The following is a 144179-nucleotide window of genomic DNA, read 5'->3' on the forward strand; positions in this document are numbered from 1 at the left end:
ATCTAATTATATTTACATTTTAAAGGCAGGGGGAAATATCTTTGCAGAGCTGAACATTGTTTTACCAGTAACTTTAACTACCTGAAATCTAAAAGACATCACATTAGTTTATTTTGTTTTGTTTGCTTTGCTTATTTCTGGAACTGTGGTTTCTCTTTAGAATAGCTCCGGGGTGGAAACGTGAACACTCCTGAGTTATTAAAACAACCACCACAGTCTTCACATTCAAACGTGGCAAATATAAAAGGTGACTCCTATTTCACCAAGCTATGAAAATAATACTTGGGGAAAGAAAATAAGAGAAAAGAAGTCTCTACACACTTGTAAGAAATGCCTAAAAGTGATCCAACCCTCTGCTCTTCAAAGTTTGGGCATCTAAAGAGAAACAACATGGGGCCACACCTTCATCTGGCTAAATACATGGTTTTAAGACACTAAGCTACTCATTTACAGGTTTCAGCTAAATTTTCAACCACAGTTTAAGCACAAAACTTTGTGGCTCATGAGTTAAGATGCCACCAAGAAAACATTGTTCCATGGGGTGTTGCTCTTAAGATCCTTGGAAACGTCAGAATGTAGTGGTCCCCCTTCCCCACAAAGTGACCCTTTGGGTTTGAAAGGCATTAGTTTGCTAATGGTTGGTTTCAGGCTGCAGTGTTCCACAAACGGTTTTGTTCTTTTTCTATGGTTTGTGAATGATATGCCTCCAGGAATGGTGGCTGATAGTTTTTTCATTTTCCTCCCTAATTTTCTCACTAAAATGTTTAAATTAGTAAAAAGGCAACATATTTATAGATATAATAGAACAGTAGAGGAAAGACTTTTAAAAATATATGCACCACATGTCATATTTAAATACACACATATATATTTTAAGGATACTTTAAATTCATACACATGTGATTCAGAAAACATATTGTTATATTTCCCTATGGCATGATGAAAAAGCACTGACATATGAACAATAAGTTATTTGAGATGTTTCAAGGTAAAAGGAATATATTATGGAAAAAATAAAGTACTGTTTAATGTTACGTTTTGGTAATTTAAGATCCATGGAGGAAAATATATTGAAGGCTTACAATAGCAGACACTCTATGTGCACTATCTTATTTCTCATAAGGACTTCAAAATAGGTATCCTGATACCCATACTAAAACATGGAAACTGAGGCTCAGAGAAACCAAAATGAATTTTAAATCTAACAAAAGCTGTATAAATAGTTACGTTAACAATTTCTAAATTCACTATTTGCTCTTACAACAATATTTAAAGATGACAATGTAGTAAAAATTAGTTGCACAATATTTTGAATGACAAGACATGCTCTGTAGTCAATTTTGGTTTACAAAATCCTTAATAGAAATTTCCAAACCAGGAGTAAATGGAAGGTCCTGGAATCAGGAGAATAAAGAAACAGGTGTACACCAAAGGGCTATAGAACTTTGAAAAATAACTGTAACAAATAAAATGTGAAAAAAAATGTTTCATAGAGTCATTCAGTATATTGAGTTGTAAACAAAAATAATTAAATACAAAAGTAAATTTAATTTAAATTAAGAATAGTAGTTTTACTACATTTAATACAAGATTCCAATTAACAGATGCTATCAGTAAAAATTGGCCACCTAAATAAGTGAAAATGTAAGTTATTAGGGACCAATAATTTTTGGTTACAACTAAAAGGCTTCATATATTTCCCATGATTTCAGAGTCAAAACAAAAAGTGAGATCTCCATTCCCACACAAATATGGGGCAGATATAGTGTCCAAGATCAAACTATAGTGCCAGCAGCATTTTTCGGACCTTAATGCATGTACAAAGGAAATTTTCATGTTTCAACATTCATTTAATAGCAACAAAAAATATTTAACTGAAATATAATAAAAGCAATTGATAAGCTTCCATTTAACCTTCAATTGAAAGTGATTAATTTCAAGAGAGATCCAAGATGATGGAGTAGATAAACACTGTTCTGGTGTCCTTCTGTGAACACATTAAACTTACAACTAAATTATAGAACAATCAACCTGGAGAACAATCTGAAGTTTAGCTGAACAGAAGTCCTATAATTACAAATATGAAAAATAAGCCATAACTACAAATATAAAAAAGAAGCCACATCGAGACTTGTGGGAGGGGTGAAGATGCGGAACAAACCCCAAACCTCCCTGTGCTGGTTGAGAATCAGGAGGGATGTCTTTGGTTCCCCCCAGAGGAATAAGGGAACTTTTGGCCCCTTTGGTTTCCCCCAGAGGAATGAGGGACCCCAGCTCCCCAGCACGGAGTACTGGTGCCAAGAAGAAGAGCCCCCATGACATCTGGCTGTGAAAAACAGTGGTGATTCTGACAATTTAGGTGGGACAGAAGGCTGTTTGAAACCCAGACATCCTCTTAAATGGCCCATGAACAGACTCACTCGCTTGCAGGCATTCACCTTGGGCTCCAGCAGAGAGACGTTCACTTGGGGGTCTTGAAGACATACGGGGCGGGGGCAGACTGAGGTGTGTGGCATCAGGAGGAGGACTGGAGGACAGTCTGCATTTTCCCAGTGAGGGGTCATTTTCCCCGTGCAGCCTGCAGGCGTCTTTCCTGTGTTGAGCCCTCCCACTACGCTTACAGCCAAATCTGAAACTGATTGGCTTAATGAGCTCTGCTGCTCTGCCATGCAGACTCAGCTAGCACCTGGCCCTACCAAACTCATGCACCACAGGAGGCAACTTCTCATGCAAGCAGCCAGTCCCACCTGTATTTCACTCTTTCTTGGAAAACTATCAGAATCCACAAACCCCAGGCAGGTGGCAACTGGCCTCAGTGTGTTCTGAGACTTTTGCTGAGTCACTCTAGTCTCAGCACTGGCACCAAACTAGAATCTAGATTAACCTGGTGACCACACCTCATCCTGCCCTGGTGACTTTCTGAGACCCTGCCTCACCCAACTTGTGTACTGCACAAGGCTCTATGAGCAGCTGAACCTTAAAGGAGCTGGCAGGTGGCAGCAGGCATACAGGTGTCCTGGCTTTTTGTGGAGTTACCCCAGACCTGAGACTGGTGGCAGCCATCTTCAGTTAACAGTGTGGCCTCTCCCATGTGCTTCCAGGTTTATCAGAGGCAGCAAAGAATCACAAATTGCTTTGTAGCTCCTACAAGGTAGTTCCCAGCTAGTCACAGGCAGTAGGTGACCTGAGTCTGCACCAGAGCCCCTCCCAAGAGGCCCCAGAACCACCATACTTGGGGGTTGGATTCAGACCACAGCAGAGCACTGCTCAATTAGCCCCACAAGTGGCACACAAAAAGGGTGGCCTCAACAGTCACCAGAGCCCAATGGGGAAAATCCTAATCAGTGGGGTAAGCCTCCTGCACAGCAGCCCATAAGCTGTGAATGTGGCCAAATCTCACAGCCAGCAAGCACGAGAGTCAATCCCACCCACTGATGTACCAATAGCAATCAAGGTTTAACCATAACAGGTATCACATACAACCCATACAAGGGACACTCTTGGAGCACCTGGCTCAGATGACCAGGGAGACTGTGCCACTCAGTCCAACAGGATACCTACTACATAAGGCCACCCAGCCAAAACTTGGAGACAGAACAGATCTACCTAATACATAGAAACAAACACAGAGAGACAGCCAAAATGAGGAAACAAAGAAATGCATCCCAAATGAAAGAACAGGAGAAAAATCCAGGGAAAGAACTAAATGAAATGAAGGTAAGCAACAAACCAGATACAAAATTTAAAACAATGGTTATAAGAATGCTCAAGGAACTTAGTGAGAACTTTAACAAAGAAATATCAAGCATAAAAAAGGACATAGAAGCCATAAAAAAAAACCCAAACAGTCAGAAGTAAAAAATACAATAACTGAAATAAAGAATGCACTAGAAGGAATCACCAGCAGACTAGATGAAGTAAAGTATTGAGTTAGTGATTTGGAAGACAAAGTAACATAAAACACCCAATCAGAACAGCAAAATGGAAAAAGAATTTTTAAAAATGAGGCTAGTTTAAGAGACTTCCAGAACAACATCAAGCGTAACAACATTTACATCATAGAAGTACCAGAAGGAAAAGAGAGAAAGTAAGAATTGAGAACATATTTGAAAAAATAATGACAGAAAACATCCCTAACCTGATGAAGGAAATAGACATACAAGTCCAGGAAGTGCAGAGTCCCAAACAGGATGAACCCAAACAGGCTCACACCTAGATGCATTATAATTAAAATGGCAAAGGTTAAAGACAAAGAGAGAATTTTTAAAGCAGCAACAGAAAGGCAAACTAGTAAACTTATGAGGGAGCTCCCATAAAACTGTCAGCTGATTTCTCAATAGAAACTTTGCCTGCCAGAAGGAATTAACAGCAAATATTCAATGTAATTAAAAGCAAGGACCTATAACCAAGACTACTCTACCCAGCAAGGCTATCACATAGAATCAAAGGACAGATAAAGAGGTTCCCAGACAACAAAAAGCTAAAGGAATTAATCACCACCAAACCAGTATTATAAGGAATGTTAGAGGGACATTTTTAAAATGGAAAAAAATCAAAATTATGAACAATAAAATGACAATAACTATATATCTATTATCAAAAATTACTTTCAATGTAAATGGATTAAGTGATCTAATCAAAAGACATAGGAGGGATGAATAGATAAGAAAACAAAACCCTTACATATGCTGCCTACAAGAGACTCACTTCAGATTGAAAGACACACAGACAGAAAGACATGGAAAAAGATATTTCATGAAAATGGAAATGAAAAAACAAAAAAAAGCTGGGGTAGCAATATTTATACCATACAAAATAGACTTTAAAACAAAGGTCATAAGAAAAGACAATGAGGGACCCAGTAATCCCACTTCAGGGTACTGATCTAAAGAAATCCAAAATGCTACTTTGAGGGGATGTGTACATCCCTATATTCATTGCAGCATTGTTTACAATGGCCAAGATGTAGAGGCAACCTGGGTGTCTGTTGATGGAAGAATGGATAAAGAGGAGGTAGTACATATATATACAATGCAATATTGCTTGTTCTTGAAAGGGAATGGTTCTTGCCATCTTCAGTGGCATGGGGACCTGGATGGTATTTTGCTGTGTGAAGTTTGTCAGACAGAGAAAGACAGATTGCAATGTGATTTCACTTTATATGTGAAATCTAAAGAACAAAATAAACAAAAAGAAATAAACTCATAGATACAGAGAATATTTTGTGGTTGCCAGATGGGAGAGAGGTTGGGGGTGTGGGTGAAAAAGGGGGAGGGATTAAAACATACATATTGATTGTTACAAAGTAGTTATGAGGATGTAGGCTATAGCATAAGGAATATAGTCAATAATATCGTAATAACTATGTGTGGTGTCAGATGGGTACTAGATTTGTTGGGGAGATAGAAAGGAGGGGTTTGGGGGCAGAGTGAAAAAGAGGAAGAAACTAAAAAGTACAAATTTATAGTTACAAAACAGTCATGGGAATGTAAAGTAAAGCATAGGGAATATAGTTAATGATATGACATTATTTATAGTGCCAGGTGGGTGTTCACGTCTTAAATTGTATAAATGTCTAACCACTATGCTGCACATCTGAAATTAATATAAAATAATATTGTCTACTGCAACTGATAAATTTAAAAAGTCGGGGGGGAGGGGAGAAAGGGGAGAAAAAAAAGAGGTCCAAATTTCCAGGTATAAATCAAGGAAGTCTTGGGGATGTAATGTACAACATGGGGAATATAGTTAATAATATTCTGATAGCATAGGATGGTGTCAGATGGTTGCTGGACTTATCATAGTGATCTCTTCTTAGGTATATGAATGTTGAATAACTATGATGTATCCCTGAAACTAATATAATATTGTATGTTAGCTATATTTTTAATAATTCTTTTAAAAAATAAAGTGATTAATCTATAATATAATGATAGGCTTAAAGGCAAATATAAAGAGCTGAGTCTAATAGATTTCTAAATGCCTTCCATGTGATAAATATACTCAGTTAAAATCACATGCTTATGGGCTGATACCAGTACTTGGTAGGACCTGTATGTGTGAAATACATTTTCAAAGATAAAATACGTGAAATCTCATTTCATTAACAGATGCGCTTTTGCAATTTCAATGGTAGAGCCTTTAACATTGAGCACTTTACAACATCTAAGGGAAGAATGTATAATTTTTATTTCAGAAAAAAACCACAAGATTGATTTGACATTGACTTGGAGATTAAGAGATAATTTCTTATCCAATCTGAAATCTATCTTCTTTAAAGTATTTGGTCCATTAATAAATAATATAATGATTGATGTGTTAGGTTTTTAAGTATCTTTTTACTAGTTTTTCATTTGTCCCATTTGTTCTGTCTTCCTTTCTTTCTCTTTTCTTGCCCTCTTTTGGATCAATCAAGTATTGTTTTTATGATTCTATTTTTTCTCGTCTATAAGTTTATTAGTTATATGTATGTTGATATTTGCTAAGTGGTCACTCAAGTAAATGTGACTCCTTGACTTATTAAAATTTGGTACTTTTACCCCTTCCCAGACTATAACAGGACCTTGGGATGCTTTACATGCATTTAGTCCTCGTCCGTATTTTGTGTTATTATCATGCATTTTATTTTATACATATTTTGAACTTTATAAGACATTGTCATTATTGTTATTATTTTTGATAGTCATATAAATTTAAATTTATTCACATGTTTACCCTATCCATTGCTCTTTATTACTTCCTGTATTTCCTTGTTTCCTTCCTGGTTGATTGTTTTTCTTCTGTCAGGACCAAGGCATCCATTCCCTCAGCTATCAGTAGTGTTGCTGACAGTTCATAGTGGAGTCCCTGTGTAGGAATACCTCTCAGCTGAAGAAAATTACCCATCCAAACTTACATCGACTGCTAGAGGCAGCTCACATTTAAATACTGGTCAATAAACAGCAGAAATACAAAGGCTTAGTCCCTTTGCCCTAACTTGGGGGGAACATGACGAGCCATGGCTGAGACCTCTATTATAACTGAGTCACCTCCATTCACCCAATTCTGCTTCTTCCCTTCACTTACAAGTGTTACCCCAGTAAACACTCCCCTATACATGTCTTGCATGTAAATTTCCATGGGAGGTGGGCAATCCAGGTGATCCTGAAAGCACTTCTTTAATTTATTGCCATTAATTGTCCCATAGCCCACACCTGCTCTTTGCAGGTCTTGATTTTTAATGCAGAACTTTTTTAGGATTTCCTTAAAAAAAATGTTATTAGATCTTTTTCCTTCCCTTCCCTTCCCTTCCCTTCCCTTCCCTTCCCTTCCCTTCCCTTCCCTTCCCTTTTCCTTTTCCTTTTCCTTTCTTCTTATTCAGATTGATCCTACCTAGTTTAAGTCTTCTAGGAGCTCCTTAGAATTTTTGATTGACTAATGATACTCTTCTCTCCCACACACTTTTATTTATTGACTTTTCAGTAAGTTTAAATCCACAGCATCACACAGATTCTGTGTTTGATGGCCTTGGAATTTGGCACAAACCATGCCATTGTTTCCATGGCAAATTATTCTGGTTTTATTCACTTTGCCGCCAAGAGTCATTGTGTTGTTCTTAGTACCCATAAGCACATCTCTTGCCTAGATAGAGTTCAGTTCCATCTCGAGCATAAATCTATGTTGTTTTGTACACCTGAAACTAATAAGATAATAAAATAATAAAATACAATAAAATATACACAGAAGAGCTGTGTTGTCCCTTTGGTTCTGAAGACTTTCCTTACAGCCAGAAAAAAAATGGTCTTGGACCACAGCCTTCCAGACATATTAGTGATTTGAGAATTTCTGTTCTAAGCAGGCCTCCATAGGCTCCAAGATGGTAGAAAGAGAAAACTGATGGGACCCTTTCTATTGCACTCTTATTATTCATTCTCTTTTTCAAAAATAAAACAAAACTGTTTATATTTCAGCAGAACTTTAAGAAGAAATAAAGAAGACAACTATGTTCAGTCCATCATCAGAAATAAATGTAGTCCAGCCATTATCTGGTGCTATAACCTCCTTTTGCTATAAATTTTTCCTTCAGGCTTTGAGGTTTTGTAGCAACACCATGAAGCTTTACAGAGTTTTAGACAAGGGCTTCATTATATATTTTAAGGTATTGATTTTCTCATTTCATTTGACTAATGTTTTGAATTATATTATTTAGAAAATTAAAAATGAGAACTCATCCCACTTATATACTTGTGTTATCTTCTCCTTTACAGTGTCAAAATAAATAGAATTCAATAATTTCCACCAAAAATAGGTATGAACAAGTTTGAAGAGAAACTATTCTGTATATATTTATATTTTCCATACATCTTATTTTTAATACAGGATTTTAGGCCTTGTATACAGAATAACTATTGCATAATTAATCAAAAAAAGTAGAAGACTTTAAGACAAGAGGCCTTTCATCATAGAACAAACTCTCATAATATTTAACGTTGCTAAGGATTTAGTGATAGGCATGGTCATAAGATTTACGTAGGTTCACATAATCAAATTTGAGAACTTAAAAATGTTCACAACTTTTGATATAATAATTCCATTTCTGGAAATCATTACTGAGGAAATGGTCAGAAATTCTGTCACAGACATGAATGTAAATGACTTTCCAGTCATTATATATAACAATAAAATTATGATAAACCTAAATATCCAATTATAGAAACAAATAATTATTATACATAAATGTAAAAGAATATCATGCAGCCACAAAACATTGGGCTTTAAAATCATTTTTTTAAATAATGTAGAGAAGCACTAGAGGTATATGATTATATAGTCAAGGAGAAATAGGATTCAGAAAGGTACACAGTGTATTTCAACTACATCTAGCACTAAAAAAACTGGAAGTCTGTCTGTCCTCACAAAATATTTGGCTTTGGTCATTGCCAATGTTGTTGTTCATTCCCACTAAGATCTATAATCAATGCTGGTTTACCCAACAGCTATGCTAAGCATATGGTTATAACACAAGCAGAGTGAAGGCACCAAAATAATTTTTTGAAAGGAGGTGATATTTAGGGAGAGATCCAAGATAGCAGAGTAGATAAAATGCTGTGCCTGCATTTTTCTGTAAACACGTTAAAATTACAACTAAATTATAGAACAATCAACCTGGAGAACCATCTGAAGATTAGCTGAACAGAAGTCCTATAACTAAAAATATAAAGAAGCCACATTGAGACCGGTAGGAGGGGCGGAGAGGCGGAACTGGCTCCACACCTGCCTGTGGTGATTGAGAATCAGGAGGGATATCTCAACTGCCTTGGTTCCTCCCAGAGGGGTGAGGGACCCTAACCCCTCCACACCAGGCTCCCCAGAGAGAAGTATTGGTGCCGAGAAGAGGAGCCCACACAACATCTGGCTGGCTATGAAAAACTGGGGATTCTCTGATCATCCAGGTTGGCCAGAAGGCTGCTGAAAACCCAGACATCCTCTTAAATGGCCAGCGCACAGACTCACTTGCTCGCAGGCACTCACCCTGGGCTCCATCGGAGGGATGGTGATTCAGGAGGCCTTGGAGACATATAGGAGGGCAGACTGAGGTGTCTGGCTTAAGGAGCAGGACAGAAGGACAGTTGACATTTTCCCAGTGGGGAGTCCACCTTCTCTGCAGCCAGCAGGCCAGCACCATCTTTCCTGTGTTGAGCATGCTCCTTCCAGGCAAATTTGAATCTGATTCGTCTGGTAAGTTCCATTGCTCTACGCTGTTGACTCATTGGGACCCCCACCCCACCCAATTAGTGCTCCACAGGAAGCACTTTCTCTATGAATAGCCATCCGTGTCCACATTTGCATACTTTCTTGGAAAATTATCAGAGTTTGCAGGTCTGACTGGCCTCAGTGTGATCTGAGACATTTTCTGAGTCACTCCAGGCTCAGCACTGACACCAAATTAGAATTTACATTAACCTGGATACCACAACTCTTCCTGCTCTGGTGACTCCCTGAGACCATGCCTCACCCACCTCACATATCACATGAGGCGTTATCAGTTGCTTAACCTTAAGGGAGTTGGCAGGTGGCAGCAGGCCTCGGAGTGTCCTGGCTTTCTGCGGAGCTACCCCAGACCAGGTACGGGTGGCAGCTGTTAGTTCACAGTGTGGCCTCTCCTGCGTGCCTCCAGCCCCAGGTCCAGCACAAGCAGTGAACAACTGCAGACTGCTTTGTAGTTCCTACCAGGTAGGCCCTCAGATAGTCACAGGGAGTGGGTGACCTGAGCCTGCACCAGAGCCCCTCCCAAGAGGCCCCAGAATGAACATACTTGGAGGTTGGCTTCAAACCACAGCAAAGCACTGCTCAATTAGTTCCACAAGTGGCACACACAAAGGGTGGTCTCAACAGGCACCAGAGCCCACTGGGTCAAATCCCACTCAGTGGGGTAAGCACCGCAAACAGCAACCCATAAGCTGTGGACATGGCCAAACCATAGCCAGTCATCTTGAGGGTCAATCTACCAACTGTTGTGCCAATAGCAATCAAGACTCAACTATAAAAGGGGACATACACAGCCCACACCAGGGACACTCCTGGAGCACCCAAAGCAGGTGACCAGGGAGACTGTGTCACTGAGCACCTCTGGGCACCTACAACATAAAGCCACCCAGCCAAGACTTGGAGACTGAGTAGAATTACCTAAGACATAGAAACAAACACAGAGAGGCAGCCAGAATGAGGAAATAAAGAAATGTGTCCTAAATGAAAGAAAAGGAGAAAAATCCAGAAAAAGAACTAAATGAAATGGAGGAAGCAACCTACTAGAGACAGAGTTCAAAACACTGGTTATAAGATTGCTCAAGGATTTTATTTTTTAAGCCACTAACATTAAGAAGGGGAGCTCTATCCATTAGAGTATGTTTAATTTATTGCATCAATTTGCCATATGTAAGATCAACCAGAAAATTACCTACATAAAACAATACAAATTATTTTAATTTAAATCTCCCCACTATCTATAGGATATGAGTTCGTACTCAAATTACAGCCTCAATTTATTTTGTCTAATTATGATATATAAATTATTGTATCTTGATTACATTTTACACAAATTATATTTGCTATAACCTTAACTAGTACATCCCATTTAATTGTTTTACCTATCAAAGTGGGAATTACTTTATAGATGAGAAGACTGAGGCTCAGAGTGGACAATTAATTTATCTTAAGTCACCGAGCCAGAATTTAGCCCAAGTATGTCTGGCTCTAAGTATATCTTTCCACAGTACACCTCTAACTGGTGTCTACTTATTGATGTGACAGCTCCCATCACAGTCAGGTTGAAGTGCTCAGGGATGAGTTGAGAGCACTACGGTGTGAAGCCCTTGGTGTGTTCTGGTATTTCCCCAGATTATAGACACTATTGAATGCATTGCACTGATCATCGTCCATGTCTTTTATACTCTGATTCTACTCAAGGTAACTGCTTAATTAAAATCTAAGTATTAACGTTATAATTTCATTACAGCTGAAATTTAAAATCAAACATGTCATATGTCCATATACAGATGTGTACATCAGTATTCACTGTAGCTTTTTTCATGATGGGAAAAAAAATTGGAAAAAAACCAAATGTCCATCAACAGAAGTATGAGTAACCAAATTGTGGTGTAGATTTATGTAATGGAATACTACTCATCAATAAAAAAGTGAACTACTGGTACATGCATCAAAATAGATGGGTATAAAAAGTATTATGGGGGCCAGCCCGGTGGCTCAGGTGATTGAAGTGCCATGTTCCTAACACCGAGGTCGCTGGTTTGATTCCCACATGGGCCCGTGAGATATGCCCTCTACAACTAAGATTGTGAACAACAACTCTCCTTGGAGCTTGACTGTGGTGAGCAACCAGAGGTTGGCGTAGACTGCCGTGGGCTGCTGTGTGCTGCCGTGTGCTGCCATGAGTGGCCGACAGCCAGCATGAACAGCAAGCAGCTGGTGAAAGCGGCTGTGAGCTGCTGTGAGCGGCCAGCTGATGACTGTTGACCGACTGCCTCAGCTGCGGAGAGCATAAGGCTCATACTACCAGCATGGGCCAAGGAGCTGTGTCCTGCACAACTAGGCTGAGAAACAACAGCTTGAACTAGAGTGGGGGAGGAGGAGATGGAAGAAGGGGGGAAAAATAAAAAGCTCAGCAAAATAAGTCAGACACAAAAGATTTACTTTACAATTCCATTTCTATAAAGTTCACCAGAAGGCAAAATAATCTATGGGACAAAAATAGGAAGTGAAGAAAAAAGACACTTCAAAGAAATACAGAGTAGAGTGCTAACCAGAAATTGTAACTCAATGTTCTGCCTTGATGAAAGAACACCATGATGCATTCTGCTCCAGGACACAGCATCTCTCATTTTTCTTGAGCATGTTATTAAAAACTGTGTTGCTCAGAAACTTAGATGTACAAACTACATCAATTTCAATTTTCTTCATTATTGTGCTAGGAGTGATTAATAATCTCATGAGTCTATACATTACTTTATCAACTTGGGGTTGATTTCTTCACCATCTGAGTGGATTTGTAGGATGAAGTTTGTACAAAGCAATGGAAAGTCTTTACATCATGATTCAGGGCATTTATTAAAACATACCATTTGTGATATGGTTTCAGAAAAAGTAAATTACAGTTTTTGATATATAGAAATTACTTCATGAGTTTTTTTTGTATTTTTTTTAATTTATTGGGGTGACAATTGTTAGTAAATTTACATAGATTTCAGGTGTACTATTCTATATTACATCATCTATAAATCCCATTGTGTGTTCACCACCCAGAATCAGTTCTCCTTCCATCACCATATATTTGATCCCCCTTACCCTCATCTCCCATCCCCCAGGTCCTCCTTACCCTCTGGTGATTGATATTTAGAGTATTCCATTTTCTTCAGTACTTCATGAGTTTTTAAAATGTCTTTTGCACTTATTGTAAAGTGAATGACAATTGACAAATTAGCCAATATTAAATCCAGTTATACATTATATAAATAGTTATATCAAGTATAAGTAAAAGGGCACACAGAGTAATGAAGAGGCAGTAATGGAATATATTCTTAGCAAGAATGTGTTTAAGAAAACTAATCTTTTTTCAATTTTTGGGACAAATGGCTAGATTGTGTAAATCAAATTCTTTTTTGAAATATGAATTTTATTTTGGGAAACAAATGAGGCAAAATAATCTTCTCCCACTAGTGTCATGGAAGCGTTTTGTCATGTTCTGAATTTTTGTGTTTCTTATGATTAGGCACAGTAAGATGTTTAGTTTTTCCATTAGATCTTCTTCTGTCACTGTCTTTGCTCCCACTGCCCACCCCTGCTACCTCAGCTGTTCCTGATACTATGCATATAACTTTTCTATGGGCCCCTGAGCTGGGCAGTGGTCCCCTTGTAATCCAATGCCTCTTTTAATACACCCTGCTGCCTTTTCTGTAGTCCTTTAGATTTGATTGTTCTAAAGTAACCTGTGGTTTTGTGATGTTCCCCTCTAGTCCTGCATATAATACACTACCTGATTTAAAGCATCCAAATCCATAGGGAATTTTGTCTCTCATGGTGTCTAACACTCCTTCCACCGCAAAGACCAGTTCTGGTCTCTCATGGGTGGTGGCTTCTCACTGTTTCAAGCAGCAGCATCAACAGAAGTAAAGGCTCTGCCCATTTACCTTAGTAAAGTATGGACTTGAATATGGAGCAGGAGCTTTTGAGCTATTACAGGAAAACATAATTACAAGGAGGACTTGGCTCTGGTTTTGAATCAGCCTGAAATTGTAGGCAAATCCCTTGACCCCCCACCCTACCCGTAAAGCCACAAGACCAACAGAGGACATCATCTATTGATGCCAGCTCATCAGATTTAAAGAAAAACAAGGAGTTCCATGTGTTTTAAAAGATTTTTCTAACATTGTAGAATTAAATCACAAAAGTTGAATTTTAATGGCTCTCCAATCTACCACTTCACAATTGTACTAATTGTTTTCCTTATATAACTAGGGGAATACTAAATCTGGCCTATTTTGGCTGTTACTTAATTTTATATTTCTATCAAGGAATGACTGTTTCTAGGTTTTTAGATAATTCTATCTAAAAATGCAAAAAAAAAAACCCAAACACTATTTTTTACGAGAGAGATTATTCTTCAAAAAGAGAGATTTTGACTGGCATCAGAAGAAAATAGGTATTTCAACATTTTTTGATGGTGATACTGATGATAGTGACAAAAGATCATGCTTTCCAGAGTTGTCAAATTTCTTGCTTAACCTGATGTAATCCTGACTTGGCCAAACATTTAACTCATCATCACTTTATTCCACCTGATTTTATTATAATTTAAAATTATTTTTAGATTTTAAAAATTAAAGAGAGACATGTCATTTCATCTTTTTCATCTGAGCATGGCTGTGGCTGGAGAATACAAAGATATACATAACCATCTTGAATTTGAAAATCCTTCTAAGAAATGCATTTCTTAGTTATTTAAAAATTTGAATCTAAATAACTATTATTTTATTCTCTGGGTGGTGAGTAGGATAAGGAAGAGGAAGGAACTTAATCCCTAGCTCAAAGTCTGTTATGGAGAGAAGACCCCATCTTCAATAACAAGGGTCACATGCAAGAAAGTCAGTCATTCAGTTAGTTACCCAACATTTAATAAGTTCTTACAGAGTCATTTGGGAATAGAAAAAAAAAAAAGCTAGAATTAACTAGAAAGTATTAAAAGAAAAAGAAAAAAACCCTAAAACTAGAAATTTTTAGGACAGGAGATCTAGATGAAAGCTTAGGTAGGGGAAAAAAATCAGCTGCAAAAAAATAAGACTTATACAGAAAGATTACTCCTCTGAAAGAGAGAAATTTGTTTGGAATGTGCTAGGCCACAGGTATCCCTAAGAATCCACAATGGATACATTTAAGTAGAAAATACCAAAGTGAATCCCAACAAACATCCACTAAGTGACCAACTGACCTCAGATGTCAAATGTGTTGTAACCTTTACCGTTGGTGCAATGGAGTGAGCCATATCATACAAAATTACAACAAACCACAGTAAAGACTGGCAGTGATTTGTTTTTTGTGGCATCAGAAGCTGTTATTATCGCAGGTCATTGCAGAAGATCGGAGGCAATGGAAAACCTAAGGAACACCCAAAATATAACTCCAGCTAGTAACTAAGAGACTATATTTGTCAGTTGTGGAATCCCTGAAATGATGATTTCTGAGAACATATTTCTCAGTTCTTCACTAAAGAATGTGCTGATTTGATAAAAAATATTAGGCATTTTAACATCTCAAAGCGAACATTCATGAAACATTCAGGTTACTCATAAACTAAGTGAATAATTAGGTAATAAAATAAAACAGGAGTTTCTCTGTTACTGTACTCTGGTAAGTTAAAATTTGTTTCTAGGTGAAAACACAGAGAGGGTTAAAGAAAATTATTAAATAAAGAACAAGATTAAAATTATCCCTAAGTCTGTCCTTATTTAGAAAAGAGTTTTGTTTGTTTGTTCTTTCCTTACCTATGGCTGGTACAAGACAGAAGTGAAAGCCTTCTAGAAATCATTACAGATTCCCTTTCCCATTCTTAGGTATTACAATGGTTTGTGGCCCTTCAAAGCTCAACTCTGTCCAATAAAATCTTATTCCTTGGTATTAAATTTATCTACTTAGGGAGACACTAAATTAAATTTTCTTCCTTAGTAGGCTATAATGGGCAAAAAAAGGGTTAAGAAACACTGTAATAGATGGTCTTTTATTCAAGAACATTTATTGACTAAATGCCTGACGTAAGGCATTGTGGTTATTGAAATAAGTGGCTTTCTTGTATGTGACCCTTGTTATTGAAGATGGGTCTTCCTTCTATACCAGAATTTGAAATCAGTGGTAACCTTTATGAGACAGGTTTCTATAGAGTTGTGGGGACAAAGGCCATATTGCAATGGGTTGAGATATGAGTAGAAGATGAAGAAATTGGGTCATTAAATATTGACAATTCTCAAGAAACTTGGCAATGAATACGAAGAGAGAAATATATGAGTAGCTGGGTAGGAATGTGTATAAAAGAGGGTTTTTTTGTTTGTTTCATTTTATGAAAGAGATTTGAAAATTAAATGCCAATGAAAGAGAGCCAATAGAGAGGAGTAGATGATAGAGAAAATACCTGCAAAGGTTATAGAGAGATCCAGCATATTTAACCTTCATTCACTCCTTCCAAATCTTTATTCAAGAAGAACTAATTCAAGATCTTTCCCTTTGAGACAGGAACCACATCACGGAGAATAATCTATAAGTACTCTGCCCTTAGATCTACTATCTAATAGCATTGTATGTTCACCTCTGCCTTCTCTTTTAGAAAGGGCCAAAAAAAAAAATCAATTGATACATCTCACTAATGTTCACCTGATGTCAGATTCTATGAGAACTTCCAATGTTGTGTAAATAACTATAGATGTGGTTTCCCTGAGTCCATATACAGCAATTTAAATAGATACAGTCCTTGCCCTGCAGAAACTCACAATAAAAAACAGATGACATTGACACACATCCACCACCACCACTACCACACGCGGATACACTATTATAGTAAGGGAACATGATGGTTCTTAAATAAGAATTTATATTAGGTACAAGTTTGGTATTTGTTATTTCTGGCTATGGAATACATGAAAGTTTTGCTGGGAAATTGGGTAGGGTTAGGAAAAGCATTACTTGACTTTCACATAAAAGGGAGAGGCCTGGGAAGAAAGAGAGGAGATAGACCTTGACTAGATTATAAATTCTGATGAAAAAAGAAAAATCTTTCTCTTGGATTCTCTACCACCCAGGCTTACAACAGCTTAATAAGCAACAGCAATTGGCTGATTATATAAAGTCCTAGATTCAGAGATTTACTAATGGAAAAACTAGGTAAACATTAAACAAGTAAGCCTGGATGAAAGGCAGAATGCATGCTGGAACTCAGATTGTTAAAGGGGTACAAAACCTGAGACTGGAGATCAAAGAGTAACCAGGCTGATGGTGAGGCAACTCAGAAGAATACTGTAGTGGTAAGGGTTGATCCCCAAACTAGATCCTACCTTTGGTTTCAGAGAGTCAAATGCATGTGGAAGATATGGAAGGAACAGTAAAGAGGATTAGTAATAAATAGAACGCTAGCATAACCAAAATTTTAGCATTTTTCTATGGAGGGGAGAAAATGTTGTCATTTGTTTCAGAAAATTCTAGGTTATTGAGCTTTCAAGTAAGAGCTGCAAAGGGACTTCACATGAAAATATGTTTTCTAAGTATTTATCTACATTAAGACTTGGCTATTCATAAGTCTTATATAGAGCATCTTGAAATGTATTCTAGCAGGCAAGAAGCGATAAAAGATATCGGGAAAAAAAGTTGGGGTCAGACATTTTAGGTTGAGACAATTTTACGAAAGTCAAAAGCTATCAAGAGACAGCACCAGAACTTCACCTCAATCTTTGATTCTAAATCCTGTGGTCACAGAATTGTTTAGAAGGAAATAGGCAACATGCCAACATTATAATATTACTACTCTAACACGGCAAGAAGTAATGAGGACTTGACAAGAAAGTAGGGATAAAGTTGGATTCCAAAGAAACTGTGGAGGTGGTGTTCACAGAATTTGACAACTGAGTACATGTGTGTATCAGTTAAGAAAGAGGAATACATCACGAGTGTGAGTTCTTCTCTGGAGTGACTCATCACAGTGCAACTTGGTTGTGGTACGTCAATAAGATGAATGTGTGTTCATATACCATCTATGAGAACAAGTTGAAAACAATACGTTTCAGTGAAGATTATTATGATAATGAGATTGCAACAAAAAGTGTGGTTGGGACATCCCTGATTACAGAAAAAGCAGAATTAGTAAGGACCTGTGTTCTTTGTTTTTTCCCCTCTAGAACTACTCCTTAAAAAGAATGCTCCCATGATCATGCATGAATAAATCTAGTCAATTTAGAGGTAGAGCTTGATTGGATTAGCTGGAGGGCTGTTGGAAAGGATATACCCGGTTTAAATAATTTGTTGAAAATAAGGGATTATAGAATATTAAAAACTGAAAAAGCGTTATAGATCACCTAATCCAATCATTTTTATTTTCCATTAAAAAAGAACAGTTCATATGTTTTATATGTTTCAAACATATAAAAATATAAAGAGAATAGTATCATGAATCCCCACTGACATACGACCAATTCAGTGATTATCAATGTATGCCCAGCCTTGTTTTGTCTTTATGCCCAACCCCAGATAACCGTTTTATTCATACATATTTTAGGATGAATCTCTAAGAGATAAGAATTCTTTTCAAAAACATAATATCACCACACTTACAAAATTAATAATAATTTCTTCATACCATAAAATATCTGGTCAGCATTCAATGTTCTTCCAATTGTTCCATAATTTCTCTAGATGTGCCTCTGAGGTCCTTTTAATCTATTGTTCCCCCTTTAAAATTTCTTTTCCTGCTAATGAAATAGAAGCCAGGTACTGACTGTGTCTTATAAAGTTTTCCACATTCTGGATTTTGCTGAATGCATACCAGTGGAGTCCTTTTTTTTTTTTTAATTAATTAATTTTATTGGGGTGACAATTGTTAGTAAATTTACATAGATTTCAGGTGTACAATTCTGTATTACATCATCTATAAATCCCGTTGTGTGTTCACCACCCAGAGTCAGTTCTCCTTCCATCACCATATATTTGATCCCCCTTACCCTCATCACCCACCCCCCACCCCCTTACCCTCTGGTAAACACTAAACTATTGTCTGTGTCTATGAGTTTTTGTTTCTCATTTGTTTGTCTTGTTCTTTTGTTGTTTTTGGTTTATATACCACATATCAGTGAAATCATAGGGTTCTCTGCTTTTTCTGTCTGACTTATTTCACTTAGCATTATACTCTCAAGATCCATCCATGTTGTCACAAATGCTCCTATATCATCTTTCCTTAACGCCGAATAGTATTCCATTGTGTATATGTAAGTGGAGTCCTTTTATACATTGTTCTAGTCCCTGTATTTCCTCTAACCTAGTCGATATAGACTTCAGCAGATTCAGGTTTGATTGTTTGACAAGAATGCCTCACAAGTGATGAAGGCACACAATGGCTGGGGGAGGTTTGGTGTGAAAACTCTCTTATTTTTTAAAGATGAACTGAATCGAAGCCCCAGGATAGTTGAGTGGTTCACATGGTGTAGAATCAGAAACAAAAAATTCCAGTAAGTTCTCTACTTCTTTCATTATATCATATACTGTCAACAACATGCTCAGTGATTATAATATACCAATTACTCTGCGAGATACTGCATGAGATATGGTCCCAGCATGTACTCATTGACCCAAGCCATAAATCCAGAAGCAATCCTAGGATTCTCTCCTTCCCGTATTTCTACTAAGTGCTTTTCATTTTATCTATTTAACATCTCTTTTATTTGTTCTATCCTTTCAGTCTCCACTGTTACTGCTTTACTTCAGGCCTTTCTCATTGCTTTCCTGGACCACTAAAATAGCTTTTGGAAGCTCCTCTCCTCCAATCTTGCCTTCTTCAATCCAGCTCTGCCTTATCAACAAAAGAGTTTTTTCAAACTGAAAATCTAAGTATGTTATTTTTCTGCTTTGACCCGTCGGTATTTTCTCATTTCATGATGGAGTCCATACTCCTTAGTGCAATCTACAGCCCCATCCATCTTCTGGTCTTTGCCTATCTAATCACTCTCATTTGTCACTACTTCCATTCACTCTATTCCAATCTATTAAATTATTGAAGTTTTATGAATATGCCAGCAAGGAGATAATAATGATTAAAAGTAGACTCTAGAATTAGACAGACTTGACTTTGATACCTAGATTTTCTCATTTACTAGCCATGCAATCCAGGTCATACTTACCATCACTGTACCTCACCTGTAGAATGGGAATAATCTCACAGAATTGTTTTCTGTGTGTGTGAAGGATGAGTGAATTAGCCCAAATGAAGAACTAGCATGAGAGAACTCAGCAAATACTCGATGGTGTCATCATGTTGTTCACACATTTCCATGTCTTTAAATTCCACTCCCAAGAGTGCTTTCCTCTTCCTTCTTGATAACCTCTTCCCTTTGATAACCTAGCAAATTCCTAGTCCCACGTCAGGGCCCAGCTCCACTGCTCTTTTGTCATTTTGAATTAAACCTCCGTATTTCTGCAATACCTCTAAACCTTGTAGATAATTTGATTTCTGTGTCCAAAGCTATATGTCTGTCTCCCTACAAACGTGAAATTTTTACTGGCAGGAACCAGAGCTTTCTTATATTTGGCTCTCCATATCCTGGAACATTGGACCATTGTCCTGGTTCAGGACAATGAGTGGAAAGCTCAATAATTAAAAGTTTGGTTAACTGACCTAAACTGATGGAGTTGAATTGAGTCAAAAGGGCCTCTCCAAATTCCCATTTTATGAGTCTACATATTTTCCAGGCAACTTTCCTGGAGTAAAAGAGGGTTTGTTTAAAACATCTAATAAGGTGACAGGCACACTCATTTAATAATGATATTTATTAATTTTTGGTTTCTCAGGTAGACTTCACAACTGGGGTAAGAATAAATTTCCTGTACAAGAAGAACACACAAGTTATAAAGCTAAATTTCCCTTTGGAAAATAAAAAATTAGCACTCTAGTTTATTAATAAATTCCTTGTGGGCTTGGTTTTTCTGAATCATTTCGTCAACAACAGATCACCCTTGCCAGCTCTAATCCTATTTTCTATACACATAAAGAAAAAGTTAAATATGAAGATAAACAGAAAAGAGGTATACAGAAGCTCTAGAAAATAAAATGAGGTGACATCACCTGCATTGCAGGAAGGGATCATAGATAATCTAAAGAGGTTTATTTTACAAAACAAAAAATGAAAACTTCCTCTCAGCATGATCCTCCAAAGTTCTAACTTTTATACTCAGTGATGTGTTTTAGCAAATATCTTATAAATCCTGACATTTAATTATATTAATTTTAATGTATGAGGCACTGAAGCATATTTCAAGAAAAATATAAAATAATTGATATTAAAATATTAAGTGTGCATCAGCTCCTTTCCTTTATTATTTAGTTTATTTTTTATTAAACTAATAATCTAGAACTGTATCTAATGACAGTTAAGTTTTCCTTCCTTTCAACATAGTGAACACTTGTATAATTATGACATTTTTAAATGGTTAAATCTTTTGCTATTTATTTTAATTTGAATCCAGTATATTATATATATTCAGAACTCAAACCATTCATCTTCATCTAAACCTTCAATTAAATTCCACAATGCAAACCTCTTGGCACTAGGACCATGTTTCATGTTTATTCAAATGAGCCTGTGTCTTGAAAAAGTGTTGATGTTTGGGAATTTTTTGGTGAGAATCCACATTCTGACATCATCTTTACCATGACAGTGATTGGCTGTTGGAAGGCAAAGAAGAGTTTATAGCCAGCAAGGGCAAGTGAATGAGTGAGTGAGAGAGCAGAGAAAATATTCAATCTGTGTCACTCACTCCTGTGAGCTTGCCTCCTCATTCCAGGACTGCAAAAGGGTAAGATTTAATACGACAACTTCATTATCTTAAAATCAAACACTCCACAGCTTACATCTTCGGATTTCACTTTAAATTTGTTATTTAAAAGTTGATATTATTGCACTGTATAGTAGAATGGCTATGTAATTAAACACTTGTTTATCATTAACCTAGTACTCAGATTTTTAGATTCTTCCCAAAAAACTAAGCTTATTAACCTATGCAAGTAAGTTCTTAATATTATACACATAAACTAGAAAATTATGCTTCCTACTTTCTATCTCTCCACTTCATAGATAACTCTTTGTTTTCTCATTCTGATGCATTCTGATAACCTGACTGAAATACTATTTTGCATTTGCAAATCTGCCTTGATGTATGCAGATTTCTCCATAAATTATGCCTAATCTGTACGTCAATTACATACAGTATCTTTTCAATACGATATACATTCAGTTTCAAAGTGTTAATATTCTATAGCTCTAAAATCAGTATGGAAAAGTATATAGTGCCAGAGAAATAAATAATGTTGGTGGTTTATCATATTTTTCCAATGAAAATTTATAATTAGCTTCCTAAAAGTATCCTTTAAGAATGTTTAAATTGTTGTCTGGGTTATTAAAGGTCAATATAGAGGTCTTTGCTTTGGCTGAATTACAAAATAAATAAAATGAGATTTTATTTATGTAGCCAATTACTGCCTACATGAATTGCTTGGTTCTTTTTATATTATCCCTGCTATGTTTTCATCTAGTTGTTTTTATGGCTTGTTATGAGAAATTTATGTAATCAACACTCTTTTTACAGTTCCATGTTTTTAAGTTTTTAAGCTCTATAATATTCCAACCCTTTTCCAATGAAGTTGCAGGGCAACAGTCAAGATAAAGAGGCTTTGCCATAACGGATGGCAAAGTTCAAAGAATTACTCAGAGCACCCTAAGAGCACAGAAAACTTCTGAAACAAATGGGCTCCACTCAGGGGCAAAGCCTCTTTATCTTGCTGTGGCCATCAAGCACTTTACTAAAGTAGAGAGGGCTGTGAGGAAGTGTGTAGGCATCAAACTCAAAAGACCCAGTCTGCCACAAATAGAGTGTGACTTAGTACCCAAGACAGCTTCTCCAGGCCTCAAGCCTTACGTTGTCTAATGTTTATTTTAGTGCAGATACTCAATAAGGATGATATAAATCTTGTTTAATGATGACAAAACGCAAAATCAACCTTCAGGGTACAGTATATGACATGGGTTTTATACATTTTATATATTACTTTTCTAAATGTGTTAATGGGAGAATTGCCATCACCAGTACGTATTGCTTCTAAAACGTTGCCAAGGCTGCCACTCTGTGTGAGAAAGCACTCTCGCTTAAATGTGTGTGTCAGTGCAAATGGGTGTTAGTAGGCTGCAGGAAATTTAATCCAACCTCTGTTAAATTGGATTTAAATCCAATAAAATTGGATAGGATCTCACTATCTCTCTCCTTTTTTCTATGAGGAATCTATGTGGAACTGAAATCTTTGCATAGCTGCAAACCCAACACCTTTAGAGAACTATCCCCACTCTGAGAGTTGCATTTTTAACTCTTCCTTGACCTTGGAGATCCCCTGATCCATCCCATGGCAGTTTCCCCCACTAGTGATGGAAAGTTTAAATGGAACTGGAGAAAAACCTAACTTTAGGAAATTTTCCCCTGATATCCCAAGGTGAAACTGATGAATTCTCCTCATAGAACCATCCTTAGTTAAACATGGCTGTTTGGTGCAACATACAATGAAAATAGTATTTCACATATTATGGATCACTTCACACACATAAAAGACAATACCAAGTATTCTAAGATACTCATAAGAAAATGGCTCGTAGTCTCCATTTTATAAATGACCTTTTAGTTCAAAAGCTATTTAGAAGCTGGAAATGTCTGTAGAATTATTGACATAAAAGCAATCATTTAAATGTATTTATCTTTGCTTAATTTGTTAAGCAAAACAAATAGGTCACACAACTACACTAACAATTCAATTCACTTGGCTGATATTCCTATGGCAATGATATTAGGAGAATTCCTAGCCCCAATGTGAAGTATGCTAAGCATTCAAGCCCTTTGCAGTTGATGGAATGGTCTTCCAGTGACAAATCACAGAAGATAGGTTAAGACCAAATATGGAATTCAGGATTATTTAAACAGGTGTGTAAAGTCAGTCTTCTGTCACTTAAATAGAAGGAACAACTTTAAAACAAAAGCAGAAATTTGGTCTCAATTAATTAAAACTATAGTTGGACAGAAAAATAAAAACAAATTAAATACTTCATCTAATCTGAGCCAAACAGTTACATTCTTAGTGTTAATATTTATTAACTTTACCACTTCATTAATTCCAGAAGCAATCACCACAATGAAGACTGCTTTAATTTTGCTCAGCATTTTGGGAATGGCCTGTGCTTTCTCGGTAAGTTTTTTATTGAAAACCTATAGTTGTCTTTTTATGTGAAAGAGAGAAATATGTTATAATTAAATGTTCTTTTAAACAGATGAAACATTTTCACCGAAGAGCCAAATTAGAGGATTCTGAAGAAAATGGGGTAATTAATTTTAGCACACTTCCTTGACCTGACTACACTTTACATTTATTGCACATTAAACACGAATATACCATTTATTTTGTTTATGCAGGTCTTCAAGTACAGACCGCGATACTACCTTTACAAGCATGCCTACTTTTATCCTCCTCTAAAACGATTTCCAGTTCAGGTAAGCATAAAAATTAATTTTCCTTCTCACCCATTACAACTTAAAGGGAATCAAATTTAACTGCAAAACACCTAAATTCAACTCTTACTGAAATTCAGCCAGAAAGACTACTTATTACAAAAAGTTTGTTTTTAATATAATAAAATAAAATCTATTCCTAAGTTCTTTTTTAAGCAGAAATATATACATAGAGTAAAATCATTTGGACCCAGTCTAAAATGATATAATAAAAGCAAATACCTTGGCACATTGAATTCAGGTAGCTCACAGACAAAAGTGGACAATTTTATCAGTTGTTGACAATTAAGGCCTCTCACTAATTGTCATGTTATAGTTGATTCAATACTGTCATACAGCCGTTTTACATCCAATAAGTGAGAGTCTTTTAATTGGTTGGAAAAAATTTGGCTTTATAAAATGTAGAGACCCTTAAAAAAACACATTCTTGATAATCAACGGTGACTACTGAAGATTTTCTGAACCTTTGACCTGTGTACGTCACTAGAGCAATAAATTTGCCATACATTGGAGCATAATTATAAGGGAAGTGTGGCTCAAGAACTACAGAAGAAAGAGAAAAATTTGTGAAGTAAACTAAAATGCTGGCAAGAAAAACAAAACATTTTTAAAATCTGAAAACAGAAAGGAAACTAACTCAGTACTAAAAATGAGAGTATCTGTTTTTATTGGGTTACCCGTGAAGAGGGCCTTTGAAAACTGGAGGGTGTGGTGTTGATTTTAAATATACATCTAAACAGCATTGTGCTATTTTTATTCCTATAGAGTTTGGGTTTAGGGCACCAATCATGCACCATTTGATCCAGGACTCCTGAGACACTAAAAGCAGTCAGGATGCTGAAAGCGATGTCTCAGCACAGTGGCTTGGCATAGCACCCTACCATATGTTGGGCTAAACCATCTCTAACTCATACAATGATAGGAAATGATAATTTTAAAGTATTTCTAGCACCATAATAATTATGGGGAATGTGTGTGGCCACAGAAATATGAGCACAAGTGATACAGTAGTTGTGGGTTTTCAGAATTGTCTTCCATTCTTTGGTTCACCTCAGGCCCATAAATAAACATTGCTCATTTGAAAGTTTGCTTTGTTTTCTTTCTTAAATAAAATGGAAATGATAATAAATGTAAGTTTCTGACTACCTCTTCAACTTTTCACTATTGATAGACTCAAAGCTCATAGATCTTTAAGTAGATCTTTAATATATAAAATTTCCACAAGTTATATGCAAATAGGTCCATCTTAATTAATGTAGAATTTGTAAGTTAGTTGTTTTAATAAAGAATCCAAGAAAGTATGTCTCTCAATATAACAGTCTGACCTAGTGTTTATCTAGTCTCCTATTTTGCAAAGTTTTATTTCTAGGACTTTTTCCCTTACATGTCTATGTATATGGTTTGCACATTATTATCCTCTTAAGTCTTCTAAGTATTTAGTGCCCAGATTGTCACCCCAAAATGGATTAAGCTGCATTGGCTTTGAAATCTGTGTTTATAAGAGTATATAATCATTTCTAAAATATCAACTCACATGAAATATGTTATATTGTTTGCAAAGCTATCAACAGTCTGCCATAGCCCATAGCATATCCATCTGTGTGACTATAGAAATGGAAGTATAAATAATCTTAACACCTTAAGCATTTTTAATTGAGGAAATTGCTTTGTTATGATTCAAATGATACTTGACTAGCGTGTAAACTCTTAGAGGGTAGGAACTTTATGTTATATTTCTTTTATTGAACTCATCTCTGCTATCACAGTGCTTGATACAGGGAAACCTTCCACATTTCCAACCTCATCTCTTGCTATGGCCCTCATTCTCAGTACAATGCCTGGAAAGTACAATGCTCAGGGATTGAATAACTGGAGTAATATAAGTTAGAAGGAGTAATGGTATATATATATATATTTTTTTTTTCTTCTTTTTCTTATTTTCCTTTCTTTCATTACCAATTTGTCACTAAGTCTTATTGATTTTCCAGAAGTCTTTCATACATATATATGAAGGCATAAATGAAAGAAAGGAAAATAAGAAAATGCCAAGGCATTTCATGCAGTTTTAAAACTGTTCTCAATGTAGATATTAATTGAAGAGTGATGTGGTTGGGGTAGGAAGAGGGCTAGACATGAGAAACCTTGAAAAATGATTAAACACTTCCACTGAGACAAAATATGCTGCGTAAATACGCTGTCCTCTATATATAATTTAATAAAAATAGTTCAAATATAATATTATTCTTTATTCACCCTCTGGGTTGGGGAAGGCACAGCCATTAGGTCATGCCAGCGGAAGAGCAGGTCTAATTATTCTCTTTTCCACTCGAGGTTATTCTTGGCTCCAGGGGACAAGCATTCCCTTTCCTTGGGTGGCTGGTGTGGCCACCTGAAGAATGAGCCCAGCAGGATGGCTCTGAACAGGACTGGGACATAATTGTTTCCTCAGATCTGATCTCTAACCCTGAGGTTCTTCTACAGCTGTATTTCCTAAGACCCAAGGAACTTAACTGGGTCATGAGAATCAAAGTTAAAATTTACATGATAGAAAAGGAAAGAATATTAAGTGGGGTACCTATTTGTATACCTGTTGCCATTAGGAGTGCTTGCAGAAAAAGACGGGAAATTCAGTTTGGATTATCACCCGGAGAAAGATGAAGAATCTCCTCTACTATCTTAAAGGCTCTAAAAGCATATGTTTAGATTTATATTTTCTTTTAAAAAGTAGCAAAGCTCATTAGCTTACATTTTTATGACAGACTCTTTGGTTTAATTTATTGTCATTCAATATTGAGTTCTTGAGAGGGATGGTACTGAAAAAATCTCCTAAATGAGTAAATGAATTGATTTTCCATATATATTTATTAACATTTTAGGGATTAGCTTTTATTAAGTTGAAATATATTAAAATTATGTGCAAATTTAATTTCAAGTAAAATTCTAATTTAAATTCACCAGGAAATCTCACTAGTTAAGAGAATCACCCAGTAACAACTTATATTTTATAATAAGCCTAATCATCATTTTATTCATATTTTACAAAGAAAATAAAACAATGTGATCTATGCCTTAGCCCACGATTTACCTTGAACTGGTTGGAGAAGTCACAACAATTCTGGGCTTCAGAGTCCTTCTCTGTAAAATAAAGAAATTGGTCCTTTTGTTCTCTCAGAGTAAAGGAATTTTTTGAGTCATTGCTCTAGTTTTTACATACAACTGTTTCAACATATTGTCAGTATTTTTGAGGTTGAAAATGGAACATCTCATATACAGAGGGTGCCAAAAAATGTATACATATTTTAAGAAAGGAAAAAAAACTGTATTAAAATTGTAATAATAAATATTGATAACAAAAGATGAATGCAAATCACGTATATACATTTTTGGGGCACCCCAGGTATATCTTGATCAGTGTAAAATGCCTTTTTCTCTCTAACCTCATTTTCTATACTCCCAATCTCCTCATATCTTTACCACGTTAGCATGAGAACAGTTCTAAGTAAATAAATGTAAACCTAATTACATATTCATATGTGTATGAATTCATGTGCATATATTTTTCAGAACAGTGACTCATCTGAAGAAAATGGAGATGGTGATAGCTCAGAGGAGGAGGAAGAGGAAGAGGTAAGGAATTTCTGTAGGTTTTTCACAACAAACCAGGCAGCACAAAAACAAATAGGAAACTAGTGTACTGTAGTCAGGACTCAGCAAATAGCCATTGCCAGCTTACCAACTGCCCACAGTCTTCTATTTTGGGTAAGTAGAGTGCTATTTAAATTAGAATCAACTAAAATAAGCTGTTTAAAACACTATTGCTGTTTGGGATTAAAGTTACGTGTAAGTGGTACACAAAACTAAAAGTGTCTCCATTTTAAGTGGGAGAAGTATAAATTCTGATATAAAGGTAAGTATTATTTATATTTAGGTGGATAGACTATGATGCTAAAAGACAAGTACATAATAGTTCTAAACTCACTGCTTGTTTTAAGGACTGGACTTAAACTTAGTTTATTAAGTGGTAGTAGATGAAGACTAATCTTATGTCCTCTACTGTGTTATTGTGATTCATCTGACTTTATTGACCCACAAAGTAAGGTTGTTCTTTTTAATAAGAGTGTCATATGTCTTTATGTCTAATAATAAAATTCATGTTTTTACAAAAATTCACATACTCAAGATGTAAAAATATCCAATCTGATATACTACAACAAATTAGTGTAGTTCATGGCTAAAATTCATCTATATATCTTGGCAATTGTGCTAACATGTTTATAACTGACAGTGTTGCCCTAGTAAACATACTAATTAGGTACATTTTCCTGGATTGCCAATTATAGCAATCCACTGGTTTAGGAACCTTCTAAATTTAGGTGTTCATAGGTGCTATTTATGAATGGACAATGACAGTCAAGAGTGGATCATGGATAAATGTCTACTATCTTGAAAATAAAACGGTACGGGAACCTTAAAAGTGACAAATAATTATTTTAATTGTTTCAACCATATGATTAACATTTCCAGTACCACAATTTACTGGAATTTTACTAATAGCTTAAAGGAAGGCCCTAACAAGAATGTCAAGCCAGTAGCAGGAAAAATGCCAACTACTAAATCCCAGTAGTTGGGATTTAATCCCCTACTAAAATTTTGCCTGTCATTTCATATAGTAATCCTACACAAGAACTACGCTAGAGTAATCCATTTAATTCCAGCTGTTTGCTGTACAGTGATTGTAAAATTGCCTTGCCCTGCTAGATTTCCCAATTAGATTAGGTCCCTTTTGACAATGGTTCTTCATTTATTGCGATGGTGGTTGGGGATTGAGAAAGATTAGGACTCCTTTAGGACTCTGACAAAATCACACACATTCAAAACTTTGCCAACAATCTCTGAACATTTATGGTTCTCCCAGAACTTTCCTACAAGCTCCCCGTGACGCAGGGGACTTAGAGTCCATAAGTTCCATCCCTCTTTGGGGAGAAACAGTACTGTACTCTCTTCTGTATTTCCTCACACTGCTAGCATAGTTTTTTTATACATATATGGTGCCCAGTAAATATTTGGTGGTTTGATTTTAAACCTTCAGAGGAATAAATGCTCTAAAAATCATTCATTAAAAATGATAATGGAAAAGTGGATGACTAAAACTGAGAGTCTTCCATTCTGAAGAGATTCTATAACCTCCTGTTACTTCCCTAAAATTTCATTGGCAGTTTAGGTTGAATACAGGGTCCCCAGGAATTGTATTCACATGAGAAGGTGCTTAGGCATATTTTCTATTTGGTAATTATACATTTTTTACACTCCTAAACTATTCAGCTTCAATAAATATAAAATCTTTATTGAAATACAATATTATATACATACATACATATATATGTGTATATATATATATATATATATATATAAAACCACAATTATCATAAATACAGGTCACTGAAATTTCAGAAATTGAATACACAAGTGTAACCATCACCCATATCAAAAAGCAACACAGGCTTTGATCTCCATTCTACTCATTAAATATGCCCCACGAAGGGCGACTATTGTGTATTTTGACTCCTAACAAATAGATAGCTTTTGCCTATTTTTGTGTGTTATACCTGTATGGAATAATACAGCATATGCTCTTTTGTATGTGGCCTATTCCACTCTCAACTTCAGAGATTGATCCATATTGTTCTGTAATTATAAATTGTTCATCCTCATTATCAGTATTTCATGTGAAAGGGCCATAATGTATTATTCTTTTGATGATGGACATTTGAATAGTTTCCAAGTTTGGGTTATAACAAAGAGTACTGCTTATAAACATTCTAGTGCTCTTTTTGGTGACTATTTGCATTCATTTCTAGAGACCAATTTACCTACAAATGAAATTTCTAAGTCAAAAGGCTATGCATATGTTCAACCTGAGTAGATGCAACCAGTTTTCCAAAGCAGATATACCAATGTAAACTCTCATTGTCAGTATATGAGGGTTCCAGTTGCTCCACATTCTCATCAATACCTTTTTTTTCAGTCACTTTAGACATTCTAGTGGGTTAGTAATACTTTTTAAAGCACAAATTTTGCTAATTTTTCTATTAACTAAAATATTTGTCAACAGACTGACCTATTTTCCTTTTAACTCACTACAACAGGATGTCCTTAAATGAGGAGTGTAGGAAAAGAAGGGTGCTGTAGGAGAAAACATAGACATCAATAAGTTGGGAGTTTGGGCCTATAGACCCTGCCATTCATGAACTGCTATCTGTTTGACCTCATACAAGTCATTTATTCTACTGGACCTCAGATTTTTCACCTGAAATTAGGGTACACGACCCAACTTGTATATTCTCTTACTCTAAGGATTTTTCCTCTTCTATCTCTGAAAGATTTATTGTGTTGGAGTAAAGCATAAACATGAAAAAATAAATGAACAGTATGGTGTTTATGGGAATTTGGCACAATTAGCTTAGAGACTGTTTTGGGGTAGACCCTAGTAGTTCCTAGAGTTCATTGAAACAGAGGAATTTACAAATTTTATGAAACAAACATAATCTTTTTATTCACTTGTTTTAATAATGAGGCAGGCTAAATCTGAGTTTTGTTTGTTTTCACATCTTAAAATATATGGTTCCAAGTTGAAGTTATCTTAACATCAAGTATCTTTAAAAATGCATTAAAATGAATTCAATTTTCCAGGACTCAGTTAAAGTAAATGAATTCCATATGCATGAATTCCTGACTTTTAATATTAGCTATGAATTACATTGTGAGATTAACTCAGTTAACAATTGCCTAACAATATGGAGTAAAGGAAAAAAACTAAAATACTAAAGATTATAATAAGCATTCATTTGAGGAGTGGTAGTTTTTAAAAAACATATCATGCAATAACACATTACTAAGGATTTCTTGGAGTGTTTAGTTTCTTCACTGCACAGAAAAATTGATTTTGTGTCAAATGCCTGACATCTTTTAAGTATTGCATATGGCACAGGACTGGCTTACATATTAGCAGATGGATTTTGAATTACGTATGTCATTCTTTCTTTTAATAAACTTGAAAGCAAATAAGATATATTCACTTCTTTTTGGTAGTAAATAAGGTATGCTACAAAGTTGTTTGAAAGGAGTTGGTTTTTATAAAAAAAATTCTCTTTTGAAAAAAATATCCTAGGTGCAGTGTGGATACTTCATATAAATCCTAATCATCATCAACAACTTCATGGTACACTACAAAAGACTCAGCTTTTTGAATTAGAAAAATATAGCTTCATCACTTACTCTGAGAGCTTAAGCAAGTTATTTAGCTTTTCTGAGCTCATTTTCCTTTTCTAAAGAGTAAGAGCAATAATCCTACCTACTGGGCTGCTATAAAGAATTTAAAAAAAGATATAAAGTTCTCAGCTTATTTGTCAGCAAATAGAATTAATTTACTCCCATGTTGTAGTAGTTATTAAGACTTTACTTTTAATTACTTAAATTAAATTATTTTAATTACTTACGGAGACTTTAATTGATGTACTTTAAGAGCCAAAGCCCTGTGTGAGGTGATTCTAGATAGTAAGATATACAGAAATTATTACACAAATATTTTTGCATTGACTAAATAGAATGTAGGAATATCTAAAACACACTATAGAATGGGATAACTTTGAGTTGAGTTGTTAGAAGTGAGAAGTGCAAATGGCATAAGAGGAAGCAGAATTGTCAACACTGGGTGATGAGCTGGCTGAGGGATAAACTATTTTTTCCCAACAATGCTTCATGATTCCAACAAATTTTGAGCTATCTTTTGGCTAAAATAAATTTTCTTGCTCTGGACATTTCTGCCAGGAAACGTCAAATGAAGAAGCAAACAATGAAGAGTCTAATGAAAATGAAGATGAAGAATCTGAGGCTGAGAACTCCACACTATCTGCTACGACACCTGGCTATGGAGAGGAGACCACGCCTGAAACAGGGACTGCAGGTCTAGCTGCAATCCAACTTCCCAAGGTAATAATTCTTCCAAAATGTTAAATCTGATTTTCACGTCCTTACTGAAGTCCAAGGTTATCCTGACACTATACACAGAATATTTTATATTATCTTCTTTAACTCAAAGCAAGAGCAGACATAATTTTCCTGTTTACAAATAAGGAAAGACCTTTTCCCAGGCAAGTTCTCTTCCCACGTTATTACACTGACTTTCTACATTATAACGGAAGACTAAGGACAAGCATCTTAGCAATGGATAAAAAGTCCTGAGAGATGCCATTGCATTTCAGAGAAGAGGATTCTAAGACAGAGAAAGTGAGTAGTAAAGCTAGAGAAAGCATCTCCCACAGAGAAGTCTTATTCATCAGGTACATTTTTTCCCTATCAAAACCCAATGACAAAGGTACTAATTCTGAATATTTTTGGTTAGTTAAATTGGCTTCAATTCAGAATTACATCCAGAACAAGGCTATCGGTACAGCCTGTGCTGGATGAAGTTATGACCTTGTTTTACATTTTTCATGCCTAGATTTGGATTCTTTCAAAATTTTCCTTTCAGACTGGAGAAACAGGAAAGAAGGCTACAGAAAAGGAGGAAAGTGATGAAGAAGAAGAAGAGGAAGAGGAAGAAAATGAAAATGAAGAAAACGAAGCAGAAGTGGATGAAAATGGGCAGGGCATAAATGGCACCAGCACCAACAGTACAGATGTAGAAAATGGCAATGGCAGCAGTGGTGGAGACAACGGAGAAGAAGAAGGGGAAGAAGAAAGTGTCCCTGATGCCAATGCAGAAGGAACCACAGTGGCTGGGGAACAGGACAATGGCAGGTTTGAACCTACAACTCTACCACAGGAGATCTATGGAACCACATCCCCACCATTGGGTGAAACCACCACCACTGAATATGAGGGGGAGTATGAACAAACAGGCACCAATGAATACGACAATGGCTATGAAGTCTATGAAAATGAGAATAGGGAACCTCGAGGGGACAATTATCGAGCCTATGAGGATGAATACAACTACTATAAAGGGCGTAGCTATGATAGCTATGATGGTCAAAATTACTACTAACCCCAGTGAAGGCCCAGCTTGGGATGAATTCATCTATTCTGGTGCTTCATGTGGCTACAATTTTCAAAGTTCAACTCAGGAAGGTGCAATAGAACACATGTGCATATTATAACGTGGAATGGTGCTACTGTTCCAAAGTGATCTTCTGTAATTGCTTCTGCAAGTAATGGGCTTCATGTTACTTTTCCCGGGTATGTTATTGAGAGGTCATTGTAAATTAAGGCCATTTATCAAATGGTGAACCAATCCATGAGATCGAGTTTGAGTGAATGTTTTGAGGCTGTAGCTCTCTAAATCGTATTTTCAAAGTGTTTGCTTTATTACTAGCAGCTAAAACATACTCTTTGTTCAAGGAGTGCTTCTAAGAAGAGATTCATTGACATTAAGACACTGTATACAATAATTGTGTAGTTCTTTAATCATACTACCTATCCAACACTGTATAGTTTAATTATCAACCTCATGTATTTTTATGTGACCTGTTTGTATATTCTACTTATGGGTTTAATCACAAATAAAAACGCAATCCTTCAAATGTGTTATTTGAAGAAAAATGAGAGATTCAGAATGGAAAAATGTGAGACAAATTGGGGGAAAATTCAGCTAAAGCATTAAAAACTTATTTCCACTATGGTTTAAAACTCAGAAGAACTACTAACCTTTTCTTGTGGATAAGTCAACATAACTAAGATTTTGACATGCTGGTGGACAGGGTCAGCCATGTACATCAGGGGAATAAATGGCTTTTATTAGAGCTGCCAGATTTAACAAATAAAAATATAGAATGCCTAGCTAAATTTGAATTTCAGCTAAACAATGAATAATTTTTTAACATAAGTATGCTCCATGCAATATTTGGCCTTTGTGAAACCCTTGGGACATACTTTACTAAATAAATAATTCATTGTTTAGCTGAAATTCAAATTTGATTGAATGTTCTATGCCATATCTGGCAACACTACTCCTACTTACTTTGGTTTTGGGTGGAGTATGGAGTGGGATATGGTAGAAAACTCTTACACATGTACACACACACACACACACACACACACACACACACACAAAGAGGGCTGGTATGCAAACCCTTAACTGCAATTTACGCCTAATATAATCTAAAAGCCAATTTCTAATGGGAGTAGTGAAGGAAAGTAGATAGTGGGAAGAAGCAAGAAGACAAAAATTTATCCATCTTTTTATTTATTTGTATTCATTTATAAGGTGTGTTGAGCATGTACTATGGACCCATACAATGTTTAGACACTGGGCATATGAAATTGAAGAAACCTGTTCTCTAAGTGATTTTAGTCTGATAGCTAACAGTTGTTAAGGTATTACATGCATAACTCACTGTCTCCTCAGTTTTTAGTTTGAAAAATACCAAGCCTTTAAAGAAGTTGGAAGACTAGTACATAAGCACCCTTATACTTTTCACCTAGATTTACCAAGGGTTAACATTTTGTCATATTTATGTTATATTATTCTATTTCTGTGTACCTCTCTTCATATTTGTGTATATACTTCTTTGCCAAATCTTAGAGTGATTGCAGACACTATGACATCATGATGCTTCATCCCTAAATACTTCAGCATTTAGTATAAGAACAAGGAACTCTCCTACATAGCCACAATACTGTTATCATTCTCAAGAAATTTAACATAGAAATGGTAATATTTTCTAATATACAGTCCATATTCAAATTTCCCATTTGTTCCAATAATATCCTTTATTGCTAACTCATTTAATCTTCACAAAACTCTATCAGGTATAAAGAGGTTATCTGTGAAGTTTATTTATTAATATTCTACAGTCATTCATTTTCACATAGCAAAATTGGTTAATCTTTTCCTTTATGTTTTCTTCATTTGCTTTTGACTCATATAATGTGGGTGGCCAGTACCTGCGATCCTACCTCTGGGATCGAGCTAGCTCACTTCGATACTTGAGCACAGAATGGTAACTGTTCCCCACCATTGCTCTAAACATCTAGGAATCTCCTTTAGACTAGTGGGGTTTGTTAGGAGAACTATGGCAAGGCATTTCTTGGAGTAGGCAATGGCAGCAGAGGAAAGATTCATGGCCTAGCCGAGACACCAGCATGAGGGGGTAGTCAGATGGTGAAGCCTGTAGACAACCAACTACCCAGGGCCTAGATGGAATCAAAATGAAATTCTCACAAAGGGTGGACTGGTGAGGGTTGTGATTTAACCCATCTCCTGGGCACACCAATAATGCCCCTTTACAGTAGTTCTCTCAGTCATATCACGCAAAAGCTCTTCATGGAAGCCATCTCTTACAATATTTTTCCTACTTAGGATCACATGTTAGAATTCCAGCCTCCTTCTGCCATCCTAGCTAGCTAGCCTTGCAGACTTCTTGCTTCTCCAAATTCCCTTTGACTTTCCTCACTAAAGCTCTATACACTGTATTCCCTCATAGTATCCATTGATGGCCCATCTGGAAGAAACTTGATGAAAATCAGAATTATTAGGAAAGAAAAGAGAACATTTTTATTCTTCCCAGAGGAAGATGTAATCTTACCCTAAGAATGAATCAAATGGCTCTTTTGAATGGAGAAAAGATAAAAAACCAAATAAGCTATGCTCATATTTGGGGGAAAGTTATGTTGGATATTTACATTCTCTTACCCATAGAAATTATTTTTTGCCCTTGTTCACGTGCAGAAAGCAGTTTGTAGCTGTGAAAGAGCTCCTTAATGCCTGTTAATATGTTCTTCCTTCTCTAATAGAAGCCTGGCTTATTAGCTGGGCCTGTGGCTATAGAATAAATTTGCATTTCTTTCACTTCCTCTAAAGCTATACGTGGACATTGATTTAAGTTCTGGCTATGTGTACACTTGTTGCGTACAATTTCTTGGTTGTTTCCTTACAGAGAAGTATTGTGTTCTTCCCCTTTCTCCAATTTCTCTCTCCTACTAGCTGGAATTCAACCATGGTTGTGTTCTATCTGTGACAGTGGGCATAAAGCAACAGTCTATGGATGTCAAGGTGACAAGGTAGAAAAAGTCTGGCTCCATGGAGTACCACACCAGCCCTGGACACCAAAGCTCTAGGAATAAATTTCTTTAAGCCACTATGATTGTAGGTCTCTGTTGTTTACATGCAAATGAATCCTAACTCAATAGTTCTCAAACTGTAGTCATCAGATGTTCTCATTAGATGAACATCTAACTGAGAACTTGTTAAAAATGCAAATTGACCTACTGACTCAGACCCCCAAATTGATCCCCAGAAACTCTGCGGGTGGACAGGTGATCCTCATGTACCTTACAGTTTGGAACCACTGCATTCATTAATATTATAGCTAACACTTATTATACTCCTACTGGGTGTCAGTTCTGTTATAGACATTTTACATACATCACCTCATTTAATTCTAACAATTACTGGATGTTGACTCCATTTTAAAGGTAAGAAAATTGAGTTACAGAAACATTTAGCAACTCCCTGAGATGATATGGCTAGTAAATGAAGGAAAGGAGACAGCTCCAGGGTCCACACCATATCTACCAATCAGAGCTTCTTTCTTTATACAGAAAGGTCACCCTGTGGAGACAAGTGAATTCAACTAGGACTCAGATTAGGAAATTTTGGATAAGAGCACATACAAGGTAGGGCAATTAACTTTGCGAACTCATCCTAGAAAAAGGGCTACACACCTCATTGCTGAATATCACTATGGTCACCTTTGAAGTACTCCCCTTGGGAAGCTATGCACTGATGCCAGTGCCTAGTCCACCCTTCAAAGCAATTTTGGAACTATTTCTGGACTGGCCATCAGAGCTGTCATCATCTTACCCTTGATGTCCTGACTGTCATCAAAATTTCTTCTTTTCAATATTTCCTTTATCTTCAAGTAACGACAGAAGTCATTGGGGGCCAGATCAGGTGAGGAGGGAGGGTGTTCCAATACAATTATTTGTTTACTGGCTAAAAACTCCCTCACAGACAGTGCCGTGTGAGCTGGTGCATTGTCATGATGCAAGAGCCATGAATTGTTGGCAAAAAGTTCAGGTCGTCTAACTTTTTCATGCAGTTTTTTCAGCACTTCCAAATAGTAAACTTGGTTAACTGTTTGTCCAGTTGATACAAATTCATAATGAATAATCCCTCTGATATCAAAAAAGGCTAGCAACATTGTCAGACCTCATGTAACAAGACTAATGATGCTTTACTCTTTTGTCCTTAAGTGTTAATAAGATGTAATTTTATAGGTTTCATGTCATGCTCAGATGATCAAAGAAGAATATTTTTGAGCATGGTAACTGCTAGTAAACAGGGAAAACACCCTTTTATGCTGTTGTTAAAATAGGACAACACCTTGTCCCTTGTCAAGCTGTCAAGCATTCCCTACATGACAGTGTGACTTGTAACAGAGCCACAAGGATCTCAACTGCAGATGTTAGGTTGCACACCACAGTTCCTTTATGGAGTCAGTTTATTACTTACACAGAGAGCAAAAGTAGGATCAGCATGGTGTCAGCTCCCTGCAACCTTGGTCCTGCAGATGACACTGAGTTGTAAGGGCCAGATGACGGACAGCAGAGGTGGTAGGTAATTTTGCTACTGAGGAGCAAGCTCTTACCTATAGCCAAATGGATAGTCTTACACAGAAGTCTATCCGGTTGGACCCTAGAAGGGGGGCTAGGTTGAAAGGTTCATGCTCAACTGACACTAGGGAGATGGATAAGAAATAGCCCTATGACAATCTCCCAAAAGATACAGAGGTGGGTGAGAGACTACCTGTGGCTTCTCCTCCCTAGGCTGCTTATCCCTTCTTGCCCCAGTTGGAATCACAGGGCATTTTGCCAAGACTTGGGTCAGACTGCGGTTAATCCTTGCCTCTGTATCTATATGCAGATAGGCAAGGTTGCCAGGAAGTACAGCAGGGCTCTTCTCCTACACATCTGTTCCAGATGCCAAGGTTTGGAAGGCTTGAATGTCCTGGGCCATTCTAAAGAGGTCGGCCACACAGGGGAGTTGGGATGAGCTTAAAAAGGTCCTAGGGCATGAAGAGGATTACTTCTGTGAGATAATCCATGGCAGACCTGTGGGCCCTCACCAGGCAATGGTGTGCTGAAAGGCTTCCCAGCATAGGCCACACCACGGGGGTGGATGTCTGTGTGGCCACAGGGCAGCTGCTTCTCAGAGATGACTCTGCCCTTCTCCCCATCATCACCTTAGGTCCCATCCCCTCATTTCAAGTCCCTCTTATCTCATTCAACATGATGCCTCCATCAATATCCTCCCCAGCTGGCAGTCCAGGACACCCATATTTAATCTATGGGAGCACTGACTATCCCCCTTTTTTCAATTTATTTTTTGTGACATAAACTCTATACCCTGCTTCTTTCACGACTGGCCTTGATGATTTCCTACCACCATTTCTTTTTCCTGACACCATACTATATTACTGACTATATAGTACCATAAAATCATTCACTATGTTCTCTATGCTATACTTTACATCCCCATGACTATTTTGTAACTACCAAGTTGTACTTCTTAATCTCTTCCCCTTTTTCACCCATCCCCTAACCCCCTGCCATCTGGCAACCCTCAAAATGTTCTCTGTATCTATGAATTTGTTTCACTTGTATATTTTATTTTTTTAGGTTTTACATATAAGTGAAATCATGTGGTATTTTCTTTTCTGTCTGACTTATTTCACTCAGCATAATATCCTCTAGGTCCATCCATGTTGTGGAAGATGGCAAGATTTCATTCTTTTTTTGTGGCTGAGTAATGTTCCATTATATATATGTACCATTATTCTTTATCTTTTCGTCTGTTGATAGACATTTAGATTGCTTCCATATCTTGGCTATTGTAAATAATGCTGCAGTGAACATATGGATGCATTTTTTTTTTTGAATTAGCATTTGAGTTTCTTTGGATAAATACCCAGAAGTGGAATTACTGGGTCTTTCTTTGTCTCTTGCTACAACCTTTGTTTTAAAGTCTATTTTGTCTGGTATAAGTGTTGCTACCTCAGCTTTTCTTTCATTTCCATTTTCATGAAATATCTTTTTCTGTCCTTTCAGTCTGTGTGTCTGTCGATTTGAAGTGAATCTCTTGTAGGCAGCATATGTAATGATCTTGTTTTCTTATCCATCTAGCCATCCCATGTCTTTTAAAACATTTAATCCATTCACATTTAGAGTAATTGTTGGTAAATATGTAGTTATTGCCATTTTATTCTTCATATTTTTTATCTTTTGTAAATATTTTCCACCCTTACATTTTTAAAATACTCAGTAAGTTAGAAACTGATTAACTTGATTTGTTGATCTAAGGATAAAAGTTCACATGTAAATTACATTCTGTTGTATTCTGTTCTTTTTCAGGAGGTTTCTTTCTTGTATTTCATGACAACCAGCATCCAAGAAGATAAGACCTCCATCAATGTGTACAGGACTTATCTCTTTTTAAAATGCAATCAATCTTTACTATTTTAGTCAGGAATCATCAAACTTTCTCTGTAAAGCAGAAGTCAGCAAATTGTTTCTGTAAAGGACCAGATAGTACATTTTTTTGGCCTTGTAGGCCTATGATTTCTGTCACAACTACTCAAATCTGGCATTGTAGCCATAGACAGTAACCATAAACAGTATGTAAAGAAATGGGCTGGCTGTGTTGTAATAAAACTTTATTTGCAGAAATAGGTGATGGGCCAGATTTGGCCCACAGGCCATAGTTTGCTGAATCCTAATTTAGATGATTGTATAAAGTCATAACTATAAAGAACTGACTAAAAATTTAGCTGTTGAATTACTTAGGATATAAACAAACTATCAGTGAACTCATTATCTTTTCTTTCCTTCCAACTTGAAACTTGGTATTTGTTTCAAACTCTTAAAAAAAATTCATTAAAATTTCTGGTGCTCGATATAGTAATCTGTGAGTTGTCACCTTTGTGCAGATACTTAATAAAATGCTTCCTATAGTTCTTAGATTTAAACACATCAAGTATTATATTTGATAAATAATATTTAAAGATAATTTTTCACTATACTAATTATCATTTCAAATTTTGTGACAAACATTATCAGGTAAGTCTCATCCCTTAGCCAACCGAGGGAAAAACTGATCTTGATTCTAGGTCTAGGATAGTTATACAAAATCAACTGCACAACACAAACCATTACTTATACTGTGTAGAATGGGTTATCATCAAATCCAGGACCATGATGGTAAATTCCAGGCGTCTACTTGGCTGGGCAAAGGGGTGCCCAAATGAAACATTATTTCAGGAAATGTCTGTGAGGGCATTTCTGGATAAGACTATCATCCAAATAGTAAAGTAGTTTGCCCTTCTCAGTGTGGGTAAGCATCATCCAATTCTTTGAGGCCTTGAATAGACAACGGGTGAAAGAAAGAGGGATTCACCTCTTTGGTGCCTTCCTGCCTGTTAAACTAGGACAACTGTCTTTTTCTGCTCTTGGGCTGAGATTTATACCATCTGCTCCTTGTTTTCTTTGGCCTTTGGATACAGACTGGATTTACACAACTGGCTTTCTTGGGTCTCCAGCTTACAGATGGCATGTGGTGGGATTTATCATTCTCCATAGACATGTGAGCCAATCCCTCATATAGATCTCTTCAGATAGAGATAGAGATAGAGATAGAGATAGAGATAGAGAGATAGAGATAGAGAGATATAGATATAGATATAGATAGATATAGATATAGATATATAAATATATAGATATAGATATCTCTTGTTTCTCTGGAAAACCCTGATTAATATAGTATACCAAACATTTTGAAAGTAATTTTCAGTAAATGCTTAATACCTGATTCAGGCACATTGTATTCTCCAAATATAGCTCTAACACTAGGTCCCATTAAAAAAGCTCTTTCTCAAAGCTACATTGTCACTTCTCCGTAAAGGCATGGAATCTATTTCTAGACTCCTTTGAATCTGATTGCTTTGACTAGTATAATGGCATTGACTTCATAACAGTTCCAGGCTTAGCCCACAAAACTGGACTACCAATTTCTCCGTTCTTCTTTTGAGACCCCGGAGGGTCTCAGGAGGGGAGAGGCCTCCTGATAAAGAACAGAATATAACAGACATAATTTGCATGGGAACTTTTATTCTTAGACCAGCAAATCCAGTTAATGAGTTTTTAATGTCCTGAGCCACCAAGTAGGAAGTCCAGCCTATTCTGGAGAGGTCATGTGGAGAAGCACCAAGGTGCCATCTTGGATATGTAGCCCAGTCAAGTCTTCAGATAACTCCTACACCTGCCCCTCTCTGAATGTCCCAAATGAGAGATTCCAAGTAAAGAACTTGCAGTTGAACCATGTCAACCAACAGAACCTTGAGAGATAATAAAAAAAAGTAGTGTTTTAAACCACTAATTTTGAGATAGTTTGTTACATAGTAATGGGTAACTGGAACAGGAACTGACAAGCATGGAGAAAATCTGAGTTCATGAGAATTAAGAAAGGCATAAGAGCTAAAATAAAAAAAAACAATGCAGATAAACATGAAGTTAAAAACTTAGAAGACTAGATATGCTCCAATTTAGTAAGAAAATGTTAGTATGTGTCCAATACAGCGAATAACTAGCTAGTAAATGTCATCATATTTTGTCTCCTAAGAAGATTCTTGGTTTTGAAAAACAAAGCAGCAACCTCTGAAAAAGACTATTTTGAGAATAAGAGATATTTCCCCCTTGAGGTCACAGAACAAAGTTTTGTAGCCACTTCCAGCAATGTCATCATGTCCTGAAAAAAAGGGTTGGTATCATTATAATTACATTTTAACTACATCCTCTGAGTTACATTTTAGGGTGTACTAAGACATCTTTTTAATATAAAAATAAAATAAAATTATGTTGACATGTCTTCTTTTTGCTAGTAATAGCTGAATGAGTAAACAAATAGCCTAGAGAAAAGAACACCGCTAGCTTCACGCTGTTCCGTGACCCTCTGTGGTTCTGTATCTGGCTGGAATTTTTATGTACTTCTGTTGAAATTCCCAAATACTGAGAGAAAAAAATAATAAAAACTAAAAATAAAAATAATTTTAGGGTAGATGAGAAAGTTGGTTGTAAGTGATGTTTTAGAAAAAAAATGACCTTTTTTAAACTTAGGATGAATATGGTTTGATACTTGTAAGTGAACATATTTAAAACAGAAACATTTTCTTCTGCTAAACAGAGGGCAAGACTCCAAGCACACCTATTCTGGACTCTATTCTGGAGATCGATGAGGAATAAATACTTCTATAAAATGCCTAAAGCTTTGACAGTTTTAAGGGTCTATATGGTAAAGAGGAGATTGCTAAACAAGATCCTCCTTTTCACTTATGACACTGTGAAGATTTCCACCCCTGGTTCAGAAGGGGAAATACTGTATATTTATTGTGTATGTAAATTAGAAAATAGTTATTTTACATAAGAATACATGGAAATATATATAGTATATATTTATATCTAACTGCATAAAATAATACAGAGAAATGTGTTACCTAATAATGTTAAGAATAAGTAGGTGACAGAATAAAAAGATTGTCTACAACACTAAGTTTTTAAAAATGTATATCAAAGCAATTAGGCCTAGAACACAAGTATAGAGAAGATGGGTGGGAGATTCCAGAAATAGTTGGGAAAACAAACAAACAAAAAAACACACAAAACCTTATTCCTGGATGAGAGTCCAATAGCTGGAACTGGTAGTGTAGTTAACTAATATTTTAAATGATTGTTCTTACTCAAGTGAAGGGTAAGAAATGAAAAAGCCACCACAAAATGAAACACATGCTATGGACTACTTTCATCTAAAAATCTCTTTGAGGAACAACCCTACATGTCAGCCTGGCACAGGAAAGCCAGGCTAGGTGGCTCATTGGTGGAGTTGTCTGTTCTTCAACCATGAACCAAGAACCAAAAGAAAATTCAAGTGTCCATTTCTTGCCCTTTTCTATTGCTTCCTAGTTTTGTTTTACTGTGTTTTCCAGTTTAATTGAAATAGTGTGAGGATAGATAAACTTTTATGGAACTCTGATCTTCATCTTTTATTGGTTCCTAAGAAATTTATAGCAAAAACTGTTTATTACACACAAACTTTAGGAAACTTATGTTCAGTTTGTGAAGCTCAAGCTCAATCTAGAGAGCAAGTTTCAAGAGGGTAGAAGTAACATCTCTATTTCATAGAACTTTTTTTTAAAAATTTATTGGGGTGACAATTGTTAGTGAAATTACATAGATGTCAGGTGTACAATTCTGTATTACATCAGCTATAAATTCCATTGTGTGTTCACCACCCAGAGTCAGTTCTCCTTCCACCACCATATATTTGATCCCCCTTACCCTCATCGCCCTCCCCCCAACCCCCCTTACCCCCTGACAGCCACTAAACTATTGTCTGTGTCTATGAGTTTTTGTTTCTCATTTGTTTGTCTTGTTCTTTTGTTGTTTTTGGTTTATATACCACATATCAGTGAAATCATAGAACTTTAGCAAATGATTTTTTCTCATTTTCTCAGGTTTTTTCCCCCAGAGTGTCTTCTCTGTAAGCCTTCCAGCCAGAACAGACTTCTTTTTTTTTTTTTTTTTTTTTTTTGCTTTTTATGCTTTAGTCAATTGTAGGTTCTAAATTTAAGGCTCAAGTTGATTTTCTTTGTCTTTGAGCTTTGCATTCATTGTAGTTTTGGGAGCATATATATTTAGCTACTACCAGTTTACTCCTTGGTATGACTAGTAGCCAAGTCAATTTTTTTCTCTTAAAATTACATGAATTTTGTCTCATAGAACACAGCTTCATCTAGAGAGAATTAGATGCTTTCCCATCACTTAGATGAAGGGGAAATCTCTTTCACACACTATAATTCTTTGGGAAGAAGGAAAAACAAAGGAAAGGCACATTTGAGAAATATCTGAAACTATAAAATAATATCAATGAAAAAGCCACCCAATACTTTCCAAGGCCAACCAATATTTTCTAATATTTTCAATATTTTCTACCATACGCATAAATTAGGCACATATCAGGTGCCTACACTTTTACCTGAATCACTCAAAAGTATAAAGTTAATATCATGGAACAGTGTTCAACCTTAAAACTGCATAACATGCTAATTGTTATAGAAATTCCTGAATTATTCATTGCCTTCATGGAATATTAAAATAAGCATTTTTGTGGTATTCATATGTCTCTTCTTTATATAGCTTTATTTTTTTGTTCAGTCTTATAATTAACTGAGCACTCTTTCTTGTTGTCTCTTTTACTTCCATTTCCTTGTGAGTCTGTTTCTGTCTCAATCAAATCCTTTGCACTTTGCTAAAATTTTGGTCAATATTTATGATGTCTAGAGAAATGACTTTTAAACTTCAACTTTATTATTTCTTTCACTTACTTCAATGCTTTTGCCCCCTTATTAAATAAGTCGTAGAAGAAGATATGGTAGGAAAATAAATAGAGCACAGAAAGAGATACAGAAGGTTGTCATATGAACACCAGATTATTATTTAATGATGGGAAGAATGGGTGGGATCGATAGCTATCATTTGTCACTTAATTTAAAAGAAGGTACTGGACTAAGTGTCTTGTAGACATTTGTTAATTTAATGTTTATGCTGACTTTATGAGACCGTATAGTGCCATGGTTTCCAAACTTCACTTTGGAGTCAGATTGCCTAATTACAAATTCTGGCTTTTTATACTTGCTAGATCTGTCACCCTAACCAAGTCACTTAACTGCTCGATGTGTCAGTGTTAGTACGAGGGTGATAATAAAAGTACCTACAGAATAGAGTTCTTATAAAACATTAAGTGAATTAATGCACCACACTTCGAACAATGCTTGGATCACAGTAATCACTCAATTAAAGTTTAGCTTATTACTATGCTCCTTATTTTCAGATGAGAAATTGAGGCTCACAGAAGCCCATTTAGTTGCTTAAACAACTGATACCACAAGTCAATATTTGAACTCTGGTCTGTTTGACTCCAAAGCTACCAGAGTTGAATGTTTCCATTGTCAATGACAATGTTCAAATACTCTAAAATCCACGGTTGAATGGCTGTGATCAACAGAGGCCCAGGCCAACAGCTCATATTCTAGTCCTGGCAAGTCTTTAAAAACCAGTTCCAGACACTCAGAAGAGGAGCTTCAGAATTTGGATGAAGCAAAAATAGGGATTAGCCTGAACTAGAAAAGACATGATTCTCTAAGCTAAAGCTGTGCAAAGCCCATTTTATTTGTTGTATTTTGTTCTTTTTCTGTTTTGGAAGTTAGGAGAAATTGGGACTTTACATTTAACTCGCATTAGATATCACTTATAATCTGCTAAAGTTGTGTTTAACTATAGATAGTTATCACTTGATATGGGTTAAATAAGTCTTACATTATCTTTTATTGATGTTTCACATATAGTTCTAATATAAATAACCCCTCCAGGTATTATATATTTTTAGACTGACCCCCTTTACTGTCTTCTACTATTTCCCCCCCTCTCCTTTACCCTCTGGTAACCACTGAATTATTGTCTGTGTCTTTGAGTTTTTAATTTTTTTTTGCTTTTTTTATTAGTTTCAGGTGCACAAGACAAAGTAATACTTAGACGTATATCATTTATATCCCTCACACTGTGTGAACCCCTCTCCCCCCATCCACTATCCCTCTGACATCACACACAGCCATTACATTTCCACTGTCTCTATTCCTAATGCTGTACTCCGCTTCTCATAAGTATATACATACATATATATATATATACATATACACGTATATATATATATAAAATTATAGTTGGCATTCATTATTGTTCAGCTTCAGGTATACAGTGCAGTGATCAGGCATCTACATCATCCCTGAGGTGGTGTGTCCATGAGTTTTTGTTTCTTTATTTATTTGTCTTGTTCCTTTGTTTCTCTCAGGGTAAAGGGGGTCAAATGTATGGTGATGGAAGGAGAACCGACTCTGGGTGGTAAACATACAATGTGATATATAGATGACATATTACAGAATTGTATACCTGAAACCTATGTAATGTTACTAACCATTGTCACCCCAATAACTTTTAATTAAAAAAAATCTTTTTAGACTGAATGGAACCTCCTGAAATATTATGATCAAATACTGGCAGCCAGATTGGGCAAAATAAAAGGGCAGGCAATTGCCTTAGAAAGGCTTATTCTAATATGGCGTGCTATGTCCACCCATTCAGAAAGTCAATGTCCTAAATCGACCACTTTATAACATTCATATCCAAACTCGAAGCCTCAATATTTATCCCAAAACACTCCTTCTTCAGTAATAAAAGGCAGCTTTATTCTTCCAGTTGCTCAAAGCTAAAACAAAAACTTGGCGTTGACCTTCATTCTGGATTTTCTATCACAACCTACATCTCATACAACAGCAAATTTTATTGGCTTAACTTTCAATATATATTCAAAACATCACCACTTCTCCCTATCCCTTCTGCCACTGCTCTGGTTCAAGTCCCAGTCATCTCTTCCTCAGATTACCTAAAGAGCTTCCTAGCCAGCCTCGGCCATTTCCTACTTCAGTTGCTCCATCGGTCACTCCTCTGCCCAAATCTCCAAGGACTTCTTTCTCACTCAGGGTAAAGCCAAAACTTGTGAGGATACACAGGCTTTATATTACCTACCATCTGATACCTTTTTGACCTCATTTCCTATTATTCCCCTCATCAGTCCCTTCAGTCAAACTGACCTCTTTGTTTCTGGAACAAGCCAGCAAGTGCTTGTCTCTGGGGCTCTCCTTTTCCCTCTGCCTAGACTGTTCTCCCCTTGGGTAGTCATATATCTACAAGTCCTTACTCAAGAGTCACTCTCTCAATGACCCCTTCCCAGGACTCCCTACCTAAATTTTTCACCTCATGTCTCCCTCCACTCCCTGCAGTATTTTTTTCTTCTGAGACTAAGTCTGTGTCACTAACACAATATATTTTACTTACCGTGTTTCCCCCCAAATAAGACCTAGCCAGACAATCAGTTCTAATGTATCTTTTGGAGTAAAAATTAATATAAGACCCGGTCTTATTTTATATATTTTTATTTTATATAAGACCGGGTCTTATCTAATATAATGTACTATAAGACCGGATCTTCTATTAATTTTTGCTCCAAAAGACGCATTAGAGCTGATTGTCTGGCTAGGTCTTATTTTCGGGAAAATAGGATATTTATCCTGTTTATTGTCTGTCTCCCCATCAGATTATAAACTCCACAAAAGCAGGAATTTTTTTCTACCTGTTTTGTTCACTGCTGGTTCCCCAATGCCTGTCACATAACAGGCACTCAATACATTTTTGTTATATTTTGCTGAGTTGAAACAGACAAAGTTTAAATTATAAACTTTCTACATAAAATGGTAGCTAAAATGTTTTTCACTTATAAACTTGTTAGTTATTCAGTTAGTCCCAATTAATAGTTCTAAAATCAATTTTAATTATCTGACAACATGATATACCAAACTGAGGTATTTATATTTTCTGTTTATCCCACTTTCTGGAACATTTGATAGCAGCTTTCCACCACAAAAACATTTTTAGATTAAAATTACTTTGCCCCCTATGGTTATCTGTGGGCACTGGTAACAAATTGTTTGTGCTAGTGCTAGGTGAGCCAATGCTGATTGGCCATTGGGAACTCTAAAAACTTTAAATTTCAGCAAAATGCCCAGACACTGCTAATCCTGCAGAAGAAGCCAGGTATTCTGAAGATAACAGATACCAGGTAATTTGACTTTCTTGATGTTCTTGATAGCAAACAATTTATAATACAATTGTTTTCATTTTCAGTATGCATACCATCCAAGTAGGGAGATTGCTTTTGAAAATAAACGCAAATTGTAAGTGTTCACTACTGAACACAACTGTGTAATATTTAGTGCTTTGTTTTATAAAACAGCAAGTGTGTTACCAAGCTCTAGAAATTATCAACTAAAATTGATGGTTTGGGGCAATTTCTTCTTTGAGTTGACTGTCAGCATTATCAAGATCCACAAAAACTCAAAGACTCTAATTTTACTTTATACCTTCACTTATAAATCAGAATAAGGATAATGTGATCAGATTCATACTTCCCACCCTCATCTGTGTAATATCATCTGTGCTAATATTTCTCAGCATTAAGTCCTTTAATAAATGATTTTTATTGTCCTAATCTCTAAAATGCTTGGATGGCTAAGTTACAGTCAGAATTAAGATTCTTAAAATTGTATTAATTTAGCAGAGAATAGCTTAGATTTTTAGAATATATTTAATAGTTATATTTATTTCTACAAATAAAATGTTTTACCTTGAAATGTTTAAAGATTGCAACAGTATTTAGATTATTTTTCCTGTTAAAGGTGATTTTCCCCAAGTAATCTCAAAGATTGGTCTAAATTTTTTATTCTCATATTGGATGCTATGTATCTGTGTGGTAGTTAGTAAACTATTTAATGTTCATTAAAACCAATAGATTAGTAAACCAAGGTTATTTTGACATTTTTTTCAATCTAATGGCCACTTAAGTGAGCTCATTAGCCCCTGTTACTATATTTACCAAAGGATATACATATAACTTTATACATAGCTAAATGTTAATGTTCTAAACATAATTTTGTTGAGCCCAATATCAAATACAATTTGCTTTTAAATAACTATATATATTTTTCTGTAATAAGATAGAGGAGTAGAAACATTCCAGGTGGCATAGAGTCTTCATGAAAAACACTGGCTCTCTAGCTACATTGCCTGCTTTACTAACCCCAGTTCTGCCTCTTAAGACATGGGAATTCTGGGACAAATTATTTGACTTTCTGTGTCTATTTCCTAATCTATAAAACAGAAATAATAATACCACCTAACTCATAAAGGTTGTTATGAGGCTCAGTTAATTGAATATGTGTAAAAATGTTAGAACAGTGCTTGGCTCATTTTAGTATTCAATTAGTTTTAGTTATTACTATATTACATAAATTGTTTTACCCTCCATTCTATGGATGGCTACGAACTCAGACACATTGTTAATGAATATAAGGACATGTATTAGGGCACCAGCCTGGTAGCAGCCAAGATTATATTCCTCACAGTGGAGTCTGTTACCCTGGTAACTTGTTTAAAAAATATGTCATGATCTGCTATACTAAGTTAACGTTATTATGAATAATATAAATAATTAAATTAAACCTCTTTGTGTAAAGACAAAAGGGAAAAGTTTGGGCCGACAACAGAGCAAATAAATATTGCTACAAAACACATTTCTACCAACTGACTTCATTCTTTTAATAATATTGAACAATTTTCATTTTCACATTGAAATAATTAGACATATGGAAGCACTTACATTGAAGTATTCACACTTGGGTATAAATAAATTATGTATAGGCTTTTATTTATTTGTTTTTTTAAACAAAAGGACTGCTAGGGAAAAAGAAGTTTGTATATACTTTTGTGTTTTATTTATTTTTATGGCTGCAGTTCATAACTGGCAATGCTTTAGGGTGAAATATTATTGTCTTTTTACAGAGATTCTCAAAGATGCACATTGTCTGTTTGGAACTGCTCCTTTTCAGTCTGACCTGGGCAGCACCGGTAAGCATTTAAAAATTCAGTTATGCGTCATATAATCTCTTGCTCTCTTGCTTCTTTTAAGCAATGTCTTTTCAAATTAGTTAACACTTCTGTAGTTCAGTATAATAAAAGACCAAGCAGAAAGAAAGCAGCCAGCACCTGACACCAATGCCTCCACAAACGAGGCCTTCAACAAACATGAGCTGAATTACAAGATATCAACATGTTGGCTTTTAAGAAACACCAAAAAGAGTACTTTTGAGAAAACCAAGAGCCAGCCACAGTGTTTCAAATCAGCTAAGGCTAATGAGTAAATACTCAGAGACCCAAGTTATAATATATCAAAAGAACTTTTCAATATTCTACAAAAAAAACTGGGGAAAAAATTAACTTGACTAGATTAAGGCTAACCAACTAAATTTTGTAAATACATGGCAATACAAAGGGACCAAACTTTCATGTAATTTTTTCAATACCCCAACACTGAGAGCTAGATAATGATTTTTCTCTTCATCAGTGAGAGTAAAGGTGGGAGGAAGTGCCCAACCCACCCAAGCTTAACCCAAATCAAGCTCCAGTTTCCTTTTGTATCTTTTCTTCTCTCTGATTCACCCAGATGAGTACTTAGGATGTGACTAATTGTCTTGTGAAAATGCTGAGTGTTACCGATATTGTCTGCAATGCAGACACAGTGCCAATTAGATAATGTCTGGAAAGCATTCTAATTTCTCACAGTAACTTCTTAGGTTGGAGAACCACGGAAACAAGTGGTCATTCTGTTGCCAGAAGTACTTAAATATAGGTCCTGAATGAGTGGGTGGCCAGTTGGGTAACCCACTGACAACCATATCATACAGTAAGGACAGCAGAAGTTGAGGAAAGCATATCTCTTCTCAGTTCACAGCCTCTAACAGTCCCATGGGGGCTGTTCTGCTTAAAACAGACATCTGCCAGGTCCAATCCACACGACTTAGTGCAGTCAGGGCCACAGACGCCTGCGTTTAGGCATCAAGAAGGTCTTGCTGACGCAGCTCAATCCCACCAGTATAGGATGAGTCTGTTCTCAGCAACACACTCCAAGAAACAGCTGGCACTCTCTGACCATTTTCCAGTAAATGCTCTATGTCAACATCAATCCAGTGACCACTAGCCAAAAGCAGGTGCCAGCATTTCTCCCCAGATGGAAACAATGCCATCTCCATTACAGGGCCACATTCAAGCATGGGAGGATTGCCAAGTGGGTGTTGGGGGAGAAGGGAGAAAGGCATATTTCAAATGAAAGAGGCTCAGCAAGGGCAGAGAGATAAAATTTGGAATTACAAATGGTGTTTTCTCCCAGATAAATAGATTCCATTTGAGCAATTATCTAATTATTTAATAATAGATTGGTGGTATCGGAAATTAGTGCTATATGTACAAAACATATAGTATATATGTTTTGAAATTATAAGCCAAATTCAAACTGTAGAGGAAGGACAAGTTTTTCTCAACCCTCTTTGGGTCCCTGGTTGGTCTGAAAATTAAACTGACAAAGACAGATGAACAGGAGAAAAGCATACAAGTGTTACTGAATTTTTACATGTACATGGGAGCCTTCACAAGAGAATGAAGACTCAGAAGTGACCAGAGCAAGAAGCTTTTACACCTTTTACACAATGAAACAATACATTTGTAAAGAACTGACAAGACAAAAGGTTTAGGTTAGAGTAATCCTTATTATCCTCAACCAGGAAGATTAGGATTGGTTTAACAAGGTTTGTTTGCAGGTTACTCTAGTGTGATCTCTGGACTGATAAGAGGAGTCTATCTCCAGTAAAAGGAGAACTTATTTCCTGCCTCTAGGCAGAAAAGGGGGAACTTTTTCTGTTTATTATTTTTAATTGCCTTCAGTTCAAAATAATTTTTATGTCAAAGAGGCATATTTTGGGGTGACGTACTGGTTTCCTTCAAAAACAAAATTTATAAATGGAAGAAAATAAAAGATGATTATCAGGCTATGTGATTTAATTAATATTCATCAACATGCAATTAGACTCTAAGAACATTGTTATAAGTTACTTTGCTGTAAGTTCATGATTTATTATTGTGAACTATATTGTGAACTACTCTATATTAACAAGTATGTTTTTAATATGCGTGTGTGTTCTGTAAAAGATGCCAAATACCCCAAACTGTCATTTCTTTTTTTATTAATACCTACCCACTCATTTTTGTTTTCTCTTTTCTATAGCCCCATTTGCAGATCTGTTTTCACTATTTTGACACTTTTGAGAAATGATACAATGATCTAAATTCATATGCAAAAGATCAAATAAAAACCATCATAAAAAGACAATAAAAGATAAAATGATAAGATATGCCTGAAGGTACTTAATGTAAATTTCCTCTTATTATTTTTTTTCCATATATTAGGCTATTTAAAAATGTATTATTTTTAACCCTGGGACTTTGATACAGAGAATTTAGGTCAAAATATCTCCTTTACTTCTACTACTGCTTCCAGCTGTGTAAGTGTTCTGTTTCTCCTGCTGCCTATCTCACATGGGAATTAGATGAGATTATTTATATAAAAGCAGTTTACAAACTGTAAAGTGCTATATAAATATAAAATGTTATTGATAAACTATTTTTTTTCATACAAATTTGTACTTTCATTTTTATGGCAAGAGTTGTACTTTTATTTCTATAATAGAGAGATTTCTGGGAATAGAAGTATTGGATAGAAGAGAATATCTATTTTTTCCAAAGATATTGCCGTATTTTCTTCCCCAAATGGTATACGTCTTTACATTCTTACCACCAATATGTATCATATTATCCCTTCCTCTATATTCCCATCCAATGATAGTTCATTTTTTATTTAATATGTATTTCTGTCTTTTTAAAGTTGAATTATAATTGACACCCAATATTATAGCAGTTTCAGGTGTGTAACATAGTGATTCAATATTTTCATTTGTTACAAAATGATCACCAGGACAAGTCTAGTTACCACCTGCCACCATACAAAGTTATTATAATATTATTGACTAGATTCTCTAGGCTGTACATTACATCTCCGTGACTTATTTTATAACTGGAAGTTTGTACTTCTTAATCCCCTTCACTTATTTTGCCCAACCCCTACCCACACCCCTCTGGCAACCACGAGTTTGTCCTGTTTCTATGATTGACAAACTATTATTGTTTCTAGAATGGCATGGAATCTGAAGGAGATCTGCCTTGGAGCCCAGCCAATAGGGTACTTTTACTAAAGTTTTGAGTTTATTTTTAAGATGATTCTATCAGTCTGGATCTAGTCAGGAAAACAAAATCCATGACAGGAAGTTGAGTAAGAAGGGTTCTATTTAGAGAATAGTTGTAAAGTATAGGACAAACAGAAAGGGCAAATCAAGGGTCATGAGGCAACATAAAGATTGAAGCCACTACTATGCTTTGGGCTGGAGAAACAATGAAGGAGGTGTTGTTCCCAGTGCCGTGGGGGTAGCAGGAATTAGGACCACAAAGGAGATGCATCCCATCCTAGAGATGCAGTGCCACACCGAGAGAGCAGGGAAGGACATACCTTGGCTTCTTTCTCCTTCTACCCTCCAGTCTCAGGTCCCGTCTCCCTTCAGCCAAACCCACACCGGAGTCAGATGGGAAACGAGCTCAGGAAATGTCATTTGCAGGACTCATCCCAGGCAGAGCAGATGCACGGTATCTAAAAGCAAGCAGGACAATTTCTCATATCTTATTGGAAGGAAATACAGAACTCTAAGGTTTATTCAGGCAGAACATGCTCTAGGTGGATAGGGTCTTTTTCATCTCTCCCTTAAGGGTTTCTCTTTCTTATGATGCCTGCTTCCACTTTAGCACACACATTCAAACATGAACCAGTCCTACCCATTGGTTCTTCTTGTCACATCTGAGATAACCTAGGAGTTTCAAAAGTAAATAAGGAAATAAAAATACTGGAAATAAAGAGTCTTTACATCTGTTTCTTCCATGGCAAGCTTGCCACAGGATTCTCTTCTTCTGCATGCTCTCCTGGGACACCTAAAGTTTAGCCCAAAAGCCTGGAACAAGCTGCCTGGGTGTCATGCAGGGTGTCAGGTGGGGTCACTGGTCCTGCTCCCCACATAAGAACGCAGGACATGGTGAGGCCAAAAAGGAACACTCACGGAACCATAGATAGGGGAGTCATACCACGATATTCTCTCTGGTGGCTGGGTTGGAGACACAGGAAGCAGGAGCCACACTGTTCGCAACCCTCACTGCACCGCTTGCAAGCCACCATCTTCTTGCTAGCCCCCATATTTCTGCTAGCGTAGCCACAGCAGTTACATTAGTGGCCAATGGCTCACTGGTTACAGCTGACAGCCAACTAGCCACAGCTGATGGCCATCCAATCACAGTTGATGGTCATTTACTACCCGAGTGAGCATCTTTCCACGTGAGGCCGAGAGTCTGGAAACTTCACTCCTGGCTCTGTCCCCACACTGGGTCTATTTCTTGTTGGTTTCTGGCCTTTCTCCACTTTAATAGCTACCTCTTGCCCTCAGGAACCCTCAAGATATCTTGACCCTTTCATGTCAGATCAAGAGAAAGCATTTGTCCCAATTTGCAGGCTATGCCATTTTCCATATTACGCCATAATTCCTGAAAGAATATCTGCCCAGGTGACCGGCAATAAGAAGTCCCATCCTTAAGTGTGGTCCTTCCCCTCACGTGCAGGACTGTGATTTTACTCTTGCTGCATGAGCAGCAGTATATCTTAACTCATATAGCAGTTACTGAACTTATATAATCAATGCACATACAGTCCACATTGCTGAACTCTGATTTTGGTTCACTGATATTAAACGAATCCCAGGGTGCTTTTTTCAATGGATACTAATGACATCCAAGCTTTTTCACCTGGCATTCTCCTAAATGTGGTTGTGTGATGGAGATGACATTGTCTCCCTCTGGGGGAGGAACCTTAGCACCTTCTTGTAACGAAAACAAATGTTAATGTGGTGAGTGCGTCCATCTTCTTTTGGTCAGAATGATTTTTCACATTGAATAGTATAACCCAGTGAGAGAAAAGCAAACAAAACATTTAATGTTCGAAGAAATGAACGAAAGAATGAATGTTTGGTGCAGTTTTATTTCTTGTTTCCTTGCAGACATTTAAACCACAGACTGAGAAAACTAAGCAAGACTGTGTGGAAGAACAGAGGGTAAACAGAATTATTCTTCTCAAATAAATCCATTTTAACTCTGTAAAGGAAAAAGCCAGTAAAAGGAAAATTTTAACTGTCAAAATATTCCTGTGTGCTTAGAATGGAAAGGCAAAATTACACAACATAATTTGGCCACTTTAATTCACACAATGTGTGACAGAAAAGAGAAAAGCATTCTAACCAGAGATTTCTCTTCAATGTGATTTCTTCCTTCACAAGGATAAGTGAGTAAAAATTCTGGGCTACTGTTATTAGGAAACATTTTTCCACATATGTACATAAAAACAAAGCAATACCTGAGAGAGAAAACAGAGGGAAGAGCATTAACAAGTCTTAATGGGGAATTCTGTTCACATGGAGTTAGTTTCCCATATGATCCAGAAAGTTAAATAAGTTCCCTCAGCTTTTCATGTCACCAAATTGCAGCTTTCTTCTGCTTGCCACGGTTTCTTTTGGCAGCCTCAAAAAATTCTGTTCTAAGAACTAACAATCTTCTGTTCTCTGTCTCAGCTGAAAATTACAAAGGCAAAACCTGAAAATTTAAGAGCCTGAATGTTCATGCTGTGAATTTTGCCAATTTGACATCAGACATGTATATTGGAAAAATCGACCTTTCTTCTAATCCCCTCACCCTTTCCCACCTGAATATATTTCCAAGTGTTCCATTTCCACTGAAATTTGGTAATTAAATTGACACACCCTGGGCAAGAGAGAGTCAGTTGATAGTCATCTTTAGGGAAAACAGAGTTAGGGACACACAGAAAAGAAAGGAACAAGTGGCTATCTTCAGGGGCCGGCTGGCACTCGCCCTCCAGTGGTTATAGGAAGTACTACATTTGTCAGATGCAGAATTAGCCTTCACTCAAGTTTTACAGTACCGTGTAGTATCAAAAAGAGAGCCAGAAATCTTCTCAGAAAAGGATAAACCCATCTTAATATAATGTTGTGTTTTTGTAGATAACATACAAGGGCCACCATGAGAAACATGGGTATTATATTTTTAAGTATATTTACACATCACCTGGGAGGAAAAATCAAACTAATATAAAGGTAAGCTGAGTCTCTGAGTAATGATTCTTATGATAAGCCTAACTCTGGACTAACGCTATATGAAACTATAGCGGAGCCTATCTGTGACTTGTGGCTTTGTCCCTTTCCCATAGTCCTAGGCTCCTCAAGTGTCTCTGTGGCTATGGAACTCTGTGTTCCAGAGTCTTCCTGATACAGAAGGGCCACCCGTGCCCTGGCCCTCGTCCTGCCCTGCCTCAGGACCTACTGTGGCAGGTGTGGTCCTGGTGGACCCCATGAATTTTTTTGTGTTAATGCTTCTGATTAAGGTTTGGTCTTTTATAAGGAGGTTTTCTGGACATATTCTACCATATGCTCTAATGCTGACGATTAAAAGGCTATTAGGAGAAAGCATTTTGGCTTAAAAAGTGACACATTTCAGTGTTCCTTAAATTCATTTTACAGATGACTCCATCTGTTTCAGAAAGCTCCAAAGAGAAAGAATAAGGGCCTTGTCACTGGACTGGAACAATAATCCTTTTCACTCAGTCCTTTCTTGCAGCTTCATTGGCCAAAAAGCTGGAAACAGCTTAAAATGCCATCAGCAAAAAGGACTATTTACTTTTTCCAAATCTGGCTTCATTTCTCATGAAAGTAGTAGTTTCCCTTCAGAATGTTGTTTCGTTCAGCTTGATATTCTTTAGATGCATCTCTAGGACTAACTGCCTGTTAAAGTTTTATTGTAACAAATATGAATTGAACTCTTTCTATTGTGCAAGATACTGTGTGAGATAAAACTATTAAGAAAACTTAATTCTTTCTCTCCAGGATCTTAGAAACAAACAAACAAACAAACAGTCCTTACAAAAGTCGTTATAACCCAAGACATGTGCAAAGTGCTACGTGAGTGGTCCCCAAAAAGTCATGCTTTAGGGCTTGGAGTAGAAAAAGATTAATTCCCAGTCTGGTATTCAGGAAAAGCTACATAATGGAAATAATTGAGCTGGGTCTTGGAGGATGAGTAGGATTTGAGCAAAAAAGTAGGTGGGAGAGGCCATTCTCCATGAAAAGAATATTATAAGCGAAGACGTAAAGATAGAAAAGCAGAGCAGAGGAAAGCAGAGCAACCAACTGATACACAGATCATCACATAGTCAACAATGCAATCGGAAATCACTTAACATAAGCAAATGCAGAAATAATTGACCATAACGCACCACGATTTAAAAGGTGTTACGTTTTCATTTATAAAAGAACCCTACTCAGTCTTTGCACACAATTTATTATACATTTATTATACAATTTAGGATACATGCTACTGTTTTAAAAGCAGTCAAAGCACCAAATGTAAACCAAAACTTCCTACTTCAGAGTAGAGAGGAAAAAAATTAAGAAGGGATTATTATAATCTACTGATTTTCTAATGCATTTGCTTAATTCAGAAAGATATATTATCAATGAGTAAGTAAACTTGATTGCAAAAGAAAATATAAATGTCCATGTAAAATTTTTCCAAAATTTAATGTCTTAAAATAAGTCAAATGCTTAAAATCCTTTATAATTTAGAAATAATTCACTATAAATTTTTTCTATTATATTTTTCCTTAGATCAAAATCTCACATATTTTCAGAATATACCTGCCAAATAAAAGACTAGTGAATAATGATGTCATACCCCCCACAAATAGATCATTTCAAATTATATCTTAAAAATGCTCCTTTAAAAAGTCAGAACTTTTGTATACTATTATTAGCCAGCTTCATAAGAATAGAGGGCACTTCCACAAACCATTTTTATTTTGAGACTCAAGTGTGAGCTGACTCAACAATTTCCCCACTGCTTCCAAGATTAATAAGATACGTGTATAAAAGGAGAACAGCCCTATAGTTGAGGAAGAGAGAGAGAGAGAGAGAGAGAGAGAGAGAGAGAGAGAGAGAGAGATTATGAGAATGTTCACTTGCACAGACTCACTAGTCAAAAGATGAGGAACACACTCTACCCTCCTTAAATTTGGATCCTCCTTTAAAATCAGGCCCTAATCTACATTTCCAAATTTATTTCTTATTCCCTTCTTTAGGATTTCTCTATTCCAAAGTTAGAGTTTTATTCCAATTAGCATCCAAATATTTCCTGTTTCTAAACATTTGAATACACTGCTTATTCTTAAAATATTCTCAGTACTTCTCTTCCATGTATCTGAATCTTACTCATCCTTCAAGCTCATTCTTTTTTCTCCATGAAAAATGCTTTGGCCATTCCAGAATTATCTCTACCAACAAACCTCTATTGAGTTAGTAGAATCTTTTTATTAAGCATCAGATATCTATCTATCTATCTATCTATCTATCTATCTATCTATCTATCTATCTATCTATCTATGGGCCAAAAAACGTATACACATTTTAAGAGAGGAAAAAACTATTAAAATTGTAATACTCAATATATACCAATAACAAAAGATGAATGCAGTCACGTTTGACTTCTGTAATTACAAGAGGTGCTCAAAGTGGTTACTGTCAGCATCCAGACACTTCTGATTTATGATGAACTACTGCTTGAGCAACGTTGAATAGTGTCCACTTGTATACATTTTTTTGGCACCGTATATATATAATATATATTTATATGTATACACACATATATGTATATGTATACATATATGTATATATATATTGCCTAAGAATTATTAGATTTTTAAAATTTAACATAAAATAATCACTTTATGTTGAAAATTATACTTTAGCAGGAAGAAAAAAGCAAAGACAATATTGCCCTTCACCATTCTGGCAAGAGAAGAAATCAAGAGTCAGCACCTAAAGAAAACATTGTCGAGGAAAGACAGAAAGACTTGTTCCTTGTTGGAGCCAATAAAAATAACCAAAGTAGCAAATTCCAAAATCATTTTGAAAATAGACAGACAGTGAATGAAGACAACAGTATTAGTAACAAAGAAAATGCCCACAATAACCTAGAGATGTACACTTATCCTGAATCCACTGGAAATAATGGGGCTGAGGATGGAGGTGATGCTATCAGCAAAATACACGAACAAGAAGAATATGGCGCAGTTCTCATCAGAAATAATATGCAACATACAACGGAGCCAGGAGCTGTGATCGAACTCTTGGGGGAAGGAGAAACAGAGATCAAACACAGGAATGTTCTAAGCAAAATTCCAGCAAGTGCAAACTATGCTAAAGCCCCATCAAAAGGTAAGAAGCATCATCAAAGAGATCCACAAGCCCAGAACATTCCAGTAAAGAGCAAAAGCATCCACCATATCCAAGACAACACTGACTATCTAAAACAGCTCCAAAAAATTAAAAAAATCCCCAGTGATTTTGAAGGCAGTGGGTACCCAGATATTCAAGAAAGGGGGGATAATGATATCTCTCCTTTCAGTGGAGATGGCCAACCTTTTAAGGACATTTCTGGTAAAGGAGAAACTATTGATCCCGATTTAGAAGGTACAGATATTCAAACAGAGTTTCCCGGACCAAATGAAGCTGAGACTATTAATCCTGAGGCAGGAGGGCCAGGTTATAATGATATCCCAGAGAAAGAAGAAAATGGCAGAAGTACCACTGGAACCAGGGGTGAGACAGCACAAGAGGCAAATACTGCTGATGTAAGCCTAGTGGAGGGCAGCAATGACATCATAGGTAGCACTGATTTTAAGAAACTCCCTGGAAAAGAAGGAAACAGAGTGGATGCTGGCAGCCAAAATGCTCACCAAGGGAAAGTGGAGTTTCATTACCCTCATGTACCCTCAAAAGAGAAAAGAAAGGAAGGCAGCAGTGATGTTGCTGAAAGTACTAATCACAATGAAATTCCAAAAAATGGCAAAGGGAGTAGTAGCAAAGGCACAGAGCATTCTAACAGGAATCAAGTGACCCCAAGTGGAAAACAAAGATTTCCTAGCAAGGGCAAAAGTCAGGGCCAGCTTATTCCTTCTCATGGTCTTGATAATGAAATTAAAAATGAAATAGGTTCCCACAGTGGCCCCAATAACGAGGAGACTCTAACAACACACAGCAGAAAAAATCATCATGTACCCCACAGACAAAATAATTCTACGTGGAATAAGGGTATGCCACAAAGGAAAGGCTCCTGGGGTTACAGAAAAACACATTCCAACAGGAGGTTTAGGCCTCCTAAAAAGCCGGATAGTAGTGAATCATCTGACAGCAGCAGTTCGAGCGAGAGTGATGGTGACTAGTCCATGAGAAATTCCCAGCAGGATAAAGATCGGAATTCATAGTCATCTGTGATTTGATGGTAAAGGAGAGCCACCTAATAGCAAAGCAGGTGAAGGACAGAGCAGCGAGCTAAGTAAGCCAAGAAACCTGGCCTCCTGGGGAGAACTGTTGCTCTTTTAATGGTCATAGTATGAAATTCTATTCAAAGCTATGACTTTTTCTAAGGAAAAAAATTCATCAAGGACTTATGGAATAGGTAACATTTGAATAGGTGTCATATAAAAATAGTTTATGAATGTCACAAAAGCCTTCCTTCGTTGTTGCTCTATAGACATAAAAATAAACACAATTTCTCGTCTAGTAATCTGTAATAAATGATCTATAAGAAAGTCTGTTATCTGTGGTGCTTCATTTCAGAGGCAATAATATTAGTTCTGCCTCTGGCAAAGGCAGTGCTACGAAATTAATCTGCTGATTAAAGCTTGGAAGCATTCCCTCATCCCATTCTGCTTAGGTTAGCTAGCATTTCTTTTTGCCTCTGACCTCCCTCTGGACTAATAAAGATATCCTGCTTCATAGCCATCTATATTCTTTTCCTCCATTGCACACTTATAACTTCTCATAAGGCAAATTTTATTTCCTGAAACAAATCTCCATGTGATCACTGTTCTCAATTCTACCTCCTTCAAAAGACAAAGAGAACCTGAAAGAAATGCTAAGTGAACCTGAAAGCAAGGATTATTTTTTTTCCTAATTTAATTTCCATCTTTTAGGTATAATAGAAATCAGTATCAATGAAAAGACTTCAAATATCACCTAATAAATTAGTCATCATCAGAATTCCAGAATAAACAATTCCTAGTACTTTGTTATTTTTATAAAAGACAATTTGGCAAGCATATGCATGTGTGTGTGTGCAAGCACACACACACATGCACACACACACACACACACACACACAAAACTGGAAGCTATTAATGAAGTGAAGAAAATTATATCAGAATTTAAATTGCAGTTAAATCCATTGAAATCAACCTGCTACTTATATCCCATATCATATCACACTTGTACATGTGGGTCTGATCACATGGAAAACACGTGGCATTTTAAAGAAAAAAAGAGCTACAAGAGAAAAATGAATGTTTTCTTTAGGTAATTACAGGTGGGACTTTCCCAAGACCATCTGTTGTCCTCTGCTATCTAGTGGAGAAATGACGTTTCTATTTTCTGGTCATATTTTGTTTCCTCTCTCCCAGCTTTAGTGTTCATGCATATTTATTCAAATTTTCTTCATCCATTTAAGGGACACTAGCAATGTTTCAACATCCGCAATGCATTACTATGGGATTCAGACATGAAAGAGTGAGTCCAGAGTGGAAGAAGCTGAGCTAGGGAGGTGCAGCCTTGCCATCAGGCAGTGGGTCTGCGCTTTCATCAAAACCAGGTTTCAGCCATCAAGCAACTAGCTTCACTTTAAAAAATACATAAATAAATAAACAAACAAAGATTTTCAAACTAGGGCCGAAAATTTCAGCCTCAAAAATCTGCGTTATACGTTACGTGGTGATTGAAATGGACATAGTCTGCCACCTTGTGCCCCAAAAGAGCCTCCAGGCTCTGGTATTTATTCCCATGTCTGCTGCTACTCTCTCCAATCCCTCCCTTCTAGATTTCTCTGCTTGTAAATATCTACCCTTGATTTTGCATTCCTAGTAAATCTGTTCTCGACAACGCCAGCCAGTCAGGGCAAGACATCTGATTTTGTTTGGCATACCATTCAGCTCAATTGATACACACTTACTGAATGAACATGTTTTACAAAATTCCATGGGGATCAAAAGAAGAAGAGAGGAGATGCTCCAGACCCTTATTAAGATGATAAGTTAGTTAAGTTGAAAGGTATACAAAAGATATAACATAGACTGTGGTAAGTTCAATAACAGAAATATAAAGTGACTATAGGAATTGAGGATAGAGATGAACTCTAGCTAAGGGAAAGAACAAAGATATAGTAAAACTCATTTTCCTTAAGGCATTACTTACACATTCAGAGGGGCTACAGGTAGTAAGTTCCAACAGGCAAATGAGGGCTTGACAGTTGATGACCATAAATTATACTACCTACGTGGGTATTTTAGAGCTTAAGAAAGATAACTTCAAACATAGAATGGGGAAGTGGTGATGGGTGAGATGGGGTAGTGGGAGTTGGAAGGCTGAAGACAAGCAATAAAGACACCCAAAAGGCTATTGCTATAACCTAAAAGAAGTTTAACATTGCCCCTCACTTAGTCTTTAGAACCTGCTTTGAATTATGTACGTAGGCGCTCAAGGTCGCATTAACTTCAAAGACACTATGGTGCTTTCCCAAAAGATCATGTTTCAAAAACAACTTCTAATAAGGTAAACTCTGTTAGTCAAGATACTGATAGCTAGAATTAGGTGTTAAAATATAGCATTCGATGGCCCAAAGGAAAAGGAGAAGAAATAGATGGGTCTGTATGAAAGTCATAGTAAGGAAAACTGGGAGCAGAAGAGGAAGGGTGGGTAATAAAGGTTTAGAAAAAACTTAGGAGGAAATCCAGAAAAAATGAAGAACAAAACTCCAATACAATTTCAAGGCCAGAAACCCAGACGAGAAAAAAAAAGAATGATGAGTGGATTCACACAATATCTGCAAGAAAATCCACACGAACATATATGGTTTAGACTTTATATAATAAAGAGCTGCAATTGGACTCTGTTTTATTAAATGAACGATACACTATACATTCATGAGGATAGAGTACACCAGCATATATTTTCCCTATTTCGAAATATGGTTATTGCTATATTTGAACTTTAAGTAGACTGTTACTATTGTTAGGTTAATAGATTAGTAGTAGATTTAAACAATTTTAATTTAACAATTTTTATTTAAAACAATAAGCTAGAGCTAGAGAAGCCTCTGAAAGATCTCACAGAAACAAAGAAAGCATAAAAAATTTGAAGAAAATGGCTAATGAGAATAAGAATATCCCAACAGATAGAGGGACATTTAAAATATAGCTTAACAACAAAAACAATTTTATGATTATAAATTAGAACATTCTTTGAAGTAGATTTTTCAGGAAACATATAAATCCTAAAAATTTTTAAATCTGAATATATCATTAACCATGAAACAAACTGAAAAATGTTATCAAAAATTATATCTCAAAAAATCATGTCTCAAAAAATCCTCAGGTTTTACTAGTGTGTTCTTTCATAATTTCAACAAATAGATGATTGGCATGATACACACACTGTGCAGTTTTGAAATAATAGAAAAGATGGAAAGCTGCCCACTTCATTTTATGAAGCTAATATGGCCTTAATATCAAACCCTCCAAAAAATAGAACAAAATAAGAAAATCATAATACAAACATCACTTATGAACATAGATTAGAAAAATCCAAGTAGTTTAATTGCAAAAATACTTTTATGGAGTTATTCCGTATGACAAAAAAGAGCATATCTTAGAAATACAAACACAGCTTAATGTTATGAAATCTAGTCCTATAACACATCACATCAGTAACTCCACTCGCATCAAAAAAAGATAATGTCATTCATTCAACAAATATTAGAGTTGAGTTGAGTTCTGTTCAGATCATTTGACTGTCTACGATGTGCCAGATCCTGTCATTGGTGCTGAGGGTGCTTTCGTGGAGCTTACATGCGAATGGGAGAAAGACAGGCAGGATACAAACAAACAAACAAAAACAAAAATAAAATAAAGAGAGAGTATGTTAGGTGGTGATAAATGCTATGGAGAAAATAAAGCAGGGAAGGATGATGGGAATTGCCATTTTAAATAGGATGATCAGAGAAGACTGCACTGAGGTGACATTCAAGCAGAATTCTGAGGAAGATGAGGGAGCTTGCTAGGTGGACATGAAGGAGGGAAGCATTTTGGGCAGAATGAACAGCATGTGTAAAGGCACTGAGGCAGCGTCCTACCTGGTGTACTGAGGACAGCAGGAAAGCCAACATGCTTTGAGTGTATGTGCAATGGGGAGTGGTAAGAAGATCTGATCAAGTATAAGCACTTGATCAGGCAAAGAAGACAGAGCCTTGTAGGCGTGAGGGGGAAATCCAACAGAAGACTGTGAGCAAAAAGTGGATGGCCCAACTTATCTTAAAAAATAACTCAGGCTACTGTGGCAGAGAACAGAATGTAGGCTGGTAAGGGTGGAAGTCCGGTAAGGTCCAGAGGCTGCTGTGATAATCTAGATGAAAGGGATGACAAGAAGTGGTAGGCTTCTGTGTGTGTGATGAAGCATGAGCTGACAAGATGTACTGATGATTTGGGTGTGAGGGTTTAAAAGAAAGAAAAGAGGCACACATGACTTTAAATTTTTGGACTGAGAAAGTGGAAGGATGCAAAATGTCATTCTCAAATACTTAACACCCATTTCTGATTTTCAAATTATTAGCAAACAAGGAATACCAGGGAGTGGTATACTCCAAAAATGATAAAAAAGTATATATCTTAAAAACAGCTAATATTGTGAATAATGGTGCAATACCAGTGGCATTCAGATTTAATTTTAAAAAACAAACAAAAATTTATAATCAATAAAAACTGGGAAAACTAAATATCCTTCAATAGTAGATCGAACAAATTATGGTACAATTATACAATGAAGTTTTAAAATAATTTAAAAATATTTAGTAATGTGGTGAAATGACTCATTAAGTTCACAGAATAGGATACCAGACAGAATATAAAGTCTGATACCTGGTTTTTAAAAATGTATAAAATACATATTTATAAAAAGGACTGGAAGAGAAAATGTGATGCATCTGTGAATGATTTTTTTCCTTCACGTTTTTCTATGTTCTTTGTAAATTTATATACTGACTTTTTCGTTTCTTTTATGATCAGAAAGACTATAAACATTATTCTGAAAGAGAAATACATTCAAACTGAGTCAAGGCTTACTCTCACATGCTTTCAGTAAGTGATAAACAAGCAAGAGTCAGCTAAAATAATGAAGCCTCTTCATTTACTCAGACCTGCATAATCATTGTAAGACCATATATTGTAGAGCCAGAGTAGAGACTAGTTTCCATTGGCTGCTGAGAGGCTTGGGGTGGGGGGAGGGGAAGGTCCCCAGGGGGCTTTCACACCTGGGTTCTCCATCTTCATTGACCCCTCCAATCTCCAGCTTCTTGTCATAAAATATTCTGGCCCCACTAAGGGTCCTTCCCTGGAAAGGGCTCATTCCTTTCAGCAAACCAGGTCTCTGTGAAGACAGAACTCCAACCCTGAACAGATCACAAAGGCCGGCTTTATAAGAGAGCATCACAAACTCATGGATTATTGCTCACAAATTCTGCTAACTGCAAAGTCTATCTACAGGGACAGTTTTCCAGAACCCAGATCTTTGGGAAACATAAGGCAGCAAATACATTTCTGATCTGTCCATTGCGACCTTTGCTCCTTTTACACTTTCAACTCTTGCTCCTTTGGTTCCTCTTTGTTTCCTTGTCACACTTTCTGTTCTGTCTTTCACAGAGACATACGCTGCAGTTATATCCTGTTAGAATGACTGATTCATACGTGATCTGAGGGCTTGCCACAGCTCTATATCCACCATATCATTTTCCACAGGGTGGTGAGCTGAGGAAGCATCTATACACTGGCAACAAGTTCTTTTTCACAAGAGCCTGTCTAAAGGTCCATGTTTGAAGGGTGTCTTGTAAGTTCACTTTAAATGATTATTTCCATCATTTGTTGATAGAGGTAATCCACAAGGATATATTCTCTCTCCATCATAAACTGAAAGCATTCTTCCATGCCAGGTGAACACTGAGGAAGATCTGGCCATAGGTCTAGAGGACACCTAGGAGACTGATTGCAGGGTAACTGGGAAGATGTCCGTGCTAGAGATTCCAAACTTTGGCTCACATTGAAATCACTTGAGTGACCTGTTAAAAATGAAGATCCCTGGGCCCCACTTACGGACTTACATGATAAACACACACGATAACTTACCTACATGATAACATTACTTACATGACAAACATTCCTTATTCTATCTACTCACTAATACAGTGTTTCTGAGATCAACTCCAGACCACCTGCACCAGAATCACCTCTTTGCTAAAAGTACCACTTGCTGTCGTCACGTAATCCCTCTAGGATATCAGCACTTGTAGAACTCTCATTCTTGTTAAATGCTTGCACAGAATTTCACTGCTTAAATTTATTGTCATTTTTTAGCCAAACCCTATTGATGAACATTTAAGTAGGTTTTAGTAGATATTATTGAAACCACTATTAAAATAACCATCTTTTGTGTGTCTTTGGGCATAGCAGTAGGGTAAATTCTAGCAGTGACAAGCCTATTTTATGTACCAGTGATACAAAGATGCAACACTAAGTTGCATATGCCTGAAACCAGGTTCTTAGAACAAGTAGGTAAATACTGCACTTTACAAAAATTTGCCTCTGTGACGCTTCATTTCACACGAAATATGCCTCCAGAGCAGTTAATACCAAACACTGGTTGGTGGTAGACTAGGTCCAATAGGGTCACCTTAAGATCTTTAAAATAAGGCAGAACCCCTGGAGCCCCATCTCCAAAGATTCTGATTCCAGCCTCAGATGGGTCTCAGGAATCTGTAGTTTAGGAAAATTCCAGGTGATATGATTGCACAGCCAGTTTTGAGAGTCATTGTCCTGACCCATATTCAAGAGTCTCTACCTGTCAAAATGGCCACCATCAACAAATCAAAAAACAACAAGTGTTGGCAAGGATGTGGAGAAAATGTAATTCTTGTGCACTATTGGTGGAATTGCAAATTGGTGCGGCCACTATGGAAAATAGTCTGGAGGTTCCTCAAAAAATTAAAAATGGAGCTACCTTATGACCCAGCAATTCCACTTCTGGGCATTTGTCCGAAAAAATCCAAAATACTAATTAGAAAAGATATATGCACCCTTCTGTTCACTGCAGCACTATTTACAATAGCCAAGATATGGAAGCAACCTAAGTGCCCATCAATAGACAATTGGATAAAGATGCTGTGCATATATGCAATGGAATATTACTCAGCTATAAAGAAGAATGAAATCTTACCCTTTGCGACAACATGGATGAATGCAGAGGGTACTAAGCTGAATGAAATACGTCACACAGAAAAAGACAAATACCATATGATTTCACTTATGTGTAGAAGCTAAAGAACAAAATAAACAAAACAGAAACAGACATAGATCCAGAGAATGAACAGATGGTTACCAGATCAGGGGGAGTGGTTTGGGGGGTTGGGTGAAAAAGGTGAAGGGATTGAAAAGTACAAATTGGTAGTTACAAAATAGTCATGGGGATGTAAAATACAGTATAGAAAATATAGGCAATAATGTTGTAATAATTATGTATAGTGCCAGGTGAGCACTAGACTAATCAGTGAGATCATTTCATAAATTATATAAATGTCTAAATTAATATAAAATAATATTGAATCTCAAAAATAAAATAAAATATGAAAAAAAGAACCTCTTAAGTTAAAAACCAAATGGTCACTAGATGGCAACCTTGCTCACTTTTTTAAAGCACTGAAAAAATTAAGCAGAACACTTGATAGTCTTTTTTCTTCTCATTCATGATTACATTTGGAGAGGATATCTCCCTATAGAAAGTTATATATATTTTTAATACACAAACAGGGGCCTCTCTTTTATAATGCCCATATCCTATTACTTTTGAACTGCATTATCAAAAACAAGGGCTCTTTTTTCACATCCCAGTAACTATTTTGTGACTACCAATTTGTATTTTCTAATCTTTCACCTTCTCCCCCATTGAATGTCAACTATAATTATATATATATGTAAATATATATACATATACATATATATATACATATATATATATATATATATATACATACATATATATGTGTATATATATATATATCCAAGGGGTGTAAAGTATAGTGTAGGGAATATACTCAATGGTATAGTAACAGCTATACCAATGTCAGAGGGGGAGTAGACGGGGAGGGGGTGTTGTTACTTTGAGGGGTTATAAATGTTTAATCATTATGTTGTTTTATACACCTGAAACTAATAATAAAAAATGTAAAATCAAAGAAAACCACAAGGGCTCTTTTGTTTAAATAATAGTCCCCCCGGAGATTTTTAATCCAGTTTTTGTTTGTATACACCTCTCCTATAAAGCCCTGAATTTCCTGTTTCCTAAGATAATAACTGTATTTTATCTTAACTAAAAATATCTCTTTCTTTTATTACTAATATCTGGATCTCATTAAAGCCAAAGACTAGCTGTACTCAGTTTTGTGAGGCTAAACACCCTAACATTAAGGCTGCCATTTTTTGCTAATGCTGCCTATAGAGATGCATAGAGTCTTGGAAGAAAGGTTAGAGGTCATCCAGCCCAGGGCATCTAAATCAGGATCACATTCTTTTATCCCTACTAGCTGGTGATTTTGTCACACTTACTTACGTTAACATGGAACTCACCACCTTGCACTTCTGTTTTTAGGCAGAATGATTCATTCTTTTTCCACATGACATCTATCATGTTCTGTACCCTTCTCCTCATGAAATTAAACATTTTCCAATGACCTTTCATGTGACCCATCACTATGTTTGTCACCTCCAATTTCTGTCCACACATCTCAGCACACAGTGCTGACAGTTACCTCCCTTATTCTGAGCACTCATTCCTATTAATATGGTCTAGGATCATGTTAGAGCCTTGGCATCTAACAAATGACTGTGCCAGTGGTTGGCCCAAAATACAGGCTGAATTAATATTGGTTTCCTTTGCTTCTCATTTAATTTCTAATTATATAACTACTACCCTCTTTCTTATTTTTGTTTGCTTGTTGCTTACTCCATCAGAACAAATATTAGGCCAGCTCTGCCTTTATACTATATTATGTAACTTATTTCCAGAATTAAAATGCATAATGTAATATTTTATAATACTATTTTATCAAGATTTTTAGAATCTTGATTTTAGGATGCTATAAATTAACTATCACTCCAAATTTTTTGAGATGCAAATATTATTACATTTTAGGCATTCATCTCAGCTATTTCTAAGAATTTTGAACAGGGCAGAGGCTAGGGCAGTGCCCTGTTGCATGCTGATGTTGGCTTTCCTGAGTTCTTCAGCATTTTATAAATCTACAAGACCAGGAACACTATTAAAATCAGAATAGTTTAATCAGAATAGTGACAAAACTATATAAAAGTTGTGCTAATAAAGATTAAAAAAAATATCTCCTGTCTCCACTTCTTTTTAACATGGTACTAGAAGTTCTTACTAATGCAATACGGCAAAAAAGGGAGTGGTATACATACTAAGAAAGAAGACATAAAACTGATTTTGTTCACAGATGATATGAGTGCCTGTATAGAAAACCCAAAAGAATAAACAACAAAACTCCTGGAGCTAATAAATGATGATAGCAAGGTCGCAGGATACAAGTTAATATACAAAAATCAAACACTTCCCTATATTCCAACAAGGAACAAGTGGAATTTGAAATTAAAAACACAATACCACTTACATTAGAGCCCCCCAAAATTAAATACTTAGGTACAATCTAATGAAATATGTAGAAGATCTATATGAGGAAAATTACAAAACTCTGATGACTGAAATCAAAGAACTAAATAAATTGAGAAATAATCCATATTCATGAAGAGAAGACTCAATATTGTCAAGATATCAGTTCTTCCCAACTTGAGCTATCGATTCAATGCAATCCCAATCAAAATCCCAGCAAGTTATTTTACTTCATAACAAACTGATCCTAAAGTTTATATACAGAGGCAAAAGACCCAGAATAGCGAACAAAGTATTGAAGAAGAACAAAGTTGGAAGACTGACATTACCTGACTTCAAACTTACTATAAAGCTGCAGCATGATATTGTTGAAAGAATAGAAAAATAGACCAATAAAACAGAATAGAGAGCCCAGAAATAGACCCATATAAATATAGTCAACTGATCTTTAACAAAAGATCAAAGATAATACAATGGAACAAAAATAGTCTATTCCACAAATGGTGTTGTAACAACTGGACATCCACATGCAAAAAAATTGAATCTAGCTACAGACTTTAAAACCTTCACATAAATTAACTCAAAATGGATCATATAATTAAAGGTAAAATGCAAAGCTATAAAACTACTAGAAAACATTGGAGAAAACCTAGATGATCTGAGGTACAGTGATGACTTTTTGATAAAACATCAAAGGCATAATACATGAAAGAAATAATTGGTAAACTGAACTTCATTAAAATTAAAAGCTTCTTCTCCGTGAAAGACAATGTCAAGAGAATTAGAAGACAGGGTACAGACAGGAAGAAAATATTTGCAAAAGACACATCTGGTAAAGAACTGTTTTCCAAAATATACAAAGAACTCTAAAATTCAACGTAAGAAAACAAGAGACCTAACTAAAAAATGGGTAAAAGACCTTAATAGACATCTCACCAAAGAAGATACACAAATGGAAACTAAGCATATGAGAAGATGCTTTATACTATTGTTATCAGGAAATGCCAATTAAAACAATGAGATACCACTACATACCTATCAGAAAGGCCAAAATCCAGACAGACAACACCAAATGATATCAGGACATGGAGCAACAGGAACTGTCAAATATTGCTGCTGGGAATGCAACGTGGTACAGCTACTTTGGAAGACAGTTTGGCAGTATCTTACAAAACTAAATATACTATTATTATACGATCCAGCAAACACTCTCCTTGGTATTTATCTAAAAAGGTTGAAAACACGTCTATACAAAAACCTGTACAGGGATGTTTATAACAGCTTTATTCACACTTGCCAAAACTTGGAAGCAACCAAGATGTCCTTCAGTGGGTGAATGGATAAATGAATTGTGAAATATCTAGACAATTGAATACTACCATGTTTTCCTGAAAATTAGACCTAGCCAGACCATCAGCTCTAATGTGTCTTTTGGAGCAAAAATTAATATAAGATCTAGTCTTCTTTTAATATAATATAAAAACAGGTATTATATTATATTGTATTGTATTGTATTGTATTGTATTGTATTGTATTGTATTGTATTGCATTGCATTGCATTGCATTGCATTGCATCATATTATACTATACTATACTATACTATACTATACTATACTATACTATACTATACTATACATTACATTACATTATATTATTATATTATATAAGACCGGGTCTAATCTAATCTAATATAAGACAAGGTCTTATATTAATTTTTGCTCCAAAAGACACATTAGAGCTTATTTTCAGGGAAAAACGCTAAGGAGAAATGAGCTATTCAGCACTAAGGAGAAATGAGCTACGAAGACGTGCAAAGATATGGAAGAAACTTAAGTTCATATTACTAAGTGAAAGAAGCCAATCTGAAAAGGCTGTTTACTATATGATCCCAACTATATGATATTCTAGGAAATGCGAAACTATGGAAATAGTAAAAATATCAGGTGGGGGGGAGACAGAGGTCTGGGGGCATGGATAGGTAGGGCAAAGAAGATTTTTAGGGCAGTGAAAATATCATGTGTAATGTTATAATTATGGATATACAGAGTTATATGAGGTCTGACAATTAAGTTCACAAACTGGTTGCAATGATGTTGCTAACTGTTTTTTTGATTCATTATGAATTTGTACCAACTGGACAAACAGTTAACCAAGTTTACATTTGGAAGTGCTGAAAAGGCTGCAAGGGAAAGTTAGATGACCTGAACTTTTCGCCAACAATTCATGACTCTTGCATCATGTGAGTGCCAGCTCACATGGCACTGTGAGAAGGTTTTTAGCCAGTAAACAAATAACTGTATTGGAACACCCTCCGTACTTACCTGATCTATCCCAAAGACAAAGGAACTACTGAAACGAAGACATTTTGATGAAATTCAGGACATCAAGGGTAATACAATGACAGCTCTGATGGCCATTTCAGAAAAAGAGTTCCAAAATTGCTTTGAAGGGTGGACTAGGTACTGGCATTGGTGCATAGCTTCCCAAGGGGAGGACTTCAAAGGTGACTATAGTGATATTCAGCAATAAGGTATGTAGCACTTTTTCTAGGGTGAGTTCGCAAACTTAATTGTCCGACCTTGGTACCTTTGTCCAAACCCATAAAATGTACACTATGGGTGAACCCTAGGTAAACTATTGACTTGGAATGATTATGATATGTCAATGTAGGTCATCCTTGGTAACAAATGTGCCATACTGGTGAATGATGTTGACAATGGGGGAGGCCATGCATGAGTGGGTGTAGGGGTTATATAGGAAATCTCTGCACTTTTCTCTCAATTTTCTTGTGAATCTAAAATTCCTTTTAAAAAATGTTTTAAAAAATGCACACCTGCCCAACTTCCAATTCTAGAACTTCACATCTTTGCCTAAGGACTCAATTTTGCCACAGGAGTCTACCTTACCATCAAAATTGGCTGAAAGTGCCAGGGAATTAATGCCCTTCCAGTAGCAGCTGTCAACTAGTAACTGACAGGATTTGGGTAGTTCCTCCACCCCTTGTGTTTTACACTGGTCCCTAGAATTCCCCCATCAGGGTCACACTCCATTTGCCCATAGGGTAGCTGGTTTGAGGATGAATTCTTTATCGGATTTTTCATTTCTTTGCCACACTTCCCCATTTCCTTACCTTTCTCCCTTCATCCAAAATAAAACACAACAACCAAATTATAACAACTGAAAAATCTGCTAGTACTTGAATCCTTTCTCAGAATCTGTTTCTGGTGCAGTTGGTACTCAGAAAATACCTATTAGACACCAAAAGGCAATGTCATGGAAGCAGATGGACATTCAGTTTCTGAGATTTATGAAAAAATCAGGCTATATAAATCAGGGATATAAATTTGGACAGTTTGGGAGTCATCAGAGTGAATGAGATCATCGAGGGAATGAGTGAAAATAGAAAAGCAGTGTAAAAATGAGTTGGAACCCTTGGTCACACTAATGTTTGGAAGAAAGAGAACTGAGGAGGAACCAACAAAAATGCCAAGATCTTTGCAAATAGCAAGGTCGGAAAAAACTCAGGCAAACGAAGAGAGTATTTCCAGGACTTAAAAGTATTGATTCCTGGGTCCCACTGCAGATGAAAAGAACCAGGACCTCTGTTGGCTCACACAGGAAGTTCACATTTTTTAAGTCTTCTCAGATATTTTTTAAACATAGTAAGGTTAAAAAATATTGACCCTTAGAAACTCCTACCCACCCACCTCCCCACCCCCGCCTTTTGAAGGGGGACATAGTATTGTAGGTAGCATGGCACAGATAAGCTTTTATTCTGTACTGGTAGGTTCACAACAGAAAAAAAATGTCCAACAATGTAGTTGGGCATTTATAATTGACTTCTGAAATGCTCATCCTGCTACCTAAGCAAACACTGTCCTTGTAATTAGAGGTGGTATATATGTACAATTTTAAATTAGCTGAATATGGATCTTTTTTTTGGGGGGGGGAGTTGAGATTATCCTGAGTTGATAATATTAGTAGCTAGAGGTTTTCACATTCCTGAGCTAGCTCATTAACCGAAAACAATTCTATAGAAAATTAAATTCTTGCTAAGATGTAAAATCAGATCAGAGAGCAAGATTTCAGCTTTACTTCAGTATGACAGATAATTATTTTGCAATTATGACTAATAATTACACCAGAAAGACTGATTTTCTTTATTATCAGCACTTAGGCATCCAAGTGACATCTCTTTGAAATAGTTATCTTGGGAGGGTGTAGGCTACATTTCTGAAAATCTTTTAGAAATACCTTCAGAATCCAAGGCAACTACATTTGACTGGCACATCTTCATTCATTTTAATCCTATTTTTAGAATTACGAATACGGATACTAATAACAGTTAACATCATTTCATGATTGCCATAAACTGAATGTGTGCCCCCAACTTCAGATGTTGAAACCGAATCCTTAATGTGATGGTATTGAAGGTATGGCCTTTCAGAGGTGATTAAGTCATGAGGGCAGAGCCCTCATGAATGGAATTTAGTGCCCTTATAAATGAGACCTCAGAGAGCTTCCTTGCCCCTGCTGCCATGTGAAATTACAGGAAGATGGCTGTCTATGAACCAGGAAGCAGGCCCTCACTAGGCACTGAGTCGGCTGGTGCCTTGATCTTGCACTTCCCATCCTCCAGACATCTAGAAATAAATGTTTATTGTTTAAGCCATCCAGTCTATTGTACTTTTGTTATAGAAGCCTGAATAAACTAAGAAAACGATTCTCATAAACTGACTTCTACAGAGTAGTCTCAAGAATGTTTGCAACAAAATGTTATGATACAGGAACATGACTACTCATAGAAGAAAACTCTCAAAAGTTGTGCTATTAGTAGTAGAATAAAAAACTATAGAGATCCACAAAGACACAAGACCAGCTGTACTGTTAAAGGTATTGAATTATACAGGTCCTTCTTTCTCTGTATCTCATCTGCTTAAGCACTTGTTCTGTTGTCCCACCAGACTTCACTACAAAACCCAAGTTCAAAGATAATTATTAAGTATTTAAAGATGGGAACAGCAGAACATTAAACCAAGTGTTCGTCCCTTTTGAGTATGGGCTCTGTGTGACAGCACAGGCCACCCACCCATGAAACAAGCCCTACAGAGAGCACTGCTATTCAGATACTACCAGCTTCCTCTGATGCACATAAAAGTTATGGACTTTGTCTTTATCTCTTTTTTTTCTATAAAAACTTCTTGCGTTTTTAATATTTGTTTCCTTGTAGGTAAAAATAAAAAGATTCAGGATATCAAGAAGAGGTGTACTAGTTACAGCAACAAAAGCCATACCTCTCTGGGGAGAAAGGCAGAGAAGCATATGGAGACAGCACCTTCCTGGCTGGCTCCTGACTCAGGTCAGTAAATCCAGGACATGGCAGCTTATTTTACCTCAAGTTCAAACAAAACAACAACGTTTTCCCTGTAGGTGGATTTCAGCAAACATCCTAAAGGCCACTTTATACAAACTTCATGGAAACACAGTAGGACAAAACTAGCACCACCCCTACCCACTCTCTGTCTCAGCTCATTTCCTGTGCTTCCTGTGGCTGCCATGTCTAATGCAATAGACAGTCAAAAAAATACTGGTTATTAAACAACTTGAGGTTAATTTTATAGTCTCATCATGTTCTAAGTATTTGCTAAAATACACACAGGTGATTTAAAGGAGTACACTAGCACTAAAACTAAGTTTCTTTAATTTCCTAAAGCAGTTTTACGTGAGTACTGTGTTATCTTTTTCAGTAATTTTCTCGCAGGCAGAAAACCACTTAGTTCTTTCATATCTCCTATATTCTTCATTATAGCATTAAACATGGGACTAAGTACATATTAAATAGAGTTTAACTATATATCATAACTAGAGAAGAATGTGTAGAGACTATATATAAATGTCCCCTTTCCCTCTTCCCAAAAATGCATCCAATTTTAAAAGTAAATCTTAATTTTGATATATTTTCCATAACTTCTATAGGATAGGATAATTTACAGTGTTACTCAAATCTCATATATGCCAATAGTGAGTGTATTAGAATAAGATTTGTATATTTCTAATTAATTTCAGGCCCATTTATGGTACATCACAGATTTCCTTAAATCATTTTGAGATATTTTCTGAAATTCTTAAAGAGTTTCAAAACAAAAACTTTATCTTAGTTGATACTAACTTCTTAGTAGTATTAGGAGAAAGTGGGGATATAAAATTTTTTTTTAAATATCAGATATTCTTTCCAGTTTCACAGAATTCTCTTATCACTACTCCAATTATATAGATACCATCTAACTTGAGGTTGTGCCAAGCTACATTACCTCACAACTTAGGTTTAAGCAGTAGAGAACAATATTTATTATTTATTTATTGTGAGGGAAATAGCAATTACTAAAATAAATTTACATAATAAAATGAAATTTTAGAGTGACCCTGAGGAAAAAACTCTTGGACAAATGAATTGAACTTTCCATGAAGCTTCTCAGAGTAGAAGGCAAATTAGTGAAGGAAGAAACTGAAACAGTAAGGACTAAAATTTCCCCAAACTAAGCATGAGGTAAAGGATTTTCCAGTCACAATGAAAATAGAATTTGCTGACAAAGTCATGGTCATATCAGACAACTCACAACTGGGAAAAAGAAATTTGCAAAAAACATTTCTTATTTTTAACTACACAATTTGGAATATTTCCAAACTATGTCTGGGAAGTGCCTGCCTGCCCTTGACCATTATATTGCTCCCTTTCCTTTTTTATATCTCTCACTGTATTACCAACACTCATATGTCAACTTTAGGGTAGTAAGGAATCCACTTACATGAGGTATCTAAATAGCCTCAAAAAAAAAACACCAAAAAACAAAAACAAACTCATAGAAGCAGAGTAGAATGGTGATTGTCAGGGGCCAGATAGAGGAAGAAATGGGGAGTTGCTCTTTGATGCACGGGTGTAAAATTTCAGTTATGGCAAGATGAGTAAATTCTAGAGATCTGCTGAACAACATTATGTCTATAGTTATCAACACTGTTGTACACTAAAAGTTTGTTAAAAGGGTAGATCTCATGTTAAATGTTATTATAATTTTTAAAAAGGTAGTAAGGAAACATTTAATCATATTTAATTCTAGCTGTATTTTGTTCTTTAACTTATATATTTATTCAGGTGATTCAGTTATTTTAATTGGGAAGGCATTCTTTATTAAATGAATAAGAATATCTGTGCTCCTATTTTAATACACAGAGCCCCATGCTTTTCTGACCTTTGGGGTCTGGCATTATTTCTGAGAAGTCTAACTTGGTATTTGTATTGTACTCCGTTTAACAAACATACTCACACTTTCATAGAGTGCAGTAAACCCTCCCTGAAAACCAAAAAGGCTCATTCACAATACAACGAATGATTTTATGTGCATTTCTGACATTAGGAGATGGACCATATGACTGTTCATTTGAGGGAGGATCCTATTATTCTAAGCGAGTGAATGGAACAAGTAGACTTTACCTTATTTCCCAAGAATGACATTGACTTACAGCAAGATCTCCAAAGAATTGTTTCTCTACACCATTACAAGACAAAGTGCCTTCTGAAGGCTACGAAAATATTTAGGATACCTGGTTCTTTTGTAGGTATTCTGACAGTACTACAAGAACTTTGGAGTTCCCCAGACTGATGGCATCCATGTTGGTAGATGTTCAAAGGTAAACAACACACAACTTAATGCTTTTGAGCCATCTCAAAGTACTGAAATGCACTCCCTGTAGACCATTCAGCCTAAATGGCTTCTAGGATAACTAAATAAACTCCATAACCCAAATAAAGTCCAGTATTCATGAAGCCCCAGTCTCCTCAGGTGCTGCTTTCAAAGAAACACAATCAATTGTTGTGGCTTCTAAATAGTATGGTTTTAGGGAGTTATATTATTGGACTGGTACTAGAGAAGCTGCAATAGAGGCTTTTTAATAGCATTTTTACATAAGATTTAAAAAGCATGGATTATTCATCTTAAAGAATTGACTTTCTTGAGGCCACCCATGAAGTTCAAAGTCAAAATGAAGTAAGTGTAGTATAATTCTAATCCTTATTTGCTTCTTTAGATAAGTGCCAAAGGGAATTTTATTTACAATTCACATTGATATTTTAAAAATTCCCTCTCCTCACCTCTCTTGCACTCATTTCTTCTTTTCCTACAGCTCCCCGAGGTCTTTCTTGCCACACTCTCCTGACTGTTTTCCCTGAAGCCCATTGACTTACTACCACTTTTCTTTATGTCTCTTCTCATTTTTTTTCTATACATAGTAAATCTGTCCTTTTAATTCACAACCTCTAACCACCCATACTGTCACAGGTCTTTGCTTTCCTAATTACCCTAGTTTACACCAGTGCTTCTCAACCTTCCTTTTATTATTGCCTCCCCCAAGGAGACATTTTGGACATATTTTTTCCTAACTCCCTCCCATGAAATGTTAAAAGCCATGGATATACCATATACTTGCTTAACATATATATATATATGTATGTATATGTGTGTATGTATGTGTATATATATACATATATATACATATACATATACTTTATACATACATATATATACATATATATATGTATATACTTTATACATAAAAAAGTATGATTTTTTTTATTCACACACCCCCCCCAAGAACCAATCCCTTCCTTGGGGGCAACATCACTTCAGCTGAGAATGCATGGTCTAAGACACAAACTGAACAGCAGAGAGGAGCAGGAACCGATGGGAAAGCAATGCCAGCCACCCGCACGTTCTTTTGTGAGAGTTCCAATTCTATTCCCACTTTGCCTATTTTTTAGCCTTTTGGGTGTACCACTCTAGCCTGTGTCATTCCTAAGCAAAACTGTACGATTGGCCTGCATTATTAGCTTCTGTCTTCTCTTATTTTCCCTGGATAACTGGTACTCTGCAACACTTCATTCAAAAATGATTCTTACTCCTACACCCAATAAAATCCTAGGCATTTGGGATCTCACCCCCGAGCTGTCAAATAAAACCTGCTAATCTGGGATAATTCTTGCATATGAAAAACTAATCTACAAAACTGATGTATATTTCTCCTCCAAAAAATCATTTGTGTTTTAAAAGAACACCTCCCCCCAAAAGGAAACCATCTTTCCCACAGGAATTAAGTCTTACCAGTAGTTCAGGCACCACAGAAAGCAGGCAGGAAGGTAATCTGAAATAAAAGCATTCTCTAAAGCTCCCTAAAAATCATAAAAATGTAAGTCACTCAAGTGCCGCCTATTTGACCTCTCCGTAATACTTAAGGATTCCTCTCTTACCCAGCATCTCTCTCCCTGCTCATAAAACCTATTCTCTCAACTGGAAGCTTGGGTGGGAGAGGGAGCGCATCATTAACATCTTTATATTCACCACAGTACCTAGTACGATATGTTGCATTGCTGTTACTCATTGAAGCCAAACTGAATTCCCAGTTCCAAATATTTCTCATTTTAGGTAGTCCTGACTTACTTGTGGTCCTCAACCTCCTCATCCATTAATTAAAAAAATCGGTCTCTATTTCTATCTTCTCCATCGACCTGATTAAGAATTCTATGAGAAGCAGCACAGTAAGGCAGTGCTTTTCAAACTTTTTTGCCTCTAACACATAGTAAGCATTATGTTTCACCTCACGACCCAGTCCACTTAACAAACACACATGCACAGAAGTTTCATAAAATAATATTATGTGGGCTATACTCTAATTTCCATTTTATTTTATTTCTTAAAATTAAGTTGTGACCCACTAAATCGTTCTCCTGACCCACTAGTGGGCTATGACCTGCAGTTTGAAGAACAAAAGGTAGAGTCTGAGAACACCTATGAGTTTGAGTCAGAGTCAGAGATGGGTCAAAACTTGGGCACTTTGCCTTAAGAGCCATATGATGCTGGACAAGTGATTCAGCCTCCAAGGCTTTAGTGTTCTCCCCTTTAAGACAGAAACGATAATAGTACTTACCTACTAGAAAGATTGTTGTGGGGATTAAATAAATGCACCCAGAGCTCTTTTTTCAGCACTCGGTACATGGTAAGTGATAATAAGTGTTAGCTCTTATTGTTCACTCTTTGAATTCCTTTGAGAAATTTGGAGAAAAAAGTTACATGAACAAAAATATAATACTTATATATTACTCACTGTGCATTTAATTGTGTTCTATAATTTTATGCCCTTATTTCATTCGATAATTTTAATGTACCTAGGAATCTTGTCTTTTTGGTTGTGTTATAACTTAATGCTGTGGCTGCTCATGAAGTTTTTCTTCTACTACATGCAGCACCTGGCCCAGAGCTGAGATTCAGGTACCGTTCAAGTTCTCACCTTGTTTCAATCTTGTCCACCTGTAGGCTCCGCCTCTGCTTCCTGCCACAGCTCTCTCCCTTCCTCCCCTCCCCACCAGATCCCAGAGTTTGCCTGCCACGGCTTTACTCACTGTGGCTGCCTGGCTTTTCAGAGCCAAAAATGCATTCTGTCTTGTTCTTGCTGCCTGGTATGCCAGGGCTTACATCCACGAATTTGAAAGATGTATTGGCTGACCTGATAGCTAAGGAGTCGGCCAGAGTTAAGACCTTCAGGCAGCAACATGGCAAGACGGTGGTGGACCAAATCACTGTGGACGTCATGTATGGTGGCATGAGAGGCATGAAGGGATTGGTATACAAAACATCCGTTCTTGATTCTGAGGAGGGCACCCGTTTCCAAGGTTATAGTATCCCTGAACACCTGAAACTGCTGTCCAAGTCTAAGGGTGGGGAAGAACCCCTGCTGGAGGGCTTCTTTTGGCTGCTGGTAACTGGAGAAGTCCCAATAGAGAAACAAGTATCTTGGCTCTCAAAAGAGTGGGCAAAAAGGGCAGCTCTGCCTTCCTGTGTGGTCACCGTGCTGGACATCTTTCCCACCAATCTACACCCCATGTCTCAACTCAATGCAGCCATTACAGCCCTCAACAGTGAAAATAAATTTGCCTCAGCATATACAGAGGGTATCAACTGAACCAAGTGCTGGGAGTTGACTTATGAAGACTGTATGGATCTGATCACAAAGCTACCTTGCCTTGTGGCAAAGATCAACTGGAATCTCTACTGGGAGGGCAGCAGTATCGGGGCTATTGATTCTAAGCTGGACTGGTCCCACAATTTCACTAACATGTTAGGCTATACCGATGCTCCATTTACTGAGCTCATACACTGGTACCTCACCATCCACGGTGACCAGGAAGGAGGCAATGTAAGTGCCCATGCCAGCCACTTGGTGGGCAGTGCCCTTTCAGCCCTGTACCTGTCTTTTGCAGCAGCCATAAATGGGCTGGCAGGACCCCTACATGGACTGGCAAATCAGGAAGTACTTGTTTGGCTGACACAACTACAGAAGGAAGTTGGAAAGATGTGTCAGATGAGAAGCTATGAGACTGCATCTGGAACACACTCAACTCAGGATGGGTTGTTCCAGTCTATGGCCATGCAGTGCTAAGAAAGACTGACCCACAATATACCTGACAGTGAGAGTTTGCTCTGAAACACCTGCGTCATGACCCTATTTTACGCTGGTTGCTCAGCTGTACATGACTGTGTCCATGTCCAGTTAGAGCAGGGCGGGGCCAGAAATCTGGGCCCAGTGTAGAAGCGCACAGGGGTATGCTCCTCCAGCACTACGGCATGGCGGAGATGAGTGACTACACAGTCCTGTTTTGGTGTCATGAGCATGGGTTGTGCCGGCACAGCTCATCTGGAGCCGAGCCTTACGCTTCCCTCTAAAGAGGCCCAAGTCCATGAGCATGGATGGTCTGGTGAAGTTTCTGGACTCGAAGTCTGCACAGGTTTTCAGTGACTCATAATACTCTACTGTCTTTTCTCTAAGAAAGGATTGAAATACACTCCTGCTGTGCCCCTTTCCTCCCTCACAACTCCTGCCTGTGTGTGTGGATTCCTAACCCCCAGAACCAAGCTGCTGAGATGGACACACTATCTACAAACCTCTGGGTAACTCATCATGATGCAGACATCAGGTTGTTCTGTATAAAATGCAAAGTAAATACTTTTATTAATAACAAACCAACAAAAAGTTCTCATCCAGCTATTAAAAAGAATGTGTTTTTTTTATAACATGTAAATAAAAAGATCAAGTAAAATAGAATGGGGAGTAGGGAAAGAGGAAATGATTTGCAACTTTGAATGAATGCCTCCAACAATGGTCAAAACTTATCTTGAAGACTTAGTTTTCATTACTGTAATATGGAACTTTTCCCAAACAGTAACTTAAAATAAACATGAGAACCTCAAATCATAGAATCATGGTGTTTTTGAGAAGTGCCACTTAGAGTGAAAATGTCTTATGAAAACAAGTACTCTTTACTTGCTTTGCCCTCATAAATCAGGAAGCGGTATTCCAAACAGATGTAGAAAAACAATGAAAAACAGGTTCTTAAGATTACAAAAACCTATATTGTTATACTCAGAGATCTAACAATATTACTCCCCGAAGGAAGTATATGATACTGGGTTATACCCAAAATACATTTTTATGAAAGCACTTGATGAAATAATAATAATAAAACAGATGGTAAAATAAAGCTGGTCTAAATAATGCCAGAAAGAGTAAAATTAATAATTATTCATTAAATACCTAAACTAAAAACTGGGGAGGATTAAGAGTTAAGGTGCTCAAGAAATTATCTGCTTGGGTAATGAAGACAAATACATGTAAACTTCATTAGCAAAATCAGTTAATATGGTTAGACAACATGAGGGATCGCACAGAGGAATGTATGGCTAATAGAACAATGCGTGGCTCCTTGTACAAAAGACAGAAAGAATGCTGAGGGTAAAGATGATGAGGGAAAGCTTTCAAGAGTGAAATCTATACTTGACACCAACGGCTCTCCCACTTGCCTTGGTAGAAAAGGAAAATCTGTAAACCAGAATAAGCCCTTGCTAGGAGTTAGTTAAAGGGTTACTGAGTATGCTGGGCTCACTATGAAGTCAACCCATGGCTAGACCTAGGACATAATAGAGCAATGAGATGTTTAAAAATTCTGATGACTTCCGTTGTTTACAGATTGGAGAATTATATACTTTATAGTCTGTGGATGCCACTCTGGCATTCATTTGGATCCACACAATTCCCTCCCTTTTTAAATATAGTAGTTGTGTATTTAGGATTTGGGGTTAGACACATGTTAAAATATGACACAAGTCTTTCCTGATGGATACCTCAAAACACCCAGTTATAATTATGTAAACACTGGTGCTACAAAGGAAGTGAGAGGGTTACATATTAAAATGAACACTAGCATTACCAATGGTGCGCAAATATAATTTAATTCTATTCTAAGAAGATGTTCAAGATTTATTCCAATTGCTTCTGCCAAATTTTGCTCTCACTTTCTGCTAGAATTTTTTAAAAGTAGAAATGTCTTAAAGAAAAGAAATTGTGTTTGTATTACCCAGGAAGATGATTTTCTATTAATAATTGTCCCCTGGTGACATCTGGAGGCTTGACAAAAGTAATAAGGACAATGGGACTAGTGATTAGGTGTTATTAATTTTTCAATTTATCCTCCTTTGATCAAGCTTTCAGTGGACTTCCTGAAGTTGACAACCATAGCAGCCCACCAAAGAGGAAATGATTTAGAAAATTAACAAACCCAGTGCTAGAGAGGATAATTTGTAGTTAAATATAGTGTATATGTATGTAAAATTACTCTGGTACATCCTTAAAAATATTAACAGCAAAATATAAAATATTAATAGCTAGACAAACTAACTAAGCAATTACCAATTTGTTGTCCTTGGAGTAAACATATTTTAATTTCTTTTTTAATTTAGTTATCTACTTTTGAGACTCAGAGTAAAACCACAGATGAAGAAGAAACATTGACTCTTTGAAGGTCTACCAGTATGCCTAATGTGAGTCCATACTGAAAGAATCAACCAAGTGTTCTGGGCAACAGATCTGATAGTCACAAAAAAGATGTCCCAAAAGGATATCGGGAAGATGGTCCTCTAATTGAACACACAGTTATACCACAACTGTGCCTTTTAATTTAAAATCTAGGAAGATGAGTTGAACATAAGCTCAATATGAACCAAAAATGAGATATTTATTAACAAGTTAGGAATTATCTTAGCCCATTCACCATATACTCTGGTCAGATTATACCTTGATTGGCTGGAAAGCCAATTGCATGAGGAAGAATGAAGATAATGAGGTCATTTTCTTTGTAAAAGAGAAGACAGACCAGACCATAAGAACAGTGGCAGTGACATAAAAATTTTGAATAAGTAATATGTATTAGGAACAGACATTGTCTATTTTTATGTAGAGGCCAGCCCTTATATGTGGAAGTTAGAAGAAAGATTTCAGCTCAATAGAAGGAAGCACTTTTCCATTAGAGTAGAACTGATTGGATAAATTAGTAAATTCCTCCAGGAATTTAGGGAGGAATTTACTAATTTCCAGCAAAGAATGCATGCCTCTCAGGAAATATCACAGTGGTGATGAAAAGTTACATTGGAGGTGCTAAAGATCTGAAACTTTAATTATGAAAAATTTTATATTCCCAGTCACAAATCTTGCAAACACAATCTAAAACTTCTAACTCAAGTGAAGTTGCTGATACTCATAAAAATTAAGAAAATTTGATACAGAATTATGGGAGAGTAGAAGCCTTATATGAAATTGACTGCAAATACTAATTACACTAGTTCTTAGATTTGAAATGTTTTTAATCAAAAAGAAGTACTAAATATGAGCATGATTATACTTAGTGGCTGGTTGGTAACACAAGGTACATTATTCTATCATCCTTTTGAAATCTAAAAATATCCTGCTCCTTGAATGAATTAAATACTTTATTTAGACATAACAGTGAAGGAAGCTTTACTTTGGTTTGAAAAACAAAACACTCTCCTTTTGCCAGTTACAAAATATGAAAAATTGTAAGCAGTACAGTTGGTTGCGCTAATCATAAGACTTAGTGATTCTATTTTTCCCCTTCTCTGCACACTGCTTAGACTTCTTGCTTTCCTTTACTAAATATAGCTGGCTTCCTGCTATTTTCACAGCCAACTGGAGAATTTCATCAGGAAGGTGGAAAGCTAACATTGTCACTCTGATGAATAAAGTGGTCAGCTGATATCTTTCCTAGCTCCAGTGGAAAAATTTACAAAGACTAGAGGTGATGAGAGACAGAATAGAGCTTCATTAAAATAGCCAATTAGTGCCATAAGCAACAGGCAAAAGGCGACAGCTTTTTTCTCACTGTTTTCCCTTGGCAAGCAAGTGTTAGCTCGGTTGAGAGTACAAAAGGTTATTGTCATTTCTTGCTCAAACTTGGCCTCAAGGATGATTTCAGCCTTGTAGTCTTGTAAAATATGATTAGCAATTACTCTTCCCTGACTCTGTACAGTTACAAGAGTCTCTCCTCCACTGGTCAACCCTGTTAAGTTTTCAGTGATTTTTCATTGACTGCTGAATAAAGTCCACATCCCAAACAGACTTCGAGGTTCAGATATATCTTTCTAACCATACCTGGATTTCCCCTCTACATGAACCCATCATGCCAATCAAAATAGTCTGCACATCTTTGCCTGAGCACACCTTTACATCTTTGTTATCTTTGTCTGGAATGCCCGTCTTACCTGTCCTGTCTATCCCAATATATTAAAGTCTAGCTTAAATCTCCCCATCTCATCTCTGATCATTCTCCAGCTAGAATCATGGGTTCCTCCATACATAATATTATAATTATTAATTTTGTACCTTACATAATATTGTACCCTAATCCAGTGTCCTGAGTTCCTTCCATTGATCTAAGGAGCTAAAGTTAATAATTGCTGCCCATTGTCATTGGTAAATTACCTACAGAATTAAAAGTGAGACTACCCCTCATGATTTAACAATTGCCAACCACAAGATCCTGCATACGAATTAAATGTCCTTACAGAAATATTGAACCCACATCAAATGCTTTTCCCCTATCTAAAGCTGTAGGTTACATTATTCGATTTTATTTTTACTTTTAAAATAAACATTCTCATTTTTTTAAATTATAGAATTGTATATGGTTCATAGTAATAGAATTCCATTTCTCACCTGGCCACAAAAGCTAAGTTCACAGATGGTGAACTCTGTAGTAGTACATAGAGATTTACTTAATACTTTGTCAAAATTGCATAGTAGTTCATCATATGAATATAAAACTATTTAATCACTCTTCTGATAAAAGAAATCAAGGAGTTTTTCTCCACAATTTTTTATTATAAATAGTACTTTAATGAATAATTTGCTCCTTTCTCCTTTGAAATCTATGGAAATTATTTATGGAATACATTTCCTAGAAGTAGAATTTCTAGCTCTTAGGATTTTCTGCATTTTTAATTTTGAGAGGATCTTGCTAACTCATACTTTTAAAAAATGCCAACTAACTCTCCAACAACCTGTAAGTTGTTTTGGTGCTTACTAGACGTTGAGTTGATTAGTTCATGACCTTTCCTTATGACATAAAAATATTAATGCACCACATTATTAAGAAGAAATATATATTGCTTTGGTCCTTATATTCTAGGAACACATGACATTAATTCTAAACCCATGTAGAAGTGTCAAGAAACTTGCTAGTAAAAATATATTTTCATTAATTTGAAGTTGTGTTTGAAGATTTGTGAAATCCTGAGAATTCCTTTGTGACTAAGGAAGTATGAATAGGGCCTTGATTCTTGTTAGGAAAAGGAAAAGCAGGACATAAGTCATTCTCTTGCTAAAGGGAGGTTAAAATCAATGAAATAAATATATCACCATTTCGCAACCCTAGTGAATTCATAGATCTAAACAATGGTCAGAGATCCATGCTAACATTACAAAAGAGAGACAGTCAGATATCGTGTATCTCTTGATGAAAGTACACAAAACCACAAATGAAATAGTTTTGACCAAAAAGTCAAATCTGAACCTGACAAAGACTTAAGAGGCTAGATCTAACCACCAATTCACAGAAACATATTAGACAATGCCACAAAGATACAATAAGTAAAATCAGGCAAATCACCCATTTTTAAAACTACGTAGAGTAAGACAAGAGAGAAAGAGAACCTATAGATTAAAAGAGGCTCACTCTGGTTTATGAGTAGTATTAGGATCCTGATTCAAACAAACTGTAAAAATATAATATAAAACAATTGGGAAAATTTAATATTGACTGGATGATTCATGAAATTAATAAATTATTGTTATTTTGAGGTATAATAATGGTATTGCAGTTATTTTTTTAAAGTCTTTATCTCGTAGCAATACACAGTGAATGATTTATAAATGAAATGATATGATACCTAGGATAAGCTTCAGAACAGAAATAAACTGAGGTATAGAAGAAATAAGATCGGTTAAAAGTTGTTCATTGTTGAAACTGGTCAATTGAGTGGTACATGGAATTTCATTGTACTACCCTCTGTATTTCTATATGTTTGAAATTGCCCACAAACACTTAAAAATAGCAAAGGTTTGCATTAAGGCGTTTTGGAATATTTCTTCCTAACCATGAAGATCCATTTAAACAGACAGCTTTAGGAAATTTGAATGCTCCTACATGATGGCTGCAAGCTAACTAAATGCCTGGAGGCTGGCTTGCAAGCCCTCTCCCTGTGATTTTAGGCAAGAGCAAGAACAGGAGCCAGATGGTATGGAAAACATACTTACAAGTGGGTTCATAAGCCACACGAACGCTATAATTTAAGGGAAGGAACGAACAGTCCTCTTTTACTTTCAAAATGTTTTTTGAACTTAGAAAAGAGGCACGTATAGTGCTCCAACACAAACGTGTAATCTTTGGCCCAGACAAATGGGTGCTCTTGTGGACAGTGACAATGTAGAATTTGTCATCTCCACATGGAATTTCTTTGGTTACACCATCTCACCACATCCTTCCTTAGGGGGTCCTCTTTCTCCTCCTCCACTTTATGCATTCTTCACCCCTCCTTCAACTTGTACCAAAGGAAAGAAAACATATTATTTTCTTTGCCCAGCTATTCAAACATATCACTGCAAGAAATTAATTTTAAAATACATAATACATTGGATTATTTCTGACCAGTCTTGTTTACTAATCAAGTCTTTACTGCAGCCAAAGCTCAGACTGACCAGTTTATCAGAAGGCTGAAAATAGTGCCTCTCTACAAGGTTACTACCGCATTCCACTGTTTTCTTTCTTGTTTTAAAACCCAACGTAGAGTGATCTGCAAATGGGTCTTTCATTTCCATCCAGTCATCATATTACTCCCTCAAACTTCTCCATTTCATTAAGTATATGTAAAGTTCATTAAGGAGTCTAGGAGTTAGAGCCCAGAAAGTGTGTTATAAATCTGTGAAAACTAACAAGATACTCCAAAGATAGGGTTGGGATCAGGGGATGTAACCAGGAGTGGTAAATTGCTAGTCTAACAAAAGAATCTTCCCACAAAGTGATTTAAAGTCTCTACTTTCTTTCATGCATTTTAATATATACTCCTTACTACTGGTGAGTAGGGTGAAAAGATTACTTTAATCCTAATGCAACTTTTAAAAATTATACTTTACTTGGTTATCTGTATTACTCTGTATACCACTACCTGCCTGTTCCTCTAAAATAATAAATCTATCAATTTGGTCTCCTGTTCAAGAATGTATTACCTCAGAAAGTTGGAATACACACTGACATATTTAAAGCCCTAAAAAAATCAGCAGTAAGGGAAACTGTTTAGCACAGCCTTTTCTAGACTTATCTGCCCTTTGACTTGTGAGATTTATTAACATCCTAAGAATATATTTGATCTCCATCTTAATCACTTTAGGAATACTTTGGGTTAAGGGAAAACTAAGTGAAAAGGATTCATAGGTTAGTAAGTTATATCTTTGAATATTTACATGGTAGTTTATTTTAGAAAAAAAACACATGGGATCTTCTCTTCTGGGAAGATTGAATACTCATATTTTTTCCTAAGGTGACTCAAAACTGTGGGCATCATATATAAAACAAACATAAGACTGAAAGGTAGAGAGAAGTAGGCAGACTGCCTAGAGATCTTGGGGCCTGAGAAACAATGTGGTAGTTAATTTCCCTGGGTTCTGTTTTTATTTTATATATACCAGACTTGGGGCTGAAGAAACCAACAACCCAGAAAGGCCAGTGGGAACAGACCACTAAGCCTCAACAAAAGCCTTCTCTCTGTCTAACCAAAGGATGAAGAAAGTGGCAGTCTAGCAAAACAGAAAACTTTTAGAGATAACCGCTCCACACCAACCAGACGGCACAGAAAAATGGATATGCCACTCTTACCCACACCAGCAAAGTCTGAGTGGGAAGCCCAGCTTTACACCTTCAAGCAGCTGTAACAAGGCACACTAATCCCTCCGCCAGGGTGGTGTCAGAGAAGGCCGAGTAGGGAGCCAGGGCTTTCATCCCCATTGGCTTGTAAGAGCCCTGACATCCCCCTTCCCATGGTGTCCGTGTGACTATGGTGAGTCTGGAGTTCCACTCCCCGCCAGCAGTAATGAGGCACTCCTCTCTTGCTCTGTTAGGGTGGCACCAGGTGAAGCCTAGTGGAGAGTCAAGATTTTCACCCTACCCCATGGTAATGATGCCCAAGTGATACTCATAGTGCCACTGGGGACTACCTGGGGAACCAGAACTGCCCAGCAGTAACGAGGAACCCCAAACATCTTCAGAGTCATCTATATCTTTATCTACATATATCTCTATGTATGTATAGAGAGATAGATAGAGATAGGTATTTTTCCCCCAATGGAAACCATGTGGGAAACCTGGGTTTCTACATCTACCTGGCAATAATGGGCAGAAATTTCCTCTGCTGGAAAAAAAAAAAAAAAAAGCTAATTAAAACAGAAGGTTTGAGAAAAGACCCAGGGTCTCATAACATAATATGAAAATTTCCAGCTTTCAATTAAAAAAAGCACTCATTATACCAAGAAACAGGAAGAATCTCAAACTGAATGTAAAAAGACAATGAATAGATACTAACACCAAAATGACAGATATTAGAACTATCTAACAAAGATTTTAAAGTAGCCATAATAAAAATGTTCCAATGAGCAATTACCAACACAACTGAAGCAAATTTAAAAAAACAAAAAACAAAAAAAACAACAGAAAGCCTCAGCAAAGAAATAAAGAACCAAATGAAATTTTAGAACTAAAAAATGCAATTACACAGATAAAATCATCAGTGAATGGGCTCAAAATAGAATGGAGAAGATAGAGAAAAGAATCAGTGAACTGAAATATAGAATAATATAAATTATTCCTTCTGAACAGCAGAAAGAAAATAGAAAAAATAAATTGAGCCTCAGGGAAAAGTGGAACTATACCAAAAGATCTAACATTTGTGCCATTAGAGTCCCAGAAGGAGAGGAGAAAGAGACTGAACTTAAAAAATACTTGAAGAAATAATGGCTGAAAAATTCCCACATTTGGCAAAAGATATAAACCTACATATTCAAGAAGATATGAAAGATTCCTGCACAAGATTAACTCAAAGAAATCCATGATAAGCCATATAAAAACTTCCAGAAACTAAAGACAGAAAATCCTGAAAGCAGCCGGAGAGAAAAGACACCTTTTCTTTACATATGGGAAAAGTAACTAACTCTACTGACAAATGATTTCTCAGAAATCATGGGGCCAGAAGAAAGTGGCACAATATTTTTCAAGTGTTGGAAGAAAATAATTGTCAACCCAGATTCCTGTATCCAATGAAAAGATCCTTCAGGAGTAAAGCTGAAATCAAGATACTCTCAGATGAAGGAAAGCTAAGAGAATTTATTACCACAGGACACACCCTAAAATAATGACTAAAATGAGTTCTCTAAACAGAAAGGGAACAATAAAAGAAGGAATTTTGGAATATCAGGAAGAAAGACTACAGTAAGACAAAAATATGTGTAAACATAATAGACTTATGCTTCCCTCATAATTTCTAAGTGACATTTGATGATTGAAGTAGCAATTATGGCTTCACTGAAGAATTCTACCTAACATTTAAAAAAGAACTAACACCAATTCTACACAATCTCTTCCAGAAAACAGAAGAGGAAAGAACATTTCCTAATTCATTGTCTGAAGCTGGTTATAACCCTGATACCCAAACCAGACAAAGGTAGTACAAAAAGAAAGAAAACTATAGACCATAATCTCTCATGAATATAGATGCAAAAATCTTCAACACATTAGAAAATACAATTCAGCAATATATTAAAAAATAAATTCCTTGGAAAAGTGGGTGCATTCCAGGGATACAAGTCTGGTTCAATATTCGAAAATCATTATTTCAATTCATCATATTCATAAACTGAAGAACAATCACATGATTTTATCAGTTGATACAGAGAAAGCAATTGACAAAATTTAATGTCTATTCATGATAAAAACTCTCAGAAAATAGGAATGGGGGGGGAACTTCGCCAACTTGATAAAGAGCATCTACAAAAAACTCAGAGTTTACCTTATATTTAGAGGTAAAAGGCAGAACGCTTTCTTCCTAAAATAAGGAACAAGGCAAGGATATCTATTGTCATCCCTCTTATTCCACATAGTGCTGGAAATTCTGACCATGAGAATAGGCAAGAAAAATAAAATAAAACAAGAAATAAAAGAGATAAAGTTCAGAAAAAAAGAAATAAAACTGTTCTAATTTACAGATGACAGAATCGTTGATGTAAAAAATTCCAAAGAGTCTACAAAAATGCTTCTAAAACTAATACATTAGCTCAGCAAAGTTACAAGACACATGATCAACATAAAAAAAATCAATTGTATTTCTATATACTAGCAATGAAAACAAAGACACTGAAATTAAAAATACAGTGCCATTTTCAATTGCTCAAAAAGAATGAAATACTTAGGTGTAAATCAAACAAAATGTACAAGATTTGTATACTGAACTACACAATGCTGACAAAAGAAATCAAAGGGATCTAAATAAAGAGATGAACTGTATTCATGGACCAAAAGACGCAATACTGTAAAGATGTCAAATCTCCCTAAATTGATATAAAGACATAATGCAATTCCTATCAAAATACCAGCAAAATTTTTTATAGATATAGATAATATTATGCAAAAGTTTATATGGAGAGACAAACTATAATAGCTAAATAATTTTGAAAAAGCATAAAGACCTATTATACAGCTAGCTAAACATACAACTTCTATACAACTCAGCAACCGCACTCATAGGCATTTATGTAAATTTATGCTCACACAGAAAACTGAACAAATATTTATTGAAGTCTTAATAACCAAAAACTGGAAACAATTCAGATGTCTTTTAATAGGTGAGCGGTTAACCAAATTATGGTACATCAATACCATGGAATATTAGGCATCAACAAAAAGTACAAATTATTGATACATGCAACAATCTCCAGAGAATTAAACTGAGTGAAAAAAGCCAATCCCAAAAGTTTACATACCCTGTTTCCCCGAAAATAAGACCTAGCTGGACAACCAGCTCTAATGTGTCTTTTGGAGTAAAAAATAACATAAGATCCGGTATTATATTATGTTATTACATTATATTATATGATATTATATGATATATTATATTATATTATATATTATATTATATTGACCCAGTATTATAGTTAAATAAAACCAGGTCTTATATTAATTTTTGCTCCAAAAGACTCATTGGAGCTGATTGTCTGGCTAGGTCTTATTTTTGGGGAAACATGGTACTATATGATTTCATTTATATAACATTCTTGAAATGACAAAATTATAGAAATGGAGAATAGTGGGTTAAGGAAAGAGTGCAACTGGGCAGGTAGGGGTGTGGCTATAAGAGGGCAACCTGAGGGATCTTTACAGTGATGGAAAGAAATATTGACTATCAATGTCGATTGATAGTATATTGACTATCAATGTCGATATTCTGGTTGTAACACTGTTCTAGTTTTGCAATACCATTGGGGGAAACTGAGTAAAGAGTACAAGGGATCTCTTTGTATTATTTCTTATAACTACCTGTGAGCACACAATTATCTAAAAATAAAAACTTTTTTATCTTTATTAAATTTATTGGGGTGACATTGGTTAGTAAAATTCTATAGGTTTCAAGTGTACATTTCTACAATACATCATCTGTATATTGCATTGTGTGTTCACCACCCAGAGCCAGTTCTCCTTCTATCACCATATATTTAACTGCCTTTTCCCTCTTCTTCCACCTTGCCCTCTGGTCGCCACTAAACTGTCTGTGTCTATAATTTTTTAATTGTTTGCTTGTTTGTATTGTTCATTCATTGCTTTAAGTTTTATATCCCTCATATGAGTGAACTCATGGTTCTTGACTTTTTCTCACTTATTTCACTTAGGATGATAACCTCAAGATCCGTCCATGTTGTCCCAAATGTCAGTATTTTACCTTTTCTTATGGACAAGTAATATTCCATTGTATATATATACCATGTCTTCTTTACTGAATCATCGACCGAAGGATACTTAAGTTGTGACTTGACCACCATGAATAATGCTGCAATGAATATAGGGGTATATATACCTTTACGCACAAATGTTTTCAGATTTTTTTGGTACAAACCCAGAAGAGGGACTGCTAGGTTAAATGGTAATTATATTCTTAATTTTTTGAAGAACATTAAAAAATGTTTAATTTTAAAAAAGCCATTAGAATCGGCATTTAAAGATTATTTTGAGACTTAGTAATCAGTAACCTAAATTATTCTCTGTTAATATTAACTAAGAAAAACATCAATGAATTTTAATTCAAGAAATTGACATCCCTACCAAATGAAACATATAATACAGCAATTTTACAAGACCGGTTTTTCCATGTTCCTTGGGAAAGAGTTATAATATAACCATGAATTTTTTTTTATGGTCCTGCATTACCATCTTGCATATTTGCTTTGCTAGGTAGAACCTCCATTAGTGTGAATATGGTCATCCACAAATTATTGAAATCTGGGTTAGCCACTTTGTCGATGGTCTTAACCATGAATTCTTAATTGAATAAATAATATATTCCATTGATATTAACTTCTATTACTAAGAATATGTTCAAAAACCTGAAAGTTAATATTTATATTAGTAGGGTATTTATTAAATACAGGAGGTGGACTAGGTTAGAGTGGACAATTTGGGTAGGAATTTAAAATAGAGAATTATGAATATCATATTTGCATTTTAAATATAAACAAATAAGGCCCTTATAGAACACTAATTTATTACTTCAGCACAGATTTCCTAAAAGGCTGCTATATGTCAGTCATTTTGCTAAGATCTAGAGGTAACCCATGAATCATTACATTAATCATTTTCTAAGAATATATTTATAAAATTGTTTTATGAGTCCTTGTATTATATATATAGGTAGATAGACAGATAATTGATACATGCAAAAATAGGAAGAAAAAAAACAAAAAGAGCAGCAAAAATAAATAATTGATACATGCAATATATATACAGAGGGTGTCAAAAAATGTTACACATTTTAAAACAGGAAAGAACTGTATTAAAATTGTGATACTCAATATATACTGATAACAAAAGATGAATACAAGTCACATTTGATTTCTGCAATTACAAGAAGTGCTCAAAGTGGTTACCGTCAGTGTCCAGACACTTGTGATTACAGTGAACTACTGCTTGAGCAACGCTGACCATCCCTTTAAATGTGTATATATTTTTTTGGCACCCCGGTATGTGTGTGTGTGTGTGTGTGTGTGTGTGTGTGTGTGTGTGTGTGTGTGTATAGTGTGAGATGTATTATATATAAATGTCTATTGATAGATTAATATAGATAAAACACATCACATACGCATTTACATTTAAATAATAAATTTATATCTTAATAAGTAAATATATATACTTAAATTAAAAATCCCACAAAGCACGAAATAGTTTTATAAATATATTACATATGTGTGTATGTGTGTGTGTGTTTCTGGAAAGAAATGAAACATACTCAACATCACACCTATATATATTTTAGGCAACCAAATAATAAAAAAAGAAAAAACATTAAAAAATCTGGATACATTAATTAGAGAAAAATAAAAACTAACATTTTGCAAAAGTTTCATTTCATATTTACAACCACCCTATAAGACAATCATTGTTATATTTTTTTCACCTTAGAGGAAAACGAGACTTGAAGAAAATAAGGGGTTTATCTAAGGTCACACAATTAGCAGGTATCTGAGCTAAAATTAGATCTCTTTCCATCTGCAGGCCCTGCTTTCTTCATCACACTAAACCATATTATAGGGGCAAATAATATTTTAAATTTAAATATTATTTTAAATTTAAATAGCATTTTAAGTAACACTTTAGATGTGTAAACATTTAAAATTTTCAAACGACTTCTCGTATGTTGTTTTATGGACGCTTCAAAATGATACTATGAGTTTAGAAGGGTAGACATTTTTCTACTTTACAATTCAGGAACTAAAGTCACAAAAAGTTAATGACTTCACCAAGGTCAACTGAAAAATCAAGGCTGAAGTCAGGGCCAAAAGCCAAATCCCCAATTTCCTGGGCTGGAGTTATGTTTCATAACATTACACTCCCTCTTGTGTCCCTATAAAACAACAAGGACATAACAGCCTAGGAGTTGTCAGAGGAAAATCCTCACCAGCTTCAGGAAGTGGCACTGGGCAGGGAATAGGGGGTGACACAGCTGTGACTCAGAGCTGACTGGAGCCCAGGAAGGCAGGGAAACCCACCTTTAGGTGAGGCAATAAGCCACATCCTTGACTATTTGTGTGACCGTTTAGAAGAGTTCCCCTAGTACATTCCTCAAGAATTCTTCTTTGGCTCAAACTTGTCATTTTGGGTTGAAGCAAAATACTTCTCTGAGAATTTTAACTAGATAGGCTTTTCTTGACTTCTTGATCTGCAAGTGTTTCTCAGTCCTGCACACTTTGAGATGCCTCTTTTCACTCTGGAGGAGGCAATCCTTTCAGGATATTGACGCTATTTACTGTAGTAAAAGTCAGGTAATAAGAATAATAACATAAGAAAGATAAAATGAAGACAATGAATAGAGAAGGAGCTAATGTTTTAGAGTTTACTCTGTGCCAAGCATTATGTCAAGTCCTTTACATGGATTACTCTTTTAATCCTCACAATACCTCATGAGGTAGGTGGCTTTCTCATCCCCAGTTTGCAGATGAGAAAAACCAAGGCTCAGAGAAGCTGGGTAATTTGCCTAAAGTCACGCAGCTTGCAAGTGGAAGAACCAAGATTTGAAGCCTGGTGATCTGACTCCAGACACTCAAAATATTAACTATGCGGGCTATGACATCATTTGGCTATCCAGCAGTTACATTCATATTGAGAGAGTGAACAATTTGTGACCCCTGTCAGGTGAAACTGATTGTTAGTACTGCTAACACTAATAATCATAGTTAACATTGATTGAGCACCTTTTGTGCACCAAGCCCTGGGTTGAGGCCTTACACATATTATTCCATTCAATCCTACAACAATGCTATTAGTAATAGTAGTAGTAGTAGTAGTAGTAGTAGTAGTAGTAGTAGTCAATTACCAAATAAGAAAATTGAGATGCAGAAAAATTAAGTAACTTACTCAAGGTCACACAGTAAAAGATTGGTTTCATCCAGGAAGTATAATCACAGTACTATCAAATGAAAAAATAATAAACAAAATATTAAAAGGAGAATCTGTGACCAATTAACAGTACCAAGTTTACCCATTCAAGTTACATCATCCAAACATTTGTATTAAGAGTATCGTGTTCTAAACCAGCTAAGTAAACTAGCTCTTGACAAATATGAGGACAAATCTAATGGCAATCACTCATGAAACATTTCAACAGGAAAATTTCAGGGTTTCTTTTTCCAATTTGTGGTCGAATTCCAAGATCTGTGCAGAATTGCCACTGATGTCAGATTTATGCCCATCTCCCCCTCCACACATGGTATTCCACACCGTAATACACTCTTTGTCAAAAATACTAGAAAGTCATCTCATCTACTCATAGGCAAAAGGAAAAATCTGGATATTTCATACTGTGTTACAGCTAAGGTATTTACCTTGCCTAAAGGAGTAACAAAGAAAAATAGACTTTCAATTGTGTTTGGATGTTGAGATTCTCAGAGCCTCAATATTTCTGTGCTTTTAAAGAAAGCAGGAGAAATATTTAAATGTACAAGTAATGTTCTACAGCTCTAAGCAGGTGGCAGACTTTCTCTTTGGGGAAAGACTGGGTTTGCCACAAAATTTAATGGGTCTTTTGGTTATGCAAAAGTGAATGTCAAGCCTTGTGCTGGAGGGAGAAGTGAGGGAATGAGGAGCCTTCATGTAGTAAGCAGTCTTCAGTACAGGCTTTGTGACTCAACAATTTATCATGATGAAGAAGAAGATGACAATGTGAGAGTAGGCACGGACAGTTAATGTCCCATGGGAGTGGGGAACCTGGAACACAAGAATAGAAGCACATCTGTCTGGAATAGTACCTGGCCTGCTATTGGCAGTCTGTGGGGCACTGAGATAGATGGCCTGTGTGAAGGCCTGAAGCTGCTAAATGTTATGAACATCTTGGACATCTACATAAAGTTACACGGTTTTCTTTCTTTTCTGCACTATAATTTCCCTCTGTAATTCATGAAAACTTTTGAAAAATTTTCTAAATGTTATTACCCAGTGGTAGTTATGATTTAGGGAAATAAGGAAGTGGCTCATGTCCACATTTACGGAAAACCTGTAAGGGTGTCAAGGAAAAGACTGGAAAGTCAGTTATCAGATGGTATTATGTTAACTGAAATAAGTCAGACAGAAATAGTTGAGAACCATATGACTTCACTGATATGTGGGAAATAAAACTGAAAACAACAAAGGAACAAAACAAACAAATAAAGAAACAAAAATTCATAGACACAGACAATAGTTTAGTGGTTACCAGAGGGTAAGGGGGAGGGAGAATAGTAGAAGAGGGTAAAGAGGGTCAAATACGTGATAGAAGGAGAACTGATTCTGGGTGGTGAACACACAGTGTGATATATAGATGATGTAATACAGAATTGTACACTTGAAACCTACATAATTTTACTAACCATTGCCACCCCAATAAATTTAATTAAAAATATAAAAATAAACACAATGTAATATATAGATGAGGTATTAAGAATTGTACACTTGAAACCTATGTAATATTACTAACCATTGTCACCCCAATAAACTTTAATTAAAAAAGGAAAGAATATACCTAAAATAAATAAATAAATAGTCTATTTTGTCTGGTATAAGCATTACTATCCCACCTTCTTTTGTTTGTTAGTTTCCATTTCCATGAAATATCTATTCCCCATAACTTTACTTTCAATCTGTGTATAACTATCAATCCGAAGTGAATCTCTTGTAGGTAGCATTTGTAAGGGTATTGTTTTCTTATCCATTCAGCCATCCTATTTTTTTATTATTATTATTAGTTTCAGGTGCACAAGACAAGGTAATACTTAGATGTTCATCATTTATATCCCTCACACTGTGAACCCCCCTCCCCCATCCCCCCTTCCACTATCCCTCCGACATCACACTGAGCATCCTATCTTTTGATTGGAGTATTTAATCCATTTATATTTAAAGTAATTATTGATAGATATGTAGTTATTGCCATTTTGCCATTATCCATATTTTTTTATCTTTCTTTCTTTTTTTGGTCTTAAAGAAGTCCTTTTAAGATTCCTTGTAATACTGGTTTGGTGGTGACAAACTCCTTTAACTTTTTCTTGTCTGGGAAGCTCTTTATCTGTCCTTCGATTCTAAATACTTTTGCTGGTAATCTTCGCTGTAGGTCCTTGCTTTTCATCACTTTGAATATTTCATGCCAAGCCCTTCTGACCTGCAAAGTTTCTGTTGAGAAATCAGCTGACAGTCTTATGGAAGCTTCCTTGTAGGTGACTAACTGCTTCTCTCTTGCTTCTTTTAAGATTTTCTCTTTGTCTTTAACTTTTGGCATTTTAATTATGATGTGTCCATGAACAAGTGGGGTTCATCCCCGGGGCACAAGGATGGTTCAACATACGCAAATCCATCAATGTGATACACCACATAAACAAAATAAAGGACAAAAATCATATGATTATATCAATTGATGCAGAAAAAGCATTTGACAAGATACAACATCCATTTATGATCAAAACACTTAATAAAATAGGTATAGAAGGAAAATACCTTAACATAATAAAGGCAATATGTGACAAACCGTCAGCTAATCTCGTAATTAACAGTGAAAAACTGAAGCCCTTTGCTCTATATTCAGGAATATGACAGGGCTGTCCCCTATCACCTCTGCTTTTCAACATACTGTTGGAAGTCCTCGTCTGAGCAATCAGGCAAGAGAAAGAAATAAAAGGCATCCAAATTGGAAATGAAGAAGTTAAATTGTCACTCTTTGCAGATGACATGATGCTATATACAGAAAACCCTAAAGACTTCACCAAAAAGCTATTAGAAACAATTAACGAATACAGCAGTGTTGCCAGCTACAAAATCAACGTACAAAAGTCCATTGCATTCCTATATGCTAACAATGAAAAAGAAATAACAAAAAACTCAATTCATTTTGCAATTGCAGCAAAAAGAATAAAATACCTAGGAATAAACTTAACCAAGGATGGAATGACCTATATGCTGAAAACTACAAGACATTTTTAAAAGAAATTGAAGAAGACACAAAGAAATGGAAAGACATTCCATGCTCAAGGATTAGAAGAATCAACATAGTTAAAATGGCCATATTACCCAAAGCAATATACAGATTTAATGGAATCCCCATCAAAATCCCAATGGCATTTTTTAAAGAAAAAGAACAAAAAAATCATCAGATTTGTTTGGAACCACAAAAGACCGGGAATAGCCAAAGCAATCTTAAGAAAAAAGAACAATGCTGGAGGTATCACACTCCCTGACTTTAGCTTGTACTACAGGGCAACAATAATAAAAACAGCATGGTATTGGCAGAAAAACAGACACACAGATCAATGGAATAGAACTGAGAACCCAGAAATAAAGCCACATAAATATGGACAGATAATTTTTGACAAAGAAGCAAAAAACACACAATGGAGAAAAGACAGCCTCTTCAATAAATGTTGCTGGCAGAATTGGAAAGCCACATGCAAAAGAATGAAACTGGACTGCTATCTGTCACCATTTACGAAAATTAATTCAAAATGGATCAAAGACTTAAGCATAAGACCTGAAACAATAAACTGCATAGAAGAAAACATAGGTACTAACTTATGGACCTTAGGTTCAAAGAATATTTTATGAATTTGACTACAAAGGCGAGGGAAGTAAAAGCTAAAATAAATGAATGGTACTATACCAAACTTAAAAGCTCTGCACAGCAAAAAAAAACCATCGACAAAATAAAAAGGCCACCAACTGAATGGGAGAAGATTTTTGCAAACAGTGCCTCCGAAAAGGGGCTAATATCCAAAATATACAAGGAACTCATGAAACTCAACAACAACAAAAAAAACAACCCAATTGAAAAATGGGCAGAGGACCTGAAGAGACATTTCTCCAAAGAGGACATACAAATGGCAAATAGACATATGAAAAAATGCTCAACATCACTAATTATCAGAGAAATGCAAATAAAAACCACAATGAGATATCACCTCACCCCAGTGAGAATGGCTATCATCAACAAGACAAATAGTAACAAGTGTGGAGAGGCTGTGGAGAAAAAGGAACCCTCATACACTGTTGGTGGGAATGCAGACTGGTGCAGCCGTTATGGAAGACAGTGTGGAGATTCCTCAAAAAATTACAAATAGAATTACCATATGACCCAGCAATCCCTCTCCTGGGTATCTACCCAAAAAATCTGAAATCATTTATACATAAAGACACGTGTGCTCCAACGTTCATTGCAGCTTTATTTACAGTGGCCAAGACTTGGAAACCACCAAAATGTCCTTCGATAGATGAATGGATAAAGAAGTTGTGGTATATATACACAGTGGAATACTGTTCGGTGGTAAGAAAAGATGATATATGAACATTTCATATTTGTGACAACATGGGTGGATCTTGAGATTATAATGCTAAGTGAAATAAGTCAGACAGAAAAAGCAGAGAACCGTATGATTTCACTGATATGTGGTATATAAAACTGAGAACAACAAAAGAACAAGACAAACAAATGAAGGAACAAAAATATAGACAATAGTTTGCAATAGACAATAGTTTGGTGGTTACCAGAGGATAAGGAGAAAGTGGGGTTGTAAATGGGGTAAAGGGGATCAGATATATGGGGATGGAAAAAGAACTGACTCTGGGTGGTGAACACATAATGTGAGATATAGATGATGTATTACAGAATTGTACACCTGAAATCTATGTAACTTTACTAACAATTGTCACCCCAATAAACTTTAATAATTTTTTTTTAATTATGATGTGTGTTGGTGTAGACCTCTTTTGTTCATCTTTTTTGGGACTCTCTACTCTTCTTGGGCTTGTATATCTATTTCATTTACCAGGTTAGGAAAGGTTTTCATCATTATTTTTTCAAATAGGTTTTCAACTCTTTGCTCTCTTTCTTCTCCTTTTGGTACCACTATGATGTGAATGTTAGTGTGTTCGATGTTGTCCTAGAGGCTCCTTAAACAATCCTCTTTTTAGCATTGTTTTTTCTTTTTGCTGTTCTCATTAGGTGTTTTCTTCGACCTTATCTTCTACATTTCTGATTTGATCCTCTGCTTCCTCTAATCTATTGTTAATTCCCTCTAATGTATTGTTCATCTCAGTTATTGTATTCTTAATTTCTGACTGGTTCTTTTTTGTTTTCTTTCTCCATTTTTATGTTTCCTATCTCTTGTTGAAGTTCTCCTTGAGATCACTGAGCATCCTCATAACCAGTGTTGTGAGCTCTGTGTCTGGTAGATTGCTTGCTTGTCTCTATTTTGTTTAGTTATTTTTCTGGAGGTTTGTTCTGTTCTTTTTCTTGGGACATATTTCTTTGTCTCCCCATTTTGCTGCCTCCATGTGTTCATTTCTATGTATTAGGCATGGCTGCTTTGTCTCCTTATATTAGTAGAGTGGCTTTATGTAATAGGTGTCCTGTGGGGTCCAATGGCACAGTCTCTCTGGTTACGGGAGCTGTGTGTTCCAGGTATGTCCCTTGTGTGGTTTGTGTGTGCCCTCATCTTGTAGTTGAGCCTTGGTTGTCTTTTGCACATCAATGGGAGGGATTGACCCTGATGATGATTGGTTGTAAAGACTGGCTGTGACTACAGTGTAAGAGCTGTAGTGCAAGGGCTGACCATCAATGATGGTTTCTCTGTAGTTTAGTAGTAATTTGGATGTGCTCATTAGAGGAGGTGAGCACAGAATTTATCTACTCCATCATCTTTACCAGAAATCATATATATATATATATATATATATACATATATATACATATATATGTATATATATACATATACGTATATGTGTACATATATATACATATATATGAATAATTAATATCTACAAGCCCTCACTTCATTTTGGATCTATCTTAAAGGATAGAGTAGTAAAAACTATCTTCTCTTTAAGGAACTAAATTATGTGAAATGGAAAAGTTAAGTTAGAGTAGGGACATTTATTTTTTCTAGCTCTTTTTTTTTTTTAACTGATGGCAAGATCTTGCCTGGCCTAAACTCTTTCCAAAGAAGACAGAGGTTGCCCACACACACACACAAAACTAACAATTTAAAATTCCTACCTCCCTCTTCCTCATTCAAGCTTAAAATATTACCAGTATTAATTTCAGTGCTCTGCCTGGTTATTAAATCACAAACCACACTGGCTGATGAGAAACAAAGAAATAAAGGAGCCATTATTCCAGTCAAACCAGGCAGTCCCACAAACTGCTCTATAAAAGTCAACTAAATTATGATTTTGACTCCCTCATGAGTAAGAAGAGAAAGGTTCTAACTATCTAACTAGGCAAATTTGGAGTGGTAATTATTAATTAGACAAGTAAATGAGTTTATTTGAAAGAGATAAAGGATTAGCAGAGAAAGTACAGACAGATTGGTAAAGACTTGCCAACATTTCCTCTTCAAGTGAGAATTTAATACAGAATATAGACAGCCTGGGATCAGAACATTCTCCCAGAGTTGTCTCCTACCCCACATTGCTGCACACCACAGACCACCACGCTCTTTCATTCTGTCCTACTATTCTGTCACAATGTCTTTCTTTCTGCCTTGCCCCCGCCCCTCATCCCATCTGCTCTCTATGTCCTCTCCTTCTTTCACCCAGAAATTCCCTACTCCCACCATCCTCTAACCACAATGGACATCTCCCTCTCCCATTGTCCAAAAACATTTTATCTTTCTATTATATCACTTATCCTCATTCTTCTTTCTTAATGTTAGCTGGGCCATCTTTCATACTGACTGTAATAATGTCTGTGAGAATGATGAGCTTGTTTTTTCTTGTCCATGAGTTCCCTTGTGTGTTTTACCCATGAAACAGATATAATACATTTTAAGCTTTTTCTAATGTGTGTTCTTTTATTCGTAAGCCAGGTTTCTTCCCCTCTCCCCCATATACCACATACTTTTAAAGCCAAGAATAAGGCTAGAGTCGGAAAGATGAAATGATACCACAAATGTGCAGTTGCAAGTGACAGGCAGAGAAAGGAGGCAAGGAAGAGGACTTTGGTGAGACGAACAAGGACACAGGAGGTTAGAGATGTATGGTCCAGACTTTCCTAAACTTCAGCCCAGGAGGCATAGAGCTAGGAAATCCTGAGACGTTTCAGGATGGGGTAGAGAGTTCCTAGAGCAGAAGCAACAGTTACTTGGCTTTCCATGGAACAGACAAGAAGACTCACAGGGAAATACACCATCCTGGAAGTTGCTTGTAGGAAGTGACCAAGATGCAGTGGCATGCTGTTATTGGGCAGATAGACAGCCAATTAGCACTTGTATTTTTCCCCTGGCTCTCAAGTATATGAGAGGAATCCAGGAACTCCAAAGTGCCCCAGAGTGAGGACAGAACAGACAGTTGATCAGAGGGCTGGAAATACTGCCAAAGGACAGCCATGGTGAATGAGGATATATACATACATATCTTGGATTGAGGATTGTGTGGGTGAAAGGCAGAGATCTGTGAAATGTCAGCAAGAGCCAAGGTAAGACCAAGTCAACAAAGGAGAACCACTGGGTCCTGATCCGGCTAAGAGAATAGATCACCAATTCACCAGCTGTAAATTTTATCAGCAAGGACAACAGGACGTTCAGCATCCACCCTGAAGCCACAGCAGGCAGTACAAGGAACACAGAGAGAAGGAATTCTCTTTTTGCTTTAAATAAGCAAGTTAATCCTACAGCCAAGTGTAATTGATGTTATGTGGGAGCAATCCCCAAAGGGATCTACTCTTGCCAATCTAGGAAATTTACATGTGCCAGTGTAGACTTTGGGGTGTCTGACTCTGACAAGTTAATGTATCTCCTAAAAGAAGCTTGCTCCTAGTTCCGAGGACAGAGATTCTCAGCTAGAACTTGTGTTATGGCTTTGGGTGGTAGAAGGATCCATCAACCTCTTGGTCTGTGTACCAAATGAAGACAATATGTACTCTAAAAGGCCACATACAACAGATCCAGTAAGGTCTACTTAGCTTCATTATAGTGCCACATTTTGTGTCAGTCACTTAATATTCTAACCTAGCACTTTGCTCAGCCCGCCTCAACTAGCCAAGGGAACTTTTGTCATATTCTTAGAAATAGGAAGATGTTGTATAAATAGAAAAAGATTTTTAAGGAAAAGAATTATGAACTGAGAGTGCTATGGGTAAATTAAAGTTTAAAACCATCATTTTATAGGCTAAAACAAATTGTAGTGCTAGCAAGTATGTTCTCCTCACCTTAAAGTAGGACCCAGCTCTTTACATTACTACCAAACAAAACCAAAAACAAATACACTGTAAACAAAAAACATTCTTTCAAGCAACAGCCCTCAAAATGCAAAATTTACCAAAGTTCCTGGGAGATAGTCAGAAGCTGATACCATATTTGTATACCACACAGCAAAAAAGCATTAAAATCCCCACTAGACATTTCTATTTTCCTGTAAATTCCTTCTCAGGTGCTCCCAGACAGTCTTCACAATCTCCTCCAGCAGTTTAGCTCTGTCCCTAAACTTGCAAACCTAATAGGAAAATGAAACCCTAAATCTTACGATGCATGCAGTGGTAATTGGGCAAGCACCTGTTGCTCTTTTCATCGTGCTCTCAGAGATCTCTTCCCCATCCTTGCACCCCAAACAAACTATCAAACTCTTCACCCCAAAATAGTGGATTTATCCACAGGAACACCTAATACAAGTAAATGAGATGCTGACTAAATATTTACAATGTGTCACGTGAATGTGGTTGGGAGATCTGGTTTATAACTTAGATGTGGAATTTAAAATTAGCAGTGTTTATATCCTCTCACCTGCTTCCCTCTATCTCTTGCCCAACATCACCCAGATCCTTCCTGTTGGGTTACATACACTCACTGCTCTGTACTAATGCCACACAGAATGGGCGAGCACAGTCACAGATACTCAAGAGTGATTGCCATTATGTCCCTCCTCCGACTACAACATTGATTGTTTTCACATACACATTCTTCCAGTCTATATCACATTTTCATTTTAGTCCATTTTTAAATACAAAAATGTTACCCTGTACCTAGCAAATGTCTTACTCTCTCATCAGAGTTCAAATCAGAAGCTCTACAGACAACACCAAAATTAAATATTCCTATCATTTTCTGATGTGGGGTATTTTTAAAGATTTCTGGGTTTTGCCCTTAGACTAAGCTAAATTTGAGTATCAGTTCTGTCGCTTGTTGATTTCTTGATCCTGGACATGTAACAATCTGAGCTCAATAAAATAATAATAAAACATTATTCCTTAGAAGAACAATGATAATAACTGAGTGCCTACAATAAAGTTTTGTGAAGATTTAATAAGATGATGAATTTAAATTTCTTAGCTCAGTGCCTGGCATAAGGTAAGTCAGTATGTGCTAACTAATATGAGCCAGGCACTGGGCTAAGGATTTAATGTGTGCTATTTTATTTCATTCACACAAGAACCCTGGGATTTGGTCATTATTATTCCCCCATTTTAGTCACTGAAGAAACTGAGGTTTAAAAAGTTTAAGTAACTCACCCAGGATTGACAGGTAAATAATAAAAAGGAAATTTGAGATTATTTGTTTAACTCCTCATCTGTGAAATGGGGATTACAATTCCTACCTTACAGTATTGTTGTCAGGGTTAAATGAGCTAATCTCATAACATGGAGCATATAGTAGTTATTCAGTACATTTTCATTTTCCTTCCTTTTCTGACTTTATGTAAGTAACCTCTGTCTTTCCACCCCATTAAATAAAAAATTATTAATGGTATTCCTTAGTTTTGACACCTCCAAAAATCTCCAACTTTTGCCAAGGAATTTTTTTTTTTGAGTACAACAATTCATTTTCTCATACAGAGCATGTCAATATGTATTATTTCATTGCCATAGTCCCCAAATGCACCAAAATAAATGCAAACACTGAAGTTTACCATTTCCTTATTACCGTAATAGATATTCAGGTGGCAAACCAAGTAGCAATTTACTCAGATTCAACACACTTCTAGAAAGCAATAATTAACAGATAAGAATGTATCGTCAAAAAGATTGATTTCTTACTTAGAATTATTTTTAAAGGGCTCATTTTCCTTTTAACCATTCTGAAATCAATACATTTTTATCTTTCCCGGGTCCCTAAGCAATTCTCAGGCTATTGTTTAAATCCTTTTCTCCTTGAATATCTTCCTGTTCTGAGGTCTGTCCTATTCCCTATTCATAAGTCTTCGATGGTTCCCTGCCATCTATTAAATTAATTGCAAAATCTTTAACCTGACATTCAAAGCCATCCATGACCTTACTCAATGTGAATTTTTCTCCCTTAATCTCACTCTCTGTTATAAGTCTCTCACCCTGTATCAAACTGTTACTAAAAATGCTCACTCTGATTTTATTCGTGGTTTTCCCTATATCTACATTGCCTTCTTTCCCTAGCCCAATGGAAATGCATTTTTATTGACCTATTTCTGTATTTTCCATAAACATTTTGCATGTTTTAATTAGCTTTATTCCTTATTGCTTCATAGCTTTTGTTACTGTTTTGAATTGTACCTTTTTTTCTAATACATTTTCAAATAGCTCAATGCTGGATAAAAGAACATTATTGATTTTTATGTGTCATTCTTGCCTCTAGCAAGTGTTCCAAACTCTTTTATTAGGTGTTTTATTTTTTTTTGGCAATTTTCTACAGAGTATATATTATTTTCATAATATTTTTTTTTAAAAAAATAACAGTAGCAAGCACTTTCATACTGCTAATAATATATACAGGAGCTGTTCTAAATGCTTCATGCAGGTAAACTCATTTAATCTTCCTGAAGTACATTTTTATTTTTATTTCCAGTTCACAGATAAAGAAAGGGACACACACAAAAAATGAAATGGCTTTCAAGAAGTCCCCAAACTCGGATGTAAGGAGATTGGAACTCGTGGTCAGTTAGTTTAGCTCAAGTATCCACATTCTTAACTTTAGGGCATACTGTCTGCTTTTATAAAGAAGGCCCTGGAATCCAAGATACCTATGTGCAGCTTTTGAATCTTCTGATTTAAGTAAGTCACTGTCTCTTCACGCTTCAATTTACTCATCAAGAACATGAGGGGAACAATAGCTACTTTACAGAGTTTTCTAAGGATTCAATGAGAAAGTATGTGATGGTATCTTGTACAATGTAGCATAGAAATAGTTGCTACTAATACCATTCTTCCCTTCTCTCCCCACAAATCCTCATCCATATTTTTCTGTTGAAATCCCAGTCATCTCTCTCTGAACTTACAAGAACTCTGTATATTTCTCTTGGTAGTTGTCGCATACTTTCCTGCCAACCAGCTCTTTGGCACCAGTCTGATGTTCCCTGCTAGACTGTCCTTAGGGACAGGAACTGCACCTCATTTATCTTGGTTCCCCCATAACAACAATGCCTTGTCTTACACACAGAACCTGCTAGCAGATATTTGTTGTATCTAAAAGAATTTTCAAATTCACTCGTTGTAAAAAATATTAATGAATTTGAGTCTGGCTTGTATCATCTTGTTTACAAACCAGGCAGTCACCTCAGAACAGTCAATTTTCATATAGGTAACTCTGCAAGAAAATCAGACATTTAAACACTTGTAGGCATTCATATGACCTAATTACTACAAATCCTTTGTATGCTGTACATACACATTACCAATTAGCTTCTAGTTAAAAAAAAAAGTCCTTGGCTATTTTGTGTGTGAAAATGGGTTAATCACAGTGACCTGCCTCATTTTCATTCACGAGACAGTGGCAATGGTGAAGGGAAATAAAAACAGGGAAGTTATGTTGAAATCATTGTAAAAGGAAGAGAGGCCGTCTTCTGCAAGTGGCGCAGCCTGCCCTGCATCATGCCCAGAACGGTTGATTCATTTCCTCCCCTCTTCTCCGTCACCTTGAGAAGCCGTCTCTCCTTTCCTCACCTCTCACTGAACCCCACCACCCTTACCACTGATTCAGTGACTCACAGAGCAATCACCCACCCAACCAGGAAGAAAATCTAAAGTAGGAGAAGAAATATGCTTTTCTTTAATTACAGAAAAATAAATACAAGTCTCCATTGGGAACTTTCTAAAATTATTATTAGAGTTGATTGAACTACGTAATAATCTTTAAAATATTCTTCTTATTAAGGTATAACATATATACTGTAAAGTGTACAAATCATAACTGCGCAACTTCGTGAATTTTTAAATACATACGTAGGTACATGTGTTTGTGTAAAGACCATGTAATCCCACCCAGATCAAAAGCTAAAATATTTTCAACACCCCCACAAGATCCCATGCCCCTTCCCAGTTAATAAACACCATCTGCTCCCAGACAAGTAACTATTCTGACTTCTCTCACCACAGATTTGTTTTCCCTGTTCTTGAGCTTTGTAACACTGCAATCTAGCATATACTCTCTTGTGCTAGACATAAGGCTGAGTGACATAAGGTGACATAAGAAAGTGACATACGAAAGCCAGCCTTCTTTCACTCAGCTTTATGTCTGTGAGATTTATTTAATTGTATATAGCAGCAGTTGGTTTGTTTTGGTTGTTACTTATTACTTTACTCTGTGAATTTTATGAGCAAAGCTGTTTTTATGAATGCAGTGCTGTAAACATTCATGAACGTCTTTTGGTAAGTATACGAGGACTATGCAATAGTCTTGTACCGGGTCTTCCTCCTACTGCTTCTCCCCATCAGTCGCCATCATCCCAGGAATCCCCTTAAGTCAGCCCAGACCCTGGCTCCCCACAGAGCTCTCACTGGATCCTTCACTGACTACAGAAGTCCGTACAACTCCAAACCAAGCTTCCAAGGCCCACCCTGATTGGGCCCACATCCTACCTCTTCAGGTGTATTTCTGTTTCATTTCAAGATTTATTACCCTCCCATGGTCTCCAGCCCAAACACATAGCTTGCCATTCTTCACAGATGCCCCAAACTATTGTTTGTGAACATCCCAATCCCTCTCTATCCAGAAAGTATTTTCTCAACGATTATAAATCATGAATAAATATTTGATTTTAAATTTTTTTTTGCCTCAGATTATTTCAAAGACATTTTCCTGATATGATGCTGTGGAGAGGCTATAAAAAGAAACAAATAACTTAAATGGAATTTTCCGTTCAGTTTGGAAGACGCTAGGAATGTACACGTGAAACAACTTTGCACACAGGTTAAGGTTAGGGGCTTTTGGGAATACTGCTTCTGTCGCTTCCTAGATATATGATCTTAAGTAAGATGTTTAATTTTTCTAAGCCTTAGTTTTCTCATCTGAAAAATGAAAGCAAAAATTTTCACAGGGTTATTGTAAATAATGAACATAATATTACATATAAGCTACTTAAAAAGAGTGACAGGCACAAAGGAAGCACAGATTAAATAGTATTCACCATTATTAATAAATAAGCTGTACATCTTAGAGGCTAGAAGAACTTGGGGACCCAATTGCCTGGGTTCAAAGCCCAGATCTACCACTTACAAGTTGTAAGATGTGAGCACATTGCTAACCAAACTGCCACAGTTGCCTTATCTATGAAATGTTAGAAGAGTCCTATCTTTATTGGGCTATTGGAAGGATTCAAAGATATAATGTATTTAAAGCACTGTATCTGGAACACAGTAAGTGATAAGTAAACTTCAGCTACTTGTAGCACTGCTGCTATTATGTACCAACAACTACTATTACCAATCTCATTAACAAAACAGTATCATTCTTGTGGATTTGAAATCTTGACAATGAAAAAAATTTTAAAAGATCAACCTACAGATATTTTTTTGAAAAAGATGATTCCAAATGACAGAGAAAATTCTATAGACGCAGAATAGTGGACCCAAAAGTACCGCAGGTTTAAATGAAGTATGGCCAAAAACACATGTCAACAGTATCAGAGGACCCACATGAGTGTCCAAGCTACCAATGTCCAAGGTGAATTCAGGATTCAAAATAGGCATTTTGAGAGATGTTGTTTCTCACTGACTAGTAGAGTTGCCCATTGCTCAATGGGCAGAAGGTGATGCCTAGTAATTCACACTGATGCCAACCATACATCTTGAGATTCATTACCAACTCGATCTTTAGAGTCTGATAATCTCAGGAAAAAAGGGATCCCTAACACTACCTTCCAAGGTGTCCTAGAGTAATCCATACTTTCTGGAGACAAGTAATAAGTTAATAAGAGCCAGAAGCCCGAGTTCGATGTCTTTGGTGAGTATAATGATTATTATCTTATTCCCATTTCACAGATAAGTAAACTGAGGCAAGAACAAGTTAAGTTGCCTGTGACCAAATATCTCAAAAGTAGCAAAAACAGGATATAAATCCACAAACTTGAATCCAGGGCCTATACAGTTCCAACATGAAATGCAAACTTTTAAATTTTTCAGTTGCCAGGGATTTCTTACTAGTAACTTTCAACACATTGGATCTAGTGGAAAAATAAGTTCAGATGAGAAATTCTTCAAAAAAATTCTATAAAACTTCAGATGAGTTTTATAGTCAGTGGAATAAAAAGGGGAAAGCAACCTCAAGGGCTATTCTTTCTGTTGACTTCTCTGAGGCATATAGCATTATCGCCAATAAGAAGTGGAGAGTGGAGGGGATACAGGAGCAACTTGTGCCCTGCCTTCCTAATTTATGGAAACCGAATTTTCTGATGAAAAGAAAACAGAACAGATTGATTAGCTCATTGTTGAGGAATCGAGGCATTGGTGGTCACTAAAGTCTGAAGGTCATTTAAGGGTCCTACTGTCACATCTGTGCCCTTAGAATCCTTCTAAGTTCCATCTCTCCTTCTGTGTCCCTTACTTTACCGAATTTTTTGCTTTCACTGAATCGTTTTTAACATAGAAAAATTCTGAGTTGCTTGAGTTGGTGAAGAGAAAATATTTGAAAAGTCTCATTTTAAAAAAACATGATACCTGCAGTCCACTTTAGGGTTGTAAACCTGTTCAACAAGACTTGCTTTGACTTACAAATGTTAAAATAAAACTTTCTTTTAAAATGTCTAAGGCACTGTATTTATTCATAACCTCAATCATCACCCGAAGCATTAACCTACTTAACGGATTCTGTGTTAAGTATTGTTTAGCGCTCCTGATTGTCTTGAACAGAAACACTAATACAGACAGAAAAGGGGCAAGACAACTAAACATAAACACCACACAAACTAAATGCCCCCAGAATTGCACTGTGTTCAAGAAAACTGGTAAGAGGATTTTGTGTGGTAGTGAGTGAAACAAGTTGAGGATGTGCTTATTTCAATCAATTGCTTGTGGGTGGAGATGGCGGCATTACCACATTTCTTTATTTGGTAAGAAGTACTTTGTGGAGGGAGGTGGTATTTAAGGAAGGAAAGGAAGAGTTAAAAGAAGTCTGTTCAAGGAATAAAGTGTCACTTAGAAGAAAAGTTTCAAGGCGATGAAGGATGATTACTATTTTGTAGATAAAGAACTCCAAGATTGCCTGAGAAAACAAAGGGGTTGGACACATTTTATGTGGGCACACAACCTCTCTGTTGGATCTCATTCTTCCTGGATTCACTACTCCTAGTTTAGGGCTTTATCCCTTCTATAATATTGGCATATTTTGGGTAAATTAATCCATTTCCATTGTCCATTATTCCATAATTCATTCCTGGATTAAACTGCCCTTACTGTGCTTAATATTAAAGAATGAATTTCAGGCTACATTAAAATCTCTTTCCTGAATTATCATTTTCTGTATACATAGAGGCAACACCTGTTGTATGATTTTTCTGTTGTCAACTTCCATATACATATAATGAAGCACTCCCTTTCCAGCAATGTCAAGTCCAATGAAGCCAAACAGTAACAATTGTGCTTCTTTGCGGAAGCCCCATAATACCTGTTCTACTTATGCACATTGCAATAAATATTGGTAGAAAAGATTTATAAATCCAAATGGTATACGTCCTTCAATGGAAACCCTAATGTTTTCATTCTATTTTTAAGAATGTTGCTGTGTTTCATATTTCAGTCTCTTGTTCTGAAGAACAGACTACACTGAAATGCATGGATTTACCAAGGAAGGGAGTTCAGCATGTAAACCTGAAATCATCCGTCTTGTTTTTGGTGAACACACCACACCTTGTGAGTATGTAATGAGGACATATGTTGTATGGAAAATACTTCAAGTTCCTTTTGCAAAGACACTTTTTTCCTCTGAGGTAAGAAACTGTGTAATCTAATTTCAAAACAGAGAAGTAGAAATCTGTTAGAATGGGGCATTCATTATTGCAAAATGTTCACGACCTCTTCAAAATGTTCTACTGTTGACAGATGACCAGGAAACGAAGACTCAGTGCTACAAATATCCTCAGAGAACCATAAAACATCTGCTTTTAATCTGTGCTTGGGTGGCTTATACATCAGACAAGAAAACATCTCTGGTTTTACGAGGTTTGAACAGATGCCATAGAGTAAGTCCCCATTTTCGAGTGTTGTCGTTTTGGTTAGGGAGCCCCACCTACCAAAACAAAAATGAACACGAGGTTCTAGAGGGCTCCTCCTTCAGCCCTGGGCTTTAACATTTAAAGAAAGACAGAGGGGAGCAAACCTTTCTGCCTGCTCAGCCACACAGATATGTTTTTAACCGATGTTTCAGAAAATAATTTCAACAGGGCTTTATCCCACAGGTCTGCAACCTATATGGTCTTTATGTATCTATTGAATATCGAAGTTAATTCAACCTTAGTTTTGTTTCCCCCTTATCCTGTTGTGGTTACTGCTGTATTTTAGATCTTTGCCTGTTTTGCACTTTACTTCACACAGCACTCATTAAGCTGATTAATGTCGTAACAACATAAGAAAAGGAGGTAAGTATGATTGGACTACAATCTAGGCAGAAGCTGCCACGTCTTTTCTTAATGTAAGAAAAACTGGGTCAAATTAAGGGAAGTGGACCACGCAAATCTGCAAAGCCTCTCTCCGTCCTTCATTCTTCAGTTCTGTCCCATGTACTCGCATGTTTTCTCACACTTACATTGCATTAGTCATAAATGCTGTGAAAAACAAAATCTTCATTAGCACTTCAGAGAACATAGATGTGATCTGGGGCAAAGAGAGTGTTAGGAGAATTTGGACTTGATCTGAACCTTAAAGAATAGAGAATTTGGGTGCGTAAAAGGAGGTTGAGAGACATTTGTTTCAGATGGGAAAGGAAAGAGCAAGGAAATGGGCTATTGTGTCGGAGAACCAGCCCTTCAAAAGGGCTAAAGCGATGAGGGCCGCCTTGTTCAGGTTCCTGAGAATCTTATCTCTGAAAACTCTTTTTTTGCCTATTGGAAGCTTTTGACTCTTGCTAGAAAATTCCCTTTTTTCTTTTCACTACAGCAAGAAACAGCTCTGAATGGCTGGCACGAGAAAGTAAAATGACAGAGCATTTAGGTTTCTTCAATAGTTTCCAGCCAATGTACATTTTGGAAATGTAGAGGTGCCTTAGCCTGTTGTCTAGTCTTTCAGTGCACTGTTAAAACAAAAACAAACAAACAAACAAAATGATGGCATAGCTGCATGATTAGTGATGACTGTCAACCTTCATTTCAGATATGAAGGTCAGCAGCACAGAATGTAAGAGACGTGGCTACGAAGTCATGGAAGTGATTCTTTCTTAGACACAGCATAATGTAACATTTCAAATGATTTTGCCATCTTCAAAGCCAGTCCCTTTGAAAGGCTGTGCGACTATTCCAATGATGGTTCCACTCTTCAGGTCATTTTAAGAGCACTTCTCTTTCCATTGTTCTAGGAGCCTATAGCACAGTCTCGACCTTCCCCAGAGGCAAACTTCCATCCCTCCCTTTTGCGCTCTGCATCTACACCCGTCCCTTCCCTGCCTCAACTAGTACATCTTGCCTTATATTGTCCCTGCTTCTGCTCTGCCCCTATCTTATCTATTCACCCCATCCTTGTTCCAGCATTCAGTAAATGCAGGAGAAAGACAGAGGATACATGGCTTGAATCTGAGGAGATATACTAAATTATGATGCAAGAAAAAGATAATGCAGTAAAGTGGAGAAAGGTCAAGACATGGGAGAACTAAAAAGGTGTAATCTAAACAACAACCACAACCAAACAATACTTGGGCTATGGATGGGTAGCTAGGATACTGTGGAAAATGGATAGAACGTATCAAACAAAGCACTACAGACACTAGGACTCATTGTGGGAGATACTACAATTATAAATTAGGTATGATAAAAAGTATTGATAAGGGAGTATTAATTCTCCCCACACCTAATGCTGATTGACTACTAATTTATCAGGCCAGTTTCTATTCACTTCCTCGGATGTCAGTCTATCTCTGCCAAACTCTTTTATAGTCTAACTCTTTCTAGTAATGCAAAAATTAGAGAACGTTGTAATACTGCAGAAGACTACAGAACCCAAGAGACAAGAGGAAGGGAAAGACCTAACAAGAGAGGGGGCAATGGAGTGGGCAAATGAGGACCTGGAATGTCAAAAAATATGAAATTTGAAAGAATGGGAATCCAAGAAATATTCCAACAGGGTGGTAGTTTGTATGTACTTTAATGTTTTTCAAGATATAAATTGAATACCTTTTTAAACATGGTTGGATGAGAACTGTGCTCCTTGAACAGAACACCACTCTGAGACTGGACCACATGTGATGGCTTTGAGAAGTTTACAGAAACAGACACAACTACTACAATGCACTAGGCCTATAGGCTATGAGGTACCCATAGGCTTTCTCACGGGGCTGAATGCAAGTGGTGCTGTTGCCCATGGAAATGGGTATTCTATCCATTACCCAGTCTATGAGAGCAGGCTACTGACCTCAGGTAGGCTCAACCATGGCCGTCGTGTTATGGGGGCTTTGAAGCCTATGGAAACCCCCAGAGCAGAATGTATGACTAGAGACTACAGTGTCAATGGCACCTCCTTCTTCTTTTGGTGAGATCACTCAGCCTCAGTGAGAGAAAATTGTATGCACACACATGCCTGCTTTTCTGAGCCTTTTCTCATGCTTATGCCAAACCACCTTTTCTACTCATAAAAGAAAAAAAGGGAATTTGTTGTACCCAGTTGGCCCAGTGGTAGAGGGCACCTTTACACTTTGCAATGGGACACATTTGTCTAATTTTGGTCCTGGGCAAAATCTATCAACATCATCTATCATGAACAAGAGGTAGAGCTATAAAGTAATGTGATTATTTTTTTCACGAATACATCAAAATATAAGTGAAAGTAAATGTTTTATTTCCAGAAGGTCACCATGGGTAATTTTATGTTTAATCCAAAAACACTGACCTTGTTCCAACTGTTTCTGAAATAACTTTTGGAAGTAACATTCAGAGCTATTTTATGAGCACACAAGAAAGTGTCACATTATAGTTACACCTCATTAATTATATTTAGTTGCACTGACTTTCAGGCGTTTTCAATATCAAATTCATCCCTAGAGTATAAAATTTGCTATCAAAGAGTATATTCAAAGCATGAGAAACAGCTCTGAGTGGAATTGAAAAGAGTGTCTTCAAGCCTGTTTTAAACACTGCTAATCTAATTTAAGTGAATAAATCATTTCCCTTGAAGATTGATTCTAAAAAGGAAAACACCAATTTTAAAAGTCTGTATTTGAGAGGGAACCATTTTTAAAATACATTTTTATTGAGATATGATTCATATACTGCACATCCCCTAAAAGTATAAAATTGAGTAGTTTGTAGTGTATTCACTGAGTTGTACAACCATCACCACTCATTTTACAAACCCCCACCCATAAGCAATCATTTCCTATTTGCCCTCCCTCAGACCCCACTAGCACTAATCTACTTTCCATCTCTACATATTTGCTCTATCTTGGCATTTCCTAAAAATGTAATCATAAAATATGTGGTTCTTTGTTATCTTAAAGTCAGTCTCCAGTGGAAAATGTTGATGCCTGCTTTATTCTTTTATTTCTCAAGAAGAAACAACCTCCTGGAAAAGTTTTTATATAGAAGTGCAAGCAGTATAGCCCATCATAATCAGACAAATTTTTATTCCTAAATGTCCATATCATTTAAGGATAGTTATCAAGTAATCAGTGTAAAATAGTTATGGAGAATTTGAATTCCAAAGAAAGATCTATGCTGAAGAGTTTTATTTAGTGTCCAAATATGTCAGACACAGAATGCAAACAAGTTTTTTGATTCTTAGCTTGAAATATATTGCTGATATATGTGCCTTAAATATGATAAAGAGCCCATAAACGATTACTTTACAATTATTTTTGTTTACAATTATTTTCCATCATATCTCCCTTGTGGTGACATTTATAAGATAATTGGCCAGGAGAGAATAAGGATGGGAACGCAATATTCAAAATAAAAATAAAAAGACTGATACCATGAACAACTAATACAACTAATATGGGATCACATCACAGGCTCAAAATCCCATCCTAAGAAAACAAAGTCTTTTAATTTCCAAAAACTAAAAAAGAACCTTTAAAATGACTCAATATTATTTTTAAAAAGAATTAGAAATAAAATGCTGCCCATTTATTGTGGTAGAGTAACAAAGAAATTGTCATTTGCTTCTCCTCTTCTGTCTCTCCCATCTGCCTCCTTGCCTCCACTCCTTCCTTCCATAATATCTGGATGTCTAGTACATTCATTGGCACTAGGACACAGCCAGGAACAAGTCAGATATGGTCCTTGATCTCTTGGCATCTTCAATATTGCAGGGAAGACATATTAAACAACTAGTTTCAAGTTTGAAGCATATACTAAATCAGAAGTAAAGAAAAATCTATTTTTCACACAAATGACTATAACTAATCTTAGTTTAAGTAATTATTAAGACAGTCAAGCATTTCACCCCAAAGTTGCAGAATACATATTCTTCTCAAACACACATGGAACATTTTCCAAGATAGATCACATGCTAGGCCACAAAACAACTCTTGATAAATTTAAGAAAATTGAAATCATACCAATTGTTTTCTCTGACCACAGTGCTATGAAATTAGAAATCAACTACAGGAAAAAAACTGGAAGACACACAAATTCATGGAGGCTGAAAAACATGTTACTAAATAATGAATGGGTCAACCATGAGATCAAGGAAGAAATCAAGAGATATCTCGAGACAAATGAAAGTGAAAACACAATGACCTAAAATCTATAGGATGCAGCGAAAGCAGTCCTAAGAGGAAAATTCAAAGCAATGCAGGCGTACCTAAAGCAACAAGAAAAATCACTAATCAACAGATTATCTTCACACTTAAGGGATCTGGAAAAAGAACAGCAAAATAAGCCCAAAAGGAGTACGAGGAAAGAGATAATAAAGATCAGAGTGGAAATAAATGAAATAGAAACCAGAAAAACAATACAAAAGATAAATGAATCCAAGAGTTGGTTTTTAGAGAAGATTAACAAAACCTTTAGCCAGACTCATCAAAAAAAAGAGAGAGAGGACCCAAGTTAATAAAATCAGAAATAAAAGAGGAGAAGTGACAACAGACACCACAGAAATACAGAAAACTTTAAGAAATTACTATGAGCAACTATATGCCAACAAATTGGACAATCTGGAAGACATGGACAATTTTCTAGAAGCACACAACCTTCCAAGGCTAACTCAAGAAGAAATGGAAAACCTGAATAGATTGATTACAACCAGGGAAACTGAATCAGTAATCAACAATCTCCCAACAAACAAAAGCCCTACACAAGATGGCTTTACAGGTGAATATTACAAAACATTCAAAAAAGTATTATCACCTATTCTCCTCAAGCTCTTCCAAAAAATCCAGATGGAGGGAAGGCTCCCAAACACTTTTTACGAGGCCACTATTACCCAAAATCAGAAAAAGACATTACAAAAAAAGAAAACGACAGGCCGATATCCTTAATGAACATAGATGCAAAAATCCTCAACAAAATATTAGCGAACAGAATTCAGCAATACATTAAAAATATCATACACCATGATTAAGTGGGATTCATTCCTGGTATGCAAGAGTAGTTCAACATCCACAAATCAATTAATGTGATACACCACATCAACAAAATGAAAATCATATGATTATATCAATAGATGCAGAAAAAGCATTTGACAAAATCCAGTAGCCATTTATGATAAAAACTCTTAAGAAAGTGGGAATAGAGGGATCATATCTCAACATAATAAAGGCCACATATGATAAACCCACAACTAACATCATACTCAATGGGGAAAAGCTAAAACCATTCCCCTTAAGATCAGGAACCAGACAAGGTTGCCCATTTTCTCCACTTCTATTCAACATAGTGCTGGAAGTTCTAGCCACAGCAATCAGACAAGAAAAAGAAATAAAAGACATCCAAATTGGTAAGGAGGAAGTAAAATTGTCATTATATGCAGATGACATGATACTATATAGAGAGAACTCTAAAGACGCTACCAAAAAACTAGTAGAACTGATAAATGAATTTAGTAAAGTAGCAGGATACAAAATTAATATTCAGAAATCAGTTGCATTTGTATATGCCAATAATAAAATATCAGAAGGAGAAATTAAGAAAACAATCCCATTTACAATTGCTTCAAAGATTATAAAATACCTGGGAATAAATTTAACCAAAGAAGTAAAAGATTTGTACTCAGAAAATTATGACACTGAAGAGAGAAATTAAAGAGGATACAAATAGATGGAAACACATACCATGTTCATTAATAGGAAGAATTAATATCGTTAAAATGTCCATACTGCCTAAGGCAATATACAGATTCAACGCAATTCCTATCAAACTACCAAGGACATTTTTCACAGAAACAGAACATATAATCCTAAAATTTATGTGGAACCATAAAAGACCCTGGATAGTCTTGGCAATCTTGAGAGATAAGAACAAAGTGGGAGGTATAATGATACCTGACATCAAATTATACTACAAGCCTACAGTAATCAAAACAGCATGTTACTGGCATAAAAACAGACACATAGATAGATGGAACAGAATAGAGAGCCCAGAAATAAATCCATGCCTATATGGTCATTTAATCTACGATAATGGAAGCAAGAATCTACGGTGGGGTAAAGACAATCTATTCAATAAATGGTACTGGGAAACCTGGACAGACACATGCAAAAAATGAAGGTGGACCACTTCCTTACACAATATACAAGAATAAATTCAAAATGGCTTAAAGACTTAAATGTAAGATCTGAAACCATAAAATTCCTAGAAGAAAATATAGGAAGAAACTTCAGAGACATTACCCGGAGTAAGATTTTTACTGACATATTCCCTCAGGCAAGGGAAGTAAGAGAAAAATAAACATGTGGGATTACATCAGACTAAAAAGTTTTTCACAGCAAAGGAAACCATCAATAAAACAAAAAGGAATCCTACTGAGTGGAAGAAGACATTTGGCAATAATATAACCAATATGGGGTTAATATCCAAAATTTATTTTAAAAAGTCACTCAATTCAACTCAAAAAAAAAAACAATTAAAAAATGGGCAGAGGACATGAAGAGACATTTTTCTAAAAAGGAATACAGATGGCAAACAGATATATGAAAAAATGCTCAACCTCACTAACCATCAGAGAAATGCAAATAAAAACCACAATGAGATACCACCTCACCCCAGTCAAAATGACTATCATCAATAAATCAACAAACAACAAGTGCTGGCGAAGATGTGGAGAAAAGGGAAAGCTTGTGCACTGTTGGTGGGATTGCAGATTGGTGCAGCCACTATGGAAAACAGTATGGAGGTATCTCAAAAATCTGAAAATGGAACTACCTTATGATCCAGCAATTCCACTCCTAGGTATCTATCTGGAGAAATCCAAAACTTAATTCAAAAAACTGTATGTACCCCTATGTTTATTGCAGCACTATACACAATAGCCAAGACATGGAAACAACTGAAATGCCCATCGATAGACGACTGGATTAAGAAACTGAGGTACATTTATACAATGGAATATTATGCAGCCATAAAGAAGGATGAAATCTTACCATTTGCAACAATATGGATGGACCTAGAGAACATTATGTTAAGTGAAATAAGTCAGACAGAGAAAGACAAATACCATATGATCTCACTTATATGTGGAATCTAAAGAAAAGAATAAATGAATGAACTAATCAGAAACAGTTTTGGAGACAAAGAGGAAATACTGAGGGTTGCAAGATGGGGGTGGAGAGGATAAGGGGGAAGGTGAGGGGATTAGAAAGCACAGTCGGTAACCACAAGATTGCCATGAGGATACGAAAGTCAATTTGGGGAATGTAATCAATAATGTTGTAAAGGTTTTGTAGGGTATCCGATAGATACTTGTCTCATTAGGGAGACCACCTCAGGGATGATGTAGATGCCTGATCACTGCACTGTACACCTGAAGCTGAAGCTGAACAATAATGAATGTCAACTATAATTTTATATATATAGTTACAAGAAGCAGAGTACAGCATTAGGAATAGAAACAGTGGAAATGTAATGGCTGTATGCGATGTCAAAGGGGTAGTGGATGGGGGGGAGAGGCATTGTTACTGTGTGAGGGATATAAATGATAAATGTCTAACTATTACATTGTTTTGTGCACCTGAAACTAATAAAAAATGCTAAAAAAAATTGTCAGTCTCTGCATTTACATAAAAAATATCCCATTTTTTCTTCTGAAATGACATCTAATGGTTGCCAATCCATCACATCTAGAAACTTTCTCATAGCTGTAATCCAGTAATGATAGGCACTACTAGATTGACTGCTACTTTTGTTTACTATTTTTGAATCATTTTTTCATTTAAGATTCTCTGTCTAAACCAGAAACATTTACATTTTTCTAAATTTCTTTAAACTTGTAACTGCTAGCATATACTTTTATTTCGAAATATTTCAAGTCAAGAGATTTGGTAGAATGAGGTACCAGTATACATTACATAAAGCCCTATATTGGTTTTCCAGGGCTGCCATAACAAAGCACCACAAACTGGGTGACTTGAAACAACAGAAATTTATTACCTTTCAGTTCTGGAGGCAAGAAGTCTAAACTCAAGGTAATGGCAGGGTCATCTTCCCCTTGAAACCTATAGGGATGGACCTTTCCTTACTTTTTCCTAAATTCTTGTGGCTTGTTGGCAATGTTTGGTGTTCCATTCCAATCCTCAATTACACGTGGCCATCTTTCCTCTATGCATGTTTGTCTCTGGGTCCAAATTTCCCCTTTTTATAAGGACACCAGTCCTATTGGATTAGGGCTCACCCCAAAGACCTCCTTTTAACTTGATGACCTTTGGAAAGATATTATTTCCAAATAAGGTCACATTGTGTGGTACTAGAGGTTAGCACTTTAAGATAACAATTCAGTCCATAATAGCCCCCATGCAAAATGATACATTCTTTACTGATAATTGTATTAAATAACTGGCCTTATTGAACCACTCCACTCTGCACTGTGTAAATCACTTTTCCTTGCAGAAAGTTTTGAGACATTTTTAAAGTCAATCTACAAATTAAGGGAAGCTATGCATTATCTTTTCTACAAGTGTAGTTTTCCTTCATTGTTCATTAAGGAGAATTCTAAAGAGAATAAATAGAATTCTTAAGTCAAAATTTTTTTAAATGTTTGTGGCATTTTCCATCTCTTTGAAAAGAACCTACCAACAGTGGGAAATTCATAAAGGGATATTGGTATAGCATAGAATTAGATTTTTACTTTTATCATGACCTTATGCCTTTATATCCAAGTGACTTCTGCACCTAGATATGATGAGAAAGATACAGGAAGGCATTGGGGAATGTGAGGTCAACTCTACTAGGCGGAAGAATAATAAATAATTGAGTTCAACAAATATTTATCCAGTGCAGCTATGTGTAGCTATTATATTAAGCAGTGCAAGGATGCAAAGTTGAACATGTTATGGACCTGCCTTTAAGGAGTTTATCTCCCTAAAAGAAGAAATAAGAGAACTATTAAAATACCTATAACATGAGATACTTTAAAAAAATATATAGGAGGCAAATATTGATTCTAGTGAAGAAAATGTCAGCAAAACTTTGAAAGAGAAATGTATTTTCCAACAGTCAAAAATGGAAAAATGGTTTAAAATACCTGTTGTAACTATTTCATGTTATTTTTCATGTTATTTTTAAGTATTAAAAGAACAATGTATGATATAATATTGTAACTTAGATTTTTCACTGAAATCTTATGTACCCAAATGATTGTAGATGGCATTAAAATTCTGAGCTGAACAAAGACAAAAGTTTGAAAGCATTTCCATTTCCCCATAATCCTCAAGAGGACAAAGAAAATGACAATAGACAAAGCAAAGCTTCTATTGCAAATCTGATTTTCACTCTAGGTCAAGAGCTGGATGTAAATATGGTAGTAATTAAATTTATATATTATTATGAATCAACATTTCCATCTGTAAATAATGAACTAAAGAAGATAAAGACAAACTAGAATACTTTATTTGAAACAAAAATCGGTTTGCTATCCATTGAAATACCTCAAACACACACTGGCATACACCCTCATATATATAAAATTTGTTCACAAAGCTCTCTAAAGGTATCAAACAAGAAATGGAGTTAAGGCACAGCTTCTATTTGGAGTTAGCATATATTTAGAGCCCCACCATTTCCCCACTAGTTCAAGGTCAGAAAGAGCTTTACACATGTAACTCAATGTTAATATAATTAGCAAACTCTGTTGTTAAACATTGTAAGGCCTACTTTTAAAACTTTTAACTATGTTCTTCACTTTTATTTGGCGTTAACTTCTTAAACAATAATATATTTTAATAATTTATATCTGCTGATATGAAGTGGGAGTGGTGGTGACCAGGCTGAAAGGTAGGCGGCAGCCTGATTGGAAGAGTTGCAAGGAGAAGCTATAGGAGAATTATGCGCAGAAGTGCAGCATGATCAGCGCTTAAGGAATGGTGGGATGAGGACAAACTAGAGAGCAGCAAGGTAAGAGATGCAGAGACAAATGGAGTAGCTCAATTGTATCTAACCCATAACCAATAATGTACTGGATAGCGATACTCAAGAAATGGACTGGACATACTGAGAAAGAAAAGGCCATGCATGAGGGGTAAGTCTGCATTCCTAGCTTCCGCGTCTTTGGTCCATTTCTACTTCCTTTCATTGCCCCTATGCCCCAAACGAGAACCTTCCTTTTACAAAGCTCTTTTTGAAATTTTTGATTGAACTGTCCTCTTAAAATTTTACTTGTACATATCAATGGCTCTTCTAATTCAACATGTCTAAAAGCTAACCCATCATTCCTACCCACTGCCTGTATGCATGCTCCTCCTGTATTCCTCATCTTGGCTGTGACAACCGCATCTTCCACAGCACCCAAACGAAAATCTCAGCCTTGCCTTTGTCTTATCAGGTAGTCACCAAGTCCTGCACAATCTCCCTCCTAAGACTCTAGAAACTGCCCCTGCTTTCCATCCACCTTGGCAATTGAGACACTTACCTTTGGTGGCCTGGACAATACAATCTTTCTAAACAGATTTCCCTGCTTCTTTGGATTCTCTTCCTCCTCTCAATAATCCACTTTTCATCCTGCTACCAAAATACTTTTCTCAAAATGGAGAAAAGTATTTCCCCTCCTTCAAAATGGAGGGGAAACTCCTTATGTGAGTCACAAGGTCATTCAGGATCCAGCCCTGCCTCACCTTGGAGTGTCCTCTCCTGTGTTCCCTGTGTTCCCACACATGAGTTGCTACCAAACTGCTGCATGGACGCATCCTGAACAGCCCCTGCTCTCTCACAGCTGTTGTCACGTATCACCTTGCCTACAATGCCCTTCTCTGCATTCCCACTGTATTAGTTCCCAATTGCCGCTGTAATGAAGTATCACAAAGTTAGTGGCTTGAAACAACACTGATGTATTCTGTTATAATCTGGAGACCAGAAATTAGACATCAGTCTCACCGCACTCAAGTCAAGGTATCAGAGGACTGGTTCCTCCTGGAGGCTCTGGGAAAGTATCCATTTCCTTTCCATTTCCATCTTCTGGAGATCACGTGCATTTCTTGGCCGATGGCCCCATCCTGGCACATTACTCCAACCTCTTACTTTCATTGTCACATCTCTCTATTATCAAATGTCCCTCTGCCTTTATTTTATAAGAACATTTAAGATTACATTTAGGTCCCACATGGATTATCCAATATATTCTCTTCATCGCAAGATCCTTAATTTTAGTCCCATCTGCAAAATCCCATTTACCGTGTAGGTAACATTCACAGGTTCCAGTGATTAGGACCTCATATCTTGGGGGCCATCATTCAGACTGTCACACTTTCCTTTTTAACCTCAGCCTTTCCAGACACATCTTAGACATTTTCTCTCTTCTGGGAATTTTCTTTACATACTATTACCTCCCCCTATGTCTACCCTCAACTACGCACAACTGGGTACCTCACTAAGGTGACAAACTGGGTTTGGCTGGGACTGCAGGGATTCCTAGGACATGGGTTTCTGAGTGCTAAGACCAAAAATCTGCCAGGGAAATCAGGATGAATCAGTTACCCTATGTCCTCAGCTTTCTTACCACGTCACCCTCTATGTAGCACTTATCACATTGAATTATAATTTATAATTCTCAATTCTCTCATCTTTCTCCTTTGCTAGACTATGGGCAGGAATCTGCCTCTTTTGTACTTAGGATGCTCATGCCTCAGTTTCTGTTACATGGCAGATGCTCCATAAGTGAATGGGTGTTAATGGAGTTTGTGGAACAATCCTACAAGAGCAGACAACCTAGGCAAAATGGAAATTTTCCATCCCATGAGTAGAAAGAAAACAAAACAGAATGGAACACTAAACACCAGTATGTTTTCTTGGATATTTTTTTTCTTTTCCCTTTTCCCTTTTCCCTTTTCCCTTTTCCCTTTTTCCCTTTTTCCTTTCCTTTCCTTTCCTTTTCTTTCCTTTTCTTTTCTCTGCACTTACAAATTTGAGTTGAACTAGACACAGTTCTTTGCAAGAGTCCAACTACTCAGTGTTCAACAGAACACACCATCTTCGAACAAACATAGGCTCTACTATTTATAGCTGATTGCTTCACCACTTTCTTGTCTTGCCTGTTTCTTGAATGCCACTTGCCATAAACAAAGCAGACTGAAAATAGATTTTTGGTCAGGTTCTGGGAGACTTATAACATTTCTTCATTCTCTTAAGTTCTGATAAAACTGACCCATTATGGGAATTTACATCATGAATGACACAATAGCTAGAGCAAAAGACATTTGACTTACTTTAATATCACTTCTCCTTCAACTTCTTTTACATCTACCAGTGTCCTTGGGCAAAGGCGCCCTGCAACTTAGCCAGAGTAAATGTAACTGAGGTAAACATTAAAAAGCAAGATTTGGATAAAGATATCATTTAGCCAGAACCATTAATTCTACAGTCTTGGTTGAGAGAAAAGTCATCCCTATTGCTAGGTAGTGAATGCCTTTGTGCCCCGACACCAAATGTACTTAATTGCTTGTAAACAATATGAGGGAAATCCTGGACAGGGTCAGGAAATGGTGACAAGAAAGATTTAAATACCAATCTTCTGTTGCCCATATTTTTAAAACAGAGAGAGAGAGAGAGAGAGAGAGAGAGAGAGAGAGAGAGAGAGAGAGAGAGAGAGAGAATTAAAAACTATTTATGTCACATATGCAAAAACAGAAGCTATGTAAAAAGAAGAGTCCTTCCTGATGAATGAGAAAATGAAACTCAGAACTTTTAAATGAAGATCAATTATACTTTATCAATATATATTTAGATATAGAATGATAAACTTTGCCTTTTATATGGAATTGACTCAGATCAACAAAAGTGAAGAATTCAGCACAAACACAAAGGGAAGTATTTGAAAGACCCCAAGAATAAAGGCGGTAGTTAAAAGTTTAGTTTGGAAAAATGTCTTAAACGCTAACTTAAAGTTTACAAATCTTTTCTGTAATGTATGATAAGGGGAAAAGCTTGTAATGATTCTCCTCAAGAATATGATATCTGAGTGAGTTCGTTTGAATTCTCCCTGAACGGGTATAATCCATAAGGGGTTATGACCAATGAGTGACTGATCTGCCCAAAAGCCCTGATTTGAATCCTGGCTGCACAGAGCTTTAAATTTACCCATTATTCGCTTTCAAGTAAGTCCTTACAGCTTTAATTTCACCTGTACACCCACTGAAGGGTCAGTTACCTATCAAAGGACTACTGATTGGTTTTTACTACCTAGTGAGCAGCAAGGCTGAATTTAAAAACCAGCTACGAATATACAGGGGAAACCAGCTTTCCCAAGCTGTTGGTGCTGTGCACATATGAGGACATTAAACTTCTCAGAAGGAAAAAGAAATGTCCTTTCTTTCCGTAGCATCTGACTTTCTGGTTCTCCTGCTCCATCAGATTAAAATAAACAATTGAGATTAGTGAAGCTGCTTTAAATAATCTCTTTTATCTAACTATGAAAGAAATTGAAAGGCTCAACTAAGGTCAAGTTAATCGTTAACTGCTACCAGGAATTGATGCTGAAAGGTTCACCAGCAAAACAAGGAAGTTGAATTTTTCTGAATCCAAAGTCAACTAGACTCCTAGTGTTTAATAATCCAAAATGGTTACAAATCTACAAATAATTTCTTTGTCTTCATAATTTTTTTTAATGTTTTATTTTTGACTCTCTAGTCATTTCACTTCTTTGAGCCTCTAATATCTTATCTTAGAATTTTAGAATTTTAGTGTTCGAAGGGATCATCTAAGGCAGTGGCTCCTAAATTTTTAAATTATGTTAACTAGTAAAAATTTCCCAAATTGGGTTACTTATTTACAATCGCCAACTTTGTATTTTGTCTGGTACATTAAAAAACAAGGCAGAAGAAACAACTTCCAATTACCATCATCATCATTTTATAAAACAAAGGATATTTTCACTCCAAAAGAAAATAGAAGGCTATAATCTTCAAGAAGAAAAGAGAGAGAAATATATATTTGAATAATTCTGGTTATCTGAAAAACTTACCAACTTGTTTTCTCTTTTTATCACAGACTGGGTAGAACTTTATCCAAAATGGACAGTGATTTACAGAATATAGTTTGGGACTCTCTGATCTTCATTTCCTAACCTTCAGCCAAAGAAATGAAAAGTTGGGGTAACTTGACCCAAACCACTATATTAGTTAGGATGCTCCAGAGAAACAGAATCAATAAGCTATATGTACATATTTAGAGAGATTTATTTTAAGGAATTGGCTCATATGATTATAGGAAATGGCATATCCAGAACCTAGGTAGAGTAGGCCAGTACTCTTGAGTCAAAATGTTCAAAACTCGGGCAGAATTTCTGTGTTGCAGCCTTGAGGCAGAATTCCTTCTTCAAAAAACTTCAGTCTTTGCTCTTATGGGATTCAACTGACTGGATGAGGCTCACCCATATTATAGAGAGTAATATATTTTACTTAAAGTCAACTGATTGTAAACGTTAATCACATCTAACATATAGCTTTACAGAAATATCTAGACTGGTGTTTGACCAAATAACTGGACAACATATTAATCTAGCAATGTTGACACAAAAAAGTAATCACAGTCACAGAGTTGATTAGTTTTGGATCCTAAGGTCCCCTGACTTCCTGTGCAGTAGTCCCCCCTTATCTGCAATTTCACTTTCTGCTATTTCAGTTACCCCTAATGAACCACAGTCTGAAAATATTCAATGGAAAATTCCAGAAATAAACAATTTATAGGTTTTAAATTGCACACCGTTCCAAGTAACATGATGAAATCTCACAGTGTCCCACTCTGTCCAGCCCAGAACACAAATCATCCATTTGTCTACTATAACCACACTGCATATGCTATCTGTCCATCACTCCATAGCTGTGTCATCAGAAGGCCGGCAATAGCCTATCACTACACAATGCCTCCATCATTCACCTCACTTCATCTCATCATATAGGTGTTGTAACATCACACATCATCACAAGAAAAAGGGTGAATACAGTGCAATAGCTATTTTGAAAGAGACCACATCCACATGACTTTGATTACAGTTATAATTGTTCTATTTTATTAGTAGTTATTGTTGTTAATCTCTTACTGTGTATAAATTATCATAGGTATGTATGTATAGGAAAAAACAGTACATATCTGCGATTAGTAGAATTCGGTACTAATTGCAGTTTCAGACATCCACTGGGGGGGACTACAGTAGTATGTATTCTATTCTACTACTCCTTCCCACCCCAAATAAAGCTAATGCTTCTTTTTTTATATATACCATTCAGGGTAATTTAGAGGAGTAAATGAGATTATTTATATTTTTTAAACTTGACATTACCAAATATACAATAAAACTATAAAAATTAAGACTTTATTCTAGATCTGTAGTGATTGTAAATTAGGATTATAGTTCCATAATTTTGTACATTCCTATATTCAAAAGCAAAGTAGTGATGTTAGCAGTGAACAAATTTTATCAAAATAGCAGGTGATGCAAAATCAATGCTTTAAACTTATTTTACAATGAAGTTAATTGAAAAGCATTATGCAAAATTTGATGGACGTAATTATCTCAAAAAATATGTGTATATATGTATCTATGTGTATCTATGTCCAGTTAGAAGATTTAAAGACACTATTGCAAAATGACAATGGTTTTATCTGATGGTAAATGATGTATACTTTTTTCCTCTTTAATTTTCTTATAGTTTTTAGTCTTTTTAACAATGTTCATGTATTTACTTACTGATCATAAGAATTAACTACATTTTTAAACCCAAAGAATAAAAATAAGTCCAATATTATGTTTGTGTCAGTATGGTATGCCAACGTGCTCTTAATTTTTTTCTAAATAACACAGATATATCCATTCAAATAAGTTGACATTTTCATTTTGGTTTCATCTTGGTTAACTGGTTTGATGAAAATCCAAATCACATGCCAGTGTGTAAACGCATTGACCCACAGGACCCTGTTCTGAGGGAAAAAAAAAAGTATACAATTGTATTTCACAAACATTGAGAAGCAATATCTTTGGGAAAAGGGGAGCAAAATCTTTGCCAACATTTGTATATAATGCATGTACCAGAACTTATAATGACAAAAAAAGGAACCTGATGTCAAACATTTTAACAAATTACACTCCACTCTAGAAACACTTCCACTGGTAGAAGATCATCAATTTGAGTGAATGTAATGTGTATTTTCTGTTTTACAATGTGAAATAGGCAGATTATTATAAAAAAATATGCAACTACGTAAATTTTTAATATTTATGAATAATAAGTATCAAGCTTGTTTTTAAGTTAATGGAACTAAGAAATCAGATAGAAAATATCGTGCATTTTATGTCACTTCCCGTGAATAAATTTTAAAAAGAAAATTAAAAGCTAAAACAACTTTACAAACAAACTTTACAAAAACAAAAACAACTTTACAACTTTAAAAGCTAAAAGAATTTACAGGAGAGAAAAATAGAATTAACAGTGTCAAATTCTGTTCTGATTTCATCTGATATTAAAGAGCAAACAGATGTCTGGCTCTGTTAATAGAACTTGGATCACAGTAATAAACAGCTTCCATGAGGATTATAAGAGTTGTTTTTTCATTAAGCACTACTCATTTTAAATTTTATCACAAAATCATAAAAAGATAGATTAAAGGACATAAGAATAAAGTACAATATTGTAACAGTTGGGATTTCTGTGTTGTAAGTTTCAAACCCTAACCCAAATTCGCTTAAGGAAAAGGAGAATTCATTGGCTCATCTAACTGAAAACTCAAGGGGAGTGCATGCTTCAGTTGTGACTAAATCTAGGAACACATATGGTGTCACCAAGATCTGGTCTCTCATCTCTTGAATCTGCTCTTTTCCATTTTTAATTCCTGTACTCAAAGGTCTCAGTTGCAAACAACCAAAACCAACTATGGCTAATTTAAGGAAAAAGTATTAAAGCATTTTAGATAGCTCACAGTATTTTCAGAAAGACTTCAGAACCAGATTTGGAGACTTGTAGTAAGAAATACATCTCAAATCATATTAAGACCCACTGCCAGCACCACTGGATCCAACAGTTCTAATCCCAGGCATTGTCTGGACCATTAATCCCTGTCAAAACCATTGCTATTACCCTGTTTCCCCGAAAATAAGACCGGGTCTTATATTAATTTTTGCTCCAAAAGATGCATTAGGGCTTATTTTATATTACAGGCATCATGAAAAATCATGCTACGGCTTACTTTCTGGTTAGGTCGTATTTTCAGGGAAACACGGTAGTGCCTCTAGAAATGGGATACAGCAGCTGTCTTCTCAGAATGGAGTCCTTTTTGTCTCACTGGCTTCTGATTAAAAATCTGGCAAGAGTGGGTCTGATTGGTAGAGCCTAGAACACACATACTCCACAGAAAAAAAAGACTAAGAAGGTAAGAATTCAGTTTGTACAGAGGAAGGTGATCTCATAAATTGGGGAATTCTTCAACATAGGAAACTTGTTCAAAGATGCTGAGTGGCCAGAAAGAATAACAAATATATGCCACAGCTTTTTCCCTTAGGCATTATGTGCTGCCAAATGGCTGCCAGCAGCTCCAGAATTATATCTCCCCAGGTTCATAACCTACAAAGAAAATGCTTGTGCTTCTCCCAGTAGACCTGGCAAACCACTTGTCTCCTGCTGGTTCTGATAACGTTCATGTCCAACTCTGTACCAGTCACATGATCAAGGGAATGTGCCACTTTGATTATCCAACACTGAATCAAATGCCCTCTCTGGATGCTGGAGGTGAACTCAACGCTACCTAAAGCATTTGAAGAACTTGTTCTGAAAACAGAGAATAATGGTTTCTCAGAGAAGTTGCTAGATTATGTCCAAATGAGTTAATGGATGAACAAATGAGGAAGACAAAAATAATAGATGTTTCCTACAAATATTTTGACACCTAACTTAATTTTAATCACACCAAGAATAAAGTAAAATTGGTCAGACCATGTGTTCTTATCTTTGGTCATTCCAATAATAATAATTACAATAATAGTGATGATGACAATGATAATAATAGCCTTGCATTTATATGGTGCTATGTTGTTTCAAGTTATTACATGTTTTATACATATATATATGTATATGTATATATATGTATATGTACACACATATATATATACATATATATATATATATTTCTTTCAACAACACTATGCTGTATATTACTATTACCTCCATTTTTCAAATGAAGGGACTGAGATGCAGGATGTTAAGTAATCTGTTCTAGGTCAGATCTTTGGTTGAGTAGAATAACTGGGATTTGTTCCCGTGTAGTCTGGCTCCAGAACTCATTCCTTTACCTGCATACTATAGCTTTTATAGAGAGTGAGTGACCTGTCATTGGTGATCTTTAAGAAGAATCTAAGTGATTAGTAGTGAGGGAGATGTGAAAGGTATTTCACTATTCAAAATATGATTGATCACCTTTCTCTCTTCCTAGTCAACTGCATGTGGACAAGTGCCCTATGCAGCACTTACGAGTATTCCTCTGTGACATAGCAGTGAGAGTTCCGGTGCTGGGGGCAGGTCAGGTAGAGAGGGTTATGTGACTCATGTTGCCCAGGCTGGCCCCGTTTGGGAATATGCTTTAAATTCCTGCAAGGAAAACTACTTCTGGAAGTTTATGGTCTGCCTGGGTGTTAGCAACTATCCCCTACTCCAAAAATTGGCTTAGAATGCCTAACCATTGGCCAGTGGATACCCATGTCCACATTTCCAAGCAGCTTCTGTATCTGGGGCTGCTCAAAATCCTGCTATCTATAGACAAAAATGCTTTGCTAACCTGGTTGACCAGCCACTTATTCTCCTCTCTCACACCCACATGAGGCCACAGAGGAGCCACAAAGCTTTCACAAGCCTCTTACACAAATCTATTTTAGCCACAATACAAATTGCACTTGAAAAACAATCTAGTACCAATTAAAATTGATTGTCAGTCTCCACATTTTGCTGCAGCAAGTTTTACTTTTTTCTAAACCATGTTAAACATTGAACCTATGGCAGTAAAGTGAATTATGTTTATATGTGCTATGAGAGAGACATTGTTATCCTCTACCTCCAAATCATCTCCTTCCCCTTCTCCAGGCTGACAGAGATCTGTTCCTGTGACAGAGGCTGGAAATGTCAGGTTCAGTTGTTTCTACTCTAACTATTAATAGCATCATTACTGGAAATCCTTGTTTTCTGCAAGAGTAAGCCAGAAAAAATAACAGGGTCTATAGGAAAAATGGAGTTAAAGATAGAAGATTAAAAACCTGTGCAGCTATTGGCAAGATCACTAACAATGTTGAAAAATGAGTATTTCAGAATATAATTTGAACAGCACTAGGTAGGCAGCTCAGCATAGCTGAGGCTCCTCAGAATATAATAAAAATGCATCAAAATAATATGGACCTCACTTCCGTCCTGTTGCTTCAGTTTTCTTTTTATTCCTTTTTTTTAAATTAAAGTTTATTAGGGTGACAACTGTTAGTAAAGTTACACAGATTTCAGGTATACAATTCTGTATTACATCATCTATAAATCCCATTGTGTGTTCACCACCCAGAGTCAGTTCTCCTTCCATCACCATATATTTGATCACCCTTACCCTCATCTCCCTCCTCCACCTCCTTACCCTCTGGTAACCACTAAACTATTGTTTGTGTCTATGAGTTTTTCTTTCTCATTTGTTTGTCTTGTTCTTTTGTTGTTTTTGGTTTATATACCAAATATCAGTGAAATCATAGGGTTCTCTGCTTTTTCTGTCTGACTTATTTCGCTTAGCATTATAATCTCAAGATCCATCCATGTTGTCACAAATGGTCCTATTTCATCTTTTCTGACCACCAAATAGTATTCCATTGTGTATATATACCACAACTTCTTTATCCATTCATCTATCGAAGGACGTTTTGGTTGTTTCCATGTCTTAACCACCATAAACAAAGCTGCAATGAACATTGGAGCACACATGTCTTTATGGATAAATGTTTTCAGATTTTTTGGGTAGATACCCAGGAGAGGAATTGCTGAGTCATATGGTAATTCTATTCGTAATTTTTTGAGGAACCTCCACACTGCCTTCCATAGCGGCTGCACCATTCTGCTTTCCCACCAACAGTGTATGAGGGTTCCTTTTTCTCCACAGCCTCTCCACACTTGTTACTATTTGTCTTGTTGATGATAGCCATTCTGACTGGGGTGAGGTGATAATATCTCATTGTGGTTTCTATTTGCATTTCTCTGATGATTAGTGATGTTGAGAATTTTTTCATATGTATATTTGTCATTTGTATGTCCTCTTTGGAGAAATGTCTCTTCAGGTCCTCTGCCCATTTTCCAATTGGGTTGTTTGTTTTTACGTTGTTGAGTTGTATGAGTTCCTTGTATATTTTGGATATTAGCCCCTTTTTGAAGGCACTGTTTGCAAAAATCTTCTCCCATTCAGTTGGTTGCCTCTTTATTTTGTTGATGGTTTCTTTTGCTGTACAGAAGCTTTTAAGTTTGATATAGTCTCATTCATTTATTTTAGCTTTTACTTCCCTTGCCTTTGGAGTCAAATTCATAAAATGCTCTTTGAACTCAAGGTCCATAAGTTTAGTAATTATGTTTTCTTCTATGCCGTTCAGGCCTTATGCTTAAGTCTTTGATCCATTTTGAATTAATTTTGGTACGTGGTGACAGATAGCAGTCCAGTTTCATTCTTTTACATGTGGCTATCCAATTCTCCCAGCACCATTTATTGAAGAGGCTGTCTTTTTTTCATTTATGTTTTTTGCTTCTTTGTCAGAAATTACCTGTCATATTTATGTGGTTTTATTTCTGAGTTCTCAATTCTATTCCATTGGTCTCTGTCTGTTTTTCTGCCAATACCATGATGTTTTGATTATTGTAGCCCTGTAATATAAGCTAAAGTCAAGGAGTGTGATACCTCCAGCATTGTTCTTTTTTCTTAAGATTGCTTTGGCTATTCGAGGTCTTTTGTGATTCCAAAAAATCTGATGATTTTTTGTTCTCTTTCTTTAAAAAATGCCATTGGGATTTTGATGGGGATTCCATTAAATCTGTATATTGCTTTGGGTAATATGGCCACTTTAACTATGTTGATTCTTCTAATCCATGAGTACGGAATGTCTTTCCATTTCTTTGTGTCTTCTTCAATTTCCTTCAAAAATGTCTTATAGTTTTCAGCATATATGTCCTTCACATCCTTGGTTAAGTTTATTCCTAGGTATTTTATTCTTTTTCCTGCAATTGCAAAGGGAATTGTTTTTTGTATTTCTTTTTCTGAGATTTTATTGTTAGTATATAGGAATGCAATAGACTTTTGTATGTTGATTTTGTAGCCAGCAACTTTACTGTATTTGTTGATTGTTTTTAATAGCTTTATGGTGGAGTCTTTAGGGTTTTCTATATATAGCATCATGTCATCTGCAAAGAGTGATAATTTAACTTCTTCATTCCCAATTTGAATGCCTTTTATTTCTATCTCTTGCCTAATTGCTCTGGCAAGGACTTCCAACACTATGTTGAAAAACAGAGGTGATAGGGGACAGCCCTGTAATGTTCCTGAATGTAAAGGAAAAGGCTTCAGTTCTTCACCATTAATTATGAGATTAGCTGAGGGCTTGTCATAGATGGCCTTTATTATGTTAAGGTATTTTCCTTCTATACCTATTTTATTAAGTGTTTTAATCATCAATGGATGTTGTATCTTGTCAAATGCTTTTTCTGCATCAATTGATATAATCATATGATTTTTGTCCTTTATTTTGTTTATGTTATGTATCACATTGATCCATTTGTGGATGTTGAACCATCCTTGTGCCCCAGGGATGAACCCCACTTGGTCATGATGAATAATCTTTTTAATGCATTGTTGTATTCGATTTGCTAGAATTTTGTTTAGGATTTTTGCTAGAATTTTGTTTAGGATATATAGGTCTGTAGTTTTCTTTTTTTCTGTTTTCCTTACCAGGTTTTGGTATCAGGGTAATCATGTTGGCCTCATAAAATGAGTTAGAGTGTACTGTCTCTTCTTCAAATTTTTTGGAAAAGTTTGAGCAGGATTTGTATTAGATCCTCTTTGAAGGTTTGGTAGAATTCACTAGTGAAGCCATCTGGTCCCAGACTTTTGCTTTTGGGTAGGTTTTGGATGACTGATTCAGTTTTGTTACTGGTGATTGGTCTGTTTAGATTTTCCAGTTCTTCATGGTTCAGCCTTGGAAGGCTATATGTTTCTAAGAACTTGTCCATTTCCTCTAGGTTATTGATTTGGTGGCATATAGTCCTTCATAGTATTCTTGCATGATCCTTTGTATGTCTGTGGTGTCCATGATAACTTCCCCTTTTTCATTTCTGATTTTGTTAATTAGTGTCTTCTCTCTTTTTATCTTAGTGAGTCTAGCCAAGGGTTTGTCGATTTTGTTAATCTTTTCAAAGAACCAGCTCTTTGTCACATTAATTTTTTCTATTGTCTTCTTGTTCTCTATTTCATTTAGTTCTTCTCTGACTTTTGTTATTTCCTTTCTTCTGCTGACCTTGGGTATCACTTGTTCTTATTTTTCTAGTTCTTTAAGGTGTAACATGAGGTTATTTATTTGGGATTTTTCTTGTTTCTTGAGATAGGCCTGTAATGATATAAATTTCCCTCTCAAAACTGCTTTAGCTGCATCTCAAAAATTTTGGTAGGATGTATTTTCATTGTCATTTGTTTCTATGTATCTTTTGAGCTCTCCTCTGATTTCTTCTTTGACCCAGTCGTTCTTTAAAAGCATGTTGTTTAATCTCCATGTATTTGTGTTTTTTCCTGCTTTCTTTTCGCAGTTGATATCCAATTTCAGTTGATATCCAATTCTCTGTGATCAGAGAATATGCTTGGTATGATTTCAATCTTCTTAAATTTCTCAGGCTGATTTTATGTCCCAATATATGATCTATCCTTGAGAATGTTCCATGTACACTTGAAAAGAATGTATAGTGTGATGTTTTAGGATGAAGTGCTCTATATATGACAATTATGTCCATTTCATCTAATGTGTCATTTAGGGCTGCTATTTCATTATTTATTTTCTGTTTGGATGATCTATCCATAGCTGTCAATGATGTATTTAAGTCCCCTAGTATAATTGTGTTTTGGTCAATTTCTCCCTTTAGTTCTGTTAGTAGTTGCTTGGTATATTTTGGTGCTCCCTAATTGGGGGCATAAATATTGATGACTGTTATGTCTTCTTGTTGTATAGTCCCCTTTACCATATGAAATGTCCATCTTTGTCTCTTGTTACCTTTTTCACCCTGAAGTCTGTTTCATCTGATATCATTATGGCTACATCTGATTTTCTCCGGGTACCATTTGCTTGGAGTGTCAATTTCCACCCTTTCACTTTGAGTCTATGCTTGTCCTTGTAGCTGAGATGTGTCTCTTGGAGACAGCATATGGTTGGGTATAGTTTTTTGATCCAATCTGCTACTCTGTGCCTTTTTATTGGTGAGTTCAGTCCATTTACATTTAGGGTGATTATTGATACGTGAGGATTTCCTGTCATTCTATCTTTAGTTTTCTGGTAAGGTTGTGTCTCCATTGTTTCTTTGCCTTTTTGTTGTTGTCTATTATTTCTGTATGGTGGTATTGTATGATGTTTTCCTCTGTTTCTTCTTTTATTACAGTATATATTTCAGTTCTGGATTTTTTTTGAGTGGTTACCCTTACGTTTATGTAAAAGAAAGTTTGATATTTAGAGTATTCCATTTTCTTCAGCACGCTTACTTTCTCCATTCCTATATTCTGATTCAGGCCTTTACTCTCCCCCTTTTTATGTTGCCACAAATTGTTCCTGTTGATGGTGGTCAAATAGCCTCCTTTAGTATTTCTTGTAGTGCAGGTCATGTATTAAAAAATTCCCTCAGCTTCTGTATGTCTGGAAAGGTCTTTATTCCTCCTTCATATCTAAAGGATATTTTTGCTGGATACATTATTCTTGGCTCATAATTTCTCTCTTTCAATAGTTTTAATGTTTGGTTCTACTCCCTCCTGGCTTGTAGAGTTTCTGCTGAAAAATCCGATGATAATCTAATGGGCTTTCTTTTGTACGTTACCGTCTTCTTTTCCCTGGCTGCCTTGAGGATTCTTTCTTCGTCGTTAATTTTTGACAGCTTCAATACAATGTGCCTTGGAGAAGGTCTGTTGGGATTGAGGTAATTAAGTGTTCTATTTGCTTCTTGGATTCGAGGATCCAGTTCTGTCCACAAGTTTGGGAAGTTCTCATCAACAATTTGTTTGAATATATTCTGTTCCCTTCTCTCTTTCTTCTCCATCTGGTATGCCCATTATTCTTATATTGCTCTTTCTGATAGCGTCAGAAAGTTCTTGTAGAGTTCTTTCATTTCTTTTAAGTCTCAAGTCTCTTTCTTTTTCCATCTGTGTAATTTCCAGGTTTCTATATTCGATGTCACTGATTCTTTCCTCCATCTGGTCAACTTTACTACCTAAGCTGGTTATTTCATTCTTAATTTCTTCTATTGAGTTCTTCTTAATCTCCAGAAATTCTCTTTGGTTCTTTTTTTAAAATTTCAATCTCTTTCGTAAAATGCGCATGTTCTTTGATTGTGTTTCTGAGTTCATTAAACTGCCTATCTGTGTTTTCTTGTATCTTGTTAAGTTTTTTCAGAACTGCAATCTTGAATTCTCTGTCATTTAAGTCACATATTTCCATATCTTTAAGTTTGTTTTCTGGAGACTTTTCACTTTCTTTCTGAGCTGTCTTGTTGCCTTGGTTATTCATGGCAATTACTGATTTATTATTTCTCTTCCTAGACATCTACAGGAGTGGCTTCTGCAACAGGTTGATAGGAAGAGGTCTTTCTTTTGTTTGCCAATACTTGTTGGTAGAAGGTTTTATTTTCTTTCCAATTGTAGCCTTTTTTTCTCTCTCTCACGGTAGTGCTACATTTTCTCTGCACTATTCCAGCTTCTCACACAATGGGGGGATTCTCTGGGAGACTGGCTTCTCCTCTGTTAATAGTTCGCCTGCGTCACAGGGAGCAGTGTCCCTGTGGGGATGCGGAGAGCTTTTGAAGTTCCAAAGCTCTTCCTGCACTGGATTCAGAGCCTGTATGTTTCAGCAGTTCTGTTTACTCCTGCAGGGATCCGCCCAGATAGGTGGGGCCAGCGGCGGGGTGAGTTGTGAGAGGTGGCCCAGAGCAATGGCAGCGACCACCACAACAGCCGGTTCTGCTTTCACAGCTCCCTCCCCTTTGCCAGAACTAGCTGGGCTGCGAATCTGTGTCTGCAGTCCACAGTTCTCAGAACAGCAAATACTCTTTTCTTTTGATCTGAACACTGCTACTGTTCCGATTCTAGCACCAGGCAGGTGGGGGCGGGGCGAGCTCTGGGAGGGTAGGGAGGGGGCAGCTAGTCTCAGTGCCTAAGGCTTCTGTTCTCTGCTCGGCAGTGAGGGCTTAAACCACCGTTTTCAGCCTTCTTCCCTCAGTCTTTTCTCCAAGGTCTCTGCCGTGAGCGTTGGGTTCAGCCGTGTTATATGCTGCCCCCTCAGCCCTGTGGGCCGTAAGCGGAGCCCTAGCAGTCCGAATTCTTCCCTCTCTTGCAGCTACGGTAGCTCTGGGATGCAGCGATCTTGGAGCACTGAGCCAGGTCTGAGTCCTGCACCCAACGGCGCTCCATCTCCGCACTTCTCCTTTCCCTCCTCCTCCGCTGGCACGATTCTCCCACCTTTAGGTGAATTCAGTAGTGGGCCTCTTCGTCTTGCCTGTCTGTTGTGCAGGGAGTTTTTTGTGGAGTAATTGTTGTTCGATTAGTTGTAAATTCTAGGGGAGCTTTACAGAAGCTCACCTCACGCCACCATTTTGATGACATCTCCTGTTGCTTCAGTTTTCAACCCACAACATTCTCTGTGTATCTGGAAGATGTGTCCCATGGGTTATTGCTTTTCTTAATAGCAAAATTACAGAGGATCAGCATACTCTTTTAGTGAAATATCAAGGCTAGGTTGTAAAGCAGTTGGTCAAAATAAGACTGGGCAGGGAGATAATCCTTTGATTGATTAGACAAAGAACAAGAAGATGGCACCAACATTGCTCATAAAAAGCTTCAAGAACTTTCTTCACCCATGAAAGACCTTGTTCTCAAATCCAGGAAATCATCAGTGACAGAAGACTAATGATCTTAATTTGCTTGTGTCCTGTAGTAAGTCTTTTCCCCCAAAGTTAAAGATGAGTTGTTACTAAAAAATGTTCACGTCACAACTCCCCAATATTCACTTATGGTTCTTGCATGTTTTTCTATGCATGTTATACTTCAATAAACTTTTTTTTTTTTTAAATTAAAAAACAATGTGGAAAACACTGTGAAGTTTTGAGCCAGTAAGGCTGCTGATAAAATGGGCATAGAGGTAGAAACTGCTGCATGCTGAGTTGTAAAAAGCTGGGGGGTAGGAGTGCCACTCTGGGGAAGGTGACCTAGGTACAGGCATTCATTTTTAATTTTCTTTCAGAAAGTTAACAGGTCTCCTGCCTGTACAGCTACAGGCTTTTGCCTCTCTTGCTGAAGGTTACCAATTCTCTCCTGTTATGTTGCTATGCACTGCTCTTTTGCCATCCCAACACAATTTCCATATTATGCTGACATCATCTCCCTGCTTCCCAATACATATGCACTAATTCCCTTCTTGGAAATGGATGTAATAGCAGAACAGACTGTCCTCACTCTTCCAACCTCCCTGTAGCTGAGAACAGCCACGTGACCTGGTTCTGGCCACTGAAACTCAGGGAGACTCTGCTGAGATAGTCCCAAGTAGAACCCCATGCCTTTCTTTCCTATTTTTGTACTTTGTCACATGAGGGTACAACACTGGGAGCAACTGTCACCATTTAATAACTATGAAGAGAGACATTGTTGTTACACTAAAGATATTAAAGAAGTACTTAAAAAGCTGGGTCCTTGATCAAGACACTGAAACAACCCTAGAACTACTCTTATCTCCAGCTCTAATTTTTAAGCCACTTTTGTCTTAGACTGTACACTTGAAGCTGAAAGCACACTAATCCTCTCTCTTGCATTTCCTATAGAGCACTCACATATTCATGGTGTTAGTTTTCTAGGGCTGCAGAAACAAAATAACACAGACTGGATGCCTCAAACAACAGAAATTTATTATCTGGAAGCTTGAAGTCCAAAATCAAGGTGTGGGCAGTGTTGGTTCCTTCTGAGATCTATGAGGAAAAAAGCTGTTCCAACCCGCTCTCTTGGCTCATAGATTGCTGTCTTCTCTCTATGACTCTTCACATTTTCTTCCCTCTGACCCTTCACATTCCCCCTTCATATAAATACACCAGTCATATTGACCTTATTTTAACCTGATTATGTCTGCAGACACTATCTCCAAATAAGGTCACGTTCTGAGGTACCAAAGGTTGGGACTGCAACATATGAATTTGGGGGAGACACGATTCAATCCATAATATCCACATGATACTCCTGAAATCTGGACAAATTTATTCTCCTTTCATATTCCTTTGTGAGATGTTAGTTACAAAGTTCCACAATTCCTTTTCTGAAACCGAGGCCAGACGTATTTGGAAATTCAGAATTTTCTCAATTTTATAAAGGTAATGGCATTCTATATGTATATTACATATCATTCCAGATGGATCTGGATCAATACCCACAATCAATCATATTAGTATTATTGCAGTAAGCAAATAAACATTTTCACATAAGAGAAAGACTAACTGATCTTGCCAAAAGCTGCACAAGATTGTTTGGTGTTTGTTATAGGCTTTTTGAGAACAACTTTTATCCAATTAAGGAAGTCACCTTCCCTTCTTAGCTTGCTAAGAATTTTTATTTTAAATTTAATCATGTGATTTTTTTCTGCATCTGGTGAAATGATAATATTTTCTTTTTGATCGTTTTTTTAGTGAGCTATATTAATTGATCTTCAAATGTTAAGTGATTTGTATTTCTGTATTAAATTGGTTGTGGTATATTATCATTAGTGTATATTGCCAGATTTAGTTTGTAACATTTGGTTTTTCACATCTATAATCATGAGTGTGATTGGCCTGTAATTTTGCTTCTAAGATCCTTTCAGGCTTTGGTATCAAGGTTACCAATACCACATTTTCATTAAACTAGATGGGGAATGTTCCCTCTGTGTGTATTCCTTGGAAGGTTTTGATTAATACTGGCATTAAGTCTTTCTTAAATGTTTGGAAGAATTCACTCCATGAAAGTAACTGGACCTGCTTTTGCTTTGTGGGAAGGTTTCTGTCTAGTCAAGCAGTCCCTAAGCAACAGTGACTATTTGCTATATTTCTATAGACCCATTGTTGTTTGGTAAGCAAATCACTGTTTAGTAAGCAAACAAGCCCAAATGGATTTTGACAGTTTATTATCACAGCCCAGCAGGTAGCATGAGCTGCTTGCCCAAGTCCCAAGAGAGGGATAAGGAGGTTGTTCCCAGCAGCCACTGTGCACACAGTGATTCCTGTCACAGCTGAGGAATAGTGAGCTTAGAAAACTTTTACAGGCGCTGCCAGAATCCTGACCAAACTCTGTTCTGCATGGAGACGTTATTTACTGAAGAAAAAATAAACCTGACCTTTGACCTCTCTCTAGAAAGAGAGACACTATTCCTAGCTTCTACAGCTGTTTTGTGCAAACATCCTTAAAAAGATTGCTGTAGAAACCTCATGGAGAATCTCCTCCCAACAATTTCTCTGTATGGGTTTAGTAATTGAACAGTTACATAACTATTCAGATTTTCTGTCTTTGATTGTGTTTGTTTTTATACGAGTTTTTGAGGTTTGTTTTGTCCACATTTTCCAAACTTTTGCATTAGGTTGTTCATCAACTCACTCTTATGACTGTCTGCAGGATCTATAGTAATGTCTCCATTTGTATTCTTGATATTGGTTATGTATATTATCTCTGGTTTTTTTCTTAACCAGTCTTTCTAGACATATATCAATTTTATTTGTTTTTTCCAAAATGCTTGCCTTTGTGGCACCTCTTTATGTTTTTTGTTTTGTTTTGTTTACAATTTCATTAATTTCTGCTCTTATTATTTTCTTTCTTTTATTTTCTTTGGAATTTTACTTTTGTTATTGTGTTTGTTTTTACTCTCCATTTTCTAATTTATTGAGATGGATGCTTAAGCTATTAAATTTCAATCTTTTTTTTTAACATATAAATTTCATACTGTAAATTTCTCTTTACGCATAGCTTTAGCTGCATTCCACAGTATTTTTTAAAATTGTGGTAAAAAGCACATAAAATTTACCATCTTAAACATTTTTAAGTGTACAGGACCATAGTGTTAACTATATGCACACTGTTATACAACAGATATCTAGAATTTTTTCATCCTGCAAAACTGAAACTCCATACCCATTGAGCAACCGAACAACAAATCCTTTATTTCCCTTTGCCTCTGGTAACCACATTCTTTTTTTAAGAGTAAATTTTATTTTTTTTCCCCAGTTTTAGTGAGATATAATTGACATATATACAGAGGGTGCCAAAAAAAGTATACACATTTTAAGAATTAAAATTGTAATACTCAATACATACTGATAACAAAAGATGACTACAAGTCACGTTTGACTTCTGCAATTATAAGAGGTGCTCAAAGTGGTTACCATCAGCATCCAGACACTTCTGATTATGGCGAGCTACTGCTTGAGTAACACTGACCAAAGTGTTCACTTTTATACATTTTTTGGCACCCCTGATACATATGTAGTTTAATTTTAACATGTACAACATAATGATTTTATATATGTATATATTGTAAAATGATTACCACATGGTAACCACATTCTACTTTATGTTTCTATAATTTTGACTACTTTAGATATCTCACATAAGTGGAATCATACAGTATATGTGACTGGCTTATTTCACTTTGCATAACGTCCTAAAGGTCTATCATGTTGTAGTGTACAACAGAATTTCCTTCTTTTTAAGACTGCATAATATTTCAATGTGTGTATACATCACATTTTCTCTATCCATTTATCCATAGATGGACATTTAACTTGCTTTCATCTCTTGGCTATAGTAAATATTAATGTTGCAATGATCATGGGTGTGCAAATACGTCTTCAAGATTTTGTTTTTCAATTCTTTTGGATATATACCAAAAAGTGGAATTTCTGGATCATATGGAAATTCTATTTTTAATTCTTTGAGGAACCTCCATACTGTTTTCCATAATAGCTATACAACTTTACATTCCATTCCCATTACCAATCCACAAGGATTCTAATTTCTTCTCATCCTTGCCAGTGTTGGTTATTTTCTGTTTCTTTGATAGTGGCCATCCCTATGGATCTGAGATGATATCTCATTGTGGTTTTGATTTACATTTCCCTGCTGATTAGTGATGTAGATAATCTTTTTATATGCTTGTTGAGTACTCATATATCTTTTTGGAGAAATGTCTATTCAAATACTTTGTGCATTTTTTAATTGGGTTACTTGTTGTTGAATTGTAGTAGTTCTTTATATGTTCTGGCTATTATCTCCTTATCAGACATATGGCTTGCAAA

General features: G+C 36.2%; 2 protein-coding genes and 1 pseudogene across 3 annotated transcripts; all 3 read left to right on the forward strand.

Annotated features, from left to right (window-relative positions):
* Window positions 1–23965: 23965 nt before the first annotated feature.
* On the forward strand, window positions 23966–33385 carry IBSP (integrin binding sialoprotein; the record flags this gene model as incomplete). The annotated part of the gene is made up of 6 exons (XM_081049017.1): window positions 23966–24019; window positions 24102–24152; window positions 24244–24321; window positions 27904–27966; window positions 32167–32328; window positions 32870–33385. The coding sequence occupies 6 exons, from the start codon at window positions 23966–23968 to the stop codon at window positions 33383–33385; spliced, it is 924 nt and encodes a 307-aa protein (XP_080905143.1).
* Window positions 33386–49908: 16523 nt separating this feature from the next.
* On the forward strand, window positions 49909–60376 carry MEPE (matrix extracellular phosphoglycoprotein; the record flags this gene model as incomplete). The annotated part of the gene is made up of 4 exons (XM_081049030.1): window positions 49909–49962; window positions 55092–55145; window positions 56106–56198; window positions 58901–60376. The coding sequence occupies 4 exons, from the start codon at window positions 49909–49911 to the stop codon at window positions 60374–60376; spliced, it is 1677 nt and encodes a 558-aa protein (XP_080905156.1).
* A 17587-nt stretch (window positions 60377–77963) lies between these two features.
* Window positions 77964–81774, forward strand: LOC308499378 (citrate synthase, mitochondrial-like; annotated as a pseudogene). The gene is made up of 3 exons: window positions 77964–77968; window positions 79679–79791; window positions 80288–81774. The product of its transcript is annotated as a citrate synthase, mitochondrial-like (transcript).
* Window positions 81775–144179: the final 62405 nt, after the last annotated feature.

This window comes from Rhinolophus hipposideros (assembly GCF_964194185.1).
Source record: "Rhinolophus hipposideros genome assembly, chromosome: 1".
Classification (NCBI taxonomy): domain Eukaryota; kingdom Metazoa; phylum Chordata; class Mammalia; order Chiroptera; family Rhinolophidae; genus Rhinolophus; species Rhinolophus hipposideros.